We start from the raw sequence: 144,179 nt of genomic DNA, 5'->3' as shown, positions 1-144,179 counted from the left end.
ATCTCTCGAAGGGGTCAAGATGCATCAATATGGACATCAAGCTCTCACTTAACGTCAGGATAGCTAGAAAATATTGTCAAAATGTTGAAAATTTTGTTGATTCAAAGTAATTGAAAATGATGCTCATTGTTGTGAAAATATTCCTTCTTTTCTACCTAAAGTATTACCTCCAAACAGGATTGACTTCATAGAACGATTTTGAATCCAAATTGCTGGCGATTGACCTTCTTCAAAGAAGTTATCAATTTCCTTGATATGAACAGGAAAGAGAGAATTTAATATTATGAAAGAAATTGATGAAAGAATATTGATAATAGAATTTCACAAATTTAAAGAAGATCCTTGATAAATGCGGCAGTTTGATATCCTGAGAGCTTCTCTCATAATAATCTTTTTGCACTCTTTTGGCTCTCTTGAGTTTTTTGCTACATTCTCCTTCATTTTTGAGATGTTCTGACTTTTTCTCTCTTTCTTTTTCCTCTCTTGCTCTCTTTTAGAAGGGTACGTCACAAACTCCTTCATCTTGGAGATGTTTCGATCCTTCTTGGACGATATTGGCTCATGGGTTAGAGATCTTTGGATGGTAGCGGAAATTAAATATCTTTTGGGGATTGTCGGGAGGTTCATTGCATCTGCCTTCATCTCGACAGTGCTTTGGACTTTCCCTAGAAGAATCCATCTCAAACTCCGTCATCTTGGAGATGTTTCAAATCTTCTTTGGCCCCGGGGGTCTACTCGCTTAATTCGCCTTCATCTTGACGACAAGTGAGAGATCCCTTTTGCGGATATTTAATTGCAGCTTAGGTGATTTTGAGGAGACAGGGCTTGGATGAATTCTCTCTTTTTCTAGCGCTCAAGATATTTCCACTGCCTCGTCTTTACAAGAATAGCCTTTAAAGATGTGCCATTGACTGCGATCAATATTGATCATCTATGGCTTTGCAAAAACATTGAATCTTCTTTTCTGGCCATATCGAGGATTTATCTTTCATCCTTTTGGTTGGCCAATAGAAAGAATCTGGATTTTGAATCCTTCTTCACAAAAGCTTTGCCCTTTTGGAAGTAATACTGAAGGTAAACTGAGGTAAAATTTTGTGCAGTAAAATTTTGAAATCAATAGGTAATTGATTGACAAATTGACAAAGTGTTCTTGAAATCCTTAGTAAAAGAGATCACTTGACATCCGAATTGACACATCCCTCAATTTCGAAAGTAAATCCAATACGAAGTTGGAATTTTGAAGGTAAGCCTAACTCAAAAGCTGGTTTTGAAATACCATTTGAATCAGAACTCAGGTTTTACAGGGAAAGTTGGAAGATTCGAGTCAAAACTTGAGCCTTCGAAGGAAAGCTAGGAAGTTTGGTTTCTAAGGAGATAAAAGTTTGGGTCGAAACCCAAATCTTCAAAGGAAAAACTAGGCCAATTCAGATTTTTGAGTTGAAACTCAAATATTCAGAGGAAAGTTGGAAAGTTCGAGTCGGGGCTCGAATCTCAAAGGAAAACTGGGAAGTTCAGATTTTGAAGGAAAGAAAACTTGAGTTAAAACTCAAATCTTCGAAGGAAAGCAGGAAAGTTCGAGTCAGAGCTCGAATCTCAAAAGGTAACTGGAAAGTTTAGATCTTGAAGGAAAGAAAACTTGAGTTAAAACTCAAATCTTCGAAGGAAAGCTGGAAAGTTTGAGTCAAGGCCTGAATCTTAAAAAGAAACTAGAAAGTTCAGATTTTGAAGGAAAGAAAACTTGAGTTAAAACTCAAATCTTCGAAGGAAAGCAGGAAAGTTTGAGTCAAGGCTCGAATCTCAAAGGAAAATCTTTAATAAGAAGATTGAATTTTGAAAATCGACAGTGCGAGGACTGGGATTGAAAGTTTTGAGAATGGCCAGTTCGAGGACTGGATTATTTGACTTGCAATGAAAAAGACCATCATATTTAGATGTATGTGGTCTGATTTTCAGGATTAACCCCTTATCCTGAACGGGGATATGAATAAAAATTGGAAAATCATGGAAAATGATTCAGGTTTATCCCTTAACCTGAAGGGGAAGAAAATGGATGCAAAATTGATGCAAATGAAATGCAAATGCACATGAATGCAAAATTAATGCAAGTGGGTGCATATATATGCAAAATGAGAAGTTGGTTTATCCTGCCTGCATATAGAATGTTTGAAAACAAAATTTCAAAAGATGCCCCAGTGTAACTGGGAAGAGGGAATAAAATTTAAAGAAGGTTCTCTGCAGGGCAAAGACAGGATCAAATTTTGAGGAAAAATTTTAGATTTTTGGAGGAAAATATTGAGGAAAATATGGTAAACCATTGAAAGATTATCCCATTACTAGGGATTGAGTCATCATAAGGATTATGATCATTGTGTTGTCATCCTTTTGCAAGGGAAATAAACAACGGAAAATGTGCCTTGTTACCTAGGCGAGGTCGTCAACCATAGGAAAACACCATTTTGAAGGAAAGAGATATCTCTTGGAAAAACAATCCGCAAACGGATTTAGAATAAGGAGAAGGCAAGTGGGTAAACAATTTCCACCGCAATAATCAAGGTATACACGAGGAAAATAAGGTGAAGAATTTTGCAAATAGACAAAAGGATTGAAAATGCAATGAAATAAAACATATGATTTGGAGAAACTGCAGGCAGGATAAAAATGCAGCTGGAAATTCGAGATCCAGTAGAAAGGGAGAATGGAAAATCACCTGGAGTTTTGAAAGAAATGGGATATTTGAGTAAATCATCCAAGGTTTTAGGAAATAAAGGAAAATGTGAGAAATATGGATATTTTAAAAATATTTTGGGAAAATGTAAGGAAATAGAGGTAACATACAAACAATCACATCCTGCACAAACATTTATGCACATACAGCACTCCCTAAAAGGTTGACTCTAAATGCATCATTTTGAAAACAGCTGTAGGACCCTAATCCTAACTCTAGGTTCAAATCATCTTTGTCCAATCCAGTTATACCGATATACCCGAACTGAAATTCGAGGTACGTGGCATATAATTTCAACTCCGGTTCTAAGGTAAGGTTTTCCAACATCCTTGAGCGCCTACCGATATACTTTGGACTGTGGCCCGCGGTACGTGGTAGGGGGGTGTTAACCCAAATAGTTGGTCCAGTTGTGAGGCTCTGTCCCGAACTAGGGTTCTGGAAGAGAGCCCAGCAACGTGAAGACCGGGTAATAGTAGGTAATGGAGATTTTGAAAAATGATCACATGCAAGAAATAGAGGGCTCTAAATCCTAGAGAGATAGATTTTGAAAATCTTTGAAGAAGCATACATTGTTTGCATTCAGATCCTAAATTGAGGAGAGTTGTATTTAGACCTAAGTCTATGTGAGCATGAAAATATCTCCTCAATCTGGTCCTACCAAACCATGCCTAGTCTATATGCAGTCAATGTCAGCTAGGTTAGAATCTAGGCTCCTAGGCTCACATGATATTGAAAGTAAAAGCTGACATTTTGAGAACACAGTTTTGATAATTGAACTAAGTTAAGCATAATTTTAATCAGACAAGGACAGGTCCCATCACGGTCGCCAAACCTGTTATCATCGCGAAATTTTTTCCCTCGTCTTCCCTTCCTTGCGGAAGAGAGAGAGAGAGGGAAACGCTTTCGCGCTTCAAACTTGACCGGATTTTGAAAAATTGTTTTGAAATACTCGCCTCCGTTTTGAAAATTGCGGGAAAATCCATGGGATGGGGCTTGACCTGTCGGTACGAGGTTCGACCGTTCCTGCCGCCTTTAACAGGGGTAATCGAACCAAGGACCAAAATTGTGCTTGACTTAGTTAAATCATCGAAGTTATGTTCTATCCTAAATGCACAGAGAATTCAGGCATGTGCTATGAGATTTTGGAAAATAGAAGTAGGAAAAACATGATGTATGCTTGGAAAACCTTTGGAGTTGAAAAAGCATTTCTTGGGAAAAAGATGGAAATCGATTTCTCAGGGAACTCTGATGAAAAGATTTGAAATCTTGAGAAAGTTTATAAAGACTTGGGAGAATCATGAATGATTGGAAGTCCTGAGAAAATGTAAGTAATTTTTAGGAAAAGTGTGAACATTTGAAGGGAAAATGCTTGTCAGAAAAACTCCAGCTCTGAAAATTTTCTTTGGAAAAATGATTGAAGATTCATAGGAAAACTTTTGGAGTTGAAAAGCATTTCTTGGGAAAAGGTGAAAGTCATTTTCTCAGGAAACTCAGATGAAAAGGGTTTTTGAAATCACGAAAAAGTTCATAAAGATGCGGGAAAATCAGAAATAGTTGAAAATCTTGGGAAAATAGAAGTGATTCTTGAGAAAAGGGTGAACATCTGAAAAGGGAAACATTTCTCAGGAAAGCTCAAACTTTAAAAAATTTCTTTAGGAAAATGATGAAAACTTGATAGGAAAACTCATTTGAGAAGAAAACTGAACTTGGGAAATTGAAATCCTGGGAATCTTAGCCTTAAAACCCTTGAAATACTTGGAAATTGATCTTTGATTCTTGAGAAAGATTGGAAAATTCCTTTTGAAAATCTTAAGAAAATAACATTTTCCAGGGAAAATCAAGGGAAGACTTTGATTTTGGAAATCCAACTTAGAAGTTTCCTGAGAAACTGGTTTCTATGGAAAACTGTGAAAACTTAACTTGGGAAAACCGATTTTGGAAAATCCTCAGAGTTTCTTGAGAAATCGATTTTCTTGAGAATGAAACTTTCTTGGGAAAATCATGAGAAAACCAATGATTTCATGATGCAAATGATATGAGTGAATGAATGCACTTTGAAAGATTTTCTAAGAAATTTGTTGAAAAAATGTGTATTAAGTCAAAATAAATCCTTCACATATTCTGACTGTGGCCATGAATATGTTCCGAGTTTAATTGATTTAATGCACAATACTTTGAAAACATTGGAAATATGATGTGCATTTTAAGATAGCCTAAGAGTGTAGGCTCAATGTGACTAGTAGAAAGATGATGGATCTGGGTCTCGTCCATATTCCGACTAGGGCCGTAAATATGGATCCCACCGAGTCCATCAACTCCCTAAGAGTTGGTGCACGTGCCATTCGTGAACATCCATAGTGCTTTTGGAATTAAAATGCATGAAGCATAGAAACAGGATCTTGCATAAATTCAAACTATATGATATGCATCCTAGTCTAAGCAGGAAATTAAAATCTTATTCCAAAATTTACATTATTACATCACTAAATAAATGAAATAAATGAAATTGCAGACTTCAGCTCCCTCTTTTGAATGTCCCTGCCAAACTTGAAATAAGGTTAGCTCAAATATGTGGGTTTTTCCAAGATTTTCCAATAATATTATGAAATTATTGGATTTAATTGGATATAAACCCTATTATCATGCTTAACTTGATATTTGAAATGATGAAAATGAAAGAAATTTAGTAGAAAATAGTTTGAAATTCGGAATTGGGGTCAAAATGACCAAAATACCCCTAATATTAAAGTTATACCTTTAAAATCAGGGTTTTTTGAAGGAAATTTTGGTAAAAATTGAGATTTTGAAATTCAAATTGAATCAAATGATGATGAAATGCAGTAAGAGACATGATGACATGCTTCTAAACACATTAAGACTGTAAAATCAGAATTTGACATATTGCAATTTATCCAAAATAACGAATTTCGCTTGGATCCGGGTCCTGCGGGACCCTATTTTGATATTATGGCTAATCCGAACCTCAAATGGATTCCAAATTACACCAAATTCGGTATAAAGCATCTACTTACTCTGATAAACAGCCTAGAATGCTAAAAATCATGAAATGATATGATTTAAATGCTAAAATTCAAAGAAAGTCCTAAAATGGTGGATTTTGCCAATGGATCCGAACCAAATGCAATGCCTAATATGATAATGCAAGATTTACAACATGGAAACCTCTGATATTTTTCAGACTGCTAAAAGACCCAAAATGGAACATTTTTTGTTTTTACAGCCTCGGGATTTGAGCCATGGTGAGTTCAGAAACAGGGATTTAGTTCTGACAGAGATAAAAATCACCCTAATCTGATGTAAAATGCCAAACAAAATATAAAACAGTCATGGAAATTTATGAAATTAATTAGAGCTACTCACGATACCTACATGAACAACTTTTATGTTTATGACTTTGGCATTTGATCAACGTAAACATAGATAAAAATATAACTATTTCTGCCTAAATCAACAGAACAGACAAATGTAGCAAAACAAGGGACTGACAAGAAAAATCCGAAGCAGGGGTCAACACTATTCTAAAAATTACAGGTTTTCAGATACAAACATAGGACACCTCGGACATAACTTTCACTTTTTACAGTTTTGGATTTAGAGCAACACACAAAGAGAAACCATAGCCCTAAGTCGATCCAAGATCTCAGAGGCCCAAATTAGGCTCTGACACGTGTCCCGAACTCTCGGATTTTTGTTAGACATTAAAAAATTCATAAAAATCTGAGAACATCATATTAAAAACTAGACATTTTCCCAAGTTCAGAACATCTTTCGGATCGAAAATCGGATCTCCCATGAGGGATATCTCGATTTTACAAGTCGGCAAATGATTTTCAAAACGCATCCCGGGTAACAAAACCCGACTTGCCATTTTGAATGTTTACCGCAGTAAACAAATTCAAATACCTCCGAATTTTTGGCAAAATTTCAGGGACACCTAAGGGCGCATTCCGTGATTTTTTTGGGATTTTTAATAAACACTAAATGCATAAAATGATGTGTGGACTGACTGACAAAAACAGAGACCTACTGAAAATGAGCAGAATTGAAATAAATGCTAAATTAATCCTAATTAATTCATGAAATGTGCTAAATGAATGAAATAAAATGCAAATTAAACCTAGCTAACTACATGCATGTTAAAAATCATCAAGGAAGCATAATTAAACATTTTTATATATGTCGTTTTGTGAGAATAGCTCAATCCATCTCTCGGATGAGCTCTTTCTTCAAATGACTCCCGAATCGAATCATGGCATCAAATGAAGGGGAATAGAAGTGCACCTTGCTTCGTTACGCAGCGTAGAAGCTCTTGAAAGGGGTGGCTATCACGAGCTTCCTTCGTCCTTCACTCCGGGCTTCGGATGGTTCACCAAAATCGACCTATGCTTGAATCGAATTGGCCACTGCATGAACTTTACTCCACCTTCTCCAATGAGCCAAAGGGGGCACGATTTCCAAAGTTCAGAATCAGATTTTAGGGAGGCTAGGTCGGATTTTCAAGTTCACAAAAATGGTCTCCAAAGATGCTCTCTCTAGGCTGGGCATGGAGCCTTGTTTTTATAGATTTTTCTGAAAAATTTGAATTTCAAACAGGCTCAATCTGAGCCCTCCATGTGGCACCATCTCAGAGGGTGCTATCTGGGGGTTTTGAAATTCGAATTTGGCTTTTGCAGGGAGCCCTCAGGTGGCGCCACCTCATGTGGCTACTTTTATTAAAAATAAAATAAAAATAAAATTTTGAAGCCAAGTGGGACTCTGGATTGGTGCCACCTCAAAAGGAGATTTGAGGTGTAAAGCTGGAAACAATAGGAGCATGCCATGTGGTGCCACCTCTGGAGGCTCTTGACATGTGTCAGAAGGACAGGAGTGGAGGAAGCAGGTTGTGCCACCTCAGAGGAATTCAAATTCTACTTTTCTGCAGGAAAGGAGAGGCTGACATGTGGCATTTCCTCAGAGTGGCTCCTACGATGCCATGTGGCAGGAGAACATGAATGGAGGAAGAAAAATGCGCCACCTCAGAGGGGGGTTTTTCTACTTTTTCTGATGCAGGGAGGTCTGGACATGTGGCAGACAAGTGTCAGCTGTCTAAAGAGGCCTTCTCAAATGGCGCCACCTCAAAAGGTGAATTTAAATTTCAAATGGAGGTCGGCTCTGAAGGAATGAAGGATGGACATGTGGCGCCACCTCAGGGTGGCTCCTACAATGCCATGTGGCAAGAGGAAGGAAAAGGAGGGAAAGGGACACGTGGCACCATCTCACACAAAATAGAAAAGGTGAAGTTCAGGATTTGCGCCACCTCAGCCTGGAGTTTGAACATTTGAATTCTAGCTTTCTCTGAAGGAGGCAGAAAATGACATGTGGCACTTGCTTTTTCTGAGAAGAGCAGAGAATGACACGTGTCACTTGCTTTTTCTAAGAAAAGCAGGGAGTGACATGTGTCACTTGCTTTTTCTGAGAAGAGCAGAGAATGACATGTGTCACTTGCTTTTTCTAAGAAGAGCAGAGAATGACACGTGTTACTTGCTTTTTCTGAGAAAAGCAGGGAGTGACATGTGTCACTTGCTTTTTCTGAGAAGAGTAGAGAATGACATGTGTCATTTGCTTTTTCTGAGAAGAGCAGAGAATGACATGTGTCATTTGCTTTTTCTAAGAAGAGCAGAGAATGACATGTGTCATTTGCTTTTTCTGAGAAAAGCAGAAGGTGACATGTGTCACTTGCTTTTCCTGAGGAAAGGAGAGAGTGACATGTGTCACTTGCAGGAGACATAATTCAAATGGTGCCACCTCAGGGGAGACAAGCTCTACTTTTTCTGGACAAGGCAGCACATGACACATGGCATCTCATGGTGACCTTTGGAATGACACATGGCACAGGGTGAAGATGGTGGACATTGACACGTGGCATAAAATGAAGAGGATGTCTAATGACATGTGGCGGCATCTTAAGGTGGCCCCACACTGACACGTGTCGGAGGATGGAAGGAGAGAGAAAATGACATGTGGCGCCACCTCTAGGTGAACCCCACGCTGACACTTGGTAGGTAAATGGGAGGAGAGAGAAAAAGACAAGTGACACCAATCCAGGGGACAAGGCTCCTATATTTTTGGATTTTTCAGAATTCGGATTTTTCAAAAGAAAAGCCTATGAGACACCACCTCAGTGTGGGTCCCACATTGCTTCTTTATTGAAATAAAGACAAGATAGAAAACCTCTTTTTGGAATTTTCATAAAAATTTGGACTAATTGGCAAAACAGAAATTTTGAAAAGAGTTGGCCCCTATAGGGCGATTTTGTAAAAGGAAGATATTTGAAATTGTTTGACAAAAAGGCAAGATCTGAGTTGAATTGTATTGAAAATTATCCAGATTGTTTTCCTGAGGAAATATTTTGAAATTCAGAGCCCTGGGGGTAAAATGGGAAGAGTTGATAATTTTGAAGACCCAGGGTTTTGAAATCCATTTTGAAAAGAGTTAAAATTCTAATCTGGATTGAAAATTTTGAAATCAAGAGTTTTGGACCTCGAAATGACATGCTGTGCAGTGCAGTGATATGAAATGCTCATGCAATGATATGCAATGTCATGTCTTATGCAATATAATCTTGAACCAAGACTTGGAGATTCCTGTCTTCTGTCAGGAACAAAATTTTGAACATCTGAGCTAAAAATAGAGGAATTTTGAGAGTTGCAAATGAAATTTAGACTTTTGCAAGGTCCGGGCTCATAAAATGACCATTTTGCCCTCCAGCGATTTCAAAAGGCTGGATGATGATGCTTGGTGGAAATGTCGGGGAGGTGAGTGAAAATTTGGGGTGTTTACAGGGATGAGGCATCGGATCGAGATTTTTGGATTTATTGTTCCAGGGATAGTTTGAGTTCCTTTTCTGTTTTTAACTCTGATGATTTTCATTGATAAATGGAATGAAATAAAGGTGTTGGGTTTTCTCTCCACTGTAATGTTCCAGAATGTTTAACCCCATAATATTACTTGTTTCCGCTGTTATAAAAAAAAAATCCTCTTAAATTTGGGTTAAAATTTTGGGGCGTTACAGTTCTGGACCGAGCTGGGCTCGTCCAGCCTATACACAGGCCGGGTGACTGTCTCTTGTGATTGCTGGAATGCTGGCTGGTGCGTTCCAGCCATCAGCACTTATTTTATTTTTTTTTATGTTGTGTTATTATTTTTTTTTCTGTGTTTTCCTCTTGTGGTGCTAGGCTTAACCCAGTCCCAAAACGTTGGGATTGGGGTTGCAGCCATGGTTGTAGGCACTGGTCACGGCGTGACCAGTCCATTTGGCCATGGGAAGTTAGACCTCTGGTAGCAGTGCATCTCCCCCTTTTTTTTTCTTCTCCGATTTTCGTTTTGGCTCATCGAACATATGTGGTGGAGCAGGCTGGGTCGGCCTTGGGCGTGCACCCAGCACTCCTTTTTGCAGCTGAACCGAGCCCTTGGGCTCTGGTTCACGCGCAAAAAGGATAGCTCGGTCTGGTCCAGTAGACCAGACCCATTGTCAATCAATGCACTTGAGTTGAGCTGGGCGCTTTCGGTTAGCCGCACACCCAGCCCTTATAACCTGAGTTTTTGGTTTCATTTTTTCCTGTGTAAAGTCTGTTCAAGGCACTCTTGTGCCTTCTCTTTTAGTTTGGTTCGACTTGGCTAGGTGTCGGTCTGAACTGGGGGTTCAGACCAGCACCATAGCTAGGTCCGGACCTGCGGTGCGCGTGAGCCCAGTCCAGCCGTTTCCCTTGGGTGGAGCTGGGTGCACTCCGCACGGGTGTTGTGCACCCTTAGTTCTTGTCTTAGCATTGTGGGAGCAGGTCTGAACCAAGGCTCAGACCTGAACACCTCGGTAGTTCTGCTAGCACCTATTGCTAGCCGCGGCTCATTCATGGCAGAGCCGGGTGCTAGCTGCAAGGTGCTGGGCCCCCAGGCTGTGTGTCGACCCTTTTGTGGGTCTAGGTCCGAACCAAGTGGTTCAGACCTGCTTGTGGTAAGGGCAGCAGGGTCCTATGGACCAGTCCCTTCCATCGGGTCCAGATTCCTCGGTGCCCCGAAAACTTAGGTCTAGTCGCAGCTGCACTAGTTGGCAGCTTACCTCATCTTAATCCAGTCCCTTCGGCAATCTGGTTCGCACTAAGAGTCGGACCAGAACCCTTGGTGTTAGTATGACCGTCTGGCACGTAGGACCAGACCATCTTATTAGTTGGGATTTTGGGCAGCGAGTGTGTGGATCGGAAAGTTGGCACACTTGTAGCCTCATGATGCCACTGTTGTGGTTGCTAACCTTCTTCTCTATTAAGATCAGTCCATACTTACTTAGAATTGAACCATAGTAGGTCTGAGTTAGTCTTTGCCTTGCCCGCACCCTCCGTGCATTTCGGTTAGGGTTTTGGCATAATTATTTATGCCTTGGGTTTCAAAGAGTTCAATATATCTATATATATCTATATATATATATATACACACATATATTGTATATGTATATACGTATGTACATGTGTATGGGTGTGCATATATTTTAGTACGAATATGTACATACATATGTATACTTGTGCATTTACATACGTACATATAAGGACATGTCTTTAAGTGGAACTGAAGCATGTAATATATATATGTACATCAGAGCACACATAATGATAGATTCGGTATGACCGAATGGACTTGCGACACTTTTGTGTCCCATCCAGGTGGTTTTTCCCCAGATTTTTGTTACGCTCCCAATCAAATGTAGAACTCCATTGTGTCGACCTGCATTCGGTTCGGCAAATGGTTTGTTTCGGGTCCGCGGGCGCGGCACCCGAACCGTGGCAATGCTAATGTAATCCCCATTAGATGGGTTATTTCAGTATCACCTTCGATACGTAAGTGTGTCATGTTGCGTAAGGAAAATCTTTATGCCTTGATTTATGTACAATGCCTAGTTAAGGAATACAGACGAACGCTATTGCAAATCCACATATTTGGGAAACTTCGTTGAATCACAAGTGTAGTTAAATATACTTGCTTCGGGTCCGCAGGTGCGGCACCCCATACCGTGGAAATAGCTAATGTTATTCCCATAAGACGGAATATCCAAGATTCGTTACAAACACACAAGTGTGTTGAACCACGTGTAATGATCTTTTGGGTCGCAATTGCATCATTCCGACAAGAGCGACGATCCACCTTGGGAAAACCAATGTTATTCCCATTAGACGGGATGATTGGTTAAATTCAATTTCAAACCTCTGAGAATGCAAATGTATTTCCCATACATGTGAGAATATTGTGAAATGTAATCTTAACACTGAAGTGTGCAATATAGTACATTTTAATATCATGCAATGCCTCTGATAACGTTATTGTGCAAATGATAGAAAGCTCATGTTACGTTCACACCTTACACACTTTGCACATCCTCACACTGTTACTGAGTAGTGCGTACCCTGAGGAGGTACATGGTTGGAGGCATTGGTAAGCGCGTTAGGTGCACTTAACTTATGAAATGAAAGGATAGAAGATTTAACACCATAGGGTATAAATAATGGTATGACTTGTTGTGGGCTCAGTTGGAGTCCTCGGGCAATGGCCCTTGTGTAGTGTAAGGACTCTTGTGTGATATACCCTAAACAAAAATAAATAATATGGTGTTGTGACTGCTTTCACGAGCAGTGTGCTCCATTGGCCGCGTGAGGCTGAGCACGTGAATGGGCAGGCCAAGTCCTCGTTTTGCATATCCCGCGGGGACCACGAGGCAAATTCCTCGTTGTGAGGTATGATTGAACATGAGCTTTAAGAAAGATAAATCTGCTTCGCCCCATTCACAAAATGGTTCACCTTGGGAGAGGGTGGATGGTACAACCTTGAGTGACTTGTTGTTACTATGACACTTGTTTTGATAGGAGTTGTAGCGTCCTTTTGGCCTCTAGTCACTCAGAGTCAGAGAGGTCGAGGTTGCCTTTCTAGGGCCTCACTACTGCAGTAGTATGGATTGCAATCTTTGCCCATGCGAGTGTTTTCTCCTAGCTGTGTGCTGCTCGCATGAGGTTGACTCGGTCTGTAGCTTCCCCGGTTACCACACTAGACATTTAATAACAGACGCTGGGTGCATGTCTCACAGAATGCGAGGTTTTCTTCGCGTACCCGAAGGAGTAGTCAGAAGAACTTAAAGACTAACCAATCAGCTGACTTACTGTAGTTGCTACCTCACTTGTGCTGTAGACTTTACTCCAGTTGCTTCACTTGCTTCAACTGTTACGTGGTTACTTTGCTGCTCAGTACTTGTTACAGTTGTTACTACTTTGAGCACTTGCTTTACAGTTACTGTTGCTTCCTTAGTTACTTGTTGCTGAGTTCGTTGCTTTAGCTACTTGTTTCCTCTGTTGCTATAGCTTGTTGACTCGTACTCGTCACTTTACACTTACCTGACACAAGCACTTACACTTGTTAGCTTATCCTGCTTTTCCTGTGTGCATAATATATATCTGCTTGTGGTTGTTTCTTCACCACCTCGCGAGAGGACTGACCCCATTTTATGGGGATGTAGGTGATGAACAGGTATAGTGCGGATGCGATGATACACGGTGGAGGCTCGGACGACCCACACACTTGACCTGCAGTTTCTGTACCTGGTGGTTTTTTGGGTTTTTTGTTGTTGTTGGGATGTACTCCCGATTTTGTACCTTTTGTACTTATATTTTGTAAACTCTTTAAACTGTTGGGGGTGTTTCCCCTTTCTACTTCACAGTACACTTTTGTACACACCGTTGGTTACACTGTTTTCACTTGTTGCACTTATCTGTGGTGGCCGCCTAGACTTGCGGCTTTGCTGTTTTTCCCACACCCGCTTTCCGCTGGTTTTCTACTTAAACCTTTCAAAAAAAAAAAATTCCACTGAAAATTCCAAGTTTCCAAGGTCGGGGTTTGGGGCACCACAATGTTTGGTATTAGAGCAGAGTTTAAGTGTGTGGTCAGAGCTTCATCGTGCATCATCCATCGCATGTAAGTATAGGTTAAGCTTCTTTATTTCATGCTTTTTTTAGATAGTTTGTGCTTGTGGTTCTGTGTATGTGATAGATGTCAACAAACCCGACCTACGCCAAGATTTTGGAGGCTCTCCAAAACCTGACTCGAGGCAAAGAGGCCCTGAGTGGAGCTGTGCAATATTTGGCATGAAATGTGCATATGTTGGCACCTCCATGTGCCAGGTGTTTGGAAGATCACGTGGGACAGATCTGTCCCCGTGAGTTGGCTGAGTGCCCCTACTGTAGTCTTCGTGGGCATGTCAAAGAGGAATGCCAGACAAAACAGAGGGATGAGCTCTGGAAAAGCAATGCGGAAGACATCGATGATGTATCTTTGGTCTCTTGACCATTGGTTGTGGAAGTGGATAGCCAGGACGGAGAAAGGCGTGGAGCGATCGATTCTCCCCAATATTCTCTCGAGTCCTACCCCCATGCTGTTTCTTCGGAGTACGTGCCGCCGATTCTGAGGGAAGTTCAGGAGATCTTTGACACGCCGCTGAGGAATGTTGTTTCTCCTCCACGTGTTAGGCTAAGGCGCTGTGGTAGTCAGAAGGACTACAGGGACTTCTACACCAGCAAGTCGTGAAAATTGTGATGTGATGTTTTGATGTTAGAAACACTGAGTCAGTGTTTCGTTCTTACTTTTGTCGTGCTTTAGCTGTTGGCAGTGCTTGTTTAACCCTATCTTGATGAAGGGTACTTCTGTAATGTTTCAGTTTCCCTATTAATAAAATGGAAATTTTCCTATGTCGGTGCATTTGTTGGTTGCTTACGTATAGATTTTTGCGTATTTAGATGGTGTGGCGCACCAGGTGTGATGACCTTATGGAGACTCTGAACAACCTTACAGAGGTTGTAGGACGACAAGTGGAGACCATGAGGAACATGGGCGGGCACCTCCAGCAGGCCGCCCAGGGATAGGGAGCACCTACCCAGGTTCCTGTTGCAGCAGTCCCATACAAGCAATTTATGAGCTTGAACCCTCCCACGTTTGATGGGAAGTCATCGCCGGAAGCAGCCGAAGATTGGATCAGAGAAATAGAGCGCATCTTCTATGTATTACAAGTGGGTGACGATCAGAAAGTAGATTTTGGGACATATCGTCTCAAGAAGGACGCGGAAAGGTGGTGGGCGACCACCTGGGAGATAAAATTCGACAACCAGCCTGTAGAGTGGGACCAGTTCGTAGAGGTGTTCTACGCAGCTTACTTTCCATCTCACAAGAGGAGCCGGAAAATGCAGGAGTTTCTTGACCTCCAGCAGGGTAGTTCTTCTCTCTCTGAATACGTCACACATTTTTGCAGCCTGGAGAGGTTTTGTCTGCACTTGTACACGACAGAAAAGGAGCGAGCTCTTAAATTTGCTCGAGGTCTGAAGCAAGTCTTACGGACGAAGGTGTACACATGTGCACCTACGACGGTCGATGAGGCTTTAGAGACGGCCACCTTTCTTGAGCATGATTGGACCGAATCGCAGAAGACTCTCGCACCACGTCAGCAGCAGCAGAATCCTGGCCAAAAGAGTTGGCCAAGGAAGAGGCATTTTTAGAAGAACCAGGGTGGAAGGAAGTTCCATCCTCAGTCAAAGAAGCAGCGTAACAACAACAACGGGAGCAACACCCGCCAGATTCAGTTTCAGAACCATAGACCCCAGTACCAGCAATGCCAGCAGCCGCAGCAGAAGCAGCTTACCGCGGCCAGTTGTCCGAAATGTACCACAAATCATCCAGGGCGACCTTGCCCACAAGACACAGACGGATGCTTATATTGCGAGAAGATGGGTCATTATATCTGGGATTGCAGAAAGAAACAGGCAGATGACCAGCGCAGGAATACGCCGAGTACTTTCCAGCCAGCACAACAACAATAGCCTTCGACACAGCAGCAACCGCAGTCATATCCACCAAGGCCAGCGAACCAGAAAGTCATTGTCGGTCGAGCATACATGGCAACAGTTGAGCAAGTGACCAAGGCAGAGTTGGTCCAAGGTACGATTTCAGTAGCCGGACATGAAGCATTTACTTTGTTTGATTGTGGTGCTACTCATTCGTTCATAGCAGCTAGATTTGCTCGTACTTTACCTTTGGCAGTCGAGTCTTTGAATTTTCCGTTGGAGGTTCGCACTCTAACTGGAAAGCAGTCTTTTTGTGACTCGTATATTCCGAATATCGTGGTGTTAGTGGCAGGGCAAAACCTGTCAGCTGACATTATCCTGTTAGATATGACAGAGTACGATGTAATTTTGGGCATGGATTGGCTTTTCGAGTACCATGCTCAAGTCTTTTGTCGGGAAGGCAAGGTCGTTCTTTTTCGGCCTGATCGTTCTGTTTTGGAGATCAAGCTTCATCGACCTCTGCGCGATAGCCGCATGATTTCTTCTTTCAAGGCTCAGAAGTATCTGCAGAACGGGGGTACTGCTTTCTTAGTCAGTATTGCCCTAGTTGAACCCGAGATGGTTTTGATTGATGACTTGGACGTGGTCCGAGATTTTGCTGATGTGTTTCTGGATGAGCTACCTGGGTTACCTTTGAGGCGAGAGATCAAATTTGGTATCAAGTTGATGCCTGGAACTACACCGATTTCCAAGGCACCATACCGTATGGCCCCAGTGGAACTAGAAGAGTTGAAGCGTCAGTTGGAAGAACTTCTCGATCAGGGTTTTATTCGACCTAGTGCTTCACCGTGGGGAGCACCAGTGTTGTTCGTACAGAAGAAGGATGGTTCCCTGAGGTTGTGCATCGATTATCGGATGCTCAACCAAGCGACAATTAAGAACAAGTATCCGTTACCAAGGATCAAAGACCTTTTCGATCAGTTACAGAAGGCAAAGGTTTTCTCGAAGATTGATCTCAGATCGAGCTACCATCAGCTTCGTATCCGAGAGGATGATATTGTGAAGACAGCTTTCTGGACTAGATATGGGTTGTACGAGTTCATGGTGATGCCTTTTGGCCTCACGAATGCTCCAGTAACGTTCATGGATTTGATGAACTGGATCTTTTGTCCATTTGTGGACTCGTTTGTGATAGTATTTATCGACTATATCTTGGTCTATTCAGATAATCCAGAGTAGCATCGAGAGCATTTGCGGATTGTTTTGAGTACTCTTCGGGAGCACCAGTTGTTCGCCAAGTTCTCTAAGTGTGAGTTCTGGCTCGAGCGCATCATGTTTCTTGGCCACGTGATATCGAAGGACGGAGTATCCGTTGATCCAGCGAAAGTCGAAGCAGTTTTGGGCTGGAAGCAGCCCCAGAATGTGTCTGAGATTCGTAGTTTTCTTGGATTGGCCCATTATTATCGACGCTTTATCCAAGACTTTTCGAGGATCGCTTTACCTTTGACGAAGCTGTTACGTAAAGGTGTTAAGTTCGTGTGGAACAGTGCCTGTGAGGACAGTTTCCAGACCCTGAAGACAAAGTTGACAACCTCGCCGGTGTTGGCTTTACCCTCTGGCAGAGGTGGCTTTGTGGTGTTCACAGACGCCTCTGGTACCGGTTTAGGTTGCGTGCTTATGCAGCATGGTCGAGTGATTGCCTATGCCTCCAGATAGTTGAAGATTCATGAGCAAAAATATCTGACACACGATTTAGAGTTGGCAGCAGTCGTGTTTGCTTTGAAATCGTGGCGACATTACCTATATGAGGAATCATTTGAGGTCTTTTCAGACCACAAGAGCTTCAAGTACTTGTTCTCCCAGAAGGAGCTGAACATGAGGCAACGACGATGGCTTGAGTTCATCAAGGACTACGATTTCATGTTGTCTTACCACCCTGGTAAGGCGAACGTTGTGGCGGATGCACTTAGCCGCAAAGCGAGTGGTGTTCTGGCTAGTCTTGTGTGGAGCCAGAAGCTTATTGAAGATTTCGTAGCTTGGAAACCTTTTTCTGTTGGTGATGGTTCGATCAGATTGTCTGGTCTGACCATTCGATCTGAGTTTTTGCCAAAGATCGTAGAGGCTCAGAAGCTTGACGACAAGTATGGCAAGTTTCTAGCCTTGGCTGAGCAAGCAGATTCTTCTTTCAGAGCGTCTGAAGATGGCAGCGTTCGTATGAGCGATCGCCTTTGGGTACCTAGCGACCTTGAGCTGAAGAGAGAAATTCTTGACGAAGCTCATATGTCGAAGTATATGATTCATCCGGGAGGAACGAAGATGTTCAAGGACTTACAACAGAAGTATTGGTGGCATGGCATGATGCGCGAGATAGCGGCTTATGTTGCGAGGTGTTTGACTTGTCAGCAAGTCAAAGCGAAACATCAGCGTTCCGGTGGTACTTTGCAAAGGATTGAGATTCCTCAGTGGAAATGGGAGAATGTTACGATGGATTTTGTGGTAGGTTTACCACTGACTAGGCGTAAACACGATGCGATTTGGGTAGTCGTTGACAGACTCACCAAGTCTGCCCATTTCCTGCCGATCAGGATCAGTCAGTCTCTTGAGAGTTTAGCTGACTTGTACATTAGAGAGATCGTTCGACTACACGGTGTGCCGAGATCTATCATTTCCGATCGTGATCCCCGATTCACTTCGCGACTGTGGGGTCAGTTGCAATCTGCTTTGGGGACGAAGTTGAAGTTTAGTACAGCCTTTCATCCTCAGACGGATGGACAGTCCGAGCGAACGATTCAAACGTTGGAAGATATGTTGCGAGCTTGTATGCTTGATTAGAAGGGTGACTGAGATTCACACCTATGTTTGGTAGAGTTCGCGTATAACAACAGTTACCACGCTAGTATTGGGATGGCCCCATACGAAGCGTTGTATGGTAGACCTTGTCGGTCGCCATCTTATTGGGACGACATTAGCGATAGATCAAGCGAAGTGCCGATTGTTCTTCAGCACTACACACAGCAAGTGCAGAAGATTCGTGAATGTTTGAAGGTAGCGCAAGATAGGCAGAAGAGTTACGTCGATAAGAGACGTCGCGAATTGTCTTTTGATGTTGGAGACATGGTTTTTGTCAGAGTTTCGTTGACGAAGAGCGTGTTTCATTTTGGAAAGAAAGGGAAATTGAGTCTGAGGTACGTTGGACCATTCGAGATCTTGGCGAGGATTGGTGAAGTGGCATATCGTGTAGAGTTGCCTCCACAATATGCCCACATTCACAATGTTTTTCACGTGTCGATGCTCAGGAAGTACATTCCTGACACATCGCTTGTCATTCATTACGAAGATGTGGACGTGCAGGAAGATCTGACTTTGTCAGAAAGGCCTATCGAGATTGTTGATTGACGAGATCAAGTTTTGCGTACCAAAACTATTCCGCTAGTTAAGGTACGTTGACAGCACCATGGCATTGAAGAATGCACATGGGAACCAGAAGCAAGCATGAGAGAGACGTATCCAGAACTTTTTGTAACTTCCTAAGGGTGATTTTGCGGATGAAATCCTTTTTAAGGAGGGGAGGCTGTAAGATTCATGATTTTAATTTGATGTATATTGCGTAAATATGTTGAAATCGATGAATTTTTATGTTTTGGCAATTTCTGAAGATTTGCTTATTTTGAGAAACGGGTAAAATCGCGTAATTTTATGTAAAAAGAGCGATTTTGGAAAATACAGAATAAATCAACCTCCGAAACTTTTAGGGTAAGTTTGGAATAGGGTTGTAGTAATACACCCCGAATTTGAGACCCGAACGACGAAAAAACCTCGTCAGTGCATGTGAATTACGAGTCTTGACTTAATTTCGGACCCGAAACTTAGAATGCTTAATTTTAACGAACGAGAGGTGAATTCCTCAAGAGGCATCAACCATTCTACATTAATTAAGGTTATAAAGAGAATGAAATAATTGGTTGGAATTAAATTATTATTTTAATTCATTAAATAAGCATTTTCTTATGACATATATGATATGCGGGTTTGGTTTTTGGATCCGGAGCACCTAATGGATCCAAAACCCATGGGCGACCCCTATAGTGGACGTTCGTGGCCATGGTTGACCAGATGGTCAATGCTTGACCAGCTGGATGGCAACTTTGAAAAAAATCTTGCATGGATTTAAAGTTTGGGCCTTCATTAGCCATCCATCATTCCAACACCCTCATGATGAAGGCTAGGCTCCATCATGAGGGGTGCCATTTTCAAAAAGGAAGCCATGGGGCTGGCGCCCCATGGCAAGTTTGTAATGTTTTCTAAAGGATTCAAACCCTTAAAACCCATTGGGCACGTTGGGTGGCAGCCAAGGGCGCCCCCTTGTTATTTGTTAAAGTTTTAAGGCTTTTAATAAATGGCATTTTTGAAAGTTTTATAAAATCTTTTTGAAAGACCAACATGCATTGGTTGTTTGGTGGCGTGGAGCTCCCCAACCCTCCATCTTGGAGGGATTGAATCCCAGCCGTCCAACCTTATTCAAACACCTATAAAATCCTTACAAAAAAAATGGGTCCCCCTTGTTTGGGCGATTTTTCTCCTTCACTCTCTCTCTTCCCTCTCTCCCAAAACTCCCTCTCTTCTCTCAAGCTCCCTCACTCCAGCCGTGGGCTTCACCTTGGCGTGGAATAGCTGCAGCACCTCAAAATCTTCCATCTCCTTCTTCAAGTTTATCTAAGGTGAAGACTCACCTTGCTTGGATATGGTGTCGGTACGAGAAAGGAAACCGTTGGAGCTTTGCACCTTGGCATGCAAATCCAAACGGTGGATTAGATTACATAGCTATTGTTTCAATCTTAAATCACCATGGATTAGTATGAATTCTTGTTGCATGTATTTTTCTTTTCATTTTTCTTCCGATATCATTTCAGTTTGAATCATTCTCTTGCTTATTGTTGTTTACCCTATTAGTGTAATGCTGTGTTGTTGTTTTCTTTTTTGTTGTTGTTGAAGTTCTTGACTATTGCCACACTTCTGGGTGTGCTATACCGAGCTGGGCTTGTCCAGCCTACACCCAAGCCGGGTGACTGTCCCTTGTGATTGCTGGAACGCTGGCTGGCGCGTTCCAGCCATCAGCACTTTTTTTTTTTTATGTTGTGTTATTATTCTTTTTTTCTGTGTTTTCCTCTTGTGGTGCTAGGCTTAACCCAGTCCCAAAACGCTGGGATTGGGGTTGCAGCCGTGGTTGTAGGCAGTGGTCACGGCGTGACCAGTCCATTTGGCCGTGGGAAGTTAGACCTCTGGTAGCAGTGCATCTCCCCTTTTTTTTTTTTCTCTGATTTCCGTTTCGGCTCATCGAACCTATGTGGTGGAGCAGGCTGGGTCGGCCTTGGGCGTGCACCCAGCACTCCTTTTCGCAGCTGAACCGAGCCCTTGGGCTCTGGTTCACGCACAAAAAGGATAGCTTGGTCTGGTCCAGCGGACCAGACCCATTGTCAATCAATGCACTTGAGTTGAGTTGGGCGCTTTCGGTTAGCTGCGCGCCCAGCCCTTATAATCTGAGTTTTTGGTTTCATTTTCTGCTGTGTCAAGTCTGTTGAAGGCACTCTTGTGCCTTCTCTTTTAGTTCGGTTCGACTTGGCTAGGTGTCGGTCTAAACCGGGGGTTCAGATCAGCACCATAGCTGGGTCTGGACCTACGGTGCGCGTGAGCCCAGTCCAGTCGTTTCCCTTGGGTGGAGCTGGGTGCACTCCGCACGGGTGTTGTGCACCCTTAGTTCTTGTCTTAGCATTGTGGGAGCAGGTCTGAACCAAGGCTCAGACCTGAACACCTCGGTAGTCCTGCTAGCACCTATTGCTAGCCGCGACTCATTCACGGCAGAGCCGGGTGCTAGCCGCAAGGTGCTGGGCCCCCGGGCTGTGTGTCGACCCTTTTGTGGGTCCAGGTCTGAACCAAGTGGTTCAGACCTGCTTGTGGTAAGGGCAGCAGGGTCCTGTGGACCAGTCCCTTCCCCCGGGTCCAGATTCCTCGGTGCCCCGAAAACTTAGGTCTAGTCGCAGCTGCACTAGTTGGCAGCTTACCTCATCTTAATCCAGTCCCTTCGGCAGTCTGGTCTGCACTAAGAGTCGGACCAGAATCTCTGGTGTTAGTATGACCGTCTGGCCCGTAGGAACAGACCATCGTATTAGTTGGGATTTTGGGCAGCGAGTGTGTGGATCGGCAAGTTGGCACACTTGCAGGCTCGTGATGCCACTGTTGTGGCTGCTAACCTTCTTCTCTATTAAGATCAGTCCATACTTAGAATTGAACCATAGTAGGTCCGAGTTAGTCTTTGCCTTGCCCACACCCTCTGCGCATTTCGGTTAGGGTTTTGGCATAATTATTTATGCCTTGGGTTTCAAAGAGTTCAATATATATATATATATATATATATATATATATATATATATATATATATATATATATATATATATATATATTGTATATGTATATATGTATGTACTTGTGTATGGGTGTGCGTATATTTTAGTACGAATATGTACATACATATGTATACTTGTGCATTTACATACGTACATATAAGGACATGTCTTTAAGTGGAATTGAAGCATGTAATATATATATATATATGTATATATATATGTATATGTACGTCAGATCACACATAATGATAGATTCGGTATGATCGAATGGACTTGCGACACTCTTGTGTCCCGTCCAGGTGGTTTTTCCCCAGATTTTTGTTACGCTCCCAATCAAAAGTCGAACTCCATTGTGTCGACCTGCATTCGGTTTGGCAAATGGTTTGTTCCGGGTCCCCGGGCGCGGCACCCGAACCGTGGCAATGCTAATGTAATCTCCATTAGATGGGTTGTCTCAGTATCACCTTCGATACGTATGTGTCTCATGTTGCGTAAGGAAAATCTTTATGTCTTGATTTACGTACAATGCCTTGCTAAGGAATACAGACGAACGCTATTGCAAATCCACATATTTGGGAAACTCCGTTGAATCACAAGTGTAGTTAATTATACTTGCTTCGGGTCCGTAGGTGCGGCACCCCATACCGTGGAAATAGCTAATGTTATTCTCATAATACGGAATATCCAAGATTCGCTACAAACACACAAGTGTGTTGAACCACGTGTAATGATCTTTTGGGTCGCAATTGCATCTTTCCGGCAAGAGCGACAATCCACCTTGGGAAAACCAATGTTATTCCCATTAGACGGGATGATTGGTTAAATTCAATTTCAAACCTCTGAGAATGCAAATGTATTTCCCATACATGTGAGAATATTGTGAAATGTAATCTTAACACTGAAGTGTGCAATATAGTACATTTTAATATCATGCAATGCCTCTGATAACGTTATTGTGCAAATGATAGAAAGCTCATGTTACGTTCACACCTTACACACTTTGCACATCCTCACACTGTTACTGAGTAGTGCGTACCCTGAGGAGGTACATGGTTGGAGGCATTGGTAAGCGCGTTAGGTGCACTTAACTTATGAAATGAAAGGATAGAAGATTTAACACCATAAGGTATAAATACTGCTATGACTTGTTGTGGGCTCAGTTGGAGTCCTCGGGCAATGGCCCTTGTGTGGTGTAAGGACTCTTGTGTGATATACCCTAAACAGAAATAAATAATATGGTGTTGTGACTGCTTTCACGAGCGGTGTGCTCCGTTGGCCGCATGAGACTGAGCACGTGAATGGGCAGGCCAAGTCCTCGTTTTGCGTACCCCACGGGGACCACGAGGCAAATTCCTCGTTGTGAGGTATGATTGAACATGAGCTTTAAGAAAGATAAACCTGCTTCGCCCCATTCACAAAATGGTTCACCTTGGGAGAGGGTGGATGGTACAACCCTGAGTGACTTATCGTTACTATGACACGTGTTTTGACACGAGCAGTAGCGTCCTTTTGGCCTCCAGTCACTCAGAGTCAGGGAGGTCGAGGTTGCCTTTCTAGGGCCTCACTACTGCAGTAGTATGGATTGCAATCGTTGCCCATGCGAGTGTTTTCTCCTAGCCGTGTGCTGCTCGCATGAGGTCGACTCGGTCTGTAGCTTCCCCGGTTACCACACTAGACATTTAATAACAGACGTCGGGTGCATGTCTCACAAAATGCGAGGTTTCCTTCGCGTACCCGAAGGAGTAATCAGAAGAACTTAAAGACTAACCAATCAGCTAACTTACTGTAGTTGCTACCTCACTTATGCTGTGGACTTTACTCTAGTTGCTTCACTTGCTTCAGCTGTTACTTGGTTACTTTGTTGCTCAATGCTTGTTACAGTTGTTACTACTTTGAGCACTTGCTTTACAGTTACTATTGCTTCCTTAGTCACTTGCTACTCAGTTCGTTGCTTTAGCTACTTGTTTCCTCTGTTGCTATAGCTTGTTGACTCGTACTCATCACTTTACACTTACCTGACACAGGCACTTACACTTGTTAACTTATCCTGCTTTTCCTGTGTGCATGATATATATATCTGCTTGTGGTTGTTTCTTCACCACCTCATGAGAGGACTGACCCTGTTTTATGGGGATGTAGGTGACGAACAGGTATAGTGCGGATGTGATGATACACGGTGGAGGCTCGGAAAACCCACACACTTGACTTGCAGTTCCTGTACCTGGTGGTTTTTTGGGTTTTTGGTTGTTATTGGGATGTACTCCCGATTTTGTACCTTTTGTACTTATATTTTGTAAACTCTTTAAACTGTTGGGGGTGTTTCCCCTTTCTACTTCACAATACACTTTTGTACACACCGTTGGTTACACTGTTTTCACTTGTTGCACTTATCTGTGGTGGCCGCCCAGACTTGCGGCTTTGTTGTTTTTCCCACACCTGCTTTCCGCTGGTTTTCTACTTAAACCTTTCAAAAAAAAGAATTCCACTGAAAATTCTATGTTTCCAAGGTCGGGGTTTGGGGCGCCACATAAAAAGCCTGAAAAGCCCAATGACACAAAAAGAGTGCAAAAGAAACATCATGGGAAAAACATTCAGATATCAAACTGCCAAAATTGCCAAAGGTCATCTTTTCTTATGCAAAATTCTTTTATTAATGTCTTTTCACTACTTGCTATTATGAAATTAAGAATATTTCTTCTCCTCTCATATCAGGGAAATGGATAGCTTCCTTGAAGAAAATCATCAGTGCCAAAATTTTGAATTTGACTCTTAAGACCTATGAGTTAACCTCGTTGGAGGAAATACTCCAGGTAAAAGAGGGAATATCTTTTGCACATACGTACACATTTTCAAACATTTGAATCAACTAATATTTTATCTGATTGGTGAAATTTTCTAGCTATTCCAAAAATGAAATAAATATTCAATATCCATTTTTGATGCAATCTAGCGTTGTTTATATCTTCAGAAGAGTTGCCTCATTCAATTGAAGTATCTCTTCTTGTCCCATCACGGTTTCTTCATTCGAGAAATCCGTATGGTCGTACCCACTCAGGTTAAGGGTCAAACCTGTACTTTCTGTGAGAGGTCATCGATTTCAAAAGCTATTTCAGTCTCAGCAATGAGACGCCTAAGTTCATCCCTTTTCCAGGCTTTAGGGAACCCCATTTTCTTCCTCCTTTCGCAAAAACCCCTTTTGGATTTGTTCGTCCAAACTCCGAAGGTCTCATCATGGTGTCTTCGTTCAAGGATTCCATTTGGTCGTCCCCTTCAGGTTAAGGGTTAAGCCTGAACCTCGTGCCACGAGGTATCTTCCCTTTTTAGGTTTGGGTTAAACCTGAGTCTCGTTTTGATGAGGTTCTTCATTTTGATGAGATGTTTTCTTCCAGTCCCATCATGGTTCTTCCCATCGAGGAATCCATGCTTTGTATATCCATCCAGGACAGGATCCTACTTGAGCATCATCTTCTTTTCCAAAAATGTCCCATCAAGGTCCACTTATATTCCTTTCCCCATTCAATTCATCTTGATATATCTTCATCCCATCCAGATTTAGCGCTAAACCTGAATCATTCCAAAAAGATGATCTTGTCTCACCCATGAAACTTGATCAAAATTCTTATCTTTCATCATTTCAGGATCTTCATCCAAAGTCCCATCACGATTTCCTCATTTCTATTATTCAGTCTTATCATTTTCGAGGATTTCGTCTTCCCAAGGCCATTCAGGATAAGGTTTTAAGCTTGAAATCATGTCTTTCAAATAAATTCTTTCACACCCAGTTCAGATCTACTGACTGGGGCATTTTTCAAAATTTGGAGTGTTTTTCTTTGCCACTAAACTCGGCTTTCAACCAGCTTAGTAGCAAAGAGGGGCATCTGTAAACACCCCAAAATTTTCAAAATCTTATAAATATTACCTTTTTGCCCCTTATTCCATTTTCTGAGTAATTGGGTCACTTTTAAATCTAAATTCCATTTCATTTCTCAAGTTTTACTGAAATTAAATTCATTTTATATATCTGACTCGATTTCAGATCTGGATCCATTGTCAAGATCCAAATCTGAGCCTCGTTGTCCAACTTTTAAATTAAAATTATAGAAAATACCAAAAATAGTTTTTAAATGGCTCGGACAGTCCATCTGGTATCCGTTTGGATCCATCACATTATATTCCACGATTCGAGGTTCAAAACTCGAACAGTTTCTCAAAACCTGGATCCAAACCCATTTTTTTAAAGAAATTTCCGCAAAATAACCCTAATTTTTTAGAAAAAACCCTTCTTTTGTAAATATTTTGAAATTTTGCAAAATTAGTTTAAATTCCTTAGTTTTTAGAGTTTTTCTCTTCAAAAATACAAAAAAATGTAGAAAATGTCAAGGAAAAAAACAAAAAAATAAGAAAATAGAAAAACACAAAAATAGCCTTTTGAAAAACACCTTTTAAAAATCGAGTTTTATAAAAACACTTTTTAGCAAAATTTGTTAAAGACCCCTCTTTGTAAAAATATTGAAAACATGAAGGGACTCGATTAGAAAACTTTCTAACGGCTTCCCGTTATAAGAAGGGAGCCACAGGCCTCCATTTCTTCATCCATCGACTCCATCCATTCTTCCGATCCTCCTATCGATCAAGTTGCTCCCCCTCTTCCTCTTCTCCTCCATCGGAAGGAAAATTTAAGGAGAAGACAGAAGAAAAATTCATCATCTTCAACCCCTTCTGAAGCTGCTAAAGAAAGCCCTCTTCTCCATCCTTCAGGATTTCTGCGAAATTTCGGTAAATACCTCTCTCTCTGCTTGGTTTTCACTGAATTTTCCTTTTAAAATCCATGTTTCAATCCCTTCAAGCATCTTTGGTAGCATTTGATTTGCTTATGGCAAATCAATCTACCGGTGTGCAATATGAAAAGGAGCATTCATGCTCCAACATCTTCCTTCATTTCCTGCAATTAATTTGTTCTTTTCATTATTTTGTTCGTGTCATTGGATTCAATAATCTTCTATAGCTCATTTGAATCCCAATCCGATCTTCTTGATAATTCCAGTTTTACTTTAATGTTAATTTCCTTAACTTTTGTTTTCGTCTCTGCTCTTGACGCTGGAGCCTTTATTTTTATCGATTATTTTTGTGATTCCTATTAGCATTGTGACCTCTGGTATTTAGGTTATTCGATTTTACTTGGATCAATATTATCGTTAATGACAGATCTGCAAGCTTCGTAGCTTCAGATCTGCGTTGACGTCATAACCGGTGGAACATCGTATTGATTTTGCATCGATTCCTCTATGAATCGATTCAAAACCATTGCTTTATTCTCAGATTTTGGGTTTTACATTCCAACCTACAGCTAATTCACACCTTTTTTTTTTTTTTTTTGACTTTCCCATGGGTTTTGATTTCCAATCTACATTTTAGGTATCCCTTCATAGTCATTAATTTTCTTGCTTATCATTTTGATCTCTCTAGTGTCTATCTGAGTCTTGTCTTGATTTTTTTTTCGGTTTTCACCATTAGTTCCTGTTTTGCATTATTATTCATCTTTTCTTCATTTCACTAATACCACATAGCTCTCGATTATGCTTCTCACATTTCTGCGATTGGAGACTTGGAGCTTAGCAATTTGCGTTTTGCTGATGGCAATTTGAAATCGTAAATTCATTATTGCAAGTTACCTTTCCTGAGTTTATGTTTGTGGTAGTTCCTGTAAACATCATCTGGCATCTCTCTGTGGATCTCACTCTCATCGATTTGTTGGAGGCTTCATGACTTACGTTTTGCATATTAGTTGTTCGTTACATCCCTCACACCTAAGAATCTGATTCAATCCTGCAGTTTCAGGTTACTCAGGTGCTTAATAACATAGCAGTGGCAGCAATTAAGTATGTCTCTGTTCATCCCACGATGCTGGTTTGAAGCTCCAACGTGATAAAGATTTCATTATCTATAGGAATGTCTTCTTGTCTCTCACACCCCTTAATGGGCACACGCACATATGCTGAATTCACTCCAGGTGGCATGGTTATGTGTTTATATTGCTGTCTAACACAATCGATCCCTTACACCCATGATCGAGTCACAACCATATGAAGCCGGTCTACAATGAGGGTTGTTGTACCTGCAAAAAAAAAAATATAATATATAATATTTATATATATACATAAATATATATGGGTATATACATAATTGTCAATTATAGGATCATAGATAAGTTTTTTAATTGGTTATAATAGATTGGTGGTTGGTTTCATTGGTCTGGTAAGAACAGATGATGATGCATTTCAAAAAAAAAAAAGGGGGGGGGGGGGGGGTGATGTTATCCATAATAGTGGCTGTGGCTAAAGTTGAATGCTGAAATATGGGTAACAACTGCAGTCATTGCTACTCTTATTTGCAGTAATGGCAACTACTGCTATCAATTGTCAATGTGAATAGTTGAGTGTTTCACATTTTCTACAGTAACACTTTGTGCTGACTGATTTCTTACACAGGGAAAATTCTCATGTACAGAATGTTGAGTTTCTTACCTTTGCATGTCAATTTTGCACACTTGTTATGGCCTTTACATAATTACAATGCTACCCGCAACACCTCCTTCACAACCACTTCTCTTACTTCCTGCAAAATTTGTTGTACACTCACAGCACAATGCCACCACTTTCATGCTATCATCTGCCTGCAGTACAATACATGAACCATGGTCCACCATTTCCAGCCTCACACACAGCTGCATAGTGCCTTCACAACCTGTTACACACTTGCTCGCTGTAGCTTCCAGCCTCCAGCATAATATTCATTGCTACGATTGCTACAAATACATCCATCTTTTTTTTTTCAGCAAGCATCACCATTTTTTTACAGAGAATCACTCTTTACCTCAAGCATCATCATCCTTGAAGGCCAGTTTTGGCCAATCCACACATGCTCAAGGGCTAAGATTCTGGCCCTCAGAGACCTAAATATGTAGGTAAGCACAAATGGAGATTTGCCTTCAGAAATTACGAAGAATTGGGATAATTGGTTGATTTCCTGGTAAAATCAGAGAATGTGGTAACCTTCTGCAGGTGTACAACCTTGATTTCAGACAGAATTCACATTCGAATATATCAGTATCGGTTTATGATTTATGAATCATTTTCTGTATGTTCATTCATTGGTATGTAGTGAGCCTCTGTACCAAATTTCGCTGTAAATTGTTATATGGTCTATGAGATATGGCTTTACAAAATTGGTTGCAGAAACAATGTATACATTGTTAGGCATTTCTTGTTTTACAAATGTCTGATTTTCATTATCTAAATACATATCTTTGTGTATAATGGTCTAACTATATTATGATATGTTATTTTCATATTAGCCGTTCGCATATCATTAGACTCAAGTCACACTGCACATATTCATTTTTCTATCCTTTGTCCCCATCTCATATCACATCCTCTTTCAGCTGAGTTATCTTTTAATTATATTTACAACTAGTCATGTTTATACATTATAAATTCAGATATCACATCACACCACCTGTTGACATTCATTTCACTAAGTATACCTATTAGGTGCACCTGTGTCATCACCTTCCCAGCACATACACAACTCCTAGCAGCTGTGTGCTTCCTTTTACCTACACAACATCATCATCATCAGTGTCCAGCCTCCCTGCAATTTCCAGCCCACTGAATATCACATAACCTTTAAATCCCATGTCATTCCTGTACATCTATTTAGTTTCATGTTATTTAGTTTACTGTTAGCTGCCATTGTCATATCACCAGCAATACCCCCTGCACAATGCCTTTGTGCCTTCACTTATGTATATAGCTCACTGCTAGCACTACTGCACCTACACAGTCCCTTCACATTCAGCATCTTCACCTTCATACTTCATCAAAATTGTTACATTTCACATGCACCTACAGATTGTAATGGCATCAATATGCCACCTCACCACATTCATTAGCTACACCCTCTATACCTATTTCCACTGACCTTCATCAGCATCATTCTCATTCACCTTCAGTGAGTGCATATCATATGTGAATATATATATATATGAATATATACATGTATATGTATATATATGTGTATACTCACATATATATATGTATATATAGGCATGCATGTATATATATATGTGTCCTTTTCCATCTTCTCATCATGTATATCTTGGTATATGAGCATTTTACCATTGACATCTATATGATATGTGCAATTTTCTTCTATTTTCATACTAACCAGGTGTTTTGCAGGGAATATGTGGAAAATATCATTACTTGGAGTTATAAATTCAATTTTAAACATTGTAATAAGTTAGGTCTTAATGAGAATTTACATTTCCAGCTTTTAAATAGAATGAATGAGCATTGTAAATATCATAAATTGCTTATTTTCATGCTTTTTACCTTTATTTCCCAAAATCTCACAATGGTGAAACACGAATGGCACGTGCACCATTTCGTAAAAGGTAATTAATCCTAAGTTGATGATTTACATCAATGGCCATAGTCAGGATATAAACAAAACTTAGGATTTTTATCTTTTATAGAATAACACTGGATCCTTTTTAAAAAATCATCATATTTTCCTCTTTTATCAGAGTTTAGTTTAAAATTGATTCAATACATATATCAATGGCCATTGTCAGGATATATTGAGAATTAATTTCATTCTAAACCCTATAAAAGCACCAAAATATGTTTGATTCTTCACCTGAATTTAAATGTGATTATTATATAATACATTTAATGACCATAGTGAGGAGTGTATTATATCATTAATCTTATTTATATTCATTTAAAGAATGAAACATGATTTTCAAAATCCAAATCTCAAAATTCTTTAAATTTATTCATCATTTAGGATAGAATTGCATCATATTTTTAAAATTCTTTTTCAAAAACCCAAATGATTTTGAATATCTTTTTTTTTCAAGTTTCTATTTCAAATCCAAATTCTATCTCATTTCAAGACTCAATTTCAAAGTCCAATTTGACTTTGAAATTTCAAAATCATTTTGTATTCAAACTTCAAATTTTCAATTCAATTTTCAATTTCACACTTCAAATTTAACTTTGAAGTTTCAGATCCATCTTCAAAAGTCCCATTTGGACTTTCAAAATCCAAATTCAAAGTTAGATCCAAATTTCATCGCAGATTCTAGATCTCAGATCCACAATCCATTTTAAGATCTAGAATCCAACTTCATCTTGGATCTCAGACTTCATATCTACAATCCATTTTAGGATCCAGAATTTAACTTCATCTTGGATCTCAGACTTCAGAACCAAATTTCATTTAGGATCCAGATCCAAATTCCATTCCAAACTTCAGATCCAATTCCATCTCGGATTTCAGACTTCAGATCCAAATTCCATTCCAAACTTCAGATCCAATTCCATCTCGGATCTCAGACTTCAGATCCAAATTCCATCATTGGATCTCAGATCTCAGATCCAATTCCCATTTAAGATTATAAATCCAGAATTCATTTTCATCTTGGATTTCAACTCTATTTAGGATTCAGACTTTGGATTCAAATTCGATCTTGAATTCTAGATTTCAAATCAAGTTCTATTCCCAATTCTAGATTTCAAATCCAAATCTATCTTGGTTTCTAGATTCCAAAATCCAATTATATTTTCAGATCCCATCTGGACTTCTTAAATCCATTTCTATTTTTTAGATTCCATTTGGATTTCCCAAATCCAAATTCCATCCTGATTTCAAACTTTGAATCTGAAATTCAATTCCATTTTCTCTCCTAAATCCAAGTTTAAAATTCAAATTCAAAGTCCATTTCTGACTTTGAAGCTTCATTTCTTTTTCTCTCATCTTTCAATCATTCTTTTCAAATTCAAAGATTTATTTTCCCAACTCTGATCATTTCAAAGACTTAGAACTTCAAAATATCCTTCCTAATCTATCTTAAGTTCTAAGTTAGATTCAACCATTCAGAAATCATTTCTTCACTCCATTATCAAATTTATCTCAGAAAACTTGGAAATTTTCAAAACATTTTTTCCAAAAAAAAAAAAGAAAAAAAAAGAGCATACATTCTTAAATTGCACAAGCATGATTCTTTGTGCATTTAGACTTAGAATAAATTCTTAGATAATATTTAGGCAAAGCAAAAGGCATAAATTCGATCCTTGGTTCGATTACCCCTGGTAAAGGTGCCAGGAACGGTCGAACCTTGTACCGACGAGCGAATCCCGTCTCTCCATTTTTCCCGCAAATATTTTCAAAACGGAGGTGAGTTAATTTTCTAAATATTTTCAAATCAAGGTCAAGTGAGACCCTGCAAAAGAGTTCCTCTTCTTTCTTCTTTTCTTTTTTCTTCTCTCTTCTTTTCTGTCTTTTCATTTCTCCCCTCAAAAAGGAGAAATAGAGGTCAGAAAGAAAAAAGAGAAGGAAGAGAGAGAAACACACGAGAGGAAAAAATTGCGATGATCACAGACATTTATTTTGAAAATAATAGAAAGGAAATACAAAAAATGATTCTCAATGTGCCCCCTTAACAAAAACAGTCTTCTTTCGTGAGCTTTTGCCAGAAAAACCTAGTCCTGCTCCATGAGGATGATGTTTTGGAATCATTGGTTCAATGCAACCATCTTCATTTTTGCCTAATCCTTTGAAGGACTGGTAGCCATGCTTCAGGAGTAAATCAAATCCTTTCTTGACTTTCATGAACTGGTGAAACAACGGGTGATCTTTGAGAGTGTTGTAGTCGAGTCGACCTCCAATCTTGAAGAACTGAGGAACTCTCCATCGAGTCATGGCTAAAGTATGCATGGATGGCTCTGATGTCTGGAGTATTTCTAGACTCTCTCCGAGACTGACTTCTTCTCTTTGCCTGATACTAGGGATATCTGCGGTGAACGCGGGCCTAAGAATCATGGGTTGTGGAAGCCTTTCTTCTGGATCCTCTCCCAGTACAGTTGTAATCATTGTACCCTTAGACCACTTTATACACTGATGAAGAGTGGAAGGCACCGCATTTGTATTGTGGATCCTGGGTCTCCCGAGAAGCAGATTATAGGTGGGTGGCACATTGACCACATGAAAGAGTTTTGAATGCACTGAATAGTTGATAAAGACCTCCAGAAAGATCTTTCCTTTTGTTGTTTGGCCATGGTTGTCAAATCCATAGATAGTGATGGGATCCGAAATATACTCCTCCTCTTTGATGCCTAGAGCCTTCGCTGTCATCTTGGGACATATATTGAGGTTGTTGCCTCCATCGACTAGTACATGAGGTATTGTCATTCCCCTTGCTCGAACGATGATGTACAGGGCATTGTTATGGAAGGTGTGAGGCTTTGAAAGGTCTTCATCTGAGAAGGTGATTGGCGCATTTGTCATGGCTGAATTTACAATTTGAGCCATGTCTTCATGTGTGGTACTAGGCTTAACTTTAATCTTCCTAAGCAAATCGTCCAGTACTTGTTGGTGCTTTCTGTAAGAACCACGATATTTCTGAGATATTTTGTATTGGCATGTGCTTAATTATTTGTTACTCTTGCTTTGTCGCAAGAATCTTTCGTTATTGTGCTAATATAGCAATACGAAGTCTTAATCGCGTAAGATTCGATTTACGAAGCAATTAAGGACGACCTTGGCAAACTAAGGTCCGATATCCCTAGACTAGATTTATAACTCATCTAAGTAGGGTCATCCCGAATTGGAAACCTAAACTAGGAAATATTTCTGGTAGTAGGGCGAAACGGGTATATCGGTAAATACGAGTCACGACGAGAGTGAATTTGTCAGAATGGAAAGCCTAAGTAAATAAGCTTAAAACTTAAGTTTTAATTCAAAAGGGTAAGGTTTGAAATGAAATTTCTTAAAAGTTTGAAACCTAGCTTTTAAATGAAAATTTTACTAAGGTTTTATGAGATATTAAAATTGGATTTTTTTGTAAAGTTAGAAGAGACTTTTTCAAAAAATCTCCAAGACCTAATTTGGAATTTGGAAAAGGTAGTTAGCATGGGGCCCACGTGAGCATGAGCCCAGCCCATGCTACTTTTAAAAAAAAAAAATTTATAATAAAACAATAATAAAAAAAAATGGTATTTAAATAGCATTTTTGAAAAGCATGAATTTTCAAAAGTTGGGGTTGGGTTTTGGCATTACCACAAGTAGTAGCCCAAAACCCAATGGCTATTGGGCTGGAGGGGGCGCCCCTTAGGGGGGGGGTAGCTCCAGCCCATCATGTCAAAAAAAAAAAAAAAAGGGGTTTGACCTTAGGGTCAAAAGGTGGTCTATGGGGAGACCTACTCTCCCTAATTTAGGGAGAGTAGTTGTGGGCTAGGCTCAAGGGTTGTACACCCTTGAGCTAGGCCCATCATGAAGGGGGTCAAATCCCCTTGGGCTAGCCTTATAGCACCTAAAGGAAGGGGGGGGCGTGTGGGAGGAGAACCCTCCATCTCCTCCCCTCTAATCCCAGCCCTCCATCTCTTGGAGTGGCTATTTAAGGGAGGGAGGAGAGAGAAATTAATTTCTCTCTTCCTCCTCCTCAACCCTCTCCCTCCATCCTTCCATTTTCCCCTCCTCTCTCAAGTGTGAGAGTGAAGAGAGTGAGGTGAGTGTGGCTGAGAGAGTGCAAGTGAGGGCACCAGCACCACCACGCCGGAACCATCTCCGTCCCTACGCCGGAAAACCCCGAAGGTGAAGAGCTTCCACTTTACAATCCATTTTCCTTTGAAAAAAAAAAAATGCATGAAGAAAATTGTTAAGGTTGGTCTGAGATTTTCTTTTTCTATACCATGAAACTTGTATGAGTGTGGGTGTGTTTTAGAGGGATCGACACATCGTTGTGGTAAACACACACACACCGGACGTTCCACGCAATGGAACTATCCTTAGGCGATTTCGGAGTTCTGGAGCTCCGGAGTCTCCTCTGCTCAAAAGACCGTATCTCACTCGATACTGGTCCGAATGGAGAGTTCTTGGACTTTTCGGAAAGGGGAAACAATGTTCTTCAACTTACATGTTTACAGTTTTCACTGTTTTGGTCTGAAAATATCGCTAAAAAGCCTCGTTTTTAGCAGACGTTCAGAACTTCTGTCAGTGTACAGGAAGTCCTGAATATCGTCCGGTAATCCGGTGGTATTTCTCAAACCGTTTGTCAGAATTTTTCATGTTATAACTTTTCGGAAAGGTAAAATGATTATCTACGACTTCGATGTTGTAAATTTTCCCTGATTCATTTTGTAAACCCTTCAAAAGTCAGGTTTTATCAGACTGACAGGGTTTTGACAGTGGTCCAGAAAGTTCCAGACACTGTCTGGTAACACAGCGCCCTTTTCCAGACCGATGGTCGGATCGGAGTGATCTTGGTGTCTGTGCGAAGCTGAGATGCGGATCTACGAGTTCTGTGTTTTAAGTTTTTGCTATTTTGGTGCGGACAGACCCCAAATCGGGTCATCTTTCAGGCTATTTTTGGGCCATGTAAATAACTATATAACTATATATATATGTAAAAAAAAAAAGAAGAGAGAGATCGATCGGGACTCGCCGTGTCCCGCTGCAACCTCTGCAGCGTTCGGTATGGCAGGGTGGTCTGACCCACTTCGGGGTTCGGACCCACCTATTGGGACTTCCCCAATCATATGGGGAAGGGGCGCCACACGGGACGCCCATGGTTTTGGGTAACCGGGTGTGCTTTACACCCGGAGCACCCTTTTCGTTGGGACACGCCCCAGCAGCCAGCAGGCCGCAGCCTTGCTGCTGGCTGTCCCTTGGCCAAGGAGGTTCCCTCCTAGACCCGGCAGGGTCTGGTCCAACGTGGACCAGACCAGCTGGTCGCTGGCCGTCGCCTCCCAACCGCACCCTAGCTGCACCCCATGGTGCAGGCTGCTCGCGGCCCATTGCAGGCTGCTGCCTTAGCAGCCTAGGGTCTGACACATAGGTCAGACCAAGGTAGGTCCGGGTCTGGTCCAGCAGACCGGGCTGCCCAAACGACCCCGGTGGGAGCCTTATGGTGGCGGCGGGTGCTAAGGGCGCCCGCAAAGCTTAGCCAACCACTAGGTGGTTGCGTGACCTGCTGCACCCACCCAGTAGCCTCGTGTAGAGCTTAGTGAAGCTCGTGTTGGTGGCTGTCATAGCCCTATGAGTTTGGGACGAAAGGCCTAGACTACCTATATATGCGATTTCCACTTGCCGCCATTTCAAAAAGCACGAAAATGCACGCATAAAGGCAAAACTGATAGAGAGTCACTAATAGACTCCTTGTAGCACGTGTATGATGTCCAAACAGCCGTTTTGTACACTTGGCACTAACGGTGCATGGTTCGGAACTGCCTATAGGGCCTGGTGGGCTACGGTTAGCCTTTTGGCATTTCGGCACACATTGTGCCATCATACCCTTGCCGTCACGTCAGTGGTCCAGAATGACCACCTTAGCCTTCGCTGCCACATCGTGGTGAGTTTGGAAAGGGGTATAGTGTGGCGAGCGGTACGCTGCCCTTGTACCTTATTACGTTACCCAAGTATTGGGTCTTTCGACGTTTTCAGCAGAAAACCGTCGTTTTGACTTTTTTGAGTTTTGCTAGTGCAGTGGCACATCACGGATGTATTGACGTAATCCCCGTACACATGGGGTTGCTTTAAGAACCTTCCTCGACACTCATCAGTGTCTACACTACGGTCTTCCCTAAGCGAATGGTTTCGCTAAGTGTTGTAGCCGACGTAGGGCGGCAGAAATATGTGTATTTGGGAAATTCATGCTTAAAGCTTTGGACACTGGTTGTCGTACGAACATGTTGATATATATATATTTAGAGCCTGTTATCGCTCAGATTTGTGCCTTTATGAATATGTGTTCCAAATCGTGATAATGTGTGGTTTATGCACGTGGCACATCATGACACGTATGTCACCCGTTAAGGTCCGTCAAGTACTTCTTGTTTTGGCTCACATTCGTATATCAATGGATATACGACGCACCAGAGGTGTGTTTTGTACTCGATGTGACATACTCCTGGAAAGAACTGAAAGCACTGTAGGGTATGACACTTTCGACCTGTTGAGGTTTGGGACTCGGTTGGAGTCTTCGGGCAGTGGCCCGGGTTTGTGAGAGTGTACTCACACCTTGTGTCACCCTAGGCATAAAAATGAAAATGTTATAATATCGTCTTCACAGGCGATGTGCTCGTGGTGGCCGTGAGAGGCTGAGCACGTGGATGGGCAGGCCAAGTCCTCGTTTGCGTACCCCGCGGGGACCACGAGGCACAACTACCTCGAAGGGAGGTACGACTTGAAGAATAAGCCTAAACAAGATAATCCTGCCGCGCCCCATTCACAAATTTGGTCACCCAGGGAGAGGGTGAATGGTACAGCCCCGAGTGACGTGTCGTTACTACGACCTGTTCCTTTGAGGAGCCGATGTGCCCTCTGACCTCCAGTCACTCGGAGTTAGGGAGGTCAAGGTTGCCCTCCACAGGGACCTTTGCTACTGCAGTAGTACGGATTGCAATCCTTTGCCCCTGCGAAAGGTTTCTCCTGGTTGTGTGTCGCCCGCAGGTGGTTTTTCTCGTTCTGTAGCATCCCCGGTTACCACACTAGAAATTTAATAACAGACGCCGGGTGCATGTCTCGCAGAACTCGAGGGTTTTTCCTTCGCGTACCTGAAGGAGGTTAAAAAGAAGAACATAAAGACTAACCAAACAGACTAACGTACAGTAGTTGGTTACTTGCTTACTTTGGCACTGCTTGTACTTCCTTTAATTATTGTACCTTATTGGTTAGTTGCTGCTCTGTTTCAGTTGTTGCACTGCTACTTACTTGTAGTTTTACAGTCTTCTAGCACGAGCACTTACCTGACACTTGCACATATATCTGTCATTTTACCTGTTGCATGATATGTGCCTTTTCTGGATAAAATGGATATGCAATGTTGTTGTTCTTCACCAACTCGCAAGAGTTCTGACCCCGTTTTATGGGGATACAGGTGATGAGTAGGCGCAGTGGCGATGCGACGGTGTACGGTTGGAGACTTGAGACCCACACTTAGCTGCAGATCTTGGTCTGTGTCTTGTTTTGGGGTTTGAGGGGAGTTTTCCTCTCATTTTGGGAGAGACTCGTTGTATGGGTGTTTTTAGTCTCATTTTGTAAAACTCTGATATTATATGTAATGGGAATGGATATGTGGTTTGTATCTTTTACTGTGGCCCGCTCAGACTTGCGGCCTTTGCTTACCCCTTTGTACTTCCGCTATTCGTTTTAAATCTTTTCAAAAAAAAAAAAAATTGCTCAAAAACCAAAGGTTTTTACAAGGTCGGGGTTTTGGGGCGTCACAGAGATTGGTATCAGAGCAGCTTTAAGTGTGGTCCAAGACTTCTGCGTGCATCGTTCATCGCACTGTAAGTATGTTTGGCTCGGTTAATTATGTTGATTATCGTTGTTTCTTGTGCTACTTAGTTTATACATATGCATGCTTCGAATGTGGTTTGATAGATGTCGTCAGACCCAAGGTACGAAATGATCCTAGAAGCAGTACGTGACCTAAGTCAGGGCGTAAGATCCCTAGATCATGCTGTGAAGCATTTGGCACGAGGTGTTCAGATGATGGCACCTCCGGCACCTCCGTGTGAGAGATGTAAAGTCTGCCATGAGGGGCAGATTTGCCCACGGGAATGGTGTCACTGCTTTCGTTGTGGCCTTAAAGGGCATATTGAGGCTGAGTGCCAGCGTAAATTGGAAGACCTGGCAGTTGACCCAGTGGAAGGGGTGCATACTCCATCAGGTTTACCCAAGTGCACACCTTCTTCAACTCCTTGTCTGAAGCGAAGACGGTGCGGGAACCGGAACAGCTACCGTGACCTCTACACCAGTAGGAAGTGAGAGCGGTCGCACCGATATGAATGTTTTGTTAGGACACTGAGTTAGTGTCTGCGGTTGTTACGGAGGAATGTATCATGTAACCCTGTTATAGAGGGTAATTTTGGCTTGTACTACATATATGTATGCATCTTTGATCGTATAATGAAATTTTGTTTTGGTATCTACTCTTTGCTTATACGAGTCTCATTGTTGTCAAGATGGCTTGGCGTGAACGTTGCAACAACATCATGGACACCTTGGACAACCTGGCTGAGGTTGTAGGCAGGCAGGCCGAGGCCATGCGTGCCATGGGGGAGAACATGCAAGCCTCTCAGGGATGAGAGACTCCTGTTCCTACTCCTTCCCCGGTGTTAGTAGCGACAGCCGTACCCTACAAGCAGTTCATGGCTATGAACCCTCCGTCATTTGATGGGAAGTCTTCTCCTGAGGCAGCCGAGGACTGGATACGAGAGATCGAGAGAATCTTTCGTGTGCTGCAGGTCAGTGATGATCGAAAGGTGGATTTTGGCACGTATCGGCTCCGGAAGGATGCCGAAAGGTGGTGGGCGACCACCTGGGATGTTAGGTTTGCGGGCGGAGCCGTTTCGTGGGAGCAGTTCATGAAGGTTTTCTATGCGGCTTACTTCCCGACCCACGAGCGCAGTCGGAAGATGCAAGAGTTCCTCGACCTTCAACAGGGGAACTCTACTTTGGCGAACTACATCACGAAGTTCAGAAGCCTAGAGTGCTTCTGTCCGCATGTATACGTGACCGAGAAGGAACGAGCGATGAAGTTCGCTCGCGGTTTGAAGTTAGCACTGCGTCTGAGAGTGATCACACGCGCTCCCTCGACTCTTGAGGAAGCCCTGGAGACGGCTACACTCCTGGAGCAGGAATGGATAGAATCCCAGAAGACTCCACAGTCTAGAGGGAAACCGCAGCAGATAGGCCAAAAGAGTTGGCCTAAGAAGAGATCCTATCAGCAGAACTCGGGTGGAAAGAAGTCTGCCCCGCCAGCAAAGAGGAACCATCAGAACCGCAACAACCATCAGCAACAGAATCGTCTGCCTCAGCAGCAGAATCAGGTAGTGGCGACCTCGGGATGCCCGAAGTGTCATATGGATCACCCAGGCCGACCTTGTCCTCGTGACGTCGGAGGATGTATCTATTGCGGCAAGATGGGCCACTACATCAGGGATTGTCGGAAGAAGCAGTCCGATGATCTAAGGAGGAATACACCAGGAACGTCGCAGCCAGCACCTCAGCGACCTCCTCAGCAGCTGCAGCAATCGTACCCGCCGCAGCAATCTTATCAGCAGAAGACGGGTAACCAGAAGACAGTGGCAGGGCGTGCCTACGCAGCCACTATCGAGCAAGTGACCAAAGGAGAGTTGGTCCAAGGTACTATTCCTGTCGCTGGTCATGCAGCTTTTACTCTGTTCGACTGTGGTGCTTCGCATTCGTTTATAGCTTCTAGATTTGCTAGTTCCTTGCCTATGACTGCTGTGTTGCTGAAATGCCCATTAGAAGTGCGTACACCGACGGGTAATCAGTCCTTGTGTACTTTGTACATTCCGAGCATAGAGGTGTCAGTGGCAAGTCAGAGCTTGCCAGCTGACTTAATCCTGCTAGACATGACGGAGTTTGATGTCATTCTAGGCATGGATTGGTTATTTGAGTATCATGCTCAAGTTTTGTGCAGAGAGAGCAAGGTGGTTATGTACCCTCCTGATCATCCAGTTTTGGAGATCAGCCTTGCTCGACCTATTCGAGACAGTCGTATGATCTCGGCATTTAAAGTTCAGAAGTATTTGCGGAATGGGGGTACTGCTTTCTTGGTCAGTATCGCCCCAGTTGACTCGGTGTTAACCCCTATTGAGGATCTTGACGTAGTTCGGGAGTTCCCCGATGTGTTTCCTGAGGAATTGCCTGGATTACCTCCGAAGCGTGAGATCGAATTTTGTATCGAGTTGTTGCCTGGAACAACTCCGATCTCAAAGGCACCGTATCGTATGGCTCCAGCAGAACTCGAAGAACTGAAGCGTCAGTTGGGAGAGTTGATGGAGCAAGGATTTATCAGAAACAGTGCATCGCCGTGGGGTGCACCTGTGTTGTTCGTGAAGAAGAAAGACGGATCCCTGAGGTTGTGCATTGATTACAGAATGCTCAACCAAGCAACGATTAAGAATAAGTATCCGTTGTCGAGAATAGAAGATCTCTTTGACCAGTTGCAGAGGGCGAAGATATTCTCGAAGATCGACCTCAGATCGGGTTATCATCAACTCCGGATCAGAGAAGAAGATGTCTCAAAGACAACTTTTCGAACTAGGTACGGGTTGTACGAGTTCGTTGTGATGCCTTTTGGGCTCACGAATACACCAGCAGCATTCATGGATCTGATGAATCGTATTTTCCGTCCATTCGTGGACACGTTCGTGATCGTATTCATCGATGACATCTTGATCTACTCAGAGACCCCTGAGCAGCACCGAGAGCATCTGTGTATCGTGTTGGGAGTACTTCGGGAGCACAGATTGTTCGCCAAGTTCTCCAAGTGCGAGTTTTGGCTTCGACGAGTTATGTTTTTGGGTCATGTGATATCCAGTGATGGTGTGTCAGTTGATCCAGCAAAGGTCGAAGCGGTGTTGGACTGGAAGCAGCCGCAGTCTGTTACCGATATCCGTAGTTTTCTCGGGTTAGCTGGTTACTACCGACGTTTCATTCAGGACTTCTCCAGGATCGCGCTTCCTTTGACGAAGCTTTTGCGTAAAGGAATCAAGTTCGAGTGGACCGACTCTTGTGAAGAGAGTTTCCAGATCCTGAAGACGAAGCTGACTACCTCTCCGGTGTTAGCCTTACCTTCTGGCAGAGGCGGTTTTGTGGTGTACACAGACGCCTCGGGTACCGGACTGGGATGCGTGCTCATGCAGCACGATCGTGTTATTGCGTATGCTTCGCGGCAGCTGAAGATTCACGAGAGAAACTATCCGACTCATGACTTGGAGTTAGCAGCAGTGGTGTTCGCCTTGAAGTCATGGCGACATTATCTGTACGGAGATACGTTTGAGGTCTTTTCTGACCATAAGAGTCTCAAGTATTTATTTTCCCAGAAGGAGCTAAATATGAGACAACGTCGTTGGCTCGAGTTTATCAAGGATTATGAGTTTACATTGTCTTACCACCCTGGTAAGGCGAACGTCGTGGCAGATGCGCTTAGCCGCAAATCGAGCAGTGTTCTAGCTAGCCTTGTGTGGAGCCAGAAGTTGATCGAAGATTTTGTGGCTTGGAAGCCATTTGCAGTCGAAAGCGGAACGATTAGATTGTCGGGGTTGGCCATTCGGTCAGAGTTCTTGCCTAAAGTTATCGAGGCGCAGAAGCAGAATGCTCAGTATCAGAAGTTTGTTGACCGAGCTCGTGAAGACGACTCAGTCTTTCGTATTGATGACAGCGGTTGTATCCGCATGAAGGATCGACTTTGGGTGCCAAATGCCCCTGAGTTGAGGAAGGAGATTCTTGATGAGGCACATCTGTCGAAGTACACCATCCATCCTGGTGGTACTAAGATGTTTAAGGATCTTCAACGACGGTATTGGTGGAACGGGATGAAGCGTGCAGTCGCAGCGTATGTTTCGAGGTGTTTGACTTGTCAGCAAATCAAGATCGAGCACCAACGTCCCGGTGGTTCCATGCAGAGGATTGAGATTCCTCAGTGGAAATGGGAGGATATCACGATGGATTTTGTGGTAGGTTTACCGCGAACCAGGAGAAAGCACGACGCGATATGGGTGATTGTGGACAGACTCACCAAGTCTGCTCACTTCTTACCTATCCGGATTAGTCAGTCGCTTGAGAGCTTAGCCGACTTGTATATCCGAGAGATTGTACGGTTACATGGCGTACCTACATCTATCATTTCGGATCGTGATCCCAGATTCACGTCGCGACTGTGGGGACAGTTGCAGTCAGCTTTGGGAACGAAGTTAAAGTTCAGTACAGCCTTTCACCCTCAGACTGATGGCCAGTCAGAGAGGACGATTCAGACACTAGAAGATATGTTGCGAGCGTGTATGCTCGACTGGAAGGGTGAATGGGATTCACACTTGTGTTTGGTCGAGTTTGCCTACAACAATAGTTATCATGCTAGTATCGGTATGGCTCCGTACGAGGCTTTGTATGGGAGACCTTGCCGATCACCGTCATATTGGGACGATATCAGCGATCGATCCAGTGAATCACCGATTGTTCTTCAGCACTACACTCAGCAAGTGCAGAAGATCCGAGAACGTCTGAAGGCAGCTCATGACAGACAGAAGAGCTACGCCGATAAGAGGCGGCGAGAGCTTCAGTTTGATGTGGACGACATGGTTTTCGTGAAAGTATCACCGACGAAGAGCGTCTTTCATTTCGGAAAGAAGGGAAAGTTGAGTCCTAGATATGTTGGGCCGTTCAGGATCCTCGAGAGGATCGGTGGAGCAGCCTATCGTATTGAGCTACCGCAGCGGTATGCTCAAATTCATAATGTTTTTCACGTGTCGATGTTGAGGAAGTACATTCCGGACCCATCGCACGTCATCCGATACGAAGATGTCGAGGTACAAGAGGACTTAACTGTGGCCGAGAGGCATGTTGAGATAATCGATCGTCGTGATCAGGTTCTGCGTACCAAGACCATTCCGTTGGTTAAGGTACGGTGGCAACACCATGGAATTGAAGAATGCACATGGGAGCCGGAGGCCAGCATGAGGGAGAAATACCCTGATCTTTTTGTGGCCTAGCGTTCGTGATTTCGCGGACGAAATCCCTTTTTAGGAGGGGAGGATGTAAGAACCACGATATTTCTGAGATATTTTGTATTGGCATGTGCTTAATTATTTGTTACTCTTGCTTTGTCGCAAGAATCTTTCGTGATTGTGCTAATATAGCAATACGAAGTCTTAATCGCGTAAGATTCGATTTACGAAGCAATTAAGGACGACCTTGGCGAACTAAGGTCCGATATCCCTAGACTAGATTTATAACTCATCTAAGTAGGGTCATCCCGAATTGGAAACCTAAACTAGGAAATATTTCTGGTAGTAGGGTGAAACGGGTATATCGGTAAATACGAGTCACGACGAGAGTGAATTTGTCCGAATGGAAAGCCTAAGTAAATAAGCTTAAAACTTAAGTTTTAATTCAAAAGGGTAAGGTTTGAAATGAAATTTCTTAAAAGTTTGAAACCTAGCTTTTAAATGAAAATTTTACTAAGGTTTTATGAGATATTAAAATTGGATTTTTTTGTAAAGTTAGAAGAGACTTTTTCAAAAAATCTCCAAGACCTAATTTGGAATTTGGAAAAGGTAGTTAGCATGGGGCCCACGTGAGCATGAGCCCAGCCCATGCTACTTTTAAAAAAAAAAAATTTATAATAAAACAATAATAAAAAAAAAAATGGTATTTAAATAGCATTTTTGAAAAGCATGAATTTTCAAAAGTTGGGGTTGGGTTTTGGCATTACCACAAGTAGTAGCCCAAAACCCAACGGCTATTGGGCTGGAGGGGGCGCCCCTTAGGGGGGGGGTAGCTCCAGCCCATCATGTCAAAAAAAAAAAAAAAAGGGGTTTGACCTTAGGGTCAAAAGGTGGTCTATGGGGAGACCTACTCTCCCTAATTTAGGGAGAGTAGTTGTGGGCTAGGCTCAAGGGTTGTACACCCTTGAGCTAGGCCCATCATGAAGGGGGTCAAATCCCCTTGGGCTAGCCTTATAGCACCTAAAGGAAGGGGGGGGCGTGTGGGAGGAGAACCCTCCATCTCCTCCCCTCTAATCCCAGCCCTCCATCTCTTGGAGTGGCTATTTAAGGGAGGGAGGAGAGAGAAATTCATTTCTCTCTTCCTCCTCCTCAACCCTCTCCCTCCATCCTTCCATTTTCCCCTCCTCTCTCAAGTGTGAGAGTGAAGAGAGTGAGGTGAGTGTGGCTGAGAGAGTGCAAGTGAGGGCACCAGCACCACCACGCCGGAACCATCTCCGTCCCTACGCCGGAAAACCCCGAAGGTGAAGAGCTTCCACTTTACAATCCATTTTCCTTTGAAAAAAAAAAATGCATGAAGAAAATTGTTAAGGTTGGTCTGAGATTTTCTTTTTCTATACCATGAAACTTGTATGAGTGTGGGTGTGTTTTAGAGGGATCGACACATCGTTGTGGTAAACACACACACACCGGACGTTCCACGCAATGGAACTATCCTTAGGCGATTTCGGAGTTCTGGAGCTCCGGAGTCTCCTCTGCTCAAAAGACCGTATCTCACTCGATACTGGTCCGAATGGAGCGTTCTTGGACTTTTCGGAAAGGGGAAACAATGTTCTTCAACTTACATGTTTGCAGTTTTCACTGTTTCGGTCTGAAAATATCGCTAAAAAGCCTCGTTTTTAGCAGACGTTCAGAACTTCTGTCAGTGTACAGGAAGTCCTGAATATCGTCCGGTAATCCGGTGGTATTTCTCAAACCGTTTGTCAGAATTTTTCATGTTATAACTTTTAGGAAAGGTAAAATGATTATCTACGACTTCGATGTTGTAAATTTTCCATGATTCGTTTTGTAAACCCTTCAAAAGTCAGGTTTTAGCAGACTGACAGGGTTTTGACAGTGGTCCAGAAAGTTCCAGACACTGTCTGGTAACACAGCGCCCTTTTCCAGACCGATGGTCGGATCGGAGTGATCTTGGTGTCTGTGCGAAGCTGAGATGCGGATCTACGAGTTCCGTGTTTTAAGTTTTTGCTATTTTGGTGCGGACAGACCCCAAATCGGGTCATCTTTCAGGCTATTTTTGGGCCATGTAAATAACTATATAACTATATATATATGTAAAAAAAAAAAGAAGAGAGAGATCGATCGGGACTCGCCGTGTCCCGCTGCAACCTCTGCAGTGTTCGGTATGGCAGGGTGGTCTGACCCACTTCGGGGTTCGGACCCACCTATTGGGACTTCCCCAATCATATGGGGAAGGGGCGCCACACGGGACGCCCATGGTTTTGGGTAACCGGGTGTGCTTTACACCCGGAGCACCCTTTTCGTTGGGACACGCCCCAGCAGCCAGCAGGCCGCAGCCTTGCTGCTGGCTGTCCCTTGGCCAAGGAGGTTCCCTCCTAGACCCGGCAGGGTCTGGTCCAACGTGGACCAGACCAGCTGGTCGCTGGCCGTCGCCTCCCAACCGCACCCTAGCTGCACCCCATGGTGCAGGCTGCTCGCGGCCCATTGCAGGCTGCTGCCTTAGCAGCCTAGGGTCTGACACATAGGTCAGACCAAGGTAGGTCCGGGTCTGGTCCAGCAGACCGGGCTGCCCAAACGACCCCGGTGGGAGCCTTATGGTGGCGGCGGGTGCTAAGGGCGCCCGCAAAGCTTAGCCAACCACTAGGTGGTTGCGTGACCTGCTGCACCCACCCAGTAGCCTCGTGTAGAGCTTAGTGAAGCTCGTGTTGGTGGCTGTCACAGCCCTATGAGTTTGGGACGACAGGCCTAGACTACCTATATATGCGATTTCCACTTGCCGCCATTTCAAAAAGCACGAAAATGCACGCATAAAGGCAAAACTGATAGAGAGTCACTAATAGACTCCTTGTAGCACGTGTATGATGTCCAAACAGCCGTTTTGTACACTTGGCACTAACGGTGCATGGTTCGGAACTGCCTATAGGGCCTGGTGGGCTACGGTTAGCCTTTTGGCATTTCGGCACACATTGTGCCATCATACCCTTGCCGTCACGTCAGTGATCCAGAATGACCACCTTAGCCTTCGCTGCCACATCGTGGTGAGTTTGGAAAGGGGTATAGTGTGGCGAGCGGTACGCTGCCCATGTACCTTATTACGTTACCCAAGTATTGGGTCTTTCGACGTTTTCAGCAGAAAACCGTCGTTTTGACTTTTTTGAGTTTTGCTAGTGCAGTGGCACATCACGGATGTATTGACGTAATCACCGTACACATGGGGTTGCTTTAAGAACCTTCCTCGACACTCATCAGTGTCTACACTACGGTCTTCCCTAAGCGAATGGTTTCGCTAAGTGTTGTAGCCGACGTAGGGCGGCAGAAATATGTGTATTTGGGAAATTCATGCTTAAAGCTTTGGACACTGGTTGTCGTACGAACATGTTGATATATATATATTTAGAGCCTGTTATCGCTCAGATTTGTGCCTTTATGAATATGTGTTCCAAATCGTGATAATGTGTGGTTTATTCACGTGGCACATCATGACACGTATGTCACCCGTTAAGGTCCGTCAAGTACTTCTTGTTTTGGCTCACATTCGTATATCAATGGATATACGACGCACCAGAGGTGTGTTTTGTACTCGATGTGACATACTCCTGGAAAGAACTGAAAGCACTGTAGGGTATGACACTTTCGACCTGTTGAGGTTTGGGACTCGGTTAGAGTCTTCGGGCAGTGGCCCGGGTTTGTGAGAGTGTACTCACACCTTGTGTCACCTTAGGCATAAAAATGAAAATGTTATAATATCGTCTTCACAGGCGATGTGCTCGTGGTGGCCGTGAGAGGCTGAGCACGTGGATGGGCAGGCCAAGTCCTCGTTTGCGTACCCCGCGGGGACCACGAGGCACAACTACCTCGAAGGGAGGTACGACTTGAAGAATAAGCCTAAACAAGATAATCCTGCCGCGCCCCATTCACAAATTTGGTCACCCAGGGAGAGGGTGAATGGTACAGCCCCGAGTGACGTGTCGTTACTACGACCTGTTCCTTTGAGGAGCCGATGTGCCCTCTGACCTCCAGTCACTCGGAGTTAGGGAGGTCAAGGTTGCCCTCCACAGGGACCTTTGCTACTGCAGTAGTACGGATTGCAATCCTTTGCCCCTGCGAAAGGTTTCTCCTGGTTGTGTGTCGCCCGCAGGTGGTTTTTCTCGTTCTGTAGCATCCCCGGTTACCACACTAGAAATTTAATAACAGACGCCGGGTGCATGTCTCGCAGAACTCGAGGGTTTTTCCTTCGCGTACCCGAAGGAGGTTAAAAAGAAGAACATAAAGACTAACCAAACAGACTAACGTACAGTAGTTGGTTACTTGCTTACTTTGGCACTGCTTGTACTTCCTTTAATTATTGTACCTTATTGGTTAGTTGCTGCTCTGTTTCAGTTGTTGCACTGCTACTTACTTATAGTTTTACAGTCTTCTAGCACGAGCACTTACCTGACACTTGCACATATATCTGTCATTTTACCTGTTGCATGATATGTGCCTTTTCTGGATAAAATGGATATGCAATGTTGTTGTTCTTCACCAACTCGCAAGAGTTCTGACCCCGTTTTATGGGGATACAGGTGATGAGTAGGCGCAGTGGCGATGCGACGGTGTACGGTTGGAGACTTGAGACCCACACTTAGCTGCAGATCTTGGTCTGTGTCTTGTTTTGGGGTTTGAGGGGAGTTTTCCTCTCATTTTGGGAGAGACTCGTTGTATGGGTGTTTTTAGTCTCATTTTGTAAAACTCTGATATTATATGTAATGGGAATGGATATGTGGTTTGTATCTTTTACTGTGGCCCGCTCAGACTTGCGGCCTTTGCTTACCCCTTTGTACTTCCGCTATTCGTTTTAAATCTTTTCAAAAAAAAAAAAAATTGCTCAAAAACCAAAGGTTTTTACAAGGTCGGGGTTTTGGGGCGTCACACTTTCTGGAAGCTTGGGCCAAATCCAGAATTGAGACATTGGATAGAGCAGTCAGCGGCTTTTGAGTTGGCATTTCTCCCTTTTCTGGCATGGGCTTGATGAACTATTTAAGGAATTCAGGAATCCCTTTTACTTTCTTAGGGGATGCCCTTATAGGTTCTGCAGATACTTTCAGCTTGCTAATGGCTGAGATAAGGTCCATTTTCTTTTCACTGTCAGGTCGTGCTTGATGAAACACGAGAACTGGATGTTGTACTTGGATGTCATGTTTTGAACACGGAGTTATGCGATCCTGAGGCTGAAAAGGCCGTTCAGTGACCATTGTTGTAGAGTGTGGAGGAAATGGTTGATTTAGGATGTCCATCTTCTCCTCTTCATCTCCATCCACCAAGAGATTCTTGTCAATATAGTCTTGGATGATGTTTTTCAGCACAAAACAGTTTTCTGTGTTGTGTCCCACCGTTCGGAGGAATTCGCAGAACTGATCTTTCATTCTCCCTATGGGCACAGGGGGATCTACCAACCTAGGCAATTTGATCATCTCTTTTAACAACATATACTCGAGCACATCTTCGAGTGATTGGTCTAGAGGAGTGAATTTTCTGTCGTAGCTCCACCCTTCATGCTTAGTCTTCTCTCACAGTTTTGGCCCTTGATCTTGTTGAGGGGGCTTGCTGTATTGGGGAGTATGTTTCCCTTTCTGATCACCTTTGGAATTGCTTGCGCCATAACAATAATCTTTCTTCTGCCCCTTGTAAGGATTGTGGCTATTATTGCTGGCAGAATATGTGAAATGAGCTTTCTTTTTCTGCTCACCCTGGTGGTTATTCTTGGAAAATGTGAAGCCCTCATAGACTCCATTCTCCATGCTTAGTTCGAGCCATTCGGCTCGTTCAGTCAACTCGATAAAAGTCCTGGATGGTGCAGTGGAGATTAATCCTCTCAGAGGCTACGAAAAATTGTTGAGAATCAGGGATAAAGCATGTCTCTCTGATATGGGGTCCCTCATTTTGTTGCAAGCTGACCTCCATCGATGAATGAAATCCCTTGCCTTTTCATTTTCATTTTGCTTTAGATTGCAGAGGTGACTCAATATTGGGAGCGCCTCTCTGTTGAACAAAAAGCATTCAATAAACAGATTCACAACTTTATCAAACTCTTTGAGCTCGATGGGGTTGATATGCTCAACATACCATTTAGCTGCAACTCCTTCCAAGTTGCGGGGGAAGCATAGAAATAGTGCTTTGTCATCCCTCTTGAACCTTGAGCATTCGACGAAAAACATGGCGAGATATGCTTTGGGGTCGCCAGAACCGTCGAACTTGATGAATTTTTGGGAAAGGTTTTTAAGATCATCATCCCCTTCTAAGCCATCATAGAAGTCCTCGCTAGTGAAACTTTTTTGCCCTTGTCCTGGGCTTGTAGATCTTTGACAACTCTAGCCATTTCCCTGAATTGTGCTTGCAACGGATCTTCTATGACCTGACTTTTTAGTTTGCGGGCACCCCTTTGCTCCCGGCCATATTTCTGAAATGTTGGGGGCACCTCATATTCTTTATCGGTATCTTCTGCTGATTCTGTTTCATCTGAAATATCTTTTGGCTGAACCTGCTTCTTGGAATTCTTTATGGATTTCTTAGCCTTGTGACCATGAAACTTCTGCCTAAATGGATTCTTCTCTGAACTGGTCCCAGCTTGCTCGCTCATCATTTTATTCATCATTTTCTGGAACATGACATACATCTGTGGATCTATGCCATCGTCCTCTTGTTGGCCCTGACTCCTGACTGAACGCGGAGAGTCCATCTTTCTGAAGCTGATGAGTACTAAGATGATGTTGTCTTTCTTCCTGATCTTGTCTGAACCATCAAATGCTTGTGAATGCTCTCTGCAGGGGAAAGACCTGATTAGATTCTGAGGGAACTTGTTTTTTTTTAAAAAAAATATTTGCTGGAAATATGGTAGACAATTGAAAAAGTATCCCATTACTAGGGATTGAGTTGTCGCAGGAATCATGACAATGGTATTGTCATTCTTTGCAAGATAAATAAACAACGGAAAATGTGCCTTGTTACCTAGGCGAGGTCGTCAAACTATGATAGAAAGAGAGAAATTTTTATTGGGATGTGAAAAATATGATTTTATTGATCTTGACAAAGAGGTGGAGGACAAACAATTTGCCACCATTCATGATAGTCGGCAGACACTTTAGGACCAGGAAAGAATTTGAGAGTAACAAAAGAGTCCCAGCCGTAGCAGGCAGAATGATATGCCCTGGACCATTGTGCGGAGATGAGATCAAATTCTGCCGTAACTCCTGATAGTAGTCGGGCTTCGATGTACTACTGTCTCTAGGAGAACTGTTGAACACATCGTTTCGACTGATAATAAGTGCAAAAGAATGGTCTCAGTAACTCGAATCGCTTGCCATAAGCATAAGTGTATCTGGGAGGGGATAATTGTCGATCAAAGTAGTCCCAGACGATATCATCTTCCTGAATGTTGTCGATCATGGACCGATATTGCGCCACTAGAAGGAGCTCTTGACCATTGCATCTGAAAGAATTTGTTCAGGCTGGAATGTGCTGGAAGAACCAGGATTGAAGTACGTAAATGCATCCTTTAACTAAGATGGACTCTCCAAGTGTGAAGCGAGTCAATCCTCGGTACAGGAAGGCGAGTGCTGTCATGGCTATGGAGAGACGGTTGGTCTGTCGACTTCCCCATCTTCTCATGAGCTGGATTATTCTGATATCCATGTAGTTTTGTCCGTCTAGGAAGAGGGCCAATCCTACGATACATAGAACCATTGCATTCTGAATTCTTTCTCTAGTTGTCCTTGATAGTGAGCTGACTTCGACGAATGTCCCGTATTGACGATACAACTCAAGCAGATTGACGTGTTCATTTCCATCCATCTGGATCAGGGGCCAAGATCGGCGGCCTGTCATACGGGCTAGAGCATCTCGAGGGTCCAAACCCTTGACATTAATAAAAAATTGATGCTCCAACGGATCTCCTGGTTAACCAGCTGGTTCGGGTAATCCAATAATCTCTAAAAATTCATCCATTAAAACGGTGATCTCTCCCCACGGGAACCAAAAAGTGCATGTACGTGGGTTCCATTGCTCCGCCATTGCATGGATCAGGTTGCCATTTATTGTCTGATTTCCAACTGCTGACGCCAGTTCTAATCCACACTCGCTCAAATGGTCCGAAAACATGTGATAAAAGCTTTTGAGCCATGAATAGTACCACCGGGGAATGAAAGTTTTGGTGATAAGGGATCGATGTTCAGGATGACCTTGTCGCACCTCAAAGGAGATGTGACCTTCAGGAAAAATATGATCGATTTGACTGGATGCCATTGAACTGAAAAACAGAGACAGACTCAGAATCAGACTTAGGAAAAATACTGGAATTTTGAAAATTGCAGGCAAGATAAAAATGAGGTGAAAAATTTGAGATCCACTAGAACGGAAGAATGAAAAATCACCTGGAGTTTTGAGAATAAAAGGGATAATTTTAAAAATCATCCAGGGTTTGGAGAAAATAAGGAAAATATTTTATGAAAGATGAAAGATAAGGATATTTGGAAAATGGTCTAATAGTTTGGGAAAAATTGGGAAATATGAGAAAATGAGGAAATAAGGTACATATAATAACATCCTACACAAACACTTATGCACATACAACACTCCCTAAAAGGCTGACTCTAGATGCATCATTTTAAAAAGTAGCTATAGGACCCTAATCCTAACTCTAGGTTCAGATCATCTTTGTCCAATCCAGTTATGTCGATATACTCGAGTCGAGACTCAAAGTACGTGGCATAAAATTTCAACTCTGGTTCTAAGGTAAGGTTTTCCAACATCCTTGAGCACCTACTGATATACTTCAGACTGTGGCTCTTAGTACGTGGTAGGGGGTGTCAACCCAAATAGGTGGTCCAGTTGTGAGGCGCTGTCCCGAACTAGGGTTCTGGAAGAGAGCCCAGCAACGTGAAGAGGTAAAGATAGGTAAGGGGGTTTGAAAAAAATGAGCACATGCAAGAAATAGAAGGCTCTAAGTCCTAGAGAGATAGATTTTTGAAAACTTTTGAAGAAGCATACATTGTTTGCATTCAGATCCTAAATTGAGGAGAGTTGTGTTTAGACCTAAGTCTATGTGAGCATGAAATTATCTCCTCAATATGGTCTTACCAAACCATGCCTAGTCTATATGCAGTCAATGTCAGTTAGGTCAAAGTCTAGGCTCCTAGGTTTGCATGATATCAGAAAGTAAAAGGGCTGACATTTTGAGAACACAGTTTAGATAATTGAACTAAGTTAGCACACTTTTGATCAGACGATGACAAGTCTCATCACGATCGCCAAATCTGTTATCGTCACAAAATTTTTCTCTTCCCTGAGGGAGAGAGGGGAAACGACCCTGCGAGTCAAACTTGACCAGATTTTGAAAATTGTTTTGAAATTCTCGCCTCCATTTTGAAAATAGCGGAAAAATTCCAAAGAATGGGACTCGACCTGTTGGTACGAGGTTCGACCGTTCCTGACGTCTTTACCAGGGGTAATCGAACCAAGGACCAAATGTATGCTTGACTTAGTTATGTAAACACCCCAAATTTTCACCCATATCCCCAACACTTCCACCAAACACTGCAGCCTGTCTTCCAAGATCACTGGAGGGCAAAATGGTCATTTTCTGAGCCTGAAACTTGCAAAAGTCCAAATTTCATCTGCAACTCTCAAAATTTCTCTATTTTAGCTCAGATTTTCAAAGTTTTGCTCCTGACAGGAGACTGGAATCTCTAATTCTTGATTCAGGATTGCATTTCATAAGACATGTCTTGGCATAACATTTCAGAGCATTTCATATCATTTCACTGCACAACATGTCATTTCGAGGTCCACAACTCTTGATTTTCAAAAACTGTCAATCCAGATTCAAGTTTTAACTCTTTCAAAAATGATTTCAAATCTTTGGGTTTTTAAAATTGCCAATTTCTCTTATTTTAACCCCCAAGACCCTGAATTTCTGAAGATTTTCTCAGGAAAACGATCTGGATAGTTTTCAATATGGATTTTTAAATTTTATCAACTGGATCGGCTCTGCCTGAAGAAGGGGACAAAGCTTTGAATTTAACAAATTTATCCCAGATTTTACCCTTTTATCAGCAATTTCAAAAATCATTCTTTTACAAAATCATCCCATAAGGGTCCACCTTGAGGTGGCTTCACATAGGCCTTCCTTTTGTAAAACCTGAATTTCGAAAAACCCAAAAAATGTAGGAGCCTTGTCTCTGAATTGGTGCCACTTGGCACTTTCTCTCTCCTTTCATTTCTCTACCATTTGGCAATGTGGGGTCGCCCTGAGGTGATGCCATATATCCCACTTCTCTCTCCTTCCACCTTCTGCCACGTGTCATTTGCCTTACCTTTTAGTTCAGCGCCATTTGGCAGTGTGGAGTCACTCTGAGATGACGCCACATGGCCTCTCTTTTCTTGGTGCTTTTATTTCTCTGCCATGTGTCAGTGTGAGGTCACCCTGAGGTGATGCCACATGTCCTCATCCTGCAGCCAACACATGTCCTCCTCCTGCAGCCAACACATGTCCATCTCTGCTTCCTCCAGAAAAAGAAAAAGTTCAAAATTTCAAATTCCCTACTAAGGTAGCACAAATTCAGAATTTACAATTTGATTTTCTATTTTGTTTATTTTACAAAATCCTAAAGTGGGCCCACACATAGGTGGTGCCACATGGGAAGCTCCTGCAGAAAAAATCAAGCCAACTCCTTTTTAAAAAAATTCAAACTCTGCTGAGGTGTCTTATTTATAAATTTTGCATTTATTTTATTTCAAAGAAAATCCAAAGTAGCATCCTCTGAGATGGCACCACATGGAGGGTCCAGATTTATTCTGTTTGAATTTCAAAACTCTCAAGAAAATCTATAAATACCCTAGCTCACGCCTAGCTAGAGGAGAGCGCTTTTTGGATCTGAACTTCAATTTCAAAATTCCTTTCCTCCTCTGAATTCATGCCCCTTCTTGGGACCATCTGGGACAGTACCTCAAAGTGCCTACCTGGCTCACGCCACCCCAAGTTCGACCTAGGAGCAGAGGTCGATTTCCACGTACATTCCGAAGCTCGGTTAAAAAAGCGAGAGAAGCCATCCGTAGCCGCCCATTTCTGAAGTTTCAAAACAGCAAAAGAACTCAAGGTAAGCTCCCATTCGAGCTGATTCTATCGAAAATAATGTTCGTGTTTCAATTTATATATTGAATCCCATGGATTTTTCATTTTAAAAAAAGGGTTCGTCCGAATGGTGGATCGAATCATTCCCATAAAATGACATATATTAACTATGAACATGCTTTCTTGATGATTTTCCAGTATTCATGCATTAATTAGATTTAATTATATTTTATTTCATTAATTTAGCATATTTTAGAAGTTAATTAGGTTGTATTTAGTGTTTATTTTAATTCTGTCTAGTTTCTGTAGTTCTCTGTTTTTAGCAGTCAGTCCACACGTTATTTTATGTTTTTATTTTTCTTTAAAAACTTTAAAAAAATCATATTATGTGCATATAGCTGCCCTTGATAATCTGCAAAAAAATAAAAATTGTTTAAGTTCATATGCTTTGCTTAAAATTTAAAATGCCAAGTCGGGTTTTAAAACCTAATAAATGTTCAAAACATTGGGTCGCAAATTGTAAAATCAAGATCTCCATCATGGGAGATCCGATTCCCAATCCTAAAAATGCCCTGAACTCTAGATTGAGTCTAATATTTAATCTGATTTTATCATATTTTTCTGATTTCTTTTGCTGTCTGACAAAAATCTGAGAGTTCAGGACACGTGTCAGAGCCTAATTTGAGTCTTTGAAATTCTGGATCAACTTAACTCGATTGGTCCTCTCTGAATATAGCTCCAAATCCGGATCTATAAAAAAATAACTTTATTTTCTAACTGTCCCCTATTCGATTCTGAAATTTTGTAATTTTTAGAATAGTCTTCATTCCAGTTTCATATTTTTTATTTCGGTCTTCTGTTTTGGTATTTATATCTGCTCTTCTGGTTCATAAGTGTAATGTTGTATTTTTATTTCTCATCTAGTTAGCCAAATGCCGAATCCATACAAATTAAAGTTGTTCATATGCATGTCAGTAGTCCTTATTTTAATTTTTGGAAATTTTGGTGGTCAATTATTATTTTGTATCCATTTTCACAACAGATCCTATTGATTTCAGTCCCATCAGAATTAAATTTCTGCTACCGAACTCACCGCAGGTCAAATCCCATGGTTGTAAAAGCCAAATATGTTCATTTCCATGTCTTTTATCATCCTAAAAAATATAAGACATTTCTATGGTAGATTTCTGCATTATTGCGTTAAATGCTATGTTTGGTTCATACCCGTAGATGAAATTTGCTTATTTTAGGGTTTTCTTTGAGATTTTGCATTTAGTCCATGTCATTCCGTGCATTTTATCATTCTATGTTATTTTTAAGGATAGAGGGATGTTTTCTACCGAATTTGGCATGATTTGAGAATCGTTTGATGATCAGTTTAGCCGTATCATCAAATCAGGGTTTCCGCAGGACCTTGATCCGGGCGAAAAACAAACGAAATTCATTTTTTTGGCCAAAATTCAAATGTCAATTCTGATTTTTACGGTCCCATCGTATTTAGTAGCATGTCATCATGCATTTCATCATCATTTGATTCCATTTGCATTTTAAAATCTCCAAATCTTGTCAAAACTCCTTCAAAAACCCTGATTTTAAAGGTATAACCTCAATATTAGGGGTATTTTGGTCATTTTGACCATAATTTTGAATTTCCAACTATTTATTACTGGATTTCCCTGCATTTTCATTATTTTAAATCATTCAAATGTCAAGGAAGTATGAAAATCGGGTTTATATCCAGCTAAGTCCAATAATCTCAGGATATTATTGGAAAACCTTGGAAAAACCCACATATTTGAGCTAACCCCATTTTAAGTTTGGTAGGGATATCCAAAAGAAGGAGCTGGGATTTGCAATTTTCTTTCTTTCATTTTATTTAGTGATGTAATAATGTAACTTTGGAATAAGCAATTTATCTTTCTGCTTAGATTAGGATGCATATCATATAGTTTGAATTTATGCAATATCCTGATTATATGATTCATGCATTGTATTTAGAAAATCATTGTGGATGAACACGAATGGCACATGCACCAACTCTTAGGGAGTTGATGAACTCGGTGAAGTCCATATTTACTGCCCTAGTCGGAATATGGATGAGACCCAGATTCAGCATCTTTCTACTAGTCACACCCGAGCCTACACTCTTAGGCTATCTTCCAAAATTCACTGCATATCTTCAATTTTTACAAATATTTTAGAATTAACTAAGTTACAAGCATATTTACAGCCATAGTCGGAATATGTAGTAATCTTACCTTAGTTTAATTTTAAAATTGCATATTTTCCTGAAAAAATGTTTTCATAAAAAGACATTCATTCATTCATTCAGGATAGTTTGCATCATGAAAGCACATGCTTTTCCTTTGATAAAATCATAAAAAACTCCATTTTCAAAGAAATCAATTCCTCAAGGATATTCTGAAAAATTTTCAAAGTTTGATTTTCCCAAGCTACATTTCCCACGATTTTCTCAAAAAGTATTCCTTTCTTAGAATTCATTTTCAATCTTTTCAAATTAGGCCTCAAAAAAGTCAAAATCATTTTTCAAGTCTTTAAAGCTACAACTCTCGAGATTTCAATTTCCTAAGATTTGATGTCTTTTCTCAAAAGAGTTTTCCTATGGATCTTCAATCATTTTCCAAAGAAAATTTTCAAAGTTGGAGTTTTCCTGACAAGCATTTTCCCTTCAAGTGTTTGCCTTTTCTCAAAAATTCTTTCCATTTTCCCAAGATTCTCATTCCTTCATGATTTTCCCAAATCTTTATAAACTTTCTTGAGATTTCAAATCCTTTTATTAGAGTTTTCTTCAGAGATTGATTTTCATCTTTTGCCTTAGAAATATTTTCTAACTCCAAAGCATTTTCTAAGCATACATCATGTTTTCCAACCTACATTTTACAAAGTTTCATAGCACATGAATGAATTCTCTGTGCATTTAGGATAGAACACGATTTTGTTAATTTGGCTAAGTCAAGCACATATTTGGTCCTTGGTTCGATTACCCCTGGTAAAGGAGCCAGGAACGGTTGAACCTCGTACCGACAGGTCGAGTCCCATTCTTCAAAATTTTCCCGCTATTTTCAAAACAGAGGCGAGTATTTCAAAACAATTTTCAAATATTGGTTAAGTTTGACTCGTGGAAGGTTTCCCCTCTCTCCCGCAGGGAAGAGAAAAAATTTTGCAACGATAACAAGTTACATCATAAAAATTGTGTTCTATCCTAAATGCACAGAGAATTCAGGCATGTGCTATGGAACTTCGCAAAATGCAAGTTGGAAAACATGATGTATGCTTAGAAAATATTTTGGAGTTGGAAAATATTTCTAAGGCAAATGATGGAAATCGATTTCTTGAGGAAACCCTGATAAAAGGATTTGAAAATCTTAAGAAAGTCTCTAAAGATTTTGGGAAAACCATGAAGGAATGACAATCATTAGAAAATAGTGGGAATTCTTGAGAAAAGACATTGAAAGGGAAAATGTTTGTCAGGAAAACTCCAACTTTGAAAATTTTCTTTGGGAAATAATTGAAAATTCATAGGAAAACTCTTTTGAGAAAAGAAATCAAATCTTAGGAAATTGAAATCTTAAGAGTTGTAGCTTTAAAGACTTGAAAAACGATTTTGACTTTTGGAGGCCTCACTTGAAAAGATTGAAAATGAATTCTAAGAAAGGAATACTTTCTGAGAAAATCATGGAAAATTTTGACTTGGGAAAATCAAACTTTGAAAAGTTTTCAGAATCTCCTTGAGGAATCAATTTCTTTGAGATGAAATTTTCTTAAAAAAAGCATAAGGAATGCATGTAATCCCATGATGCCAATGATTTGAATGGATGAAATGCAATTTGATAAAGATATTCAGGAAATTTCTGAGGAATTCATTGGAAAATGGGTATTAAATTAAAGTAAATTCTATACATATTCCGATTGTGGCCGTGAACATGTTTAGAATTTAATTTATTTAATTCTACAATATTTTGCAAAAATGAAAATATGATGTGATTTTGAAAGTAGCCTAATAGTATAGGCTCAGTGTGGCTAATGAGAAGATAGTAAATCTGGGATTCGTCCGTATTCTGACTAGGGCCAAAAATACAGAATCCTCCGAGTTTACTAACTCCTTAATAGCGAGTGCATGTGTCATTCGTGTTCATAAATAGTGGTTTTTAAAGGAAATGCATGTTTTACATAATTAGGATATTGCAGAAAGAAACTATATGATATGCACCCTAGTCTAAGCAATAAAAGTAAATCTTATTCCAAGATTACTTTTAATTATTACATTGCTGACATAAAGCAAAATAAGAAAAGGAGAATCAAAAGAGTTGGCATCTTCCAGGCTTTTCCTGCAGAGTGGATTATTACAAGAAATGGAAATACAAGATATACAGAGAAATTGAAAACACCACATTTAAACTAAAATGCATATGATTGGACCTATGCTAATGACGAGATGTATATGCAATGCCTGAAGCTTATGCCTATACTAAATAAAGGATGTCTAAGATTATGCCTTATGAGAAATGTGTATGATATGATGGAGTGGAATAGAGGATGCATAAGATATGCCTGATCGTAAAGTGCATATGATATATGTGTGATGAAATGCTTATGATGTATGGGAAATATGGAATGCATATGACATGTATGAAGGGATAGATTTAGGCCAAATGATGGAAGAATATACATATATATACAATGCCTACTAAGTATAATCCTCACCTTAGTAAGAAGATGCTTATGAAAGAATGTGTATAATAAACTAGATGACATGCTGCTGAAGAATTTACTGACATTGTAAGAAATACATGATACATTACAAATATATCGGCTACTATGATATAAAAGATCACAAGAGATATCATGAATATGCAAAGCAAAACATGGAGATGCTTCAATGGCTGTACAAATGCATTCTTAACATTTTAATATACAATGCAGAAATGACATTGATATGCAGACATAACTACCTGTCGGTATACTAGATGTCACTATATAGTTTGTTATACCAATATTTGGCAAATCAAAGAAATATCTGTATATTTTACAGTAAAAAGCCCCACGGCTAAATCAAGGACATAGCACTTTTGACACCGCATATTTCATTTTACTCCTATATGAAGGCTTATAGTTGAATACAGTGAAAACCAAAGTTTGTTACTCTTTTCTTTTCTTTTTTTTTTATTCCCAGTTATTGGTTGATTCAGTCATTTAGATGAACTAAAACAAGCTCGCGATTCAGGGTGTTAACTGACTACAGCAAATAGTGCAAGTAGGGCTAAGACGAGAGAATATTGTACAAGGCAGGTAGAATATAAGGGTAGCTGAGTGTGTTATATGAGGTATAACGTTGGATGCATCTATGTTGTCGATGTCGCAGCTATGGCAGAAGGTACTGGTAGGTCTGAAATCATGACTGAAAATGTTGTATAATATGCATACGGGTGCATATATATGGGACAGTGAAATATTATAAGGAATAACAAGCTAAAATGATACATGTGATAGAGGGCATAGTAGAGTGAATATGAGAATCTGTAAGGACTTACAGATGATGCTGTGAAATGTGTAACATAATGAAGGATTAACAAAACTGCCATGATAAATGTGATGGAAAATGAATATACTGTATATGAACCAAGCTGTTAACAAGCTCGAATTCAATCCATTTGGTACATATGCTAGGGTGATTGAATGCAGGTGGGTATGATACCAACAGCTGAAACAGATAGTCTATAAATTTACCAATAATACAGATATTAAAAGGATGCTACATGGAATAGAATACATACAGGTAATAAAAATCAGATTATAAGGTACTGAGATGAATGGATCAATACAACATGCTTTATACATAAATGATGCTCTTTAATGTATTTTAAGCATATCTATACAATAAATGAAGTAATAATGTATCATATTTACATGCCATATCTAATACAACAGATGCAGAGAACAAGCTATGTAAAATGAGACGTGTACAAGGGAAGAACATAAGATGCAAATGCAAATGAGCATAAATGACAAGAAATGACGTAAATACAAGAATGACAACATGCTAATAATATACAGTGATGAAGCTGTTGACTATTGGGGAATGCACAGTTGGCTGGTGGGTATTGCTCAAATGAGTTACCAGCTACAGATTAGTTCCTGCAAACTGCTCTCGGTGGTTAACCATCAAGATACATCATATCATGTTGAAAGCTTTACCATGCATACATACATCTGCTGGCACTTTTTATGATAAATCAAGGTGATCCTATAGCAATTTGAGATGATTCTACATTATGCATCTAAATTTTGAAAATGCAAGCAATAATATGATGGCACACAGTGAAGATCGAATACAACTACGTGCTTAAAGTGGAAATATGACAAGCAATATGCCAGTGAACGAAACTGAGATACAAGGTATTTGACGTGAATGGCCGTTATGACATCATGATCACAATATTTAAGGGAAATGTGAGAGGCAAAAGTAAAATGGGAAAAGTGATGTGTAGGAAATTAGCAAAACACAGAAAATAAAATAAAAAAATTTAAATGATTGGATACAGAGTTAACAAATCACTACTATGAATGAGATTGTGCAAATGAGAAAGATGTTGTGCCTAGGTTAGTGGCACTTATTTGTTGTACGATCAGTCCTCATGGACATCGTTTGATATAATAACATACAGACGCCCTTCTTAAAACTATATGGGTATGCAGAAAACAACGAGATACAGGTGAATTAGGCAATAGTTAAATAGAAAAACCTATATAAAAAACAGAGGAAGACTTGTGAATATGGTAAGACAGAAGGTGATGCCACATGAAATCTCAGTCTCTGCGTGTATAGAGGTTGAATAAAAACTGATATTTCTTGTAATAGAAAATCTTCAATAACATTAATGAAATCGATGGTATGCAATGTGAGAAGACCGAGATATGAGTCTGAAAATCTTAAAGTAAAAAGAAAATATTGTCCCATGAGGCTTATAATTTTGAAACAAATCAGGTAAAAAACGTTATGGGAAAGGTGATGATTCAGCTAAAACCTGCTGTTCAGAGAGATCGATGATGCCATTGCGAGGCATCACCGATCCTCGACGCATGAAACAACCATGGATATATATCACATCAATAAAAATGATGAATTTACAATGCATATGACATGAATGTAATTCTCAATTCACAGAAATTGCAAACGTAAGATGACTCCTCACCTAATTTCTTAAATTATACGCCTTCTAGATGTCACCTCTTGAAGACCGGCTTATTGAGAGAAAGAGGCTCAATGCTCAGGACCGACTGCAGGAAGGGGGCATTTCTTCTATATACCTTACTGATTTGCTAGGGTTCCTTGATTCTTCGGTAGAAGAAGGATAACAATAGGAAACTGTGAGGGGAGAATGAACGAGAATGGGGAAAGAGCCCAGGGAAAACCGGGGGAGTTCAAGAGATAGGGAGAGAAGAAAGATCGAAAATCCGGATCCTCCCCTTGAGATCAAAGAAAGACCCCCTTTTAAAGATTGGCACCCCTCTTTCTAAAAAAAAATCAGAGCTTTTCGAAACTCTTGAACTGAATTTTAAAAAGATTTGAAATCTTAAAACCGATTTTTGAAAAACTTTGAAAACTCGCCCTTTGAGAGGGGGACGGCTCCTAGCTTTTTAAAAATTTTGGTTCATTTTACCTAAAGTTTAGGTAAAGTGGCCATTTTTTGAGGAGGACTCGGATGTGGTGCCCTCTAGGGAGTGGGACTCATAACTACCTTTTATTGTTTTAAAATTCCAAACAAAGGCTAAAAAATGAAATTCGAGACTTCTTTTTGGAATTTTCAAAATAAAGACTAAAAAGGAAAAAATGAAATTCAAAACTTCTTTTTGGAATTTTCATAATAAAGACTAAAAAGGAAAAAATGAAATTCAAAACTTCTTTTTGGAATTTTCATAAAACTTTAGACTAACTATCAAATTGACTCAATTATGAATTTTTTTTTCAAAGAGGGTTGCCCTTCCAGGCAATTTTCTAAAATGATATTGAAATTGCTGATAAAGTAAAGAGGTTTTTTGTAAAATCTAAAGCTTTGTCCCCTTCTTTAGGCAGAGTTGATCCAACTGACAAAATTTAAAAGCAATGTTTAAAAACTATCGAGATTGTTTTCCTGAGAAAACTTTTTGCAATCCGGGGTCCCAGGGGTTAAAATGAGAGAAATTGGCAATTTTGAAAACCCAGGGATTTTAAATCAATTTTGAAAGAGTTAAAACTAGAGTCTGGATTGAAAGCTTTGAAAATCAAGAGTTCTGGATCTCGAGATGACATGCTATGCTGCGAGGTTATATGAAATACTCATGCAATGATATGTAATGACATGCCTCGGATAGCTCAATGCTGCTTTGGAGAATTAGAGATTTCAATCTCCTGATAGGAATATGGCTTTGAAAAAATTGTGACTGGAGATGATTCTGAGCCAAAACAGAAAAATTTTGAGAGTTGTAGATGAAATTTGGACTTTTGCCAGGTCCAATCTCAGAAAATGACCATTTTTCCCTCCAGTGATCTCGGAGAAACAGTTGTAATGACTGGTGGAAGTGTCAGGGAGGCGAGTGAAAATTTGAGGTGTTTACAGATATATTCACTCAGACAATCATAATGCAATCATTTGCAATGAAACTATATAGGTGTGATGTATTATTCACCTAATAAGTCAAAACTAATCATTTGTAGGCGTGTCACCTATACGCTAACATAAGCATCACAATCATAACCCCATATCAAGATCTAAAATCAATAAGGATCTAATTCTCACATTTGATTTCAACATATAATCATGCTATAACAGAAAAGCCTAATCTATAGATTCATAACTGTCTATCTCAATCAACTCAAAAGATCACCACAATTCATCATAATATTTTGTTTAATTATAATAAAGATTTACAAGATCCATGCTGGATCACCTGGTCTGGGAAATATACAAACTCACAAGGAGTTATCGCCCTAGACGGATGGTCTGCCCAGTCTTGGATAATGCACTTTCTCATAGGAATATATTGTCTTCGCAGGCTACTCGCTCTTGGACAATGCATTTCCTCACAGAGACTTACCGTTCTAGCCGAATTACTTGATCTGGTCAAGCACATCCTCATAGAGAATCCTTTGAGAACAGTTCCTCAACGGGTACCATATCCAATGAAAACTATTGTGATACATGCATCAATACAATTGACCACTATCAGGGTCGATAGCCACCAACACGACACAAGCATGTATACAATCAATATGCATCACATCATACATCACTTTATATGACACTTAAATCATAAAATAATACATTTAACCAATAAGGTTCCATGAACCATAGTTCACTATTGAACTTAAACATTTATCGCATGCCTTCATAATTTTATATCACATGACATTTAAATCATATCATACATAAGCATATTATCCTGCGCACCATATCATCGCCACAAGAAAAATTATATTTTGTAAATTGAACCTCGAAGCATACGTAAACAAAACATGAGTTCTATGCATGCATACATGAACATGCACATTTCATAATACGAAGCAACTAAACCTCAACATACATAACTCCTATATAGTTCAAGATTTGCACACACGATAAAAGTCAAATGCATTTTTCACCACATAAATCGATATATCACCTTAAATATAATTGTATAAGGGTAGGTCAAAATCTCATTAACCATCCCACCGTACATCATACGTATATGTTTCTCAAGCAAACAAGACATACAAGTTCAAAACAATTTATAACAATCGCAGTATGCATTGAACACGACTTACACACATTCATAGTAGTTATATGTGCACCATGTATCAAATTCATACAAAGACACAACAACATAGTATGCGCAAACCAAAGTATGATGGCACACATTGCGTACATATTATATATTCATAAGTGCACGAGCATTCAAACCCACACACAGGTATACCTGCAGCAAACACACTTCATATTCCGTTAACTACAATCATGGGAAGCATGATCTCCAAACTACAATCACAAGAGCTCTAGATATCCACAGCTAAGTGAAGTGTGTGAGCATAACTTGTATTTGCAATTCGTATAGATATTCAATGCAACAACATCATGCTTACATAATTATTGCCTAAACATGCTCTCTATAAGTTCAGTTAAGGTATCTTACCTTAATAATGTGAAGAACAATCAATCGATACCCAAAAGACCGAAGGCTTTTGAAGTCCGCAAAGACCGCTACCCAAGCAATACAATGAACCCTTCGTGTGTGATCGCAAATGCCAAAAACTCAAAAAAAATGCCAATTATAACAAGATTTGCCAAAAATAACAAATTACCCTATAAATCATTACCAAGAGCCACATAACACACAAATACACTTCAATAATTTATAAACTCCATCAAAAATATATTTAAATATAATATATATAAAATAGTGATTTATAGTCTAAAATAGTTCTATAAATGCAAATTATGCCCTGATTGGCTTGAATAAACAAATGAACATGTAATATATCAATAAATAAAATTCAAAAGCTAGAAACATATTTCTAATTTAGAGATAAAAAATGAGTTCTTTATTTATTAATAATCCTTAAAAATTATGGGTTTTACAAAAACAGAGTGCACGAGACCCAAAAACCCTATTTCCCATAGTACTATTCGGACTCATCTTAGTGAAAAAAGCTTCCCCGCGTATTAAGATCTGTTTGTATCTTGGATCATGGATCGGTGCATACCGAGTCCATATCATTTTGGTATCAGAGTGAGGTTTGCCGATTTCTCAATCCTACATGATCCCTGGTGCAGTGAGAAGGTCAAAAAAAATATTTTAGATCCATGTGCCATGTCTAGGCAAACCGGATATAGGAGTCGAAGCGAGTATATCTCTGAAAAGGACATTCACGACCTTAGAGATGGAACTCGAACCTTGCGGTGTCAAATCAATGATCTTCATCGTAAAATAGAAGATTTTACCAAGGAGCGAGAGAAGTCATTTGAGTGAAGTCATTGCATTTTTCGAGGAATGCGTAGAACACTTCCATATGACTCTGATGATAAATTTAAGTCAGAACAGGATAAGAAAATAAGGTTTTTGCAAAGTCGCTCGTTGAACAAACTCGGATGGCAATGATAAAATTTAGACTTTGTGAACTTGAGTTAGAGGAAGACCGTCGACATAGACCTGATCTACTCCAATCTTGGAGGTCTGATTTCATTCGTGGGTCTGACCCATATCGATATTCATACTCGTGTTGTCAGTTGGATCTGCTCAGGATATCCAGTCGGGGGCCTAGAACTCCAAATCTAAAGTCCAACTATGCAAACTCTTCGCATAGAGAATGGAGGCGTGGCCCTCGTAAGCCCATCTCAGCCTTTAGTCCCCGACCCAACCCCACCTCATTTGAATTTGTTAATGCTAGGGTTAGGTTTGAGGAAACCTCACACGTGAGTTGCGAGGATGAAGAAAATCTCATTTCGTATGACTTAGAACCTCAAAAAATTGAAGAAGGCATAGGCGAGAGTAGCGATGTCAAAATTAATTCAAATTTCAAAAGAGAGTCCAAGTGCGAAGAAATCAATCGCACTCAAGTCCATTTCACAAAGGATTCTCCTGAGGAGCCTTTTCATGAAATTATTGGTGACCCAATATTTGATGAGAAACCTATCATCGATGTAGCATTTGATGCATTGTCAGATGAAGTTGATAAAATTGAAAAGGAACCCTCACCTAAAATTAAGGATGTTCCTATGTGCAAAATTCTTGATGAACCAATTTTTGAGATGTATAAGGAGATGTCCTATATTTCTTCATTTTGGGAAATTGAACCTATAGAAGACCAGTCTAGTGTCAGTCTTGACTATCTAGTCTTTAAGAAATTTTATGAACCCATGGACGTTACGGTTTTGCCTCGAGTTGCATTTGACATGATTATCGACATTGTTTCGACAAGTCTCATTAGTACATCCATTATCGAGACAATTGTCGAAATTGAACAGGTGGATTCTATTAATGAAGATTGACAAGTCATATGTGTCAATGAGCGCTTAGATGTTGACACTCCTCTTGTGGGGTTGCTCGAGTATTTAGAGTCGCATGTTAGTCTTGACACATTAGGATGAAAATGCTTGAAAGTCTCAAATCTAGTTTGTGCTCATATGGAATTAGTGGATAATCGTGATTATGCCGTATTGGTTAATTTCAGTAATAAGTTTGAATTTCTACTTCAGTTTGTTGCTTGCGAATTATCATGTAAGCACCCATATTTTTATGTCAATTTTGAAATCTTGAATCACATGATATATATTCAATTGATATTTGCGGTTGATCTGCATTTTGTTACTATCTGTCTAGCTTTAATGCATGGAAAGGTTGTTAAATATAATGTCTTAGATGCTTTTGTGCTTCCAGTGTATTTTTCTGAATTTCATTGTGCTAAGTATGTTGAATTACATTGCCTAAATTATTATTCACATTCATATATGAAATTGCCTTTCTTGCATAATTTAGTTATTATTACTTTGGACAGTGACTGTACTGATTATATTTGAACTTGTGCAAGGATTATGGCGTAGCGCTCAAGAAGAACAAGGCCCGAGGATAAAGCCTTTTGACCCAGGAGGGAATGATGGAGAGCATCCAAATGATGCTTCGAAGGTGAGTTGGATGTGAATCTAACTCTCTAGGCTCATTCTGAAATATGATTCCTAAGATTATCCAATCTCATTCAGAACTTGTCAGGTCCAATTGGATCCTCAGAGATATCCATTTCTGTCAATTGTTATATTTTACAATATTGATTCCATTTTGGCACATTGGGAATCATAATTGATATTTCTTTTTCTTTTTATTTTTATTTTTATTTTTTAGGTGTCGGATTCTACGAATCCGGATAGTTCTAGTGTCCTATAGGATTGATTTGCGGTTGTGATCATCGCAAAAATTTTCCTCTCTTGTGGTTTCTCTCTCTTCCTTCTCTTTTCCTTTTCTAACCTTTATTTTCCTCCTCTTTGAAGGGAGAAGAATAAAAGACAGAAAAGAAGAGAGAAGAGGAACTCTTTTGCGGGGTCTCACTTGACCTTGATTTGAAATTTTTTAGCAAATAACTCGCCTCCGTTTTGAAATATTTTGCGGGAAAAATGGAGAGACGGGATTCTCTCGTCAGTACGAGGTTCGACCATTCCTGGCGCCTTTACCAGGGGTAATCGAACCAAGGATCGAATCTATGCCTTTTTGCTTTGCCTAAATATTATCGAAGAATTTATTCTAAGTCTAAATGCACAAAGAATCATGCTTGTGCATTGCAAGGATGTATGCTTTTTTCAAAAAATGGTTTTCGAAGTCTCCAAGTGTTCTGAGATGAACTTGATAATGGAGTATAGATATGGGTTTTGAATGGTAGAATCTAACTTAGAACTTGAGATAGATCAGAGAAGTTCTAAGTCTTTTTGAAATAATCAGAGTTTGGAAGAATAAATCTTGATTTCTGAGAGAGAATGATTTGAAACTGAGATAAAAGGAAAAAGGAAGGAAATCTCAAAGTCAGAAGATGGACTTTGAACTTAGATCTATGAGAAGAGATAGAATTTGAAATGGAATTGAATTTTAAAATTTGGAATCAGGATGGATTTGAGAAATCCAAATTGTTCTTGGCCACGTTTCTCCATGGAGAGACACCTCCATGGCCAAGAACAGAGAATCAGGATGGCCATTTGAGGCAGAGGGAGTGATGGGACCTACGACATCAAAGGCCCACATAGAGAAGGCTATTTTGAATGTTTACTATTTAAAAATAGAAGTTCTAAGTCTCCTCTCTTTCTTTTTCTTAGCCTGTTACATATCATGAGTGCGGGTACAGGTGTGGATGCGGTGGTGCGGCACTTTAAAAAAATGATGGGTGCAGGGGTGCGGGAAGGATATATATATATATATATATATATATATATATATATATATATATATATATATATATATATATATATATATATAATTTAACAAATTTAAGTTAACACTATGTATATTTGTGTGCATTTATGTATTTATAAAAATGGATAAAAATGGACTTGATTAGGGTTAACTGAATCTACTTTTGGATAGAAATGTGGTTGACTTCACCTAACATAAAGGAAGTTGCGTCCAAGTGTCGCACCCGCCTGGGTGCGGGTGCGACGCAGGTGCGGTGCACTATTAGAAGAGTTTGTGTGACATAGCTCTTAGCCCTTGTAAATATGGATGACAACGATAATGTCATCCTAAAACCCATCAAAGTCAATGACGAACTTTGTAACATAGGCTTCAATCACGAAGCACTTCATATGGGGGAAAGGGTTGTGGGGATTAGTGGATGAGTCGGATTTGAAACCCAAACTAGTTTTTACCAAGATAAAGGAGAAAAAAAGGTAACTCTTATGGAGGCGAAAAAAACCAAAGTTATGGCCACGTATGATAAAAAATAGAAAGAATGAAGAATAGGGCATGTCAAGATTATGCCTTAACTCATTAGTAGTATTGATATCAAGAAGTGCTCGAGTCTAGCTAAGTTTGAATATGTAAATAAAGCATGAGAATATCTCAAGAGAATGTATTCTCTTAAAGATATTGCTCACATTTGCAACTTACAAGACAAAGTATGCACTATGACTCAAGGAGGAAAAAGTATTAGAGAATGTAATGAAAATAACGGAAGCACCAATAATCCAAAAAGGTCTCTTAGAAAGAGTCAAACCAAGAGCCAAGAACACAAGCCCGTAGAATGCATAAATAACCCACTAAGGGGTAAAGTGCCTAAAAGGCAAAAGGATATTATTGAAGAGAGAGACAAAGTGGGCAGAAAAAGCGTATTTTACAAGTGAGAGAGCTCCTCTATTTATAGAGGAGCCAACATATTAAGAGGGACCACAAAGGGGATCCCTTCTAGTCGTTGGGAGACCCAACGGTCATAGATGTGATCGTTGGGGACCCAACGACTAGATGGGTGGGGCCCCTTAATGGTCCAAATACAATAAAACAAAAAAAAGAAAAAGAAAACAGAAAAAACAAAAAGATAAAAGAAAGAAAAAAGAAAAACCTAAAAAATAAAAAGTATATTATAATTTACCAAAATACCCCTATCGAGAATTTGGATGAAAAAAAAGATATATGTATATATATACATATTTTAACACGCCTCCTCAAACTTTACGGGGAGAAGATCGAAAGTTTGGCAAGAAGAAACATAAAACGCGGAGTCAGAAGCGTTTTGGTGAAAAAATCAGTCAACTGATATTCTGAAGTAACATATGGTATTGTGATGGTTCCTCTAAGAAATTCGTCTCGAACATAGTGGCAATCCATTTCAATATGCTTGGTACGCTCGTGGAAAGTATGATTGCTTGCGATGTAGATCTCGCTCTTGTTATCACAACACATCTTGGTGGAAGAAGAAATGAGGATGCCCATGTCACAGAAGAGACTTCTAAGCCACACAATTTTCATAGTTGTCATCGCCATGGCTCGATATTCAGCTTCAGCGGATCATAGAGAAACTTTTTGCTGCTTACATCTCCACGAAATGAGGGAATCTCCTAAAAAAATGCAAAAACCAGTAGTTGAAATTCAATCATTGGGATTTCCCTCCCAATCAGTATAAGCAGTTAATTCAAGAGATGAAGAAGAGGATAAGAAAAGCCCTTTGGAGATAGAGTTTTTGATATATCGCACAATTCACATTACGACCGTCATGTGAACTGTAGTAGGAGCATGCTGAAATTGACTTGCAGCATGAACCACATGAGCAATATCCGAATGGGTGATGAATAAGGGATCCAATCAATTGCCGATAGGGGGTAGGATCCTCAAGAAGAACACCATCCTCAAGTCTGAACTTTGCATTTATAACTTCAGGAGTTTCCACTTTCTTTTCATCTGAAACTCCTGATTTGGTACAGATGTCTGCTGCTAATTTCATTTGAGATAGAATATATCCTCGATGAGAATACGTCACTTCAATACCTAAAAAATATCTCAAAAACCCCAAGTCAGACATATCAAAAGTTTTCTTTAACATAGACTTAACATCATTTACTCCCTTTTTGTGACTTCCAGTGATGATCATATCATCAACATACAGAAGTAGAATAACAATGAAGTCATCTGTTTTCTTAACAAAAAGAGCAATGTCAGTATAACAAGAAATAAAACCCAAATCGATTAATACATTATTAAACTTGTCATACCAAGCTTTGGGAGCTTGTTTAAAATCATATAACACTTTTTTTAATTTCAAAATTTTACCATTTAAATTCATGCCAGGAGGTGGTTCCATATAAACTTCTTCACCCTGTTTTCCATTTAAAAAGGCATTCATGACATCCAGTTGAAAAATGAGTCATTTTTTAATAGAGGCTATTGCAATAAGGGCTCGAACACTAGTCATTCGAGCAATAGGTGCAAAAGCCTCATCATAATCCACCCCATATTCTTGGGCATATCCTTTGGTTACTAGTCGAGCCTTAAATCTTTCTAAAGAACCATTACTTTTAGTTTTTACTTTGAAAACCCATCTACATCCAATGGGTTTCTTGCCATTAGAGGGATTAATGATTTCCCAAGTTTGTGCTTTATTAAGTGCATTAAGTTCAAGTTCCATTGCTTCACTCCAATGGGCATATTGTTTGGCATCATTATAATGGGAAGTTGGATTTTCCAAATTAAAGTTTTCCTAAGATTTTCCTTGAAAATATTAGTTTCTTAAGATTCATTTTCAAAAAGGGATTTCTCATCTTTCTCAAGAATCAAAGTTGATTTTCAGATATTTCAAAGACAAGATTCTCAGGATTTCAACTTCCTAAGTTTTGAATTTCCTTCTTCAAAGAGTTTTCCAATGAACTTCAATCGTTTTTCTAAGAAAATTCTCAAAGTCAGAGTTTTCCTGATAAATATTTTCCTTTTCAAATATTCATCTTTTCTCAAGAATTCTTTCCATTTTCTCGAGATTCTCATTTCTTCAAGATTTTCCAAATCTTTATAAACTTTCTCGAAATTTCAAATCTTCTTCGTCTGAGTTCCCTGAGAAATTGATTTCCATCTTTTTCCTGAGAAATGCTTTTCAACTTTAAATGTTTTCTAAGCATACATCATATTTTCCAACTTGCATTTTACAAAACCTCATAGCACATGCCTGAATTCTCTGTACATTTAGAATAGAACACAATTTCGATGATTTAACTATGTCAAGCACAATTTTTGGTCCTTGGTTAGATTACCCCTGTTAAAGATGGCAGGAACGGTCGAACCTCGTACTGACAAATCGAGCCTCATCCCATGGATTTTCCCATAATTTTCAAAAACGGAGGTGAGTATTTCAAAACATTTTCCAAAATCCGGTCAAGTTTGAATCGCGAAAGCATTTTCCTCTCTCTTCCGCAGGGAAGGGAAGACGGGAAAAATTTTGCGACCATAACAGGTTTGGCGACCGTGATGGGATCTGTCCTTGTCTGATCAAAATTGTGCTTGACTTAGTTCAATTATCGAAATTATGTTCACAAAATGTCAGCTCTTTACTTTTGCTATCATGCGAACCTAGGAGCCTAGATTCTGACCTAGCTGACATTGATTGCATATAGCTTAGGCATGGTTTGGTAGGACCAGGTTGAGGAGAAATTTTCATGCTCACATAGACTTAGGTCTAAATACAACTCTCCTTAATTTAGGATCTGTATGCAAACAATGTATGATTCTTCAAAGATTTTCAAAAGTCTATCTCTCTAGGATTTAGAGCTTCTATTTCTTGCATGTGATCATTTTTTTCAAACCTCAATTACCTATCATTACCCGGTCTTCACGTTGCTGGGCTCTCTTCCAGAACCCTAGTTCGGGACAGAGCCTCACAACTGGACCACTTATTTGGGTTAACACCCCCTACCACGTACCGCGGGCCACAGTCCGAAGTATATCGGTAGGCGCTCAAGGATGTTGGAAACTTTTAGCTTAGAACCGAAGTTGAAATTATATGCCACGTACCTCGGATTTTAATTCGAGTATATCAGCATAACTCGATTGGACAAAGATGATCTGAACCTAGTGTTAGGATTAGGGTCCTACAGCTGTTTTCAAATAATGCATCTAGAGTCAGCCTTTTAGGGAGTGTTGTATGTGCATGAATGTTTGTGCAGGATGTGATTGTTCGTATATTACCTCTATTTTCTTACATTTTTCCTAAAATATTTTCAAATATCCATATTCTCATCTTTTCCCTTTATTTTCTCAAACCCTGGATGATTTTCTCAAATATCCCATTTCTTTCAAAATCCCAGGTGGTTTTCCATTCTACCATTCTATTGGATCTCGAATTTCCAGCTACATTTTATATCCTGCCTGCAAAATTTTTCAAAATTTCCCACATTTTCCTAAGTCTCATTCTGAGTCTTTCTCTGTTTTCAGTTCGATGGCATCCAGTCAAGTCGATCCTATCTTTCCTGAAGGTCACATCTCCTACGAAGTGCGACAAGGTCGTCCCGAACATCGAGCCCTTAGCACCAGAACTTTCATTCTCCGGTGGTACTATTCTTGGCTCAAAAGCTTTTCCCGAATGTTCCCGGACCATTTGAGCAAGTGCGGATTAGAATTGGCATCAGCAGTCGGAAAGCAGACCATCAACGACAACCTGATCCACGCAATGGCGGAACGATGGAATCTACGGACATGTACTTTCTGGTTCCCATGGGAGAAATGATCCTTTTAATGGATGAATTTTCAGAAATTATGGGATTACCAGAACCAGCCGGTCAACCAGGAGATCCGTTAGAGCATCAATTCCTGATCAATGTCAAGGGTTTGGACCCCCGAGACTCCTTAGCTCGTATGACAGGCCGCCGATCTTGGCCCTTGATCCAGTTGGACGGAAATGAATATGTCAACCTGCTCGAGTTGTACCGCCAGTACGGAACCTTCGTCGAAGTCAGCTCGCTATCCAGGACAGCTAAAGAAAGGATTCAGAATGCAATGGTTCTATGCACTGTAGGATTAGCCCTCTTCCCAGACGGACAAAGCTACATGGATATCAGAATAATACAGCTTATGAGAAGATGGGGAAGTCAACAGACCAACCGACTCTCCATAGCCATGGCAGCGCTCACCTTCCTATATCGTGGTTTGACTCGTTTCTCACTTAGAAAATCTATTCTCGTCGAAGGATGCATCTACGAGCTTCAATCCTGGTTCTTCCAGCATATTCCAGCCCGAGCAAATTCTTTCAGATACAACGACCAAGAACTTCTTCCAGTGGTGCAGTACCGGTCCATGATTGACAGCATTCAAGAAGATGACGTAGTTTGGGACTACTTTGATCGACAACTATCTCCTCCCAGATACACATACGCTTATGGCAAGCAGTTCAAATTGCTGGGACCATTCTTCTGTACTTACTACCAACCGGAGCGGTGTGTTCGGCAGTTCTCCCAGAGACAGCAGTACGTCGAAGCTCGACTGTTATCAGGAGCTATGGCGGAATTCGATCTCACTTTCGCACAATGGTCTGGGGCATATCATTCCGCCCGCTACGGCTGGGATTCCTTTGTTTCTCTTAAAATCTTTCCTGGTCCTAGAGTGTCTGCCTTCTATCGTGAATGGTGGCAAATTGTCTGTCCTCCACCTCTTTGTCAAGATCAATAAAAGTTCAATTTTCTCATTATAATAAAATTCTCTCTCTCTCTATTATGGTTTGACGACCTCGTTTAGGTAACAAGGCATATTTTTCGTTGTTTATTTCTCTTTCAAAGAAGGACAACACAATTGTCGTGATTTCTGCGACGACTCAGTCCCTAGTAATGGGATAACTTTTTCAAATTGTCTACCATATTTACAGCAAATATTTCTTCCAAAAGCCAATTCCTTCAAAATCTAATCAGGTCTTTGCCCTGCAGAGAGCATCCGCAGCATTTGATGGCTCGAACAAGGTCAGGAAGAAGAACTACATCACCTCAGCACTCCTCAGCCTCAGAAGGAGAAATGGATCCTCCCGTGAATCAAGATCAGCAACAAGAGGATGATGGCATAGACCCGCAAATGTATGCCATGTTCCGAAAGATGATGAACAAAATGATAAGTGAACAGGTTGGGACCAGTGTAGAGAAGAATCCATTAAGAGAAAAGTTCCACGGACACAAGAATAAGAAGACTTCCAAGAAGCAGGTTCAGCCCGAAGAAATTTCAGATGAATCAGAATCAGCGGAAGACACTGAGGAAGAATATGAGGTGCCTCCAGCATTTCAGAAACGTGGCCAAGAACAAAAGACACTGAGGAAGAATATGAGGTGTCTCTCCATGGCCATTCTCTATGTGGGACTTTGATGTCGTAGGTCCCATCACTCCCTCTGCCTCAAATGGCCAAAAATACTTCCTTGCCGCAACAGAATATTTCACCAAGTGGGTAGAAGCTATCACTCTTTGCACAGTAGAAGGCCGACATGTGGTCTCTTTCATCCACAAGAGCATCCTTTGCCGTTTTGGCATCCCACATGACATGGTGTCAGATAATGGCAGTCACTTCAAAATTGAAAGAATGAAGACATTCTGCTCAAAGTTCAAAATCCATCATCATTTCTCCGCTCTATACTATCCTCAAAGGAATGGCCAGGCAGAAGCTACCAACAAGATTTTAATTTGTATCTTGGAGCGAACTGTGAAAATGGGCCGTGATTGGCATGAGAAGATCCACGAGGCACTATGGGCCTACCGAACCACCATTCGCACCCCTACAAATGCTACTCCATCAGAATTGGTTTATGGAACAGAAGTAGTATTGCCTTTGCATGTTCAGAAGCCCGCTTTGAAATTCGCATCACTTCTAGAATTACCTCTCGATCAATACCAGCAGCAGCGACTGGTACAGCTAGACTTGCTCGATGATAGAAGGCTGAAAGCAACAGAACATGCTTAATCCTATCACCAAAGAATATCTAGGCAGTACGCGAAGTCTGTCATCGAAAGGAGATTCAAAGTCAATGATTTAGTACTTCGATCTACAGCTTATCTCAAGCATCATCCCGGTGGCAAATGATCGCCAAATTGGGAAGGTCCCTATGTCGTCAAAGAAGCATTACCCCGCAACTCATATCGGCTCATCAACGCCGATGGGGTAGAATTACCAGATCCCATTAATGCTAGACACTTGAAAAAGTTCTATACTTGAAGCCGTTATTCTTCCTTTGTAATCTTCCTATTCTCTTCAATAATGATCAAACTTTCTTTTCCCAGTTACACTAGGGCATTTTTTTAAATTTTGTTCTGTATACAGGCAGGATAAACAAATCTCTCATTTTACATACTTGTGCATGCATGCGCATCAATTTGCATTCAACTGCATTAATAACAATCTCGTCAGTATTGGGATTTCAACAAACAGTCCCATCATAATTCCTAATGGTTATTCAAAATTGAAAGACAATCACCAGTACTGAACCAAAATCCAGTACTTGAACTGGTATTATTTCAAAATTCAGTGCTCGAACTGGTGTATTTTCAAAAATCCAGTGCTCGAACTGGTACATTCTCAAAATCCAGTGCTCGAACGGGTACATTTTCAAAATCCAACTTTCAAGTTGGTCTATATTTTCCTTTAAAGATCTGAGTTCTGACTCGGGTTTTCCTTCAAATTATTTTTCCTTTGAAAAACCGAGTTCCGACTCAGGTTTTCCTTCAAATTATTTTTCCTTTGAAAAACCGAGTTTCGACTCGGGTTTTCCTTCAAATTATTTTTCCTTTGAAAAACCGAGTTCCGACTCGGGTTTTCCGTCAAGTTATTTTCCTTTGAAAAATCGTGTTCCGACTCGGGTTCTTCGTCAAAATTATTTCTTTCCTCTGAAAAATCGGGTTCCGACTCGGGTTCTTCGTCAAAATTATTTCTTTCCTCTGAAAAATCGAGTTCCGACTCGAGTTTTTCTCCAAATTATTTCTCCTTTGTTGATCCGGGTTTTTGTGAACACCCCAATTTTTTCAAAGTTTTGTAAAAATATCCTTTTTGCCCCTGGCCTCATTTTCTGAGAAAATCAAAGCAATTTCAAAACTAAATTTCAGTTATTCTTCAGATTTTCTGGATTAAATCCCATATTGATATCTCCAATTCGATTTCGGGTCCGGATCTAGTAATCTGAGCCTCGTTATTCAAATTTTCAAATTAAAATTTTAAAATACCAAAAATAATTTCTGAAAAGCTCAGATAGTCCATCTGGTATCCTGTTGGATCCGCTACACTGTATTTCTCAATTCGAGGTTTAAAACTCAAATATTTTCTCAAATCTTGGATTTAAACTTGTTTTTCTGAAGAAAATTTCAGAAAAAATAACCTTGAATTCTCAAAAAACCCTCCTTTGTAAATATTTCTCAAAAATACCAAAAAAATTAGTTTTAAATCTTTGATTCTCGTAAATTTTAGAACTTTATTCCAAAAATATCAAAAAAATATATATATATATATAGAAAATGAAGAAAAAGAGCAAAAAAATCAAAAGGAAGAGAAAAATACAAAAAAAAGAAAAATTGATAGAGTAAGCCTTTTTTTCATTTCTTGTAAAAACCCCTTTTAGCAAATTTTCTTAAAAGAGCCTCCTTTTTGAAAAATTCATAAAAAAACCAGAGGGACCCCATTACAAACCTTTTTAGGGTTTCTCTTTGAGAACCCTTCAGAAGAAGATGGATGGCTGACGCCTCTCTCCCTCTCTCTCTCTCCTCCATTGCCGATTATCTCCCCTTTCATTCTCCACCTCCCATCTTCAACCACCTTCCCCTCTCGAACCTTCCTTTTCCCTTTTATAAAAACACACAGAGGGAAGAGGGGTGGACACCGCCTCTTCACCCCAGCACCCCTCTCTCCTTCAGGAATCACTCGTCTTCGCCCCATTCTCTATTTCCCTTTCCCCTTCTTTCAGTTTTCCCTTATTATTATTGCTTTTTGATCGACTGAAGAAGACACCACGGCCAAGCCAAGCAATACGCGCCATCTTTTCTGCTCCATTTGAAGGAATCAGATTGATTCCTTCCCCTAGAGGTTCTGCAATTACAATCGACTGAAGAAGGAGGTCGACCCTACCTGGTAGCAGCAGATCAAAGTCAGATTCTCCTTCTCTCAATTGAAGCAGGCTACGCACCAACACGACAGCCACTCCCGCTGCATCTGTTATGGGTTGAATTTTTTGGTGGGTATTTCTAATGGTGAAATTCTCTTCAAAGCAATAAAGTGCATTGGGAGCATCAATCAACGTTTGGGCAAAGCTACTGCCTTCTATGAATCACTGGCTGGTCCCCTTTATATTTCTCTCGACCACGTCTTGTCTCATGTCGTGAAGGTACTGAAAACAAGGATAATTTTTTTTGGGCAATGTTGAAACTGTCAGATGTGGGATCTCTTTGTTAAGCTGATATTTTTCCCTGTTTCTGTTGCTTATTAGCATTTTTGTTACTTTTTGTCACTGTCCAGTATGACTGTTATTTTTGCACTTACTAGATTTATTGTTTGGTCTTATTTTGGTGTTTTGTCATTAGAATCAATGTATCAAAAGGATGGAGCAGCACGTCTGCATGAGTTTGTGAAAGTATTTGTGTTAGCAGTTGAGTATATTTTGCTTATATGACTTGAGGTTTTTCACTTAATTTACTCTATGCTAATAAAAGTTCTCATTTTTTTGCATTGTTATCTTTTAACTGCATCTTACTGTCATATTCATTAATAAAATTGAAATGACTGATATTTTCCCAAAATAAATCATGACTCCATTCTTTCATTTTATCCACAAACCCTCGGCATGCTAGCATCTTCAAATATTTGTTATATTTGTTAATAATGACTTCATACTTTACTGTTATATCTTCTTTCCCACCCACTTCTTATTATACATTTAGGCCAGTTTGAGACATTAATATCTCAAACCTCGGTAAAAGCTAAAGGACCATAACTGAGTCAGGTTGAGGAATTATCATATCTCAGGATTTCAACCAGGTTGTCAAGTTCATTACTGGTCTAACTTAACAACAACACCAAGAGTCGGGTGCATAGCAGAGGGAGAGAAAGAGAGAGATTACCCCTCCAAGCATGAGAGTTATGAAAATCTTGATTATCATCATTGTTGTCAATGTTTGCTTCTATCTGTTTACACAGATCTGCAAGGTTTGATTCATTGAATACCTTTAGTTTTGGTATAAAATTCCCAAATTTCTCTGATTGCTCCCCATTTGACATAAACACTTTTATCGTTGCAGGGCTGGTTTTACTTCAATTCATCTGGTGCTTGGAATCTGTTTCTTCTTATATAGTAGACCCTCCATAACCTGCTGCCATATGCTTACCTTTTCATAAAATTCTAAGTGTCGATAAAAGCATAACTCTAGGTCCTACAGCGAGAAGGCTGAATCTTTCCAGAGTTTCTGTGGGTTAAATCAGGGTTCAAAAAGATTACAAATATATACCTGGATTTGCACCAAATGAAATCAAGCTTTCACTTTTAAGTGCTAGTGAGAAGATATAGGTTTGTAGCCTAAAACTTCAGTTGGAAATGATTGAAGAACTAAAGCTAAGGTAAATGACCCCATAACATGATTTCGTACCAGTGAGGCCCTGTGCTGAATATATATATATAGGTTTTATGAATATGGATATGCACCATTGACATATCCTATAGATCGTTAATCTTGGTCTCCATACACATCTATATGCATCCCTTCTCAGTAAAGTCATTTAGTTTCAGTTCAAATCCTAACCTTTCTCTTTTTATGTTAGATTGTTTTGCTTTGCAGCTAACTCAATTCTTGCAGAAAATGTCATTTAGCTTAGAGATTACAATTTCAAACTCAATTCAAGTTGTAATAATCAGATCATAATGAGAATTTTATATTTCCAGCCTTAGATTAGAATGGATATGCATGTAAATACCACTTGTTTCATTATTTTTCCTTTATTTCTGAAAATTCACAAATGGGTACACGAATGGCACGTGCACCATTTTATAAAAGTTGATTAATCCTAAGTTGATGATTTACATCAATGGCCATAGTCAGGATGCAAACAAGACTTAGGATTTTCATCTTTTATGGGATAGCATCGGATCCACACTGGATCCCTCTTCAAAAATCATTATATTTTTAAATATTTTCTTCTCTTATCAGAGTTTAGTTTAAAATTAGCTCAATATATATATCAATGGCCATAGTCAGGATATATTGAGAGTTAATTTCACTTTAAACTCTATAAAAGCACCAAAATATGTTTTATTCTTCACTTGAATTTAAATATGATTATTATATAATACATTCAATGACCATAGTCAGGGATGTATCATATCCTCAATCTTATTTTAATTCACTTAAAGAATGAAATAAGATTTTCAAATCCAATTTCAAAAATTCTTTAAATTCATTCATTGACAGCATCATACTTTCAAAATTCTTTACCAAAATCCAAGTGATCGTAAATATCTTTCCTCAATCTCTATTTCAATTCATTCTTCTATCTTATTTCAAAGATTTAAATTTCGATTTCAAAGTCCAATTTAACTTTGAGATTTCAAATTCAATTTTATATTCAAAATTCCATTTCCAAAATTCGATTTCAAAGTTCAAATTAACTTTGAGATCTCTGACTCATTTCTAATTCCAACTTCAAATTCAAAAATCCAATTTGACTTTGAAGTTTATTTGTATATTCAAAAGTTCAATTGCTAATTCTAATCGAATTTCAAAACTCAAATCAACTTTGAAATTCCAAAATTCGAATTCAAATTTAAATCTGATTCAATATCTCAAATTCAATTTCAAAGTTCAAATTAAACTTTGAAGTTTCTTATTCTTCTGATTTCAAATTCAAAAATCAAGATTATTTTCTTATCTTCAAATTCAAAATCCAAGTTTTGAGATTGATTCTGAATCTCAAAATTCAAGTCTTTTTCTAAAGTTTTAAATTCAATCTGAGTTTTCAAAACCCAGATCCATCTTCAAAAGTCCCATTTGGACTTTCAAAATCCAAATCCAAATTACATCTTGGAGTCCAGATTTCGGATCCAATTCCCATTTAGGATTCTTGATCCAGAGTTCAACCTCATCTTGGATCTCAGACTTCAGATCCAAAATCCATCGAGGATCCATAATTCAATTTCATCCTGGATCTCAAATCTGCGATCCAGTTCCATTTAGGATCCAGAATCCAACTCCATCTTAGATCTCAGACTTCAGATCCAAAATTCCATTTAGCATCTAAAATCCAACTCCACTCTTGGATCTCAGATTTCAGATCCAAAATCCATTTTAGGATCCAGAATCCAACTTCACTTTGGATCTCAGACTTCAGATCCAATCCCTGTTTAGGATCCTAGATCCAGAATCCAATTTCATCTTGGATCTCAGATTTCAGATCAAATTCCCATTTAGGATTCTAAATCCAGAATTCAACTTCCATTTGAATCTCAGATTTTGGATCCAAATCCATTTAAGATAGCAGATTTTGGATCCAAATCCATTTAAGATATCAGATTCCAAATCCAAGTTTATCTTGATTCCCAAAATTCCAAAAACCAATTCCATTTCTCAAATCTATTTGGATTTCTCAAATCTCATTCTAACTTCAAAGCTAGAATTCATTTTCCATTTCAAACATTCATCCAGGTTCAAAATTCTAATTCAAAGTCCATTTACGACTTTGAAACTTCCTTTCTTCTCCTTTTATCATTTACTTTCAAAGTCCAGATTTATTTTCCCAAACTCTGATCGTTCCAAAAACTTAGAACTTTAAATCTCAAGTTCTAAGTTAGAAACCATTTCTTCACTCTATCATCAAATTCATCTCAGAAACACTTGGAGATTTCCAAATCATTTATCAAAAAGAGCATACATCTTTGCATTGCACAAGCATGATTCTCTGTGCATTTAGACTTAGAATAAATTCTTAGATAAATCTTTTAGCAAAGCAAAAAGGCATGAATTCGACCCTTGGTTCGATTACCCCTGGTAAAGGCGCCAGGAACAGTCGAACTTCGTACCGACGAGCGAATCCCGTCTCCCGATCTTCCCGCAAATATTTCAAAACGGAGGCGAGTTATTTTCTTAAATATTCTCAAATTAAGGTCAAGTGAGACCCCGCAAAAGATTTCCTCTTTCTATTCTTTCTTTTCTTTTCTCTTCTCTCTTTCTTTCTTTCTGCCTTTTATTTTCTCCCTTCAAAAAGGAGGAAATAGAGGTTGGAAAGGAAAAGAGAAGGAAGAGAGAGAAATACCAAGAGAGGAAAAATTTTGCGATGATCACAGTTTTGGCGACTGTGATGGGACTCGTCTCCGTCCGGTTGAATCTATGCCTTTGCTTTGCTTTGATATTATCTAAGTCTTTATTCTACAAATGTCAGCTATATTTTTAAGCAAACCTTAGGAGCCTAGACTCTATCATAAGCTGACATCGTTGCATATAGGATCTAAGTATGGTTTGGTAGGACCATATCGAGGAGATTATTCCATGCTCACATTAGACTTAGGTCTGAAATACAACTCTCCTCGATTCTAGGGATTGAATGCAAAACAATGTATGCAAGTGTATGCTTCTTTTCATTTTAATCTATATCTTTAGGACTTGCGTTAGAGACATCTGATTTTATCGCATGCTGAACATGTTTTTGAAAACATCCCTACCTATATTGTCCCGGTCTTCACGTTGCTGGGCTGTCTCACTGAACTATAATTCGGGAGAGAGCCTCACAACTGGACCACTTATTTGGGTTCGTGCCCCCCTACCACGTACCTAAGGGCCATAGTCCGATGTATATCAGTAGGTGCTCAAGGATGTTGGGAAGCCATTACCTTAGAACCGGAGAAATATTTCTATGCCACGTATTTCAAGCTTCAACTTGAGTATATTGGCGTATCTTGATTGGAATCAGATGATCTAAGCCTTAGAGTTAGGATTAAGGTCCTACAAACCATTTCAAAATATTGCATTTAGAGTCAGCCTTTAGGGAGTGTTGTTTGTGCATCCTTGTTTATACATTTGTGATTGTATGACATTTTATATTCTTTATATTTTTCAAAACCCTGGGTATATATTATTCAAAATTTCCTCTTTGTTTTTAAAACCCAGGTGTATTTTTCCTTTTCTTCTTATGATTTCCTCTAATTCTTTGATCCTGCCTGCAAATTCTTCAAATCTTAAAATCTTTGCCATCTACTTTCAAAATTCTTCTCTGATATATTCTATTCCTCACCCTCTTTTGTAATAAAATATCTTTTGTCAGGAGATGTCCTTTTCAAAATTAATATTTGGTCATATTTTAATTGTTTATCCTTTTCAGAAAAAAATGCGGTTGTCGCAAATTTTGGTGACAACCCGATCCCTCGTAATGGGATATTTTCATTGTCAGATTGTGATTTCTTCCTTTATTAAAATTTCTTCCTAGATCTTTTCTAAAAACCCCCATTTTTGCCCTTCAAAGGGGGCATTGGCATTGTCGGTTGATTCAAACAAAGATCAAGGGTTGCACCGTTCTAACATCTCAGCTACAAGCAGAAAGTAAGGAATGGATTCTCAAAAGTTTGTCAGAGAGGGAGTTCAAGGCAGCAAAAGTGAGATTGATCCTGCTATATATCGATTATTCAAAAAGATGATGATTGAGATATTATCCGAGCAAGCTGAAGCCAGTTGCGGAAAAGCTCCCACCGAAGGAGAGGCACCTGTCACCTTCCCCATGAATGAACGCAGCAATATCTATGCAGGAAACTCTAAAGCCAGCAGGGGCAGCAACCAAGACAACCAGGGCAGCAACTTGGGAGAGTATAAAGGCCAGATTGGGAAATGTTGTGAAAACCATGATAGACTTCTTCAATACAGTCCTCAGCAAAAAGGCAAGAAGCAAGAAGGACCAAAGCGCAAGGATTGGAGCAAGGATCGAGATTTCACTCCTTTAGATGAGCCGCTCGACAAAGTCCTCGAATACATGTTGTCTAGCGAATTAGTCAGGCTCCCAAAGGCCGCCAGCCCTTCCACAATCATGGGAAAATATATAGACCAATTATGCAGGTTCCATAGGGCAACAGGGCATGACATTGAGCATTGCTTTGTCTTCAAGAATATAGTTCAAGACTCCCTTGATAAGAATCTCTTTGTCAAAAACGAAAAAGAAAAGAATCCAGATCTCCTAACCATGCAAGCCCAGTCCAGCTCCCAGACAGGGGTCAGCGCTCAGTGGAAATCAAGCAAGCCGAAGAAAACAAAACGTGATGGTTGGGGTTATGATCGCGAGCTTACCCCTCTAGGTCAGCCAATCGAAGAAGTTCTACAATACCGGCTGTAAACACCCCAAATTTTCACTCACCTTCCTGGCATCGCCCTCAATCAGCACATTTCAGTTCTCTGGAATCAATAAAGGGCAAAATGGTCATTTTTTGAGTTTAGATCTTGCAGAAAGTCTGAAATTTCATTCTTGAGCCTCAAAATTTCTATATTTAGGTTCAGAGACATCTTCAAACTGCAAATTTTCAAAATCCTATTCCTGACAAGAAGTTAGAATTTCCAATTCTAGATTCAGAATGACATTTCATAGGACATGTCTTTGCATAGCATTGCATGAACACTTTGTATCATTTCACTGCACAACATGTCAGTTTGAGATCCAAAACTCCTGATTTTCAAAATTGTCAATCTAGATTTGATTTTTAAACCTTTTAAAATTGATTTTTAAAACCCTAGGTATTCAAAATTACCAATTTTTCCCATTTTACCCCCAGGACTTTGAATTACAAAAGTCTTTCTCAAGGAAAACAATCTGGACATTTAGATATTGATTTTAAAGATTTTATCTCAAAACTTTTTGCAAAAAGATTTTAAATCTCTTTACAAAATTTTTTACATTTACTTTATCCATATTTTTGCCCTGAAAAACCAATTTTTCCAAATTCTTGAAAATAAACAAAGTTTTATCTCGTGTTATAAAAATTTCAAAAAAAAAAAAGAAGTTTATTTCTTCTCTCTTTATTTTCAAATAAATGGAGCGGGACCCACCCAGAGATCGCACCAATTTGCAAATTCTTCTTCTTAATGTTATTTGTTTATTTATTTTTTTTAGTTAGTGGGCCCACACACATGTGGCACCCCAATTGAAAATAAAATATTTGTCAAAAATAAAATAAAACTTTATTTTCCAAAAGGATTTTAAAAGTAGGTTGAGGTGGCATTTCCATAAAAGCCTCTCATTGATTTCAATACTCATTTTTTTTATTTTATTCCTCTTTATTGATTTGTTTACATAATTTTTTTTTTAGAAGGAGGCAGCCTTAAATGGCACAGCCGAATTTCCCTAAAGAAATAAATTTAATTTTACCTTAAACTTAGGTAAATGAAACAAAATTTTGGAAAAAATAGGGAATGCGCCCCTCTTGAAAACGGATATTTCAAATTTCAAAAGAGGTAATGGAACCTCATGAAAGGGCTGCGATTTTTTTTGGAAAAGGTGGTTCAAAATCTTTAAAAAGAGGAGTTTTGGGGAAGAAAAGGGGAGGAAAAAAATTTGATTTTTTTTTCTGGTCTTCTGGGTTTTTCGCAGGTGCCCTTTCCTGAGAGGCGTGGAGCTCTTCCCTTTTGGGCAGGCTGTTTCTTCTGCATCTTCTTCAACCCATCAGATCCTCCACGTTACCTTCAGCCAACTGCCGCCCATCTGCCTTCAGCCCAGCTGCAGGGAGTCCATCACTACAAGCTGCAAAGGGGGGTCTTCTTCTCAAACGTGAGGCTGCCCATCCATCCCCACTTCAGCCCAGCCAGCGTCTCCCCATCTACCTTCAGCCCAGCAGTCTCTGCATCTTCTTCAGCACGCCAGCTGCAGGAAATCGCCCCTTCCTTGCTGGTGTAGAAGATCCAAATCCGCTGCCTATCGTCCTTCAGCCCAGCTACAAAGGACCGACCCCCTTCTTGCCATCTATAGGTCGTGTGGTGCGTGAGATCCACAAACGTGCCTTCCTCCTGCCATCTGGATGTGTTTTATTTCAACTTCACCCTTAGTTTAGCCATAGTGATGCTTTGACAACACCGTTTCATTCTACCTTTTTACTTTCAAAAGCTCTGCATTTGTGCATTGTTCCTATCTATCACCTTACCTGTGTATTTTGATTCATCATGCCATTCACAAATTTGTTCTTGTGCATCAATGTATTCCTGCAAATTTTCTTTTTATTATCATTATAGCATTCAGTTTTTTTTATCTATTCTGAAGCATCACCCAACTCATTGTTGTTTGCTTCTTTTGATTATGCATTAGTTTTGAGCACCGATGTACTTCTCTCTAAGTTTTTTTTTTTTCTGCTGAAACAGAAGGTGTTTTGTGTTTGATATGGCTGCATTTGCTACTTGTACCAATACATGAATATCTGTCGTTGGTTTCTGGAATTGCCAATATGGATGTAACAAAATCATCAAGATGCATATGCTTGCAGAAGCAATTATACTCCAGTTTCTGGACTGGATGGCAATTATACATGTAGATGCTGACACAAATGGAACGCATGTTCTGTGTCTGGATTGATTATACCCATTCAGTGTGTTGGTGGACTTATTTGATTCCTCAGTGTTTACAAAGTGGTGGGCTGGTATGATGCATTGACCTGTAAAGAGGGAAATCAGTTTCCCTTTACTAGTGTGAGCTTGTTAGCCGTGTTTCACATTCTCACCTGCAAATTTACACAGGCAAGACGAAAAACCTTGTTGAGAATAAAACCATTGCAGCATCAATTACAAATTTTGTTTTATTCCTTTCCACAACATCTTCACTTCTCTACTAGGCTTTTCATAGCCCTTTCACAATATCCTTGAAACAGTCCATGGTGTTTCCACAGTGCATTTCTTGCACATGGTATATGTTATGTTATATCCATTTTCTGCTGCAGATGTGCAGTCTTGAAAATGAGCCATGTTCTTGTATAAATATTTTAATATCCATTTAGGCTTTATGGACCATCTTTTGCATGCTTTGTTAAGCTCCATACCCAATTCTACTGCAAAAAATGTTATAATTTGGGAATTACGGCTTCGTGAAATCCCCTACAGAAACTGTATATACCTGTATTTTCTGATTTTACCCATTATATGGAATTTCTATTAATATGTATATTTTCTCATTATATGTATATATATATCTATATATATATATGTATATCTATGTATATCTACCTATATGTATACGTATATATGTATATATATATACATATATATATACTTATATATATATATATATCCCTTCATGTGCACTTATTTCCATATATGAGCATCCATGTATCTATTTTCTCATATAAATACACCTCCAAGCTATGATACCATGTAAGAAAACAAGATCCTCCAAGAATGTATTCAAAAAAACAACAAAGTGGACACTCAAAGAGTTTCACTAAAACACCGAAAGAACATTCACAAGCCACAAAATATGCTCACAAACAAACACACACTAAAGGGGCAAACACAAGGAATAAAAATAATATTTTATTGATCAAGACCATGCAAGAATAAATACATTTGATAGGAGGTTTCACCCTGAAATCTAGAATTGGGAATGGAATTGGATTTTGGATCTTAAAATGGATTTGGATCTGAAGTCTGAGATCCAAAGTGGAATTGGATTCTAGATCCTAAAGGAGATTTTGGGTCTGAAAATCTGAGATCCGAAATGGAACTGGATTCTGGATCCTAAATGGATTGTGGATCTGAAGCCTGAGATCCAAAAAGTGAAGATTGTACTTGGAAATCTGGATCCAAGTTGGGATTAAGATCTAACTTTGGATTTGGATTTTGAAAGTCCAAATGAAACTTTTGAATATGGATCTGGGTTTTGGAAACCCAGATTGAATTTAAAATTTAGGAAAGGTCAAGCTCAGGGTTAATTTCAAACTTTGATTTTTGAATTTAAAGATAGGAGGATAAACTTGGTTTTGTATTTGAAGATGAATCAGAAACTTCAAAGTTAAATTGAACTTTGAATTGAATTGGAAATTTGAATTTTGAATACAAAAATGATTCTGAAATTTCAAAGTCAAATTGGACTTTGAAATAGAATTTGAATCTTTACAAATGAGATAAAATTGAATTTGAATCCATAAACAAGACTTGATCTGAGAAATGAAGAAAAGAATCACTTGGAATTTTGAAAAGGGAATATGATGCAATTCTATCCTAAATGATGAATGAATTTAAAAGATTTGAAATTGGACTTAAAAAAAACTATTCCATTCTTTAAATGAATTAAGAATGAGATTGAAGATATAATATATCCCTGACTATGGTCATTGAATATATTATATAACAACCACATTTAAATTCAAGTGAAGAATAGAATACATTTTGGTGCTTTTATAGAATTTTAAAATGAAATTAACTCTCAATATACCCTAACTATGGTCATTGGTATATATATTGAATTAATTTTAAATTAAATTCTGATAAAAGAGGAAAATATGATGAATTTTGAAAAGGATCCAGTGTGGATCCAGTGTTATTTTACAAAAGATAAACATTCTAAGTTTTGTTTACATCCTGACTATGGCCATTGATGTAAATCATCAACTTAGGATTAATTACCTCTTAAAAAATGGTGCACGTGCCATTCGTGTTCCATTTGTGAATTTTCAGAAATAAAGGAAGATAATAAAACAAATGTTATTTACATGCTCATCCATTCTAATCTAAGACTGGAAATGTAGAGTTTTCATTAATATCTAACTATTACAGATCTTGAATGAAATTGAATTTATAAAATTTCTTAATCTCAAAGAAAAGCTATACCCTTTACATCTCTCCTACAAAAAAAATCAAGTGTTAATATACAGTAGAAAACACACATGGAAAAGAAAAGATAATACTTTATACATAAGATGAAGAGTGTAATATATAGGGCTACGTATATGCATGACGGAGTGGATTCATCTTAGATGTATATGAGAAATGCATGAAAGAAACTCTTCATAAGATCTAAACATATTTATATATATACGATATGCATGATACTTGTGCCTAAGGGTAGCTTGGAGTGTAGGGGTTTTATAGCAGTGAAAGGTGAGATAGGTTCTGGGAATAGGCAGTAGGAGTATGCAAGGACAACAGATGGAAGATGTGAATATAGTGAGGATGCAGCTAGGACAGATCCAATGGATATCAATATGCAGTAAGTAGTGGATATATGGGGAGGTTACAACAGCTCATTAGCCGCTGTGAGTGTATATGGTAATAGATTGTATATATAATAGGTCACAACGATCTTGTGGAACAGGAAAGAACTTACCCAGTTTTTAGGAAGCACAGGTTACTTAAGGGCTGAAGGGAAAACTACAAGTAATATGATATCTTAGGCAACGAAAGAACGACATATGTAGGGCTGACTGATATACCTAAATGTAGGTGGATTTTGGCTGCAAGTTAGGAAGACACAGTGAGCATATGCTACACCCTCAAGCAGGTACCTAAACAAAGAGAACAAAAGCCTTATATTTGTTTGAACATCAATCTAGGAAACATCGCTAACACATTGAACAAGAGATGATGTATAACGTAACAGTTCCTCAGAGCTTTCAGGTGGAGTTTTTTAATAGCCACTTGTGGAAAAGAAGCGCAAATATACGAGATGAAAATGACTGGCTCCACAATAAGACAATCAAATCCAGGACAGGCTTCCCATTTTCAACATTGCTAGCATAATGTTCAGCAAGGGTGAATGATCTGGCGGACGAGGTGAATACTAACATTTAAAGAATGATTTACAGCAGTAAAAAAAAAAATTTGCATTTGTTAATTAATTTACAGGAAATTGGAAACACACTTGCAGAGAATTTTCAGCAGGTACTAGTAGATGCCTACAACATGTACAGGTGGTGACAATAATACAAAAAAAAAAAATGTACAGACGTCATTGCAAAATATTTAGGTGTTACATATCAGGCTAAATGTAAAGGGTGAGTAAATTTCCAAGAGGAACCATCACGTCTGGGTCAGCCTATCACATGAAAATCATTGACATGGGATAATTCCAACATAATTTAGCACAAACTATTTGAATATTTCTATAACATTCCCCAAGAGCAAGTGGGTTTTGCTGTTTACAAAAATTATTCAGGATCATGGAATGCTAGACTTCCAACAAACTAGGTACAGATTGGAAAGAAAAAAAAAATGAAGGAACAATATCCAAACGTTAATCAAACAACATACCTATAGAAATTTGAATCATACCATCATGCCAAGTCAATTCCAAAGCTCCTCTTTGGGCCTGCAGAAATTTGAATCATACCATCATGCCAAGTCAATTCCAAGGCTCCTCTTTGGGCCTGGGTTCAAACAGAAACAGTAACAATGTTACACCTTGCTGCAAGAACTAACTTCTCGGGGGATAATGTCAAGCCAACATAAAGAGTATATATTGTGATATGTTGCTGGAAAGGGTGCCACATGGTGCTGAAGATGAAGTGATAAACACACACAGTGGATATAAGAAATACAAATGTATGAATAGTGACAACAATTGAAATGCAATAACAGTTCATTTCCTGTGAAATGGCTCCCAACATGACAGCCGGCCTTGGCCACAGTGCCTCAATTTATTGACTTCAGTATGGGTTTACTAGTAGGTTACCAGAACCATGAATCATCAAGAAAAAAAGATCACTTCACGATAACTCTGTTTTTTCCCCTTTTTTTTTTAGCAGCATCCAATTTGACGCACTCGGTCAAATCATCAGGTCTTGAGCCTTTGGTTTCTGAAGCTGGAAATGTGAATTGTACCTCTGCAGGTGGGAGGACTGATGAAATTGGATACTCGATGCAGAGGGGAGGAATCCTCCCAAATAGAGCCCAACAGAGGGCTTTGGTAATCCAGTGACCCCAATTCGAGTCAATTTTAGATCGGAGGAGGCAGCTGTAATTACCTTTTGTAATTGGTTGTCTGGTGTTTCAAGAGGCAGTTCACTCTTGGCTTGGTTGATGTGGCAATGTTAGGTGGATGGACCATGGCATAGACGTTCAACTGTTCTTTATCTGGCCCTTTTATCTTTTCTTTAAAAATACAAAGCACTAGAGATGGTGAGTATATCCACTAGAGGGAAGTAACTGCTAATGCTGCTAGGTTTGTTGAAATAAAGGGAAGATGTAGATCTATGATGGATGAACGAAACAGTCAGAAATTACAAATGGATTAAACCTCCAAAACAAGATGTTAATGCTAGATCGATGATGCAGCAACTAGAAATTAAGCATGCTATATATAAAAAAAAAAGTATTGAACATGTTACACAGTAATTATAAATAAATAACATATAACTAGGATTTTGAGGGAGTGAAAAGCACACGCCTACAAGGGAAATGTAGGTTCGTAATTGATTCTCATCTTCTCATACTTTCAGTTAATCATCCAGGACCATTATTTTACTACAGTCTTTTGCAGAACAATAAAGAGAGAATATCAAAAGAGGAGAAATATACAGATGTTGAGGATGAGTCGAGGCTAGATGCTGACATCAGACTGTTAACAATATGGTGATTCCTTGAAAATTCTGCGAGTGGTATTAACAATCTTTTGGTTGATCTTCCATACTTCTGGCTTTTTCTCAACGTCTCTTGTAATCCAAGGCTGCAAATCCCTGTATGCCTGATGGATGAAGATTGCTGATGCTACCGGTGGTATACTGAAGATGTCGAGCGTGGGTGTAGTGAAATGAAAAGGGGATACGCACGGATGTACAGATATTGATATGGGCCGAACCAGGTTTTCAATACTTACATGAGGCTAATGTACAAAGCACAACAGGCAATTTTTCACGGTCACAACTCCAAAATCTTATAAAGCTTGAAATATGTCTCAATGAACGAATTCCCAAATGAAACAAACCACCAGTACCCAACCATATTTTCTCCTCAGAACAAAATGAAGAATCATCTAATCAAAGCATAATAACAAATTTGGAATTTGTACTAAGCATGAATTGAGTTTAATACTCAGAACAAGAAATAAAAAAAAAAAAACAACATCACTGTAATTTTTATACTGAAATTTATCACTTGATAGACCTATTCAGATGCCTTCAATGCTGGGTTGTTATTGAGAATGCAGATATGAGCTGGATACAGGCGAATCATGTGGATGTACACGATGAAGAAAAATAGATGTTGCAAAGTGACAAAAGCTAAGACTAAATAAAAAATAAGAAGAAGAAGAAGAATAGATCACTGCAGATGGACTCCTGTTACATTTGATAAAATGATTGCGATAATGAAGATTACAGGGCTTATCGAACATCAAAGCTTATTGACAAGGTAAACATATAAAAAAAACTACTAGACCCACAGAGTTCCAGAGATTTTTCTACAGCACTAGGTCTTCAATGTGGAGATTCCCGATGAGTTATATAAATGGGACCAGATACTGTTAAAAATTGAACTAAGTGGGTTCAGTAAAACAACATAACATCAGATCTTACTATGGAAATCATAAACAGAGATCAACTAGGGGTCCTGATAGGCCGTAAAAGATCATCGAACTCAAAATGAACATACATTTAGATTTGCCTGAACTGAAGAAAATCAAGATGAATTGCCAACAACAGGAAAAGAAAGAAAAGAATGACAAAAACAAATAACAACAAAAACAAAAACAAAAAAAAAGTGTTGGAATAGAATTATTCCGTTGTTTTGGCACAAGAGAAGTTGATGTCTCCATAAGCAACCCAACACGCTCGATGGTGCGTCCATGGAACAAAATCAAAAGAAATCGAAGATATGAAGGCAAATGGGAGGTGACTAAGGGATTCTTACCTAGGATTTTGCAGGAATTCCGAAGACCGGAGGAAGGAGGATTTCCTTCTGTAAGGAGGGGAAAACACCAGAGGAGAGAGGGATCGAGAAGGAGGGATGAAGTGGCTATCGGTGGATGGAATGGATGGATGTGGATCAGAGGATGTGCAGTGGGGAGGTGGAAGAAAGAAGCAGGAGATGCGTGAACCAGGAGAGGTGAAGACGGATGGTGTTGAAGTCCTCTGCGGGCTTCTCTTAAAGGGAGAGAAGGAGGATTCGGTTGGGGGATGAGTGGAGGAGGATGAATGGTAATGGTGGACATGGAGGATCGGGCGGTTGGAGGGTAAGATTCTGGAGTTCTTCTGGAGGGGAAGCGAAGGGGTGAAGGCGAGAGTTAGGGTTTTAAAACCCTAACTCGACTCTTAAACACTGAAGATAAAATTTTCCACAAAAGGGCCTCTTAAAAAGTCTTTTCCAAAAACAGGTTTTTAAAAAACCATTTTTTTGTAATTTCCTTCATTATTTTTGATTTTTTTTGTTCTTTTCTTGAATTTCAATATTTTTTTGTGTTTTTTTCTTTGGAATGAAATTCTAAAAACTAAGGATTTTAAAATAATTTTGCAAATTTTTTCAAAAATATTGACAAAGGAAAAGTTTTCTGAACTATTTTGGAAGAAGATGGGTTTGGACCCGAGTTTTGAGAAAATATTCGAGTTTTAAAACTCGAATCAAGAAATACAATGTGATGGATCCAAACGGATGCCGGATGGACTGTTCGAGCTATTTAAAAACTATTCTTGGTATTTTCTGTAATTTTAATTTAAAAGTTGGACAACGAGACTCAGATTTGGATCTGGACAATGGATCCGGATCTGAAATCAAGTCAGTCAAAATGAATTTAATTTTAGTAAAATTTGAGAAATTAACTGGAATTTGGATTTAAAAGCGACTCAATTGCTCAAAAAATGAAATCAGAGGCAAAAAGGGAATATTTAAAAGATTTTGAAAAATTTGGGGTGTTCACAGATGCCCCTCTTTGCTACTAAGCCAGTTGAAAGCCGAGCTTAGTGGCAAAGATAACACTCCAAATTTTGAAATTGCCCCAATCAGCAGATCTGAGCTGGGTGTGGAAGAATTATTTTAAAAACATGGCTTTTCAGGCTTAAAAACCTTAGCCTGAATGGCTTGGGGGAGACGAAATCTTCGAAAATGATATGACTGAATAGAAATGAGGAAATCGGGATGAGACTTTGGGTGAAGATCCCGAAGTGATAAAAGATAAGCATTTTGATCAAGTCTCGTGGGTGAGACAAGATCAGCTTTTTGGAACGAGTCAGGTTTAGCCCTTAACCTGGATGGGACGAAGATATCTCAAAATAACTTGAATGGGGGAAGGAATATATGATGACTTTGATGGGACATTTTTTGGAAAAGAAGATGATGCTTAAGTAGGATCCTGTCCTGGATGGATATACAAGGCATGGGTTCCTTGATGGGAAGAACCATGATGGGACTGGAAGAAAACATCTTGTCAAAACGAGGAACCTCGTTGGAACGAGACTCAGGTTTAACCCAAACCTGAAAAAGGAAGATACCTTAAGGAGCGAGGTTCAGGCTTAACCCTTAACCTGAAGGGGATGACCAAATGGAATCCTCGAATGAAGAAACCATGATGGGACCTTCGGAGTGTGGACGAACAAATCCGAAAGGGGTTCGCGAGAGGAGGAAGATGGGATTCCCTAACGCCTGGAAAAGGGATGATCTTGGGTGTCTCATGGCTGAGACTGAAATAGTTTTTGAATTAAATGACCTCTCGTAGAAAATACAGATTTTGACCCTTAACCTGAGTGGGTACGACCAGACGGGATCCTCAGGAGAGATACTTCAGCTGAATGAGGCAACTCTTCTGGGAATGTGAGAGATGGAAAATAAGGAGATGTGAGGCAATTCTTTTGACAAGATTAATAAGGTAACAGGGGGCAAATCTTTCGATGGTGTGAAAGATGAATAAGGTGATCCTGTTATCAAGAGCAAGGTGATCTTTTTGGACAAGGCAAAATATGAGTAAGGCGATCTGAGGAGGCGAATCTTTTGACAAGGTGAAAGATGAAGAGGGCAATCGGAGAAGGCAAAATTTTTTGATTTAAAGCGGAAGATGAATAAGGCAATCATTTTGACAGGAGAAGGAGAATCTCTCGATCAGAGTGAAAGATGAGAAGGGCAATCCTTTTGGAAAGGAGAAGGTGAGAACGAAATATGAAGATGGCAATCCTTTTGGCAAGGAGAAGGCAAAAGTGAAATATGAAGATGGGAATCCCTTTAGCAAGGAGAAGGTGAAAGCGAGATGGCAATCCTTTTAGCAAGGAGAAGGCAAATCTTTTGATCAAAGTGAAAGATGAGGAGGTGATCCTTTTAGCAAGGAGAAGGTGAAAACGGATATGAAGATGGCGATCCTTTTAGCAAGGAGAAGGCGAATCTTTCGATCAAAGCGAAAGACGGAGAAGGCGATCCTTTTATCAAGGAGAAGGCGAATCTTTCGATCAAAGCGAAAGATGGAGAAGGCAATCCTTTTATCAAGGAGAAGGCGAATCTTTCGATCAAATCGAAAGATGGAGAAGGCAATCCTTTTATCAAGGAGAAGGCGAATCTTTTAATCAAAGCGAAAGATGCAGAAGGCGATCCTTTTATCAAGGAGAAGGCGAATATTTCGATTAAAGCGAAAGATGGAGAAGGCGATCCTTTTATCAAGGAGAAGGTGAATCTTTCGATCAAAGCGAAAGATGGAGAAAGCGATTCTTTTAGCAAGAAGAAGGCGAATCTTTCGATCAAAGCGAAAGATGGAGAAGGCGATCCTTTTATCAAGGAGAAGGCGAATCTTTCGATCAAAGCGAAAGATGGAAAAGGCAACTCTTATGAAAGAGGGGAAGGAAACTCTTTCGACTATGCGAAAGAAGGAAAAGGCAACACCAAGATGTATCAAAACAGATGTTAAGTTATTATTTCTTATAAGGAAAGCTGGAAAATTTTGGCAAAATGATAAAATTTATAGTTGATTCAAGGTAATTTTAAGGTAAGCACTTTCGAAAGATGTTTCCTCTTCTACCTAGAGTATTACCCCCAACTGGGTTAACTCTATAGAGTCCAGAATCAAAATCAAATTATTGTTTGTTGGTTTTCTTCAAGGAAGCTATCAATTTCCTTGATATGAAAAGAGAGGAAATATTCTTAGCTTCATAAAAGCATTTGAATGAAAAGATATTGATAGAAGAATTTCACATAGATAAAGAAGATTCTAGGCAGTTTGGGTAGTTTGATATCCTTGGCATTTTCCCATGATGATCTTCTTGCACTCTTTTGAGTCATGGAGCTTTCTTGGGCTTTTTACATCATCCTTCATTTTGGAGATATCCTCACTTTTCTCTTTTTTTTCGGGGAAGGGTATGTCACAAACTCCTTCATCTTGAAGATGTTCCGATCCTTCATTTATCTCACGGGTTATATTGATGACATCGGTTCTAAAAGGTCTTTAGATGATAGCAGAAATCAAATATATTTTACGGTTTGTCGGTAGGTTCATCACACTCACCTTCATCTCGACGGTGATCTGAACATTCTCTGGAAGGATCCTTCACAAACTTCTTCATCTTGGAGAAGATCCAAATCTTCTTTGGCCTCGGAGATCTAGCTCGCATATTTGTCTTCATCTTGACGACAATTGAGAGATCCCTTTTGCGGATATTTGATTACAGCTCAAATGACTGAGGAGATATGGATTGGGTAGGTCCTTTTTACTGCCCAGGATATTTCCACTGTCTTACTGCCAAAGAATAATCTTTAAGAATGTGCCATAGCTATGATCAATATCAGCTCACTTATCGCTTTTCAACGTCATTGAATTTTTCTTCGCCAGTCATATCGAAGATTTTTCTTCATCCTCTTGGTTGACCAACAGAAAATTTGAAGTTTGAGCCTTTCTTCACAAAAGCTTCATCCTTTTGGAAGAAATACTAAGGAGATTGGAGGAAATTCTTTATGTAATAAAAATTTGAGATCAACAACTATTTTATGGCAATTTGGCAAGATCTTCCTGAAATCCTTGATAACGAAACTTTGCTTAATATCGAGTTTTGATATATCAGTGGGATTCTGGAGAAAAATCCAACACGAGGCTGAATTCTGAAGGTAAATATAAATTTAAAGTTCTGAAGGCAAGCTTGGCAAAAAACTGGATTTTGAAGGTAAGCCTAACTCAAAAGCTGGTTTTGACAGACCAACTGAATCAGGACTCCGGATTTTATAAGGAAGGCTAGAAGATTCGAGTCGAAACTCGAGCCTTCGAAGGAAAGCTAGGAAGTTTTGGTTTCTAAGGAGAGAAAATTCAGGTCGAAACCCAAATCTTCAAAGGAAAAATTGAACCAATTTAGATTTTTGAAAGAAAGAAAATTCGAGTCAAAACTCAAATATTTAAAGGAAAGCTAGAGAGTTCGAGTCAGGACTCGAATCTTAAAGGAAAACTGGGAATTTTTAGATTTTGAACGAAAGAAGACTTGAGTTAAAAACTCAAATCTTCAAAGGAAAGCTGGAAAGTTCGAGTCAGGGCTCGAATCTCAAGGAAAAAGTTGGAAGTTCGAGTCGAAACTCGAATCTCAAAGGAGAGTTTATGAGAAGGGATAAAAATTGATGAAAGATTGACAGAAATTAAGGAAAATTGAGGAAAGATTGTAACCTGAAGGCTTGAAATTGAGATTTGAATAACCCGAAGGTCAAAATTGGATTTAGAGCTTTTTGATGAATGGTTAGTGCAAAGACTGAACCTGAGGGGCTAACTGATCGATTAGCCAGACACTAGCACGAGCGTTAGGCTTACCAGTACGAGTACTGGATTTTTCAAAAAAATGCCCCAGTATAAGTATTGGGTTTTGTAAACACCCCAAATTTTCACTCACTTCTTGACATTGCCCTCAATCGGCACATTTCAGTTCTCCGGAAGCAATGAAGGGCAAAATAGTCATTTTTCAAGATTGAACCTTGCAGAAAGTCCTAAATTTCATTCTTGAGCTTCAAAATTTCTATATTTAGGTTCAGAGACACCTTCAAATTGAAAAATTTCAAATCCTTTTTCTGGAGAAGAAGTTAGAATTTCCAAGTCCAAGCTCAGAGTGACATTTCATAGAACATGTCTTTGCATAGCATTGCATCATTTCACTGCATAGCATGTCAGTTTGAGATCCAGAACTCCTGATTTTCAAAATTGTCCATCCAGATTTGATTTTTTAAACTTTTCAAAATTGATTTTTAAAACCCTAGGTTTTCAAAATTGCCAATCTTTCCCACTTTATCCCCAGGACTTTGAATTACAAAAAAAAAAATTTCTCAAGAAAACAATCTGGATATTTGGATATTGATTTTAAAGACTTTATCTCAAGACTTTTTGCAAAAAGATTTTAAATCTCTTTACAAATTTTGTTTTTACATTTATCCATATTTTTGCATTGAAAACCCAATTTTTCTAAATTCTTGAAAATAAATAATGTTTTATCTCGTATTTTCAAATAAATGGAGCGGGACCCGCCTTTGAACTAGTACCATACTCAGATTCTCAGGTAAGTATCTTATTCTCAAGTGGAACCCACTCGGAGGTCATACCAATTTGCAAAATTTTCTTTTTAAAATTCTTATTTATTTATTTATTTTTTAGTGGGCCCACACACATGTGGCACCCTATTTGAAAATAAAAAATTTTACAAAACAAAATAAAGCTTTATTTTCAAAAGGATTTTAAAAGTGGATTGAGGTGGCATTTCCATAAAAGCCTCTCATTTATTTCCTTTTTATTTATTTTTTTTATTTTGTTTTAATAAAAAAAATTTTAGAAAGAGGCAGCCTTAATGGCACAGCCGAATTTCCCTAAGGAATTTTTTTTTTATTTTTACCTAAAACTTAGGGAAATAAAACCAAAATTTGAAAAAAAACAAAAGATGCGCCCTTTGAAAACGGTAGCATTGAAGTCCAATTTGAAATTTTTTTCAAAAAAATGGTAACGGACCTGCGTTTCTTTTGGAGGGGCTGAAAGTTTTAAAGAGTAGCCATTAGCCGATTGAGGGAGGAGAAAAGAAGAGGTTTTCGTGGGTTTTGGATTAAAGGGAGCATTCACCAAAGGGGGAGGCCTGGCCGATTAATGTTTTTTTTTCTGTTTTGCAGGTGGGAGTTCTCAGCGTGAAGCCCCTTTCATCTCCAACAGCAGCTGAAGATTACCTTCTTCAGTCCAGCCATAACCTTCAGCTAACCCACGGTTGCTGGCCCTTTTCCTTCAACCCACCAACAAGCAAGCCACCTCCAGCCAACGTTTCCTGCACCTACACTTCAGCCCAGCCACAGGGCACCTCCAACCAACGTTTCTTGCACTTACACTTCAGCCCAGCCACAAGGCACCTCCAGCCAACGTTTCCTGCACCTACACTTCAGCCCAGCCACAGGGCACCTCCAGCAAGTGGCTGCGTCTTCCTTCATTCCAGCCACAGCACAGCCAACCCAAAATTGATTGCATCCATTCCAGCTCAGCCAACGTTTCCTGCATCCTCACTTCAAACCAGCCACAGCAGGGAAGCCCAGCCATTGAAAAGACCTTTGTTGTTGCCCTTTCCCTTCATCCAGCCTGAAGTTTGCACCTTTACCTCCATTTCAGCCACAGCCGCAAGAGAAGCCACCACCAGCAGCATCCGATCCTTCTTCACCTCCATTTGCCTTCAATCCACTTGCAGCAGGAAGCCCAGCTGCACATCCACTTGCAGCAGGAAGCCCAGCCCACCAGCTGTCCGGAATCCAGCATCTTCATCTATCTTCAGTTAATCAGCAGCAAAAAGATTCCTGCTGCCCATTTACAGTCCACAAGCAGCAGGAGATCCCCAATCCAGCGAAGATTCCAACGTGTTCTCCACTTCATTCAGCCCAACTACATCACTACTTGATTTAGGTGATCATGTTTTGTTTAAGCTTAATGTTAAATTTCTGTTTTAGGAAGCTATGTTGGAATATCATCATTTGATTTATGAAATTTTGTTTAAGCTTGCTGCTAAAATTCTGATTTATGAAGTTATGGCTGAAACTTCATCATTTGATTTAGGAACGTTATGTTCAAAATTTTGTTTTTATGAAGATATGGCTGGAACTTCATCATTTTGATTCACGAGATTGATTTATGAGCTTCAAATTTCCGTTTTATGAATCTATGGGCTGGAACATCATCATTTGATTTGTGAGCTTGATGTTCAAATTTCTGTTTTATGAAGTTATGCTGGAACTTCATCATTTGATTTGTGAGTTTGATGTTACAAAATTCTGTTTTATGAATTTATGGGCTGGAACATCATCATTTGATGTTACAATTCTCTTTTATGAATCTCTGGGCTGGAACATCATCATTTGATGTTACAATTTCTGTTTTATGAATCTATGGGCTGGAACATCATCATTTGATGTTACAATTTCTGTTTTATGAATCTATGGGCTGGAACATCATCATTTGATTTATGAGCTTGATGTTCAAATGTCTGTTTTATGAAAATATGTTGGAACTTCATCATTTGGTTTATGAGCTTGATGTTTAAAATGCTTGTTTTATGAAGTTATAGCTGGAATTTCATTATTTGATGCTATAATTTCTGTTTTATGAAGCTATGGCTGGAATATTACCCTTGGTTTTAAGAAATTTTGCTTAGCTTAGTGCTAAATTCTTGTTTGCTATATCACCCCATTTGCAGCATCAATTATATATATTGTTTCATCATTTTCCATGACATTTTCATCTTTTCACCAATCTTTCCATATCCTTTTCATGATATCCTTGAAATAGCCCATGATGCTTCCACAACCCATTTCCTGCACATTCATTTTCTGCTGCAAGTGTGCAGTCTTGATATTTGGCCATATTCATGAACGGATATCTCTATATCCAATCGTGATCTCCCAACCAATTTTTGCACGCTTCTTTATTGATATATAGAGAAGCTCTATACCCATTTTTGTTGAAATATATCTTGTAATTTAGGAAATACGGCTATGTAAAGTTACCTACAGAAACTGCGTATATCCATATTTTCTGATTTTACCCATTTTGTAGAATTTCCATTAGTGCATATATTTTCTCATTTTATTTCTATATATATATGTATATCTATATATATTTACCTATATGTATACGTATATATGTATATATATATATGTATATATATATACATAGATATATACTTATATATATATATATATATATATATATCTTCATGTGCTCTTATTTCCATGTATGCACATCCATATATTTTCTTATATAGTTACACCTCCATCGTTACATGACATTTAGCACCTATTTTAGCATTTTGATATATGTATATGTCTCTTCGTTGTATATATTATATATATATGTCCATTTCCTTGTTTATTTTGTACTAACTCTCATTTTGCAGGAAAAGCTAGAAGAGGTTGATTCCTTGGCTCCATTTCAATTTTCTTTTACTTTATGTTATGCAATGTAACAATCCGATGTAAACCTTGGAATAAGATTTATTTTTACTGCTTAAATTAGGTCGCATCTCATATAGTTTGATTTCAGTAATATCCTGATTCTATGATGCATATATCTCAATTTTCAAAACCCACTGTGGATGAACACGAATGGCACGTGCACCAACTCTTAGAGAGTTGATGAACTCGGTGGAGTCCATATTTACGGCCCTAGTCGGAATATGGACGAGACCCAGATCCATCATCTCTCTACCACTCACATTGAGCCTACACTCTTAGGCTATCTTGAAAATGCACCTCATATTTCCAATGTTTTCAAAATATTGTGAATTAACTCAAATAAACCCTGAATATATTTATGGCCACAGTCAGAATATATGAAGGATTTACTTTGGCTTAATCCACATTTTTCCAATAAAATTTTCAGAAATCTTTTCAAAAGTGCATTCATTCATTCACATCATCTGCATCATTTGTTTTTCTCATGATTTTCTCAAAAGATTTTCACTTCATGGAATCGATTTTCTCAAGAAACTATGATGATATTCGAAGTTGGATTTCCCAAATCAAAGTTTTTCCCGTGATTTTCCCTGAAAATGTTATTTTCTTAAAATCCATTTTCAAAAGGAATTTCTTATCTTTCTCAAAAATCAAAGTTGATTTTCAGACATTTCAAAGACAAGATTCTCAGGATTTCAATTTCCTAAGTTCTAAATTTCCTTCTCCAATGAATTTTTCCTATAAATTTCCTATCCTTTTCTTAAGAAAATTCTCAAAGTCTACATTTTCTCAACAAGTGCTTTCCTTTTCAAATGTTCATCTTTTCTCAAGAATTCCTTCAGTTTTCCTGAGATTCTCATTTCTTCATGGTTTTCTAAGTCTTTCTAAACTTTCTCAAAATTTTCCTGAGATTCTCATTTCTTCATGGTTTTCTAAGTCTTTCTAAACTTTCTCAAAATTTTCCTGAGATTCTCATTTCTTCATGGTTTTACAAGTCTTTCTAAACTTTCTTAAAATTTTCCTGAGATTCTTATTTCTTCATGGTTTTCCAAGTCTTTATAAACTTTCCTCAAAATTTTCCTGAGATTCTTATTTCTTCATGATTTTCCAAGTCCTTATAAAGTTTCTCAAGATTTTCTCGAGATTCTCACTTCTTCAAGATTTTCTAAGTCTTTATAAACTTTCCCGAGATTTCAAACCTTCTTCGTCTGAGTTTTTCTGAGAGATTGATTTCCATCTTTTCCTGAGAACTACTTTTCAACTTTAAATATTTTCTAAGCATACATCATAGTTTTCCAACTTATATTTTACCAAATCTCATAGCACATGCCTGAATTCTCTATGCATTTAGGATAGAACATAATTTCAATGATTTTACTAAGTCAAGCATAATTTTGGTCCTTGGTTCGATTACCCCTGTTAAAGGCGGCAGGAACGGTCGAACCTCGTACCGACAGGTCGAGCCCCATCCCATGGATTTTCCCGTAATTTTCAAAACGGAGGCGAGTATTTCAAAACAATTTCCAAAATCCGGTCAAGTTTGAATCGCGAAAGCATTTCCCTCTCTCTTCCGCAAGGAAGGGAAGACGGAGAAAAATTTTGCGACGATAACAGGTTTGGCGACCGTGATGGGACCTGTCCTTGTCTGATTAAAATTGTGCTTGACTTAGTTCAATTATCAAAATTATGTTCACAAAATGTCAGCTTTTACTTTCAATATCATGTGAGCCTAGGAGCCTAGATTTTGACCTAGCTGACACTGATTGCATATAGACTAGGCATGGTTTGGTAGGACCAGATTGAGGAGATATTTTCATGTTCACATAGACTTAGGTCTAAACACAACTCTCCTCAATATAGGATCTGAATGCAAACAATGTATGCTTCTTCAAAGTTTTCAAAATCTATCTCTCTAGGACTTAGAGCCCTCTATTTCTTGCATGTGATCATTTTTCAAAACCCCAATTACCTATCATTACCCGGTCTTCACGTTGCTGGGCTCTCTTCCCGAACCCTAGTTCGGGACAGAGCCTCACAACTGGGCCAATTATTTGGGTTAACACCCCCTTACCACGTACCGCGGGCCACAGTCCGAAGTATATCGGTAGGCGCTCAAGGATGTTGGAAAACCTTACCTTAGAACCGGAGTTGAAATTATATGCCACGTACCTCGAACTTCGATTCGAGTATATCGGCATAACTGGATTGGACAAAGATGATCTGGACCTAGAGTTAGGATTAAGGTCCTACAGCTGTTTTCAAATTGATGCATTTAGAGTCAGCCTCTTAGGGAGTGCTGTATGTGCATAAATGTTTGTGCAGAATGTGATTGTTCGTATTTTACCTCTATTTTCTTACATTTTTCCAAAAATATTTTCAAATATTCATATTTTCACCTTTTCCTTTATTTTCTCAAACCCAGGAAGATTTCCTCAAATATCCCATTTCTTTCAAAACTCCAGGTGATTTTTCATTCTTCCGTTCCACTGGATCTCGAATTTCCAGCTGCATTTGTATCCTGCCTGCAATTTTCAAAAATCATATGTTTTCTCTCATTGGATTTTCAATCCTTTTATCTATTTGCAAAATTCTTCACCTTATTTTCCTCGTGCATACCTTGATTTTTGCGGTGGAAATTGTTTACCCACATGCCTTCTCATTATTCTAAATCTGTTTGCGGATTGTTTTTTTCTTCCAAGAGATATCACTTTCCTTCAAAAATGGTATTTTCCTCGTGGTTGACGACCTCGCCTAGGTAACAAGGCACATTTTTCGTTGTTTATTTGCCTTGCAAAAGGATGACAACACAATTGTCGTAATCCTTACGACGACTCAATCCCTAGTAATGGGATACTCTTCCAATGGTCTACCATATTTTCCTCAATATTTTTCTCCAAAAATCCAAAAATTTTCCTCAAAATTTGATCCCGTCTTTGCCCTGCAGAGAGCCTTCTTTAAATTTTATTCCCTCTTCCCAGTTACACTGGGGCATCTTTTGAAATTTTGTTTTCAAACATTCTGTATGCAGGCAGGATAAACTAATCTCTCATTTGGCATGTATATACACCCACTTGCATTAATTTTGCATTCATTTCATGGGCATTTTCATTTCATTTTGCATTAAATCTGCATCCATTTCCTTCCCCTTCAGGTTAAGGGATAAACCTGAATCATTTTCCATAATTCTTCAATTTCGACCTCCGGGTCATCCAATCTCCAATTTTCAAACTACCAAAATTCTCAATTTTGACCGCCAAGTCATCCAATTTCCATTCCCCGTTCAGGATAAGGGGATAATCCTGAAACCATTCACAGAAGCAATCCAACTCTCTATAATGGTCCTTGTTCTTCATTGAACTGATATTGTTCCCAGTGAACTGATAGTCGTTCTTCATTGAACTGATAGTGTTCCCAAGTGAACTGATAGTGTTCCAAGCGAACTGATAGTCGTTCTTCATTGAACTGATAGTGTTCCAAGCAAATGGATAGTCGTTCTTCATCGAACTGATAGTGTTCCAAGCGAACTGATAGTCGTTCTTCATTGAACTGATAGTGTTCCAAGCGAACTGATAGTCGTTCTTCATCGAACTGATAGTGTTCCAAATGAACTGATAGTCGTTCTTTAGTGAACTGATAGTGTTCCCAAGTGAACTGATAGTCGTTCTTCATTGAACTGATAGTGTTCCAAGTGAACTGATAGTCGTTCTTTACCGAACTGATAGTGTTCCAAGCAAACTGATAGTCGTTCTTCATTGAACTGATATCATACTCAGCGATAGTCGTTCTTCACCGAACTGATAGTGTTCCAAGTGAACTGATAGTGTTCTTCATCGAACTGATAGTGTTCCCAAGCGAATTGATAGTCGTTCTTCATTGAACTGATAGTGTTCCAAGCGAACTGATAGTCGTTCTTCATCGAACTGATAGTGTTCCAAATGAACTGATAGTCGTTCTTTAGTGAACTGATAGTGTTCCCAAGTGAACTGATAGTCGTTCTTCATTGAACTGATAGTGTTCCAAGTGAACTGATAGTCGTTCTTTACCGAACTGATAGTGTTCCAAGCAAACTGATAGTCGTTCTTCATTGAACTGATATCATACTCAGCGATAGTCGTTCTTCACCGAACTGATAGTGTTCCAAGTGAACTGATAGTCGTTCTTCATCGAACTGATAGTGTTCCCAAGTGAACTGATAGTCGTTCTTCATCGAACTGATAGTGTTCCCAAGTGAACTGATAGTCGTTCTTCATCGAACTGATAGTGTTTCAAGTGAACTGATATGTCGTTCTTCATCAAACTGATAGTGTTCCAAATAAACCTATGGTGGTTCTTCATTGAACTGATACTATTCCCAACGATGGTTGTTCTTAATTGAACTGATATTGTTCTCAGTAAACCGATGGTCGTTCTTAATCGAACTGGTTTTGTTCCCAGTAAACTGATAATCGCCTCTTTGGGGAAAGGAGAGGATAATTTTCGTCACGGATGTGTGGAGCCGGACCTCAAATGCTCTCTTTCACCCAGGATTTCGAGAAAACTTTGTCAATTTGTCAATCAAATTATTTGTTGATTTCAGAATCTTTATTACATGAATCTTTACCTCAGTTCACCTTTACCATTATTTCCAAAAGAGTGAAGCTTTTTGCGAAAAGAGATTCAAAATTCAAATTCTTTCCATTGGCCAACTAAAAGGACGAAGGATAAATCCTCGATATGGCCAGAAAAGAAGATTCAATGTTATTGCAAAGCCATAGATGATTGATACTGATCGTAGTCAATGGCACATCTTTAAAGATTATTCTTGTAAAACGAGGCATTGGAAATATCCTGAGCGCTAGAAAAGAGAGCATTTACCCAAGCCCTGTCTCCTCAGAATCACCTAAGCTGCAATTAAATATCCGCAAAAGAGATCTCTCACTTGTCGTCAAGATGAAGGCGAATTAAGCGAGTAGACCTCCGGGGCCAAAGAAGATTCGAAACATCTCCAAGATGACGGAGTTTGTGACAGATTCTTCCAAGGAAAGTCCAAAGCACTGTCGAGATGAAGGCAGATGCGATGAACCTCCCGACAATCCCTAAAAGATATTTAATTTCAGCTATCATCCAAAGATCTCTAACCCAAGAGCCAATATCGTCAAAGAAGGATCGAAACATCTCCAAGTTGAAGGAGTTTGCGACGTACCCTTCCAAAAAAAAAAAGAGAGAGAGAGGAAAAAGAAAGAGAGAAAAAGTCAGAACATCTCCAAAATGAAGGAGAATGCAGCAAAAAACTCAAAAGAGCCAAAAGAGTGCAGAAAGATTATCATGAGAGAAGCTCCCAGGATATCAAACTGCCAAAATTTGCCAAGAATTTCTTTAAATTTGTGTAATTCTATTATCAATATTCTTTCATCAGTTGCTTTCATAATATCAAATTCTCTTTCTTGTTCATATCAAGGAAATTGATAACCTCCTTGAAGAAGGTCAATCGCAAGCAATTTGGACGCTAAATCTTGATTCTACGAAGTGAATCTCGTTTGGAGGTAATGCTTCAGGTAGAAAAGAAGGAATATCTTTGCAACAATGTGCATCATTTTCAATTACTTTGAATCAACAAAATTTTCAACATTTTGACAATATTTTCTAGCTATCCTGACGTTAAGTGAGAGCTTGATGTCCATATTGATGCATCTTGACCCCTTCGAGAGAGTTTCCTTTGTCATCTTTCACGTTGTTGAAAGATTAGCCTTCTCTCCGAAAGGATTACCTTTATCATCTTTCGCGTTGTCGAAAGAATCGCCTTACTCCTTTGGATTGCCTTTATCATCTTTCGCGTTGTCGAAAGAATTGCCTTGTTCCTTTGGATTACCTTTGTCATCTTTCGCGTTGTCGAAAGACTCGCCTTATTCCTTTGGATTGCCTTTATCATCTTTCGCGTTGTCGAAAGAATTGCCTTATTCCTTTGGATTGCCTTTGTTATCTTTCGCGTTGTCGAAAAAATCGCCTTGTTCCTTCGGATTGCCTTTATCATCTTTCGCATTGTCGAAAGAATCGCCTTGTTCCTTTGGATTACCTTTGTCATCTTTCGCATTGTCGAAAGAATTGCCTTGTTCCTTTGGATTACCTTTATCATCTTTCGCATTGTCGAAAGAATTGCCTTGTTCCTTTGGATTGCCGTTTGTCATCTTTCGCATTGTCGAAAGAATCACCTTGTTCCTTTGAATCGCCTTATTATCTTTCGCGTTGTCGAAAGACTCGCCTTGTTCCTTTGGATTGCCTTTTGTTATCTTTCGCATTGTCGAAAGAATTGCCTTGTTCCTTTGAATTATCTTATTCATCTTTTGCATTGCCAAAAGAGTTGCCTTACTCTTCTCTGAAAGAGTTTGCCTTGTCTGTCTTTCGCGTTGCCGAAAGAGTTGCCTTATTCTTCATTGGAAAAATTGCCTTATTCATCTTTTGCGTTGTCAAAAGAGTTGCTTTACTCTTCTCTAAAAGAGTTTGCCTTGTCTGTCTTTCGCGTTGTCAAAAGAGTTACCTTATTCTCGTCAAAAGATTGCCATATCCATCTTTCACATTGTCGAAAGAGTCGTCTTACTCCTTATCTTATTCATATTTCACGATGATGAAAAATTCACTGGATCGTCTTGATCATTTTCCAAAATTGCCTCTTACAATTCTATTTCCATCGCTTCGTTCATCTTCAAGAAAAGTTGTCTTATTCCATCATACCAATCCATTTTCCGCCCGATCAGGATAAGGGTACAAACCTGAGCCTCATTCAAGGAGGTATGTCATTTCCGCCCGATCAGGATAAGGGTATAAACCTGAGCCTCCTTTGACGAGGTATTTCATTTTCAGCCCGATCAGGATAAGGGTACAAACCTGAGCCTCAATCAACGGGGTATTTCATTTTTCGCCCGATCAGGATAAGGGTATAAACCTGAACCTCATTCAATGGGGTATTCTATTTTCTGCCCGATCAGGTTAAGGGTCAAAGCCTGAGCTTCGTTCCATACGGAGCATTTCCTGTCCCATCCAAGTTAAGGGCATAAACTTGAATTTCACTCTCACAAAGTGAGTCTTTCCTCTTCATTTCTAAATTTCATATCTACCATCTTCCTCGGGCTACTTTCTTCATACCCAGTCAGATCCTTCTAACTGGGGCATTTTTTTTATAGCCCAAATTTGGAGTGTTTTTCTTTGCCACTAAGCTCGACCATAAGCCGGCTTAGTAGCAAAGAGGGGCATCTGTAAACACCCCAAATTTTCACTCACTTCTTGACATTGCCCTCAATCGGCACATTTCAGTTCTCCGGAAGTAATGAAGGGCAAAATAGTCATTTTTCAAGATTGAACCTTGCAGAAAGTCCTAAATTTCATTCTTGAGCTTCAAAATTTCTATATTTAGGTTCAGAGACACCTTCAAATTGAAAAATTTCAAATCCTTTTTCTGGAGAAGAAGTTAGAATTTCCAAGCTCAGAGTGACATTTCATAGAACATGTCTTTGCATAGCATTGCATCATTTCACTGCATAGCATGTCAGTTTGAGATCCAGAACTCCTGATTTTCAAAATTGTCCATCCAGATTTGATTTTTTAAACTTTTCAAAATTGATTTTTAAAACCCTGGGTTTTCAAAATTGCCAATCTTTCCCACTTTATCCCCAGGACTTTGAATTACAAAAAAAAAAATTTCTCAAGAAAACAATCTGGATATTTGGATATTGATTTTAAAGACTTTATCTCAAGACTTTTTGCAAAAAGATTTTAAATCTCTTTACAAATTTTGTTTTTATATTTATCCATATTTTTGCATTGAAAACCAATTTTTTCAAATTCTTGAAAATAAATAATGTTTAATCTCGTATTTTCAAATAAATGGAGCGGGACCCGCCTTTGAACTAGTACCATACTCAGATTCCCAGGTAAGTATCTTATTCTCAAGTGGGACCCACTCGGAGGTCATACCAATTTGCAAAATTTTGTTTTTAAAATTCTTATTTATTTATTTATTTTTTAGTGGGCCCACACACATGTGGCACCCTATTTGAAAATAAAAGATTTTACAAAACAAAATAAAGCTTTATTTTCAAAAGGATTTTAAAAGTGGATTGAGGTGGCATTTCCATAAAAGCCTCTCATTTATTTCCTTTTTATTTTTTTTATTTTATTTTGTTTTAATAAAAATTTTTTTAGAAAGAGGCAGCCTTAATGGCACAGCCGAATTTCCCTAAGGAAATTTTTTTTTATTTTTACCTAAAACTTAGGGAAATAAAACCAAAATTTGAAAAAAAACAAAAGATGCGCCCTTTGAAAACGGTAGCATTGAAGTCCAATTTGAATTTTTTTTCAAAAAAATGGTAACGGACCTGCGTTTCTTTTGGAGGGGCTGAAAGTTTTAAAGAGTAGCCATTAGCCGATTGAGGGAGGAGAAAAGAAGAGGTTTTCGTGGGTTTTGGATTAAAGGGAGCATTCACCAAAGGGGGAGGCCTGGCCGATTAATGTTTTTTTTTTCTGTTTTGCAGGTGGGAGTTCTCAGCGTGAAGCCCCTTTCATCTCCAACAGCAGCTGAAGATTACCTTCTTCAGTCCAGCCATAACCTTCAGCTAACCCACGGTTGCTGGCCCTTTTCCTTCAACCCACCAACAAGCAAGCCACCTCCAGCCAACGTTTCCTGCACCTACACTTCAGCCCAGCCACAGGGCACCTCCAGCCAACGTTTCCTGCACTTACACTTCAGCCCAGCCACAAGGCACCTCCAGCCAACGTTTCCTGCACCTACACTTCAGCCCAGCCACAGGGCACCTCCAGCAAGTGGCTGCGTCTTCCTTCATTCCAGCCACAGCACAGCCAACCCAAAATTGATTGCATCCATTCCAGCTCAGCCAACGTTTCCTGCATCCTCACTTCAAACCAGCCACAGCAGGGAAGCCCAGCCATTAAAAAGACCTTTGTTGTTGCCCTTTCCCTTCATCCAGCCTGAAGTTTGCACCTTTACCTCCATTTCAGCCACAGCCGCAAGAGAAGCCACCACCAGCAGCATCCGATCCTTCTTCACCTCCATTTGCCTTCAATCCACTTGCAGCAGGAAGCCCAGCTGCACATCAACTTGCAGCAGGAAGCCCAGCCCACCAGCTGTCCGGAATCCAGCATCTTCATCTATCTTCAGTTAATCAGCAGCAAAAAGATTCCTGCTGCCCATTTGCAGTCCACAAGCAGCAGGAGATCCCCAATCCAGCGGAGATTCCAACGTGTTCTCCACTTCATTCAGCCCAACTACATCACTACTTGATTTAGGTGATCATGTTTTGTTTAAGCTTAATGTTAAATTTCTGTTTTAGGAAGCTATGTTGGAATATCATTATTTGATTTATGAAATTTTGTTTAAGCTTGCTGCTAAAATTCTGATTTATGAAGTTATGGCTGAAACTTCATCATTTGATTTAGGAACGTTATGTTCAAAATTTTGTTTTTATGAAGTTATGGCTGGAACTTCATCATTTTGATTCATGAGATTGATTTATGAGCTTCGAATTTCTGTTTTATGAATCTATGGGCTGGAACATCATCATTTGATTTGTGAGCTTGATGTTCAAATTTCTGTTTTATGAAGTTATGCTGGAACTTCATCATTTGATTTGTGAGTTTGATGTTACAAAATTCTGTTTTATGAATTTATGGGCTGGAACATCATCATATGATGTTACAATTCTGTTTTATGAATCTCTGGGCTGGAACATCATCATTTGATGTTACAATTTCTGTTTTATGAATCTATGGGCTGGAACATCATCATTTGATTTATGAGCTTGATGTTCAAATGTCTGTTTTATGAAAATATGTTGGAACTTCATCATTTGGTTTATGAGCTTGATGTTTAAAATGCTTGTTTTATGAAGTTATAGCTGGAATTTCATTATTTGATGCTATAATTTCTGTTTTATGAAGCTATGGCTGGAATATTACCCTTGGTTTTAAGAAATTTTGCTTAGCTTAGTGCTAAATTCTTGTTTGCTATATCACCCCATTTGCAGCATCAATTATATATATTGTTTCATCATTTTCCATGACATTTTCATCTTTTCACCAATCTTTCCATATCCTTTTCATGATATCCTTGAAATAGCCCATGATGCTTCCACAACCCATTTCCTGCACATATTCATTTTCTGCTGCAAGTGTGCAGTCTTGATATTTGGTCATATTCATGAACGGATATCTCTATATCCAATCGTGATCTCCCAACCAATTTTTGCACGCTTCTTTATTGATATATAGAGAAGCTCTATACCCATTTTTGTTGAAATATATCTTGTAATTTAGGAAATACGGCTATGTAAAGTTACCTACAGAAACTGCGTATATCCATATTTTCTGATTTTACCCATTTTGTAGAATTTCCATTAGTGCATATATTTTCTCATTTTATTTTTATATATATATGTATATCTATATATATTTACCTATATGTATACGTATTTATGTATATATATATGTATATATATATATACATAGATATATACTTATATATATATATATATCTCTTCATGTGCTCTTATTTCCATGTATGCACATCCATATATTTTCTTATATAGTTACACCTCCATCGTTACATGACATTTAGCACCTATTTTAGCATTTTGATATATGTATATGTCTCTTCGTTGTATATATTATATATATATGTCCATTTCCTTGTTTATTTTGTACTAACTCTCATTTTGCAGGAAAAGCTAGAAGAGGTTGATTCCTTGGCTCCATTTCAATTTTCTTTTACTTTATGTTATGCAATGTAACAATCTGATGTAAACCTTGGAATAAGATTTATTTTTACTGCTTAGATTAGGTCGCATCTCATATAGTTTGATTTCAGTAATATCCTGATTCTATGATGCATATATCTCAATTTTCAAAACCCACCGTGGATGAACACGAATGGCACGTGCACCAACTCTTAGAGAGTTGATGAACTCAGTGGAGTTCATATTTACGGCCCTAGTCGGAATATGGACGAGACCCAGATCCATCATCTCTCTACCAGTCACATTGAGCCTACACTCTTAGGCTATCTTGAAAATGCACCTCATATTTCCAATGTTTTCAAAATATTGTGAATTAACTCAAATAAACCCTGAATATATTTATGGCTACAGTCAGAATATATGAAGGATTTACTTTGGCTTAATCCATATTTTTCCAATAAAATTTTCAGAAATCTTTTCAAAAGTGCATTCATTCATTCACATCATCTGCATCATTTGTTTTTCTCATGATTTTCTCAAAAGATTTTCACTTCATGGAATCGATTTTCTCAAGAAACTATGATGATATTCGAAGTTGGATTTCCCAAATCAAAGTTTTTCCCGTGATTTTCCCTGAAAATGTTATTTTCTTAAAATCCATTTTCAAAAGGAATTTCTTATCTTTCTGAAAAATCAAAGTTGATTTTCAGACATTTCAAAGACAAGATTCTCAGGATTTCAATTTCCTAAGTTCTAAATTTCCTTCTCCAATGAATTTTTCCTATAAATTTCCTATCCTTTTCTTAAGAAAATTCTCAAAGTCTACATTTTCTCAACAAGTGCTTTCCTTTTCAAATGTTCATCTTTTCTCAAGAATTCCTTCAGTTTTCCTGAGATTCTCATTTCTTCATGGTTTTCTAAGTCTTTCTAAACTTTCTCAAAATTTTCCTGAGATTCTCATTTCTTCATGGTTTTCTAAGTCTTTCTAAACTTTCTCAAAATTTTCCTGAGATTCTCATTTCTTCATGGTTTTACAAGTCTTTCTAAACTTTCTTAAAATTTTCCTGAGATTCTTATTTCTTCATGGTTTTCCAAGTCTTTATAAACTTTCCTCAAAATTTTCCTTAGATTCTCATTTCTTCATGATTTTCCAAGTCCTTATAAACTTTCTCAAGATTTTCTCGAGATTCTCACTTCTTCAAGATTTTCTAAGTCTTTATAAACTTTCCCGAGATTTCAAACCTTCTTCGTCTGAGTTTTTCTGAGAGATTGATTTCCATCTTTTCCTGAGAACTACTTTTCAACTTTAAATATTTTCTAAGCATACATCATAGTTTTCCAACTTATATTTTACCAAATCTCATAGCACATGCCTGAATTCTCTGTGCATTTAGGATAGAACATAATTTCAATGATTTTACTAAGTCAAGCATAATTTTGGTCCTTGGTTCGATTACCCCTGTTAAAGGCGGCAGGAACGGTCGAACCTCGTACCGACAGGTCGAGCCCCATCCCATGGATTTTCCCGTAATTTTCAAAACGGAGGCGAGTATTTCAAAAAAATTTCCAAAATCCGGTCAAGTTTGAATCGCGAAAGCATTTCCCTCTCTCTTCCTCAAGGAAGGGAAGACGGAGAAAAATTTTGCGACGATAACAGGTTTTCTGACGGAGATTTGAAGAAAGGGGACACCGACATTCTTAAGATACTTGAGAATTGAGCGAGAACGATTGTCAGTATTTTCAGGATTTTCCCTCATCCTGAAGGAGAAATGAAATAGACTTTTGATGAAAATTTAGGAAATGATGATTCAGGTTTATCTCTTAACCTGAAAGGGAAATAGAATAGACATTTATGGAGAATTTAGGGAAAATGATTCAGGTTTATCCCTTAACCTGAAGAGGAAAATAGAAGATTTGGTGAGGAGATCACCTGAGACTGGAATTTAGAAGGGATATGACAAGATTTAGAATTTATGATCTATGATTTAGATGGACCAGGTATGCGGTCCAATTTTCAGGATTAACCCCTTATCCTGAACGGGGGGAAAGAATAAAATTTGAGAAGATAGAAGGAGATAGAATTTGATGATAAAGAATGAAGAAAATTTGAGCGAATTTATTTATTTTGTAAAAGAATTTTCATAAGTAGCATTGTTGCTCCTATGAGTAATCTCAGGATTATCCCTTATCCTGAGTGGGCAAAATAATACCTCAAATGTCGAGTTTCAGATTTTATCCCTTAACCTGAAAGGGGAAAAGAATAAAACTTATAAAAAGTTGGGGAAAAAGCAAATAAATTTATGAAAATTTTGTTTTTGAAAAAAATTCTCATAGGTAGCCTTGTTGCTTCCGTGAGGTGGTCTCAGGATTATCCCTTATCCTGAATGGGAAAAAGAACAGAATTTAAGAAAATTTAATGAAGGGAAATTGATATAAATCTAGAAAATCAATAAAGATTGGCAAAACTTGTATTTACAAAAGAATCCTCATAGGTAGCGTTATTGCTCCTACGAGGGGTCTCAGGATTTTTCCTTATCCTGAATGAAAAAAAGAATAGAATTTAAGAAAATTTAATGAAGGGAAATTGATATAAATCTAGAAAATCAATAAAGATTGACAAAACTTGTATTTACAAAAGAATTCTCATAGGTAGCGTTATTGCTCCTACGAGGGGTCTCAGGATTTTTCCTTATCCTGAATGGGAACACCTCGGACAACGAGGGTCAGGTTTGTCCCTTAATCTGAAAGGGTAACACCTCGAACAACGAGGGTCAGGTTTATCCCTTAACCTGAGGGGAAAACAAAATAAAAGAATACCTCATTGAAAAGAGGCATCAGGTTTATCCCTTAACCTGAAAGGGTATATGAAAGAATAGAATTTTGGGGGAAAATTAATAAAGAGAATTTGATAGACATTTTACAAAATCGAGAAAATTTGAAAAATTATCTTTACAAAAGAATCCTCATAGGTAGCATTATTGCTCCTACGAGGGGTTTCAGGATTATCCCTTATCCTGAATGGGAACACCTCGGACAACGAGGGTCAGGTTTATCCCTTAACATGAGGGAAAAATAGAATAAAAGAATACCTCATTGAAAAGAGGCATCAGGTTTATCTCTTAACCTGAAAGGGTTCAGATTTAAAAAAAATTAAGGAAAATTTAATGAAACTTGATAAAATTTGATAAAATTGATATAAATATGAATAAAACGAATGAAATTGATAAGGATAACAAAATTAGCTGAAAAATTATAAGATTTTGAAAAAAAAAATGAGTTTTTCTGATCTTGCCTGCATATGGGATCTTGAAAGGAAGATGTTCATTTAAAAAAGATAAGTGAGAAATCATTTTTGGGAAGAAAAATCAATTGTGAGAAGAATGATCAGTGCGAGGACTGAATCAAACACGAGAGATCATCATGAGGGTCAATTTTTGAAGGCAATGGTTTGAAAACCAATTTTTGAAAAAGAATATCAACAATAGATCTGATTTCTGAAAATAACAGTTTGAAACTGATAATAAGATCAAAACAAGGGTTTGATCTTTTGAATATAATGTTTAAAAATCAATCTTGGAAGATGAGACCAATGCCAGGGTTGATCTCTGAATATAATGTTTTGAAACCCATTTTGGAAGATAAGACCAACACAAGGGTTGATCTTTGAATATAAAGATTTGAAATCCATTTTGGAAGATAAGACCAACACAAGGGTTGATCTTTGAATATAAAGATTTAAAATCCATTTTGGAAGATAAGACCAACACAAGGGTTGATCTTTGAATATAATGTTTCGAAACGATCTTTGGAAGATAGGAACAACACGAGTTTTGAATTTTCAATGTAATGGTTCGAAAACTTATTTTTGAAAATATGATCAACACGAGGGTTGATTTTTGACAAAGGTTGGACCAAAGAATATGTGAACTCTTTGGTCATGACGAAGACTTTTAAAATCTCATGATTTTTGAAAAGCCCTCATAGGTAATATCATTTCTCTCATGAATGATGTCAGGATCTGTCCCGTATTCTGAAAAAGAACAGGAATTTAAATGCCTCAGTATGGCAAAAGAAAGAAGTATTGAATATCAAAGATATAAAGAAAATTGACATTTTATTGATAAACAAAGGTTGATAACAAAGCCAAATATTTACAAGAACTTTGAAAGGAAAAGATTCATAAAAGACTGGGCTGACTTGCCCCTACAAGTAGACTGACAAAAGGGGAGGAAAGTAAAAGATTCTGGCATGATCAATCTTCTGAGTAGCCTGGGAGAGACTTGGTCATAACAGCTAGCTCGTCTTCAACAAAGAGACTCTTGTCGACGCAATCCTGAACAATATTTTTGAAGACGAAGCAGTGATTGGTGTCATGCCCCACTGCTCGATGGAACTTGCAGAACTGATTCGTGAACCTTCCCACGACCGTGGGAGGATCCACGACTTTTGGGAGTTTAACCAATCCTTTGGCCAGCATGAATTCAAGGGCTTCTTCGAGCGTTTGCTTCAGAGGAGTGAACTCACAATCATTACTCCAACCTTCGCACTTTATCTTTTCTTTTTGCGGAAAGTTAGACTGAGACGGCTTGTCATTCTGCTTGGAAGACTTTTTCTCTTGAGTCGTGCTGTGGTTCTGGCCATTCTTGCTGTCATTTTTGTTTCTTTTGCTGCTGTCATGATCATTGCCAGAGGTATCAGCCGCATGAGCGAACTGCGCTTTCTTTTTCTGGTCTTGGATGCTTTTGGCCAGAGGCATGCCCTCGTAAAGCCCGCTTTCTATTCCTGCCTCGAGCCATTCGGCTCGCTCAATCAATTTGATAAAGGATTTTGCCAGAGAAGTGGCAATGAGGCTTCTCAGGGGCTGAGAGAAATTGCTGAGGATTATTTGCAATGCATGCTCCTCTGGAATAGGAACCTTCATCTTGTTGCAGGTGCTTCTCCACCTGTGGATGAATTCTCCTGCTCTTTCAGTCTCATTTTGCTTTAAGTTGTATAGGTGATTGAGCGTAGATGAGGCCTCAGTATTAAATAAGAAGCGCTTAATGAACAAATTGACTACCTTATCGAACTCTCGTAGTTCGATAGGATTGATGTGGTCAGCATACCACCTGGCTGCTACACACTCTAGACTGCGGGGAAAACAGATGAACATAGCCCTGTTGTCTTTTCTGAAATGACAACATTCTGCATAAAAGGTGGCTAAGTGGGCTTTAGGGTTGCCAGTCCCGTCAAATTTGAGAAACTTACGAGGAAGATTCTCCAGGTTATCGTCCCCATCTAGACCATCGCAAAAATCCTCGCCAGTGTAAGTCTGCTTGCCCTTACCCTTGGCTTGAATGTCCTTGATCGCTCGATTCATCTCCTTCATCTGCTTGCTCATCAGGTCCTCTGCTGGAGTCCCAGACTTGGGCTTGTTGATGGATTTAGGCTCTTCTGCGACTGTCTTTACGAACTGCCTTGGAGGATCCTTTTTGTAGACAATCTGCTCTTCCTCTTCTGATTCTTCCTCGACTGACTCTGAATCCTCAGAAGCAGTGTCTGGTTGTACCTTCTTTCTGATGATTCTGACTTGCTTTTTTACAGGCTTCTTCCTCAGCTTGCTTTTAGGAACTGCCTCTTTCAGCTTGGCCTCGGCTTGCTCCGACATCATTCTTGCCATCATCTTTTGGAACATATCATACATAGCGGGGTCGATGTCATCTTTCCTGTTCTGACCTTGTCCCCTGACTGATTTAGGAGAGCTCATCCCTTCCGCCTCACTGTCGCTGTGTTGAGGAACTGTTTCCTTTCCAGCTCTTGTCTGAACCATTTTTGAATATCAGTGCTCTCTGTAAAAGAAAGTGGAGATTTTTAGACCGAAGAAACTTTTGGAGAAGTTTTGACAAGAGGAAGGATTAGGTTGAAATCTGTTAAAAAAATTGTATCCCATTACTAGGGATTGAGTCACCACAAAATTCGTGACAATTGCGTTGTTACTCCTCGAGGGAGAGTAACTAACTAAAAACACGAAGAAAATGCTATTTTGAAAAGGATATCTCTTGACGGAAAGAGATTTTATTTATGAAAATATAAACAAGAATATAAAATCAGAAGAAAAATAAGAGAAAAAGATAAATTTTGAGAATAAATGGTAAAGATTTAAAATTTTGAAGAACTTGCAGGTAGGATCAGAAGAATTTTGAAGAAATTTAGAAGAAGAAGAGAAAGAAAAATACACCTGGGTTTTTAAAAACAAAGAGGAAATTTTGATATATATACCCAGGATTTTGGAAAATATAAGGGATATAAAATATCACACAATCACAGATATACAAGCAAGGATGCACAAACAACACTCCCTAAAGCTGACTCTAAATGCAATATTTGAAATGGCTGATAGGACCTTAATCCTAACTCTAAGATTTATATCATCTGATTCCAATCAAGGTATACCTATATACTCAAGCCGAGGCTCGAAGTACGTGGCATAGAAATATTCTCCGGTTCTAAGGTAATGGCTTCCCAACATCCTTGAGCACCTACCGATATACCTCAGACTATGGCCCTTAGGTACGTGGAAGGGGGGCGCGAACCCAAATAAGTGGTCCAGTTGTGAGGCTCTTTCCCGAACTATGGTTCAGTGAGACAGCCCAGCAACGTGAAGACCGGGACAATATAGGTAGGGATGTTTTAAAAAAATATGTTCAACATGCAATAAAACTAGAGAGCTCTAATGCAAGTCCTAAAGAGATAGAATTTAAATGAAAAAGAAGCATACACTTGCATACATTGTTTACATTCAATCCCTAGAATTGAGGAGAGTTGTATTTCAGACCTAAGTCTAATGTGAACATGGAATAATCTCCTCAATATGGTCCTACCCAACCATACTTAGACCCTATATGCAAATAATGTCAGCTTAGGACAGAGTCTAGGCTCCTAAGGTTTACATGGAAATGAAGCTGACATTTTGAAGAATAAAGACTTAGATAATATCAAAGCAAAGCAAAGGCACAAATTCGACCGAACGGAGACGAGTCCCATCTTGGTCGCCAAAACTGTGATCATCGCAAAATTTTTCCTCTCTTGTGGTTTCTCTCTCTTCCTTCTCTTTTTCTTTTCTAACCTCTATTTTCCTCCTTTTTGAAGGGAGAAGAATAAAAGACAGAAAAGAAGAGAGAAGAGAAAAGAAAAGAAGAGAGAAGAGGAACTCTTTTGCGGGGTCTCACTTGACCTTGATTTGAAAATTTTTAGCAAATAACTCGCCTCCGTTTTGAAATATTTTGGGGGAAAAATGGAGAGATGGGATTCGCTCGTCGGTACGAGGTTCGACCGTTCCTGGCGCCTTTACCAGGGGTAATCGAACCAAGGATCGAATCTATACCTTTTTGCTTTGCCTAAATATTATCTAAGAACTTATTCTAAGTCTAAATGCACAAAGAATGATGCTTGTGCAATGCAAGGATGTATGCTCTTTTCGAAAAATAGTTTTGGAAATCTCCAAGTGTTCTGAGATGAACTTGATAATGGAGTGAAGAAATGGGGTTTGAATGGTAGAATCTAACTTAGAACTTGAGATAGATCAGAGAAGTTCTAAGTCTTTTTGAAATAATCAGAGTTTGAAAGAATAAATCTTGATTTCTGAGAGAGAATGATTTGAAACTGAGATAAAAGGAAAAAGGAAGGAAATCTCAAAGTCAGAAGATGGACTTTGAAGTTAGATCTATGAGAAGAGATAGAATTTGAAATGGAATTGAATTTTAAAATTTGGAATCAGGATGGATTTGAGAAATCCAAATGGCATTTAAAAATAGAAATGGATTTGGATGAGATCTGAAAATGGAATTGGATTTGAAATCTAGAATTGGGAATGGAATTGGATTCTGGATCCTAAAACAGAATTTGGATCTGAGATCCAAAGTGAAGTTGGATTCTGGATCCTAAAATGAATTTGGATCTGAAGTCTGAGATCCAAAGTGGAATTGGATTCTGGATCCTAAAGGAGATTTTGGATATGAAAATCTGAGATCCGAAATGGAACTGGATTCTGGATCCTAAATGGATTGTGGATCTGAAGCCTAAGATCCAAAAAGTGAAGATTGTACTTGGAAATCTGGATCCAAGTTGGGATTAAGATCTAACTTTGGATTTGGATTTTGAAAGTACAAATGAGACTTTTGAATATGGATCTGGGTTTTGGAAACCCAGATTGAATTTAAAATTTAGGAAAGGTCAAGCTCAGGGTTAATTTCAAACTTTGATTTTTGAATTTGAAGATAAGAGGATAAACTTGGTTTTGTATTTGAAGATGAATCAGAAACTTCAAAGTTAAATTGAACTTTGAATTTGAATTGGAAATTTGAATTTTGAATACAAAAATGATTCTGAAATTTCAAAGTCAAATTGGACTTTGAAATAGAATTTGAATCATTACAAATGAGATAGAATTGAATTTGAATCCATAAACAAGACTTGATCTGAGAAATGAAGAAAAGAATCACTTGGAATTTTGTAAAGGGAATATGATGCAATTCTATCCTAAATGATGAATGAATTTAAAAGATTTGAAATTGGACTTAAAAAAAAACTATTTCATTCTTTAAATGAATTAAGAATGAGATTGAAGATATAATATATCCCTGACTATGGTCATTGAATATATTATATAACAACCACATTTAAATTCAAGTCAAGAATAGAATACATTTTGGTGCTTTTATAGAATTTTAAAATGAAATTAACTCTCAATATACCCTGACTATGGCCATTGGTATATATATTGAATTAATTTTAAATTAAATTCTGATAAAAGAGGAAAATATTTAAGAAAAATATGATGAATTTTGAAAAGGATCCAGTGTTATTTTACAAAAGATAAAAATTCTAAGTTTTGTTTACATCCTGACTATGGCCATTGATGTAAATCATCAACTTAGGATTAATTACTTCTTAAAAAATGGTGTATGTGCCATTCGTGTTCCATTTGTGAATTTTCAGAAATAAAGGAAGATAATAAAACAAATGTTATTTATATGCTCATCCATTCTAATCTAAGACTGGAAATGTAGAGTTTTCATTAATATCTAACTATTACAGATCTTGAATGAAATTGAATTTATAAAATTTCTTAATCTCAAAGAAAAGCTATACCCTTTACATCTCTCCTGCAAAAAAAATCAAGTGTTAATATACAGTAGAAAACACACATGGAAAAGAAAAGATAATACTTTATACATAAGATGAAGAGTGTAATATATAGGGCTACGTATATGCATGAGGGAGTGGATTCATCTTAGATGTATATGAGAAATGCATTAAAGAAACTCTTCATAAGATCTAAACATATTTATATATATATATATACGATATGCATGATACTTGTGCCTAAGGGTAGCTTGGAGTGTAGGGGTTTTATAGCAGTGAAAGGTGAGATAGGTTCTGGGAATAGGCAGTAGGAGTATGCAAGGACAACAGATGGAAGATGTGAATATAGTGAGGATGCAGCTAGGACAGATCCAATGGATATTAATATGCAGTAAGTGGTGGATATATGGGGAGGTTACAACAGCTCATTAGCCGCTGTGAGTGTATATGGTAATAGATTGTATATATAATAGGTCACAACGATCTTGTGGAACAGGAAAGAACTTACCCAGCTTTTAGGAAGCACAGGTTACTTAAGGGCTGAAGGGAAAACTACATGTAATATGCTATCTTAGGCAACGAAAGAACGACATATGTAGGGCTGACTGATATACCTAAATGTAGGTGGATTTTGGCTGGAAGTTAGGAAGACACAGTAGGCATATGCTACACCCTCAAGAAAGTACCTAAACAAAGACAACAAAAGCCTTATATTTACTTGAACATCAATCTAGGAAACATCGCTAACACATTGAACAAGAGCTGATGTATAACGTAACAGTTCCTCAGAGCTTTCAGGTGGAGTTTTTGAATAGTCACTTGTGGAACAGAAGCGCAAATATACGAGATGAAAATGACTGGCTCCACAGTAAGACAATCAAATCCAGGACAGGCTTCCCATTTTCAACATTGCTAGCATAATGTTCAGCAAGGGTGAATGATCTGGTAGACGAGGTGAATACTAACATTTAAAGAATGATTTACAGCAGTAAAAAAAAAATTTGCATTTGTTAAGTAATTTACAGCAAATTGGAAACACACTTGCAGAGAATTTTCAGCAGGTACTAGTAGATGCCTACAGCATGTACAAGTGGTGACAATAATACAAAAAAAAAAAAATGTACAGACATCATTGCAAAATATATAGGTGTTACATATCAGGCTAAATGTAAAGGGTGAGTAAATTTCCAAGAGGAACCATCACGTCTGGGTCTGCCTATCACCTGAAAATCATTGACATGGGATAATTCCAACATAATTTAGCACAAACTATTTGAATATTTCTATAACATTCCCCAAGAGCAAGTGGGTTTTGCTGTTTACACAAATTATTCAGGATCATGGAATGCTAGACTTCCAGCAAACTAGGTACAGATTGGAAAGAAAAAAAAAATGAAGGAACAATATCCAAACGTTAATGAAACAACATACCTGCAGAAATTTGAATCATACCATCATGCCAAGTCTATTCCAAGGCTCCTCTTTGGGCCTGCAGAAATTTGAATCATACCATCATGCCAAGTCAATTCCAAGGCTCCGCTTTGAGCCTGGGTTCAAACAGAAACAGTAACAATGTTACGCCTTGCTGCAAGAACTAACTTCTCGGGGGATAATGTCAAGCCAACATAAAGAGTATATATTGTGATATGTTGCTGGAAAGGGTGCCACATGGTGCTGAAGATGAAGTGATAAACACACACAGTGGATATAAGAAATACAAATGTATGAATAGTGACAACAATTGAAATGCAATAACAGTTCATTTCCTGTGAAATGGCTCCCAACATGACAGCCGGCCTTGGCCACAGTGCCTCAATATATTGACTTCAGTATGGGTTTACTAGTAGGTTACCAGAACCATGAATCGTCAAGAAAAAAAGATCACTTCACGATAACTCTGTTTTTTCCCCTTTTTTTTTTAGCAGCATCCAATTTGACGCACTCGGTCAAATCATCAGGTCTTGAGCCTTTGGTTTCTGAAGCTGGAAATGTGAATTGTACCTCTGCAGGTGGGAGGACTGATGAAATTGGATACTCGATGCAGAGGGGAGGAATCCTCCCAAACAAAGCCCAACAGAGGGCTTTGGTAATCCAATGACCCCAATTCGAGTCAATTTTAGATCGGAGGAGGCAGCTGTAATTACCTTTTGTAATTGGTTGTCTGGTGTTTCAAGAGGCAGTTCACTCTTGGCTTGGTTGATGTGGCAATGTTAGGTGGATGGACCATGGCATAGACGTTCAACTGTTCTTCATCTGGCCCTTTTATCTTTTCTTTAAAAATACAAAGCACTAGAGATGGTGAGTATATCCACTAGAGGGAAGTAACTGCTAATGCTGCTAGGTTTGTTGAAATAAAGGGAAGATGTAGATCTATGATGGATGAACGAAACAGTCAGAAATTACAAATGGATTAAACCTCCAAAACAAGATGTTAATGCTAGATCGATGATGCAGCAACTAGAAATTAAGCATGCTATATAAAAAAAAAAAGTATTGAACATGTTACACAATAATTATAAATAAATAACATGTAACTAGGATTTTGAGGGAGTGAAAAGCACATGCCTACAAGGGCAATGTAGGTTCGTAATTGATTCTCATCTTCTCATACTTTCAGTTAATCATCTAGGACCATTATTTTACTACAGTCTTTTGCAGAACAATAAAGAGGGAATATCAAAAGAGGAGAAATATACAGATGTTGAGGATGAGTCGAGGCTAGATGCTGACATCAGATTGTTAACAATATGGTGATTCCTTGAAAATTCTGCGAGTGGTATTAACAATCTTTTGGTTGATCTTCCATACTTCTGGCTTTTTCTCAACGTCTCTTGTAATCCAAGGCTGCAAATCCCTGTATGCCTGATGGATGAAGATTGTTGATGCTACCGGTGGTATACTGAAGATGTCGAGCTTGGGTGTAGTGAAATGAAAAGGGGATACGCACGGATGTACAAATATTGATATGGGACAAACCAGGTTTTCAATACTTACATGAGGCTAATGTACAGAGCACAACAGGTAATTTTTCATGGTCACAACTCCAAAATCTTATAAAGCTTGAAATATGTCTCAATGAACGAATTCCCAAATGAAACAAACCACCAGTACCCAACCATATTTTCTCCTCAGAACAAAATGAAGAATCATCTAATCAAAGCATAATAACAAATTTGGAATTTGTACTAAGCATGAATTGAGTTTAATACTCAGAACAAGAAATCAAAAAAAAAAAAAAACATCACTGTAATTTATATATTGAAATTTATCACTTGATAGACCTATTCAGATGCCTTCAATGCAGGGTTGTTATTGAGAATGTAGATATGAGCATGATACAGGCGAATCATGTGGATGTACACGATGAAGAAAAATAGATGTTGTAAAGTGACAGAAGCTAAGACTAAATAAAAAATAATAATAATAAGAAGAGTAGATCACTGCAGATGGACTCCTGTTACATTTGATAAAATGATTGCGATAATGAAGATTACAGGGCTTATCGAACATCAAAGCTTATTGACAAGGTAAACATATAAAAAAAAACTACTAGACCCACAGAGTTCCAGAGATTTTTCTGCAGCACTAGGTCTTCAATGTGGAGATTCCTGATGAGTTATATAAATGGGACCTGATATTGTTCAAAATTTAACTAAGGGGGTTCAGTAAAACAACCATAACATCAGATCTTACTATGGAAATCATAAACAGAGATCAACTAGGGGTCCTGATAGGCCGTAAAAGATCATCGGACTCAAAATGAACATACATTTAGATCTGCCTGAACTGAAGAAAATCAAGATGAATTGCCAACAACAGGAAAAGAAAGAAAAGAACGACAAAAACAAATAACAACAAAAACAAAAACAAAAACAAAAAAAAAGTGTTGGAATAGAATTATTCTGTTGTTTTTGCACAAGAGAAGTTGATGTCGCCATAAGCGACGCAACACGCTCGATGGTGCGTCCATGGAACAAAATCAAAAGAAATAAAAAATATGAAGGCAAATGGGAGGTGACTAAGGGATTCTTACCTGGGATTTTGCAGGAATTCCGAAGACCGGAGGAAGGAGGATTTCCTTCCGTAAGGAGGGGAAAACACCAGAGGAGAGAGGGATCGAGAAGGAGGGATGAAGTGGCTATCGGTGGATGGAATGGATGGATGTGGATCAGAGGATGTGCAGTGGGGAGGTGGAAAAAAGAAGCAAGAGATGCGTGAACCAGGAGGGGTGAAGACGGATGGTGTTGAAGTCCCCTGCGGGCTTCTCTTAAAGGGAGAGAAGGAGGATTTGGTTGGGGGTTGAGTGGAGGAGGATGAATAGTGATGGTGGACATGGAGGATCAGGCGGTTGGAGGGTAAGATTCTGGAGTTCTTCTGGAGGGGAAGCGAAGGGGAGAAGGCAAGAGTTAGGGTTTCAAAACCCTAACTCGACTCTTAAACACTGAAGATAAAAATTTTCACAAAAGGGCCTCTTAAAAAGTCTTTTCCAAAAACAGGTTTCTAAAAAACCATTTTTTTGTAATTTCCTTCATTATTTTTTATTTTTTTTGTTCTTTTCTTGAATTTCAATATTTTTTTGTGTTTTTTTTCTTTGGAATGAAATTCTAAAAACTAAGGATTTTAAAATAATTTTGCAAAATTTTTCAAAAATATTTACAAAGGAAAGGTTTTCTGAGCAATTTTGGAAGAAGATGGGTTTGGACCCGAGTTTTGAGAAAATATTCGAGTTTTAAAACTCGAATCGAGAAATACAACGCGATGGATCCAAACGGATGCCGAATGGACTGTCCGAGCTATTTAAAAACTATTCTTGGTATTTTCTGTAATTTTAATTTAAAAGTTGGACAACGAGACTCAGATTTGGATCTGGAATTTGGATCCGGATCCGAAATCAAGTCAGTCAAAATGAATTTAATTTTAGTAAAAATTGAGAAATGAACTGGAATTTGGATTTAAAAGCGACTCAATTGTTCAGAAAATGAAATCAGGGGCAAAAAGGGAATATTTAAAAGATTTTAAAAAATTTGGGGTGTTCACAGCGGCACTAGAGGATGTATTGGGAAGTCAGGTAGATTTTCTTTTTCTTGCATTTTATTTTTAATGCATTTTTGGAGTTGGATCCAGATTATCTAATGTTTGGATCTTACACAAGATCCAAACCACTTGGGGTCCAATCCTAGTTGGCACCACCTCATATGGATAGCCAAGGACCCCAGTCAAACTCCAAGTTTGACTGGGAAAAGGAGTATGTAGCTGTTGGAGGCAATGATAGTCATTTTCAAAAGGAGCTCATGCATTGGACAAGTGGGCGACAACTTGGAGAAGCCCACCCCCCTTTGTGAGTGATTTGAGCTGGGGGTGGCATCATCATTTCACCCTCTTGAGGGCTTAAGACCCTCATGGTGGTCGACCATGAGGTCTGGTGGTTGTTGTTTTGAGAAAAAAAATAAAAGAAAATCCGAAAATGGAGTGAAGAAGAAAGGTTTGAAGGTTGAAGATAGTCCCGGTAACTTGACTGTATCTCCCTAGATACTGGTTGAAATTACATGATCTTTAGCTCGTTGGAAAGCTAAGATCCTGATCTACAACTTTGTTTTTTATTACTTGGCTTGATTCGGCATAGTTAATCCGATAAAGTCTATGACAAGTTTACTACTGATGGCATCACGAAAGTTTGTGGGTGATGGGTTGTGAGGGATCCTAGTTAGTGTGAGTAGAAAATGAAGAAGATGAGTGTGTGAGTGAGAAGGACCTTTGGTGAGTGTGTTTTGGTGAATAAGGAAGGAGATTGAACTGGTGAGGAGGACCACAGTCGTTGCAGCTGGAGGAGTTGGCGCATTTGAACCATCCTACCTCGTCTCCATTGACATCTGCAAGCTTTGTTTGCCTTTTCAAACCCTTGTTCTTATATTTTGAACTTGTTACTTTTGATTCTCTGTGAACACCCCAAATTTTTCAAAATCTTATAAATATTCCCTTTTTGCCCTTGGCCCCATCTTCTGAGAAAATCAAAGCAAATTCAAAACCAAATTTCAGTTATTCTTCAGATCTTCTGGACTAAATTCCATATTGATATATCCAACTCGATTTCGGATCTGAATCCAGTGTTTAAAATCCAAATCTAAGCCTCGTTATTCAATTTATAAATTGAAATTATAAAAATGCCAAAAAACATTTTCTGAATGGCTCAAACAGCTCATCCGGTATCCATTTGGATCCACTATTTTATATTTTCTCGATTCGAGGTCCGAAACTCGAATATCACCTCAAATTCCGGATCCAAACTCGCTTTCTGAAGAATTTTTCAAAAGAATAGCCTCGAATTCTCAGAAAACCATTCTTTTGTAAATATTTCTCAAAAATACAAAAAATTAGTTTTAAATCTTTGTTTTCTCATAAATTTTAGGGTTTTATTCCAAAAATACGGAAAAACAACAAAACGACAAAAAAAACCAAAAAAGTCGGAAAAACTATGCAAAGAACAAGTGGTTTTAAACTTTTTTAAGTTTGTTTTACAAAAAAATTCTTTTAAAACCACTTTATGAAAATTTGTTTTAAAGGGGCCTCCTTTTTGAAAAAAATAAAAATTTGCAACGGCCGATTCACGAACTCCCGTTCGCAGGCTCCCTCTAGCACCCTTCGATCGCTGGCCTCTCCTCTCCACCCTCAATCCTCAACAGAACCCCTCTTTCTCGATGCTTCTCCCTTTCTCTATAAAGGAAGGCCAGGGGAAAACGAGAGGGACATCCATTTGCCTTCAGCAGCCATCATTCATCTCTTCGATCATCGGTTGCATCCTCACCATCCTCTAATTTCCCTTCTGCGAATCACTTCCTTCTCCTGATGTTCCTCTTTCCTCCTAATTTCCTCTATCATTCCTCGGATGGGACGAAGGAGATCGAACTTCAGTGGTCGCTACAGTTCCTGCAAGCAAGAGGACCTCTACCAGTTCCATTAAAGGGCCATCGCCTCTCCTCCCTTGGTTGGAATCCCTGCAGAAACCAGCAACAGACTTTCCCTCCGGGTTCGCTTGAAGGAAAGATCGACTTCCTCCTTCCAGATCTCTGCCACCATCTGGTGAGTCTCCATTTATTCTCCCTCCCTCTTAGCTAGTCTTGATTTTCCTCTTCATTCCTTTTGATCCTTTCTGCGTGATCGATTCACTGGAGCACCACCGTGACATCAGTTTTGCATATAGCAAACACTAATCCATGCTCATTGTGCCATATTAAAAGGGAATCCTCAGATCTCGACAGTTTTCTTTTTATTTCTGTTATGTTCTGTTAATTTTTATGGTTGAACTTCATTGCATTTAATCACTTACTGTATGGATGAGTATCTCATCTTCGTGGTTCTTCTTATTTTCGATTTCTAGTTTATATTGGATTAACCTCTTCATCATAGTTTCATATATTGTATTTGAGTGTCCATCATGCCTTAGACCCTTTTTTTTTCTTTTCCATCAGATTTCGTTATATTCGTCAGATTTTTTTTTATATATATGTGTTGGATACCATCTCTCAAGTCCCAGTTGAAATCGTTACGAGATCCATTTGGAATGGCCATGAAGGCAGACCTTGCGGTGATCTGGAGTTTTTCTGAGGTTGCAGGCTAATAATCCCTTTCTGTTGTACAACAAACAAGAGCCTATTGGTTATATGCTCTCTTCAAAAAATATATATATATATATATATATATATATATATATATATATATATATATATATATATATATATATATATCACCATCAATTTATAGCAGAGAACTGTAGAAATATGAGGTCCAGAATTGGTCTGCCGAATCAATATATTGCATAAGCATGGGAAATCCAACGAATGATATCAATCTGATGAATAAATCTCAAGTTCACAATCAGGGTTCTCGTGTGGTGTATCTGCATATTCTAAAAACGTGAAATTCCATACTTCATTCAATAGATAGATTCTCTTGTCATGGCATGGGTTCGAAATTTGTAGTTTAGTAATGTTGCAGAAAGTTCTGTGATGTCTTCTTTTAAATCGTTGTAATTTTGAAAAGATTTTTATATGTAAAACATGTGAAAACCAAACATCAAATAATAAAAACCGATTCTCACTAGTGGATGAGATCGGGTCGAACTCAGGGAACGGGAATATTTCGTATTCAAGTACACAAATCTAAACTAATATTTATTGCCGAATTATTGAAATATAAAATGTTCAAGAAAGGTAAAAACAACTAACTATTACAACAAATGAATACCCTTCGCAGAGGGCGTAAAGTGCAATATTTACAAACTCAAATTTAAATCTCTAATTCTAAACTGAAAAGTAAAAAGAAGCGCTACTCTTCGTACTTCGTGTCACGTAATCACTTCCGCTCCACTCCTGTGCTATCCTGCACAAATCAAAAGAACACGAGCAGTACCAGAAATAGAAGTAGAAACAATATTAAACTAGCTCAACCCTAAAAACACTGAAAGATATCATCAAGAGAATCCAATGACAATTAAAGCTATATTAACTAAAACAATTAACTAACTTTCAATTCACTAACACTTAACTAACTGAAATCTAACTATTTCAATTAACTAACAGTGAAGACAATTAACAACTAACACTTCATTAACAAAACATGAACATGAACTAAAAAACATGATTAAGGAATTGAAAACAGTAAAATCAAGGAATTATTACAAACCATTATGTAAAAACAAATGCAGAACGAAATGAGACAATTCAGTAAAAAAATGTAACAGAACATAATATGTATAGAAATGGAAGAATGCAACGAAGAGCAAACAGGAGATGTAACAAAAAAAACAATTTATTCAGACAACCAGACACGTAATGACTGAAAAACAGAAAAAAAATTGAAATGAAAGAAGAGTAAGACAGTAATTTGAAACTGATTTAAAACAGAAAATTGAAAATGAAGAAAACATGAAATCACAATTATGAAAAAAAACAGGGAATGCAATGCTGAAAAAAAAACAAACAGAAAAATTAGGAATAAGAAAAACAGGAAATCAGTTAGCTTTGTACAATATCCACAGGATATATCAGCTACAGTCCAGAAATCGGAAAGCAAACTGATCCATACTTTAATCCAGAATTCCTGAGTTCAATCAATCAATGTTCAAACACTACTTACCAGAAATAAACGACAGATGATCAAGACTCAGACATTTGATCCATAGTATGTATAAATCAGATCAGATCACCGGATTTCACACAATCAATTGCCAGAAAAAATCATATTAGTCATGCTTCAAAAATCAGATGATACTCGATCTGAGAATCGATTAACATTTACACTAGCTAAAGAGCATAAATCTCAGTTTAAAATGCTATCCGATCTCTGATTGGATCCAGAAATGATTAAAAACACTGTTTAAGTTGAACAGAGATCCATATGATCAATCGAATAATTCTGTAGCAGATACAAGTCCATCAAAATCAGTAACCGTGAAGAAAAAAAATGAGATTGAAAAAAATAAAAAACAAAAGGAACAGGAAAGATGCGGAAAATCAAAAAATGAAAAGACTATGCAAAAATCAACATCTGATTATTATTTTTTTTTTTCCGTTTTTCTGCAAACAAGTTTAAACAAGAAGGGTTGAAATAAAAGGAGAAGAAGAAGAAGGTGAAGAAGAAGAAGAAGATCAGAAGATTTACCGTACCTTAGAGGGGTTAGGAAAGAATGGCCATCCACCTACACGCCGCCGCCGGACTGAAGCACCTCCACCACCAGATTGAGGAAGATGAAGAGGAGGAAGAAGAAAGAGAGGGAAAAGAAGGGGTAAAGGGAAATCCGGCAATGGAGACGGGTGAGAAGAGAGGGAAAGAGGGGAAAGAGAGGGAAGTTCTGGCGTACAGGGGAGACGCCTGAAATTTTTCAATTCGTGGTTTTTAAAAACCCCAAACCGGCTGGAACCGGTTTGTAACAGAATTTTTTTTCAGTTTTTAAAAAATGCAAACCGGTTCAAGCCGGTTTGCTATTATTATTTTTTTTTTTTTAAAACTCAAAAACTGTATAAACCGGTTTATGGTTTATTAGAATTTTTTTCAAAAAGTTTCAAACAAAACTTTTTTTATTTATAAAGAAACTCAAAATAAAACTATTCTACTTATTTATATAATTTTTTTCTTTTCTAAAAAAAACAAACAATTAAAATGATTTTATTAACAATATAAAACTATTTTATCCATTTTTTATTTTTTTATTTTTATTTTTAATAAAAACTAAAACTAAACTACTATATTAATATCAAACATTAAAATATGTACTAAAATATACAAATAAAGCTATTTTTCACACATTTTCTGTTTTAAAATCATTTTAGCTCATTTAACGAAAACTAGCATAAACTTGGGTTTTTAAAACATTTTTTCATAAAATCATGCATATTTTAATATTAATTTTCCTTGAAATATTTGCATGATCAAATACCCCCATGCTTATGTTTTGCTAGTCCTCGAGCAAACTAGAAAAATGCATGAAATGAAAACTATCACCTAACTCACTTTCGTAGGAATCACGGTTGCATTTAGCTCATGCAACAAGCCCTTTCAACCCCTGAGTTACCCCAGTGGACGAGTAAGGTCTCGTGAGGGTTTGCAGTGATGCTACCCACAAACATCTCTGTCATGAATGCATAATATTACACATCCTCACAATCAGTAGGTAATCAAAGACTTTATTTTCACAAATATTTCCTGTTATTTCAAAATCAAAACATAATTAGATTCTTTTATATACCCCCACAGAAAAATATTTTCTTTCACTTTTCTAAATATCACAATTATTTATGTTTTATTCTTAGAAAATCCAATAAAAACATATTATTATTTACTTATCCTCACTCATATGTTTTCTACACAGGTTTTCTCAATCACACTTCTAAGCACTGAACTTTTCTTTCTTTTTCAGCTCTTTTCTCAATTTTTTCACGCTTTTTCTTTTTGCGTATTCATTCTTCTCTTATAGCTTGCGTGTGGTCTGCTTTTATGCCTTGTGCAATGTCAATATCTTCTATACTTTTTCAATGCATACCAAAAGATATCAACTAAGACGTAAAAGTGACTTCCTTCATTCACCTTTATAACGTGAGAGTCAAACATTTCAACTTGTATCTGTTCTCAGCTACTTAGGATCACGAAGTTTTCCACTCTCCTTTTCGAAAATGGAATTAAAAGTTTCAACTTACATCTAAGTTCCATCTACTAAGGATTATGGAATTATCCAAACAACCTAACGCATGCTCTTTTTTTTTTCTCTTTTGAGCTCTTTTTTACACTTTTGTTCATTTGCTTAGTTTTTCAAAAATAAAACTATGCATATTCATATTTATGATTCAAAATAAATTCTAACATGTATCTATCATCATTTCTTCGAAATCTGCATAAACAACCATAATTTTTAGATCCATGTCATAAAAAAATTTTGTGGGGCTTAAAAATCCTCTAAAAACATCAGATTTGAAATAACATTCATATAAGTGCAAACTCTTTCTTTAAAAATCTACTTTTCATGAGAGATGTGTAAACATGTGCAAGAACGTAAACAGAAATATCAAGGTGTGCAAACTACACCCTCCCCCATGCTTGAATGACACTGTCCCAGTGACACTCCCCCACGCTTATATGAAACTAAGTGAATGCACAGGAGAGAAAATAAATGAGGGAAAAGAGTAGAATAACCTGACATGAATTTTTTAAAAAAATGTACGTTCTATGAATGTAATGAATGCAATGTATACATGACAAAACATAAAAACTCATGAATGAGATAAAAAGCACATGAAAAACTCATGAATAAAACGAAAAAGGAAAAACAAAATAACATCTATAAATTCTAAGCAAATCTAATAATATACACGATATGGGTTGCCTCCCATAAAGCGCTAAGTTTCACGTCCCAAGCCAGACGGATCCCTGGAAAAATCCTTCATCGTCCATGAGATCAATGGACATGAAGTATCGCTCAATGAGGCTCTATGAAGAAAAGAGTGTCATCTGTGACACTACGCACTGAGTTTCCATCCCGTCTACCTCTAACTGTAGGATCATAACTCTCTCGACGTGAAGAACAGAGATTAGTCTCATCTGAGAGACTGGTCAAGAATCGAGAGTCTAGGACCGACCGACTATCAATGAATGTAACTTCAGACAAGTGGTGAATAGGATCAGGCTTGACTTGGTCAAGCATCTTCTGCATCTGCACCTCTTGCTTACTAAAAACAATCAGTGATCTCAAAGGCTGAGAAAATGGGGCTTTATATGATGATAATGCATGCTGTGGGTAAGGCCCCTTCTGTTGAGATATCATGGAGATCAACTCGTCAGTAGAAATGATATGAGGCTCATGAGTCGATTTCCGAGTGGAGTGACACGCCTTCCCATACTGAAGGGATGTAACAGATTTAACCTGCTCATGATGTGAATCGGTGGGTTGCAAGTCAAATGACATGGGCTCCTCTCCCTTGGATGTGACAACAGACTTACTAGATGGGTTCCCCTCGCTTTGCCTACTGAAGGTCTCAACCAACTGTCCCATTTGAGTCTCTAGCTTGGCTATTGACTGCGTATGGGAGCTCAACACTTGTAATATCCTATCTTGGAAGGATTGACTAGGTGAATGCTCATGAGAATGGGGTTGAGTATAAATGGGATGCGAGTAACCTTGTGGAAAAATGGGATGCGAGTAACCTTGTGAAGGGTTACTGGGTCTATACTGTGTCTGGGAGGGCTGATGGGATGGGGAAATAGACTGGTTTCGCCAACCTGGGTTATATGATGATGTAAATGAATCAGGCATGGGTTTAGCGAAACCTTGGGCAACATTCACCTTCTCCTGAACGAATTCAGGATATAATGGTGCTGCCGGACAATCCGCAACACAGTGTGCAGGGCTAGCACATAGCTCGCACACTCTTTCTATTGGACTTCTCGAAGAATTGGCTAGGAATTGATCTAACTTCCTAGTCAACTGGTCAACCTTGGTACGCAATTCTAACTCGGACCCAACTTCGGAAATCCCAACTTTCCTAGGACCACTAGACAGAGATGTAGTCCTATCGAGCCGTGAAGACAAGGTATGATGCATCGTGTTTTCACTCAAGGTCTCGAATAGAGACCACGCCTCGTCCTCACTCTTGAGCATAAAAGTGCCCCCACAAGACGAATCAACCATTTGACGATGCTTCTCAATAAGCCCGTCATAGAAACACTGCACCAACTGCCAACGAGGCACCTGGTGATGGGGACACTTGCAGATAAGATCTTTCAATCTCTCTCAAGACTCGTGAAACTGTTCTCCCTCAATTTGAGAAAAATTGGTTATAGCTTTACGAAACTGATTCGTTTTACCAATTGGGAAGTACTTTTTGAGAAATTCGCGCTGCATTCCTTCCCAAGTAGTAATACGAACCGTCTCAAGAGATTTTAGCCAGTGCTTGGCTTTATCTTTGAGAGAGAACGGAAACAAAGTTAACCTCATAGCGTCGTCTCCAAAATTATTGATTCGCATAGTCGAGCAAATCTCAAGGAATTCGTCGAGATGACGATATGGGTCTTCATTGCTAAAGCCATAAAACGAGGGTAACATTTGAATCACACTGGCCTTAATCTCAAAATGGCTCGCTCCTACATCAGGTCTCGTGATGCAGGAGGTGAGAGTATACGTATTTGGCATGAAGTACTCCCTCAAAGGACGGATCAAATGATGATCGTCAGCCATTGCGTACACCTTAGAGTAGACCGGTGTAGCACACGTCCTAACTTTGGGTTTTCTACCTAACTAACGCATTAAGCGGCCAAACCACGCAAACCACAAAGCGAGTAAACTAAAAACAACAAAAACTAAACAATCACCACGCAAGTACACATAACAGAGATTATGCAAAAGAAATATAAAATCTATGTGTATGGTACCAATCGTACACAGTCACTTCTAAGAGAATCCTAGTAGGTGAGCTGTGCAGAAAAGTAAGCTCGTCTCTACGATATGAACATACGTGGTTCTAAACCTAAATGCAACACAAACACTAGGCAACGACGCCAAAAAATTTGATGTCTTCTTTTAAATCGTTGTAATTTTGAAAAGATTTTTATATGTAAAACATGTGAAAACCAGACATCAAATAATAAAAACCGGTTCTCACTAGTGGATGAGACCGGGTCGAACTCAGGGAACGAGAATATTTCGTATTCAAGTACACAAATCTAAACTAATATTTATTGCCGAATTATTGAAATGTAAAATGTTCAAGAAAGGTAAAAACAACTAACTATTACAACAAATGAATACCCTTCGCAGAGGGCGTAAAGTGCAATATTTACAAACTCAAATTTAAATATCTAATTCTAAACTGAAAAGTAAAAAGAAGCTCTACTCTTCGTACTTCGTGTCACGTAATCACTTCCGCTCCACTCCTGTGCTATCCTGCACAAATCAAAAGAACACGAGCAGTACCAGAAATAGAAGTAGAAACAATATTAAACTAGCTCAACCCTAAAAACACTGAAAGATATCATCAAGAAAATCCAATGACAATTAAAGCTATATTAACTAAAACAATTAACTAACTTTCAATTCACTAACACTTAACTAACTGAAATCTAACTATTTCAATTAACTAACAGTGAAGACAATTAACAACTAACACTTCATTAACAAAACATGAACATGAACTAAAAAACAAGATTAAGGAATTGAAAACAGTAAAATCAAGGAATTATTACAAACCATTATGTAAAAACAAATGCAGAACGAAATGAGACAATTCAGTAAAAAAATGTAACAGAACATAATATGTATAGAAATGGAAGAATGCAACGAAGAGCAAACAGGAGATGTAACAAAAAAAACAATTTATTCAGACAACCAGACACGTAATGACTGAAAAACAGAAAAAAAATTGAAATGAAAGAAGAGTAAGACAGTAATTTGAAACTGATTTAAAACAGAAAATTGAAAATGAAGAAAACATGAAATCACAATTATGAAAAAAAACAGGGAATGCAATGCTGAAAAAAAAACAAACAGAAAAATTAGGAATAAGAAAAACAGGAAATCAGTTAGCTTTGTACAATATCCACAGGATATATCAGCTACAGTCCAGAAATCGGAAAGCAAACTGATCCATACTTTAATCCAGAATTCCTGAGTTCAATCAATCAATGTTCAAACACTACTTACCAGAAATAAACGACAGATGATCAAGACTCAGACATTTGATCCATAGTATGTATAAATCAGATCAGATCACCGGATTTCACACAATCAATTGCCAGAAAAAATCATATTAGTCATGCTTCAAAAATCAGATGATACTCGATCTGAGAATCGATTAACATTTACACTAGCTAAAGAGCATAAATCTCAGTTTAAAATGCTATCCGATCTCTGATTGGATCCAGAAATGATTAAAAACACTGTTTAAGTTGAACAGAGATCCATATGATCAATCGAATAATTCTGTAGCAGATACAAGTCCATCAAAATCAGTAACCGTGAAGAAAAAAAATGAGATTGCAAAAAATAAAAAACAAAAGTAACATGAAAGATGCGGAAAATAAAAAAATGAAAAGACTATGCAAAAATCAACATCTGATTATTATTTTTTTTTCCGTTTTTCTTCAAACAAGTTTAAACAAGAACGGTTGAAATAAAAGGAGAAGAAGAAGAAGTTGGAGAAGAAGAAGAAGAAGAAGATCAGAAGACTTACCGTACCTTAGAGGGGTTAGGAAAGAATGGCCATCCACCTACACGCCGCCGCCGGACTGAAGCACCTCCACCACCGGATTGAGGAAGATGAAAAGGAGGAAGAAGAAAGAGAGGGAAAAGAAGGGGTAAAGGGAAATCCGACAATGGAGACGGGTGAGAAGAGAGGGAAGAGAGGGAAAGAGGGGAAAGAGAGGGAAGTTCTGGCGTACAGGGGAGACGCCTGAAATTTTTCAATTCGTGGTTTTTAAAAACCCCAAACCGGCTGGAACCGGTTTGTAACAGAATTTTTTTTCAGTTTTTAAAAAATGCAAACCGGTTCAAGCCGGTTTGCTATTATTATTATTTTTTTTTTAAAACTCAAAAACCGTATAAACCAGTTTATGGTTTATTAGAATTTTTTTCAAAAAGTTACAAACAAAACTTTTTTTATTTATAAAGAAACTCAAAATAAAACTATTCTACTTATTTATATAATTTTTTTCTTTTCTAAAAAAAACAAACAATTAAAATGATTTTATTAACAATATAAAACTATTTTATCCATTTTTTATTTTTTATTTTTAATAAAAACTAAAACTAAACTACTATATTAATATCAAACATTAAAATATGTACTAAAATATACAAATAAAGCTATTTTTCACACATTTTCTGTTTTAAAATCATTTTAGCTCATTTAACGAAAACTAGCATAAACTTGGGTTTTTAAAACATTTTTTCATAAAATCATGCATATTTTAATATTAATTTTCCTTGAAATATATGAATGATCATTCTGTATGTTGAAATCATCACGCCAATGAATGATAATCTTATAGACGGTATCCCTAATCTGGAAGCTAAGATTTAGGATTAGGGAGAGCCCAGGATCTAGGGGTTTCACCTGCTGAAGATTAAAAAAAAGAAAAAGAAAGAAAGGGGTTAGTATATATGCTTTAATCCTCTGTATGTGCATCCCATTATCTTCTCTTATGTTGATTATGTTCTAATGGATTTCTCTTTTGACAGTATTTAACCACCTCGTTTCTATTTTTTTTTCTTAACATACTGCATGTATAACTGGTTGGAAACTGTTCAAAGCATCGACCAGAGGTGAGCCAGTAGGAGTTGCACTAATGTGCATTATCCTAGAGACACACTGATTTGTTGTGAGGTCATCACTGAGGAAGTTGTTTTAATATGTTGAATAAAGTCACTGTGAAATACGTCGAATCATTAATTTAAATCTTAGGTCTCTCATTTCCTGCAAAACGTATATAAAGTAAATTTTGAAACTAGATATTTAATTTACCTCTCGTGGCATTGCAGTCCCTTCTATTTGATTATCTTCCTTGCATTTTTATGTTGTATCACAGCCCCACCCATCTGTCTCATTCCCTATGTGTCACAGCTTTCCCCAGGTCCTTGCACCGATATTGCACATCAAACCTTGAAGTCGTTAAAACAATTTTTTTTTTTGTTTTGGTTATGCTGCAACTTACTTGTCCCTTATATTCATTGTTTAGTCGCTTGTTTGCCATGGAGCATTCCATGCTCTGGCCTGTACATCATTTACCTATACTCATAAATCATATACTACACATAGGCACCGGTCTCAATCATCTACAGGCTCACTCAGACTGTCATCACCTTTCATACTTTTACTGCTTATACCTTATTGCACATCATATTTCCATTTCATCTACATACGCCCCTTTACCATTCTTTTCGGTTTTCTGCACCAATGTACAAACCCCAATTGCATATATTTAACTACCATTTTACCTTCACACTACCTTCTCCATCACTAGCCATTATAAACTTCCTGGGTCAATCGGTTTGCTAAAGTCAGAGTAGATATACATGGTACAAGTGTTGGGACTGAAACAGGATGACAAGCTGTTGTTTTTGCTTTCATGATGTTTGTGTATAATCTGCAGTAGTACAACTCCATTTCACTTCCTACTGCACATAAACCACAGTAACCATTCATGCCTATCGGTTGTAGCCCACTTTCACCTTCCCCTTTACCTGCATTTACGCATAGTCCCCTGTATATTACACTTACTATAGTCACTGCATCCCCTTCACAGCACTCCATTGCACATTGCTCTACGCTGCTGCGCCTATAGCAGTCCCATCTTGGTATGATGGAATTTCTGTGGACTGTCACTGCATCGTTGAGTCACAGGAAGTAATTTTGCAGATATAACAATAGCAGCAGCATATTGGCTTCAATGTCAATGGCTCATCCAGTCCTTTGGCATGTTAATTTTAGCATGTATTATATCAACATGTACTGAGGTTACATCTATGGGTCTTTATTGTCAAATATGCACTTTATCTTTCCACTAATCTTGGTTTTTCATTATATTAAAATCAAACTTCACCTATAGTTTGTAGTGGCATACCCTTAGAAGCATTATTCTTGTGCTCACCCTGTTTTGTAGGAGATACATGGAAAACACTATTTTCCTTCATAAATTAGGGATCTTTTGTAATTTCAATCTAAAAGTTGTAATAGCTAGATATTAATGAGATTCTTTATATTTCCAGCTTTTAAATAGAATGAATGAGCATTATAAATTTCATAAATTTCTTGTTTTCATATCATTTTCCTCTTTTATTTCTAAAATTCACAAATGGGACCACAAATGGCACGTGCACCATTTTATAAAAGGTGATTAAAATCCTAAGTTGATGATTTGCATCAATGGCCATAGTCAAGATGTGAACAAAACTTGTGATTTTCATCTTTTATAGAATAACACTGGATCCACACTGGACCCCTCTTCAAAAATCATCATATTTTTAAATATTTTCCTCTTTCATCAGGGTTTAAATTAAAATTAGCTCAAAATATATATCAATGGCCATAGTCAGGATATATTGGGAGTTAATTTCATTTTAAACTCTATAAAAGCACCAAAATATATTTTATTCTTCATCTAAATTTAAATATGATTATTATATAACACATTTAATGACCATAGTCAAAAGTGTATTATATCCTCAATCTTATTTACACTTATTTAAAGAATGAAATATGATTTTCAAAATCCAATTTTAAATTCTTTAAATTCATTCATCATCTAGGATAGAATTGCATCATATTTTCAAAATTCTCTTTCAAAATACAAGTGATCCTGAATATCTTTTCTTCAAATTTCCATTTCAACTCATCAATTCTATCTTATTTCAAAAGTTTAAAATCCAATTTCAAAGTCCAATTTGGCTTTGAAATTTTAAATTCATTTTATATTCAAAATTTTCCATTCAAATCAAATTTCAAAGTTCAATTTGACTTTGAAATTCCAAATTCATTTTTTAGGATTCAATTTCAAAATTCAAATCAACATCTCAAAATCCAATTTCGAAGTTCAATTTAACTTTGAAATCTCTGATTCATCTTCTGATTTCAAAAACTCAAGCTTTAAAATCAAGATTCATCCTTTATTTTCTCATTGAGTCTTAATTCTCAATTCAAAATCAAAGTTTTGAGATTGATTCTGAATCTCAAAATTTCTAAGTTTTAAATTCAATCTGGGTTTTTCAAAACCCAGACCCATCTTCAAAAGTTCCATTTGGGCTTTCTAAATCCAAAATTAGAACCCAATTCCACTTTGGATTCAGATTTCGAATCCCATTCCATATTGGATCCCAGACTTCAGATCCAATTCCCTTTTAGGATTCTAGATTTCGAATCCAACTTCATTTTGGATCTTAGACTTCAGATCCAAATTCTATTTAGGATCCAGAATTCAACTCTATCTTGGATCCCAGACTTCGGATCCAATTCCATTTAGGATTCCAGAATTTAACTTCATTTTTTTTTATCTCAGACTTCAGATCCAAATTCCATCTTGGATCCCAGACTTCGGATATAAATCCATTTAGGATGCCCGATTTCAAATCCAAATCTATCTCGATTTCCAGATTCCAAAAAACCTATTCCATTTTCATATCTCATCTAGATCTCTTAAACCCAATTCTATTTTTCAAACTCAATTTGGATTTCTAAAATCCCATTCGAATTTCAAAAAACTTCGAATCTGGAATTCAATTCCATTTCAAATTTTCATTTCCTCTCCTAAATCCAGGTTCAAAAATTCAAATTCAAAGTCCATTTCTGACTTTGAAACTTCCTTCTTTTTCTTTTATCTCAGCTTCAAATCATTCTTTTCAAAATCAAGATTTATTCTCCCAAACTCTGATTATTTTAAAGACTTAGAACTTCAAATATCTTTTTTGATCTATCTCAAGCTCTAAGTTAAATTTAACTATTTCGAATCATTTTTACTTCAGAATCACTTGGGAGAATCTCAGATTTCCAAAAGTGTTTTCTCAAAAAGCATACATTTCCGCATTTTGCATTTCACAAGCATGATTTTTTGTGCATTTAGACTTAGAATAAAATCTTAGATAATCTTTTAGCAAAGCAAAGAGGTATAAATTCGATCCTTGGTTCGATTACCCCTGGTAAAGGCGCTTGGAACGGTCGAACCTCATACCGACGAGCGAATCCCGTTTCCCAATTTTCCCGCAAATATTTCAAAACGGAGGCGAGTAATTTCCTAAAATATTTTCAAAATTAAGGTCAAGTGAGACTTTGCAAAAGAGCTCCTCTCGCTTCTTCCTTTTCTCATTCTCTCTTCTTTTCTATCTTTTATTCCCCTTCCAAAAAGGGGAACAAAGGTTAGAAAGGCGAAGAGAAAGGAAAAGAGGAACGAGAGAAATTTTTTTTGCGATAATCACAGTTTTGGCGACCGTGATGGGACTCGTCTTCGTCCGGTTGAGTCTATGCCTTTGCTTTGCTTTAATATTTTCTAAATCTTTATTCTATAAATGTCAACTTCATTTCCATGCAAACCTTAGGAGCCTAAACTTTGTCCTAGCTGGCATCATTGCATATAGGATCTAAGTATGGTTTGGTAGGACCATATTGAGGAGATTATTTCATGTTCACATTAGATTTAGGTTTGAAATACAACTCTCCTTAATTTTAGGGATTGAACGCAAAATAATGTATGCAAGTGTATGCTTCTCTTTATTTAAAATCTATCTCTTTTAGGACTTGCATTAGAGCCATCTGATTTCTTGCATATTGAACATGTTTTTTGAAAACATCCCTACCTATGTTGTCCCGGTCTTCACGTTGCCGGACTGTCTCACTGAACCATAGTTCGGGAGAGAGCCTCACAACTGGACCACTTATTTGGGTTCGCAGCCCCCTACCACGTACCTAAGGGCTATAGTCTGAGGTATATCGGTAGGCGCTCAAGGATGTTGGGAAGCTATTACCTTAGAACCAGAGAAATATTTCTACGCCACGTACTTCGAGCTTTGGCTTGAGTATATTGGCGTACCTTGATTGGAATCAGATGATCTAAACCTTAGAGTTAGGATTAAGGTCTTACAAGCCATTTCAAATATTGCATTTAGAGTCAGCCTTTAGGGAGTGTTGTGTATGCATCCTTGCTTGTGTAGCTTTGGATGTTTCTTGTATTTTCTTATATATATGTATCAAACCTTTTCAAAAACCCTGGGTATATTATTCAAAACTTCCCCTTATTTTTCAAGAAACCCCAGGCGTATATTTTTCATTACCTACATTTCTTTTCTCTTTTTTTAGATCAAATTTTCTTCAAAAACCCTGGAAAAATCCTTTTAAAATTTCCTCGATCTTTCAAAAATTTTCAGGTTTGTATCTATTCTTCAAGAGTCTATCCGTAAGTCCTGCGTTCTATCTAAATTCCCTCATCTCTTTTTTGCCCCAGTATTATTCCAATGGCGTCCAATTCCTTCGATGTTGTCTTTCCCAAAGATCATGTCTTCTATCAGATACAGGATGGATCCCCGGATCATCGGGTCATCCAGTCTCATCCCTTCTTCCCTCATTGGTATTATTCTTGGTTCGCCACATTCTTGCGTATGTTTCCAGACCACTTAGATGACTGTGGATTGGAGATGGCATCAACAGTAGGCAAGCAAACCATCAATGGAAGTCTAATTCAGGCTATGGCAGAACAGTGGAATCCACGTTCCTGCACATTTTGGTTTCCATAGGGAGAGATGACACTACTGATGGATGAATTCAATGATATTATGGGATTCCCTGAACCAGCTGGTCAGCCAGATGATCCTGTCGAGCAGCAGTTCCTGATCAACATCAAAGGGGTAGATGTTCGAGAAGCTTTGGCCAGAGCAACAGGGAGTAGATCTTGGCCTCTCACCGAGATCAATGGGAATCAGTTCATCGACCTATTCGGACTCTATCGCAAGTATGGAGCCTACGAGGAGGTTGACACTTTGTCTCGAGCAGCAAAAGACAGAATTCAGCATGCCATGATCCTATGCACAGTAGGGTTAGCATTCTTTCAAGATGGTCAGAATTTTATAGACGTCAGAGTTGCCCAACTCTTTCGAAGATGGGGAAGCAAGCAGACACGTCACCTTTCAGTCTCTATGGCATCCTTGGCTTTTCTTTACTGAGGCTTGGCTCGATTCGCCCTTGGAGAGACCATTCTGGTAGAAGGATGCACTTATGCTCTATAGTCGTGGTTCTTGCGACATGTTCCATCAAAGGCTAGTTCCTTCAGATTCAAAAATAAGAAGCCGAAGTCGGCCATTCAGTATCTAGCCTTGATCGAGAAACTGCTTCAGGAGGAGATTGTTTGGGATTTCTTTGACAGGAGAGAATCAGTTACTCGTTACACTTATGCTCGCAGCAAGCGCTACAGATTGCTTGGCCCTTTCTTCTGTGTCGATTATCAGCCAGAAAGATGACTCAGACAGTTTTCGCAGCGGCAGGTTCGTGTCAACATTCGCTTCTCGATGGGTAACATGCCAGAATTCAATATGCAGTCGGATCAATGGTTTGGGGCATACCATGTAACCAAATATACTTGGGATTTCTTCATTTCTCTATCTGTATTTCCTGGATCAAATGTATCTTCTGAATATCAAGAGTGGTGGGAAACTGTCTGTCTGCCCTCTCTTTGTCTTTGAATTTACCATCAATAAAATTTACTTTTGACAAGCTTTTTGGGCCAAATTTTATTCGTATTATTTGTTTTATAGCACAAATGGTCACAATTCTAGTGACGACCTCATCCCTGGTAAATGGGACATTCCTCATACTTCTCTTCAATATTTTTTTATCATGGTTGACGATCTCGCCTAGGTAACAAGGCACATTTCTCCGTTATCATAAAAAAGGTAACACAATTATGACAAGTCTTGTGATGACCCGATCCCGGGTAATGGGATAATCTCTTGAAATTGTCTACCAAAACCCTTCATTCTTTTCTCAAAAATTGTGGTTTTCAAAAGGTTTCTTTCGCACTCTAACCATTCCCTTATTCCGCAGGAGAACTTTGGCATCACAAAATGGTTCAGACATGAACCGGCAAGCAAACTGTTCAACAGCGTAGTGACAGCGAGAAAGAAGAAATGAACTCTCCCAGGTTGTCCACGGGACATGACTCAGAAGAAGAAAGTGATGTTGATCCTGCCATGTACAAAGTATTCCAGAAAATGATGTCAAAATGATGACTGAGCAGGCTAATGCTTGTCTGAAGAAAACAGCATCTAAAAGCAAAATCAAGAGAAAACCCCTGAAAAAGCATGTCAAGATCAGTAAGCAGAAAGTCTTTCGTGACAGCACCTCTGAAGACTCAGAGTCAGTGGAAGAGGACTCTAAAGAAGAAGAGCAGTTGATATATA

Source organism: Nuphar pumila, chromosome 1 (genome assembly GCF_984573655.1).
Source record: "Nuphar pumila chromosome 1, dmNupPumi1.hap1.1, whole genome shotgun sequence".
In the NCBI taxonomy this organism is placed as follows: Eukaryota; Viridiplantae; Streptophyta; class Magnoliopsida; order Nymphaeales; family Nymphaeaceae; genus Nuphar; species Nuphar pumila.
This window is presented reverse-complemented; position numbering follows the sequence as displayed.